This window comes from Halichoerus grypus, chromosome 6 (assembly GCF_964656455.1).
Source record: "Halichoerus grypus chromosome 6, mHalGry1.hap1.1, whole genome shotgun sequence".
Taxonomy (NCBI): Eukaryota; Metazoa; Chordata; class Mammalia; order Carnivora; family Phocidae; genus Halichoerus; species Halichoerus grypus.
Window position 1 is genome coordinate 98,382,456 of NC_135717.1, and position 144,179 is coordinate 98,526,634.

The following is a 144,179-nucleotide window of genomic DNA, read 5'->3' on the forward strand; positions in this document are numbered from 1 at the left end:
ACCCTTTGAAGACAATCTATGAATATGCATATGGCCTTTAGGCACTTGAGTTGCCATTTCATTCAATTAACAGATAATTAAAAATGCTTCATGTGAGTACCTTCCCCCCCCCCCCCCACCTTTCTTTTATCACTGAAGAGTGATGACCTGCAGGAAGTGGTCCACATCCATGGCAGATGCCGGGTGTCTCAGAGGCAGACACAGCCAACTTCCTTCTATCTTTCTTTGTCACTTGACCCTCTAGATTTGGGATTTAATGATCTGCTATTGTCCCTTAACTTGTCAACTAGTTCCCATAGGACTAGTCATGAGATCTTCCCAAAGTGTCAGTGTGTGCTAGAGTCATTTTCATGTAGAGTTCATGCGTGGATTATTTTCACAGGAAACAAGGAGTAAATCATATTTATGGCTAAACTGGTGGTGATATATATCCCTTTATAGACACTGTAACCAGCCTTTTTTGCACTCATCAATAGGAGGAAATGGGCATAACTAGCCTCAAGAAATAAAACCTGACTTGACAGAATAATCAAATAAATGTATTTTAAGAGATTTCTTTGTTCTATAACAACCAAGAGGGAGGATGTTAAACTATGATAATATACAACCCTCAAATCTCAATGACTCCATCCAGGTTTAGTTCTCATTCGTGCAACATGTCCAACATGGGTCGGCAGGGGTCTTTGCCCACTTTGGTCTCCCAGGGAGCTAGGATGACAGAGGCCGCATGCTAACTCATGATTCCATAATCACTTAAGTAGGAAAAAGGAAGTTTGCAGTTGAGCACCACCAATTAAATGCTTCCACTTGGAAGTGACTTGTGTCACTTCCACTCACATTTTATTGGCTGAAGCAAGTCAGTGGGGCAGGAAATTGCCATCTTAACAGGGGTCCAGAAGGAGGAAAACCAGAATATTTGTGAATAGTTCTAATTATTACCATACTGCCTATTTCCTGTGACTGACACATAGGAGTTTAAGAATACAGTGTACTTTGGTGACATTTGAGAATTTAGCATTGAGTGTTTCAACTACATGTGAGTGACCCCGAAGGTCTAGGACAAGCTCTAACATCATATGAGGGAGCAATTCAGCCAATGACTTAGCTTTGTGGTTCTCTATTTGTTGTTACAGTCACTGTAATTCAAGGAAGGTGATTAAAACTGTATCTCTTATAAGCATACTTGGTTGTCCTTTATGAAAACTTTTATTGTTTTAGGAACTAAAAAAGTCTTTGTCTTCCTCTGAAGTGTTGGTATGTTTCCAGTTGTAAATCAGTTAGAATCTGTTGATTTTGCACAGAATCAGGTCACAAACTTTGAATTAACCCCAAGAGCTAATATGTTTTCGTATTTGCCTTTAAACTTGTTTTCTCCTTTGTAATTAATTTTAAATAAGGGCATTATATTTGTCCTTGTTATAAACGATCCCAGGCCTTTTGGTGAAAGAGATTGGGAATGAATTTTTTTTGAAAACAAAACTAAACTAAACAAAACCCCGTCACTTTGTTCAGAAACAATACTTTTCCTGGAATTAGTACTGTTGGTAGAGTCCTATGTATGTAAATAAAGCACCAGCAACAGGGGAAATCCATTTGTTGATAATACAAAGGACAAAACATAAGTATATTATGATTCTCAGAACTAGCTCTTACTAGTGGGAAGGATACCTTGCTTCCCACATGTTTTCCATCTGCCAAAAATTCTGCCACAGGTATATACAACCTATTTATTTTATTATTAGAGATTAGGCTTGAATATAATATTTCTTGTAGGAGTAACATTATGACTTAAACTTACATTAAAAACTATGTGATGATCTTGAAGAGAGGGGACCTCCTAGGGGTAGAGAGGGAATTGCTATAGATGAGAGGATATCCAGAAGATTAAACTTTCATGGTAATATCTTATTTATTGCAGTTGTGATGTGGATGCAAGAATGATAAAGGATTCATGTCTATAATGTTTTGGATTTTGTGTATTTCTTAAGAGTTTTTTTAAGTGGATGATTACCTTCAGAGTCTCTCCTAAGACTCATTTTTTAAACAAGTAAGCTCTTAAAACAGGGAAATTAAGGAGGAGGGAAGGGATGGAAAAGATCATGGAAAAGACTGAGTCTTTTAACGACAGATTTCTCAGAATTGAGGAGGCTGAGAGCAAGAAGGGACTTTAGGGGCCCACAAGTGGAAGCCCTTCTTTTTAGAAGAGTTAATCTGTTTGAGATCATGTAGCCAGTGGAGCTGTTGGAGGACACGGGAGTAAGAATCTCAAATCCAGAACTCCCGACTTCAGTCTGTGCTCAGCATTACACAACTTCTTTGAGTTTCCTTTTTGTTTAGTCGCTGGTAGCATCAAATTTCATTTTTGTGACAAAAGATCATCTGTGAGTTAGAAGTATACCTCAAAATGATATTTATTGGCAAACTGGAGGAAGTATCTTAAACCAGGATGCTAATGGACAATGATTCAGATAACCACCATGGCCAAAAAGAAAAAGTCACTAAAGATATAAATGCAATTGGTTACCTAGAAGAAGCAAAGCAATGTAGGAAGAAGAGCATCATATCAGGAAGTATGACAGAAATGCCACTTAAAAGGACTGTGTCCTTTCCACTGACAAGAATGTTACTAAAGCTCATTGTCCAGGTGCAGAGTCTGAAGGGTGAAAGAAGCAGAGAGCTTTCAGAGGCTTAATAGAATAGGCACAAAAGTTGAAGAGAAAAAATGAGATGCAAAGAGGAAAATTAGAATCTCACCTAGGGAAGCAAAAATTGTTGATAGCTGAATAATAATATTATATCATATGGAAGGATGTTATATGGGAAAACTTAGATTTTCTTCAGTTTGTAGATGCCTGTCTGTAGATAGAATATGAAAATGTCTTTGGCATCAAAAAGGACTTAGACTTGAGAGAAAAAAAAATCTTAACACTTTAGACATTAGAATGATCTCCAAAAGGGGCCAGCTGCTTTTCCTGTTCTGGAGATAGCTATAAAGGAATAAATTCTTCATATCTTGCTGATTTAGATGCAGTCCAGCCCAATCTAAGAATTACTTCTGGTCTACAAATGTAACAAGGAACCACGTTTCTGGTAAGAGCTAACCCTAACTGACTTGATTCTCAACATCCTAATTTCAGATTCTAGGAAACCTAGACTCAAAACTGGGGAAGGATAACTCCCTGGGATCACTTGGGCCAAGGGCTGTACCTGCAGTACTTGCAAGAACACTTGAGTCCCTCGGGTTATCAGCCAACCGTCATTGGCAGAGAACTCACTTTAATGTAAAAGGAAGCACTTATCTAGCTTAGTATTCCAAGAAACTTAAGAACAGCTGCAACTTGGCTGGGAATCTTGTTTATCTTTTTAATTGTGTATATATGCCCAGAGGCTCTCCAGTGGCTCTAAATATAAAGAATAAATAGTGTGCAGGAATTCAGTAATTAAGAGTCTCCTGTTGTTTCCTGTGTGGTAATTTTCACAGAGACCACCATGATAATTTACTCACTTGAGGCCGAGACAGAAAGGAAGTGCCAGGAAAAAAGTCAGAAGGAATTAGCAATTTAGGAGGCACATTTCATAATCAGACCTGCATATGTTGGGTTTTGAGCAAACTCAAGGCTACCTTGAGTATAGGGATGGAAAAATCACTTCTTCAGAATGAATGTCTTTCTTTATAAAATTGATTCTGCCTTTTAAAGATTTTATTTATTTGACAGAGAGAGACACAGTGAGAGAGGGAACACAAGCAGGGGCAGAGGGAGAGGGAGAAGCAGACTCCCCGTGGAGCAGGGAGCCCGATGCGGGGCTCGATCCCAGGACTCTGGGATCATGACCTGAGCCGAAGGCAGACGCTTAACGACTGAGCCACCCAGGCGCCCCTGATTCTGCCTTTTAAATGAGTCTTATTTCTAACCTCACAATGATTTCTTAGTGGTACCTCCATTTGATGTGGCTCTGTTCACTGAGAAGTGTTTAGATTGGTGTGTTCAAATTTGAATGTGCAGATGAATCATTTTGTTAAAATGCAGCTTCTGATTCAGTAGGTCTACGGAGGGGCCTGAGATTCTGCATTTCTAACAAGGGCCTCGGAAGTGCTGATGCTGCTGGTGGTCTGGTAATGATGCTTTGAGTAGCAAGGCTTTAGATAACTTCTAAACTCATCTGGCAGTTGCTATTTTAGATTTTACAAGACACTCTCTGAAAAAATTAAATTAAATTAGATTAAATTAAGCCCAGGCAACAGGAAGCTACGATGATTTTCAATGCTAAATGGTTATGTCTCTTCAGGGCAAGAAGGGAGCTTTTGCAAGTTGAGACCTCAAGAGCAAGCTGGCAGACAAAGCAGTGCCAGGCAAGCCTCTAGCCTGTGGAGGAAGTAGGGCTCAGCCCAAATCACCATGCCCAAGGGGTTATGGCAAACTTAGGGCTAATCAAGGCCATTTTTCATAACAAAGAGTTAGTCTGGTTGACAGGGTCCAGCAATAACCACAATTGAGCCAAGAGGCAGTGATTTTGTTCCAAAGGTGTCAATCTCTATCGAAACTGGTTTCGTGTGTGTTGGGAGGGGAAGAGACAAAGTCCAGGCTTGAGATGGTAGCTGGGCCCGGTCAAACAGGCTGAGGCCTTGTAAGCAGTGTGACTACCACAGAGAAGAACTATACCAGGGCAGAAATCCAGTTAATCAGAATGAATGGACATACAGGTTGAGGGTTAGGAAGAAAGTCGGGTGGGATCAGCGGCTCATCCAAGAGACACTAGATGCTGGGATTAGGGCAGCAAAGCTAATTTCATGCCCCTGAAGCTCAGCCGTTAATGCACTATCGCACCTATTCCCAGTGACCTCAGGAATTGGGTGAGATTTAGCCTTCAGACAAGAAGTCTTCAATACTTGGAGCTAAGTGGTGCTTTGAGAAAGGAAGGTGTGAAGCTGCTTACTGGATGCTAGGAACCATGCAAGGTGCTTAGTACATACTGCTTATGTACGATTAAAGATTTTTTTCTCTGGGAAGAGAGGAGAATGTGTTGTAATCCTTTGAAGAGTTACTAGTCAAGTGGGAGAGGCAAACATTGGCATAAATAATTACAAGTTCTCAAAGCCGCCTAGATGAAAGGGGAAGCTTAAATGCGGAGCTGTCTGTGGCCTTCATACACTTGACTAAAGGCTATGCATTCAAATGATTAGCAAGAACAATTGTTAAATAGCATGAGGAGGAGGAGGACTATTGCCATTAAAGAAAGTTTGCTTTAGACTTGGGGGTTGGAGGGTGGGGATACCCTTGCAAAAAATGCAAGCATTAACCTCAAGATTATGACAAAAGCAAGTCCAAGAAAAATACTGTTCCTTCTCATACGAAATATGAAATCACCTTCTCCTCTGTGAGAATAACCAAACTGGTGAGGAGCTATTTTGGATGATCTCTGCCCCCATCACTTAACCTCATTTGGCTTCATATTGCCTTTTAAATTGCCTTGTCAAATCTCACTGGAGAAGCAGACCTATTTATTCTCTTTATTCAAGAGTTCACAGAAACTGTCTTGCAAAATGTTAACTTTAATATATTGGGAAGATAGGTAAATAAAAGTCCAAATAACTATAAAAGATGACTCTTTTAAATAAAGCACGGTAGTGGAAGCATCAGTAAGTATTGGGTTGAACCTGGTTGCCATGCTGTGTGAAGTCAGCAGGGTCCAGATGGCTCTCGTGATGATCGCTGTAGCCATACATCTAGAAAATCTATGAAGCTGATTTCTATCATGAGAAGGCTGTTTACCTGTCAAAATAACCCCATCCTTCAATTATACCAGAGAGGGAATTCTTTCCATCTACTTTTGGCCACATTGCATTCTCAGGGCATAGATTCAGGCCAGAAACCCTAAGCTAACAATATTTTATGGGGCATTTGATGGCCCAACACTCAAATATTTCCCTCACTGGTATCTGAAATTTCACTTGTTATATCTGCCTTCATTTAGTTGGTTTGCCTTGTGCAACATCGCTGTCCTGAAATGCTTCCTTTCTCCTAAGCACTGTTTGCAACTAGAACAGGCTAATGTTGATGTCTCACGCAATTAACAATTTTCTGAATGCTAGCCATGCCTTAGATGAGATACCTGAGTCAAAAGGGAAAAATATGACACATGATTTTCTTTTGTAGAAGAGGAAGCTTCTAGGGGCACCTGGGCCATCGATTAAGCATCAGACTTTGGCTCGGGTCATGATCTCGGGGTCCTGGGATTGAGCCCTGTGACAGAATCCTCGATGAGCAGGGAGTCTGCTTGTCCCTCTGCCCCTGCCCCCGCTCATGCTCTCTCTCACTCTCCCTCCCTCAAATAAAAAAATGAAAAAAAAAAAAAAGAGGAAACTCTAAGAATGTTATTTGTTTTATATTATTCAGGGTTCTGTAGAGAATCAGAACCAATATATATATAGTGGGCGCCTGGGTGGCTCAGTTGGTTAAGCAACTGCCTTCGGCTCAGGTCATGATCCTGGAGTCCCGGGATCGAGTCCCGCATCGGGCTCCCTGCTTGGCAGGGAGTCTGCTTCTCCCTCTGACGCTCCTCCCTCTCATGCTCTCTGTCTCTCATTCTCTCTCAAATAAATAAATAAAATCTTTAAAAAAAAAAAAAAGAACCAATATATATATAGAACCTATATAATATATATGTATAATATGCAATATATATTATATATTTTGAGAGATATATATCTCATGAGCTATTTATTTTAAGGAATTGGCTCAAGCAGTCGTGGGGTCTGGAAAATCAAAAATCTGTAGGACAAGCTGTTAGGCAGAAAACTCAGGTTAAGAGTCATTGTTTCCATCTTGAGTCTGAAATCAGCACGGCAGACCAGTCAGGCTGGTGACTCAGGCACAGTTTCTATGTTGCAGTCTTCAGACTGAATTCCTTCTTCTTTGGGAAATCTATGTTTGATGGTAAGGCCTTCAACTGGATGAGGCCCACCCACATGGTGGAGAGTATTCTACTTTACTCAAATTTTACCAATTTAGATGTTAATCACATCTAAAAAATACCTTCTGCCCAGCAACATTTAGGCTGGTGTTTGGCCAAATAACCAGGCATGATAGCTTAGTCAAGTTGACACATAAAATTAACCATCATAATTGTATTGTATAGAACATTGAACTAAACTTTATTTCCAAAAACTAAAACCATCTAAATACTTCTCAATTTTTTATCAATCATTGCTTGGACTAGCCCTGGATTTTACCTCCAGGCTTGACTAGATCACACATTTCTAACTCACCCTAAGCAGCCCAGGGAAGCTAGATTACACCTCTAGTCCTGTGCTACTGGTCTGGAGCTAGGAAATTTCACCACCTCCCCCAGGCATGGAAGGAAGAACTGATCACCACACCTCTGTACATTTTTGTGAAGTATCTATTAGCTCCTCTCTGTCTTTGGGTTCATTCATCTATTTTTAATAAAATTCCATTAGCTCACACTTTACACATGAACTGTTATAAACTCTTTATAATATTAACTCATTAATCCTTATAACCCATGAGGCTGATACTGCTATGATCTCCATTTTTTTTTTTTCATGAATTTAAGTAACTGGTTTAAAATCACAGGGTCAGTTGCTGGCCCTTAACCATTCTCTTAATTATTAGGCAATCTTTATATTAAGAAAGAGGTTTTGTGGGGCGCCTGGGTGGCTCAGTCTGTTGGGCGTCTGCCTTCGGCTCAGGTCATGATCCCAGGGTGCTGGGATCGAGCTCCAAGTCAGGCTCTGTGCTCAGTGGGGAGTCTGTATGAGATTCTCCCTCTCCCCTCGCCCCTACTCACGCTCTCTCTCACATAAATAAATCTTTAAAAATAAAAAATAAAATAAACGCAGTTTAATTGCCTCTTTCTCAATTGAATCAGTTCAGTTTAAAAATAGCTACACTACACTTGGGATACTTTCTGCCTGATTCTTGTAACCCTAAAAATTTTTTATGAGTTACTCTCATAGATTTTTCAAAAATCCTATCCACGTAGTGACCACAGAGACTTAGTGACTTTGGAGAGAATGACCATGGGTTTCAGTCAACACTATCCCTATCCCAACACTATCATATCACAGACATGACTAGAGAATTAAGCCCAGTGATTGTTCTACATACACATAAGAAGCATCTACATCATGGCTGTGGGTTTTTTGGTTACAAGAATGTGATCCTGCAAGTCATCACCATTATAAATCAAGTCAGGCTACAATAGAACATTTCATCTAAAGGTAAGTTATCATGGTGGAAGGCAACTATGATATGCCATGTTGTGGAATCAGATTCTTGATTTTAAAAATATGCTTACAATCAAATTGAATCAGCTTAGCAGAAAAATAATTATAAAGATTGAAAATTCCCCATTCCTCCAAGCCCTTTTTTTTTTTTTTGGCTTGTTAGTAAACTGATGTTGAAGAGACACTTTCTCCCCTGAAGGAGACTGCTGTCTCAACTGATAAATCATACAAGCTCCAGTGAATGTATGTCATCACCCTCAGGAATGACAGGTCTATCTTTGTCACTCTTGTGGGATTTGAGCATTGATGCTGTAAGAGAACTTGACTAGTAACCTTCACCTGGACCTTCCAAACTCTGCACGTTAACTCCTTGATAAAGGCTAATATTTTCACAGGTTGACAGGGTTGGGAGAAGCGGGTCACTGAGCACTTTGACACTTTTAAGTCAGTTTATAGTAACTTGATGAAAAACGTTAGGTTTTGCTGTACTTGGCAATCACTGGGACAAATGACAAGAAAATGAATAGATGCGACCCTCAGAACGCATTTGGCTTCATTCTCTCAGATATGTGCATACGAGGGCAGTTTATACAAGGTCTGGTTTGACTAAAAGGACACACCATTGATGTTCTCTGAGTTTCGATGGAATGCCTTTCACTTTATATTGGGTTTTTAATTCTAAAGCTAGTTAGCCACTTCCGGGTGTATCGTATCAGTGAGGTAGATGCATTAGGGCAGTGAATAGGAAGAAGCAATCTATTCCCCTTATTCTGTGCAAAATTTAAGACAAAGCTAAATTTTACTAAAGACAGATCCATACTCAGAGGAAAGGACAATTCTTAAAAGCCCACTGTATTTATATCCAAATGTTTGAAAATAGATCTATTTAGATTCTATCCAGGTGTATGGTTTCAGGTCTTTCTGGTGTGCTCAATTCTTCTCCTGCTCTCAATGTCATTTTGGTTTAAAAATACACTACCTTTACATCCTATGACCAAAAGCCTTGGAACACCACGAAAATGGCAATTTACGTTATATTTCATGCATCCAACAAATGCCGATTTCAAGAGACTACACAAACAGGATTCTTTTGAGTTGTTTTATTGATGACAGAAACAAGTGCATAATTAAAGATCTGATGAGGAATCTGCAAACAATAAAGAATGTGTCTATTGCCAGCAAAATACAATTATTCCAGGTCCTTTAGACACTACAAATATAGAGTTCTTTCACACCAGAAGGTTCATGTGTGACAAAGCCATTTTAGGAGGTTTAATTGTGCTTCTACAAAACCTTCAAAGAGTGAGGTAGTTTCCTTTACCCACGTTGTTCTCCACATTTCCACTACACTTTCAATGATCTTGAGTCCTTTCACATATCCTGTAAACAACTTTTCCAGAAGGCCAAGCCTTATTTACAAAGTGTTTCTTTCTACTTGATTTTTCTTAAAGAGAATTTCAAGAATTACTACACAACTAGAGAAATTTGAGAGACTCAATGGCTGGGCTTTTTCATTGCAATTAGATTTAGATGCAAGAGAACACATTCTAAAAATTCCATAGTTAAGCTGATATTCTCCTGTTTCTATCTGTAAACTCTGATTTAAAAACTGCTTCCTCAAACTACTTATTTTCTCTCAGCCACCATTACCAAGTAAGTGCAAATTCTTCACAACAGTGGGTTAGGCTCTGTTTATTAGCTACTTGAGTCCACTACAGAACCATCATTCATTCTCAAAAGTCACCAGGGAAACATCTGCAGAATTTATAGATACTTACAGATTAGCCAGCTTATTTCTAAGACCTCATTCAAAATCTACTTATAGCCATACACTTGAGAGAATTCCTGCACTCTTCAAAAACTTATCAATGAAGTAAAAATTGAGGCAGATATTTGCATTCCTGCACTAACCCTGAGGATGACTTTAATGACCACTGTGAAATCAACTTGGGGAAACTGCAGCATGATTTTAGTTTAAAGACTAAATGTCAATATTCAACTAATTTCCAAGTCAGTTAACCTTCACCAAGGAAAAGGGGATGGTGGTAAATTGTATTTCTAAGGGGGGCACGGGGTGGGGCAAAAGTCACAATCTACTCCTTGTCACTTATTTTTCAGCCTCAAGAAGCTTCACAAATCTTAAATGTTGAAGAAATGACACAATAGACCTTACAGACTATTGCAATTATAAAATAAAGTCTTACCTAAATTTGTAGTAAAGTGTTTTCCATGTAACAAGACTATCAGATTATTACGTCAAGATCAAGGCTTAATTCGAATGTCCGATGCACTGACCACTCTGTTTAGCCCCTTCCTAATCGGCACTATTTGTATTTGGCACCTATGTTGAAAGCTAACGGTGCCTACGGCTGGCAGGATAAGGAAAAGGCTTCTCTGGACAACACAGAAGCAAGTTTGATTTTTTTCCCCTCTATTCCTTCCTCTACCTTCAGTTGTTCTTCTTCTGACATCTCTAATTAAAAGTTTCTTTCCCTATAATTTAATAATGGGCAACAAGGAACCTAGCCATTGTGAAGTGGATGTGCAGAGAAATCTGTCAATGAAACTGTATTTCAATTCATTCTCATACCACAGCTTATCGTCAATTCTTACCATCCCAGCAGTGGATTCTGTAAGCTGGACATTATGCAACTCAAGTTTCAGACCTTATTAGTAGGGTCTACAGTGTTATGAAAAATTCAGCTCCAGACAGAATATGATTACTTAAGACTTCAGTCACTGTATCCAGCAGATTTTAAAGACTGCTTCATTTCTAATACCGAATTTCATGCCTTTACCATTCACTAAAGCAAATATATTTACTTATATCTGATCCCAGGGAATTATTTACCCACAAATGCTATTATATCCTGTTGCCTTTTTTCTAATCAAGCCCCCCAAATTAATATCTGAGAAGTCTTGTCATAGAGTATGTATGCTGGAGAGAAAAATCACTTTCTTCTACCTTTGAATTATTTAAAATGTGTTTTGGCAATGATGAATACGATAATCTCGTTGCAATACTTTAAAAGGCCTTTCTTTTAAAACCTCAAACCATGAAAAATCATTGTTATATTAGTCTTCCATCTGATTTTTCTGAGTAGCTGGATCCATCATTTTCAAGCTAACACTCTAAACAGTTTGATTCATTATATTTTCCAGAAAAACGCACCCTAAGAACATTTTAGTTCAATAATACCTGACTTTGAGTTTAAGATCAACAAGGATGCTGTAATTTAAGGTGATCTTTTGTTAGATGAACTATGACAAGTTAACATTGCTCCAAAGAATGTAGTTAACAAATATACTAGGTAGGCTGGCAGTAAGTAGTAAATCAAGAGGGAATTCACACCATGTAGACAGTGGCTGAATAACCTCTAAATACTAACCCCACTGAGTAGTTTTGCACTAGAAGGAAGGAAGGAATGAAAAAAGGAACAAATTTCCTTAAAAAAATGAGATGACAATATTCATTGTGACTTCTTGATAAGAGATGTGTTCTGGCTGTCAGATCTCATCATCTAATTACATTAAATATTTCCCTTTTCATCTAAAAATTTGCTTATGTAGTAGAGTATCAACTCCATGAATATAATGTCTATGTACTATTTATTTTCTAAAACTAACTTCCTAATCCCTACTGCTAGTTATGTTAGATACAAATTTGTGGGTACTCAACATTTACCAAATTAAATGACAAAGTGAACTCTAATCTTTATGACCTTTGTCATAGGTAATGCTTACCGAAAAGCTGGTACTCTTTGTCTCCTTTGGGGGGAGACATCTGGAAAACAGGTGAACAAATCCTACTTGTGGTAAAACAAAGTGACAGGTGTTATAAAGTGTCCACTAAAACTATTTGTGAGCATTACTATTTATAACCTAAGTTTCTGCATATCCACATAAGAAATCCACATTACAAAGAATTCTTGGATCACATTTAGCATCAGAACATGAAGTAGGGAATCCTTACAATGGTTCTCTAACCCCTAAGCCCTTTGCTTTTAGTCCATCTGATGAAAACTGATTGCCCTAAATATTTTAGAAAAGATAAAGTGAACAAGTGTTGTCATTTTCTGCTTAAAATACATTTTCCCAATCATAATGGTAAACTGAACATATACTTTTAAACAGGAACTTTTTAAGGAAAAAGAATACAGTGACTGAGCGCTGAGTGGGAAAGGGGAGAATAAGTAAACTTACTGGCAGCTGATTTTATAGCACATCACCCCTAAAGTGGAGGGAGCTGATTCTGCCACCTTAGTAAAAAGGCTCCTACAATTCTTTTGACCAAGATATACTCATTAATTGCCTCAAGCGTTTAAGACTGCTGATGTGAGGAAAGCAAGACCCCTTGTTTAGGTACAATTACATCAAGCAATAAAATGGATACGATGAAGAATTTTAACCTATGGCGTCTAACGTAGGCTTCCCCTAACTCCAGGAGGGCTGACCCTGCATGTCATGTAGGTGGTGTTACGCTGTGCTTTCTTGCTGCTACCGTCGGTGACCTTTTTTTTTTTCTTATGGTAATATTTTGAGAAAAGAATCGAGGGTATTTACCGAGTAGAAAAAAAAACATGATTCCCTAACAATTTTTCTCTTCCCTTATTTCTCTTTCCCTTTCACTCTTCCTTTGTACTTTTGAAAGCAAAGGTAAAAACAGGTATTAGTTTATTCATTCCTGCCAGTGGCAGGTCCTAGAGAACATGCTGCGCACTCCTGCAGCTGATGCTTCTTTTGGGCATCATGAACGGAATCCTTAATAAATGACTGTAACCGAGAAAATTTCTAATAGCCAGTATCTTTAGGAAATGCCCAAGTTTTGTTTATGTCTGAACACTTGATTTTAAAATCCTGGTTTCTACCCATGTGTTTAGGAAAAAGCTGACAAACTTGGTCTGAAATGTAAAAACTGAAAAAAAAAGTGGGAGGAAGAGAACATGCAAAATAAGTTAATCATTATCATTCTAAGTGCCACCAGTTCTGTTTATATTCATGCACATGTGAATTGTTGAATCTCATTTGATCAACCCAATTAAACATTAAATAATTGCAGCCAATTATGCAAATATCAGCAACAATATTAATTTGTTGATCTTTTTGAGCAGATTAGCCTCACATGTTCCTAATGCTAGACTATCTTACGCCATAAATGATCAATTAGTGTTAGGATAACTAAGTCTTGAAGAATGGATAATTGCCTAGTTATAATGTGTCACTCTTGCTGTATTAATCCACTGCAATTAAACAAATAGTGCACAAGGAAAAAAGATGTGCAGATGTTCCTTTTAAATCTATTTAACAAGTTAGTGTCAAGGTCAATTTTCTGTCTTACTACTTAAAAGAGAATGGCAGATTGTGTTCTCTGTTTTAGGAGACCTCCCCCAGTTTTTTAAAATGTATATCCTTAGTTTTCACTCCATCTGGTAGAAAGGGCTTAAAATGCTCTTAAGGTTTGATCAAAGAAATCACAGAGACATAATGTCAAGATATATTGTTCTCTAACTTCTACAACGGACATGTGTTGCCATACTAAATTTAGAGATGCAAAGTATAAAATGTATTTATGGCAAACAAATGATTTCCGTTTCTCATAGAAACGTGAGTCTAGTTATTAAGTGCTACTTGACAGGTTAGAATTACCTTTAAGTCTTTTCTAGACTACTATATTAAAAACGAGGTCACGGGATTTAGCCAAGGCAAATGCACACCCTTAGAATACTACTTGGTGAATGTGTGTAGAGGACAGTTAAAGTACTTGAGGCCTGAAAAGAACAGACTCTTCCAAGACTTCAGATCACCAATTAAAAGCCCCCTAAGAGATATTTTTACTATTCCTTTTCATCTTATACTTCCCTAATTTTCATTTTACCATCCCTATCTAACAGGACCCTATGGTCAAAAGTCTTGGAAAAGAATCAAAGCCCCATTTGCTATGTGCTGCTAAATGCCTTAAGGAAATTTTTCTAACACATCAAACTTTTAGAATGTTTTTTTTCCTTGCTCTGAAAAGAGAATGAAATATGATCAGCAAGATGAAAGTTATTAGACCTGAGGGAAACCAAAATATAATGTCTGAGAGTTGACCTTCCAAGGGTAAATGTTTTCTAGCAAGATCTGACTTTCCCCTAGATAAACCAGGATTCAATTTTAACTCACAGCTCCTAAATGAGGAAAATAACATCTAGAATTGCTCTCCCTGTATCCTAACCACGTGATCATCCAATCCCCATTCAAAAGAAATGAACGCCTACAAAAGCAAAGTATACCCCTTTGCTTTCTACCAAAAAGCTAGATATGAGGATTTATTTTGTATTTAACACTTAACAAATGTCATTTCCATTTGGTTGGTATGATATCACGACCTCACTAGAGCTGTTATTTCAATTCCAAGACAGTCTTTAAATACAAAATAATCCCTCCAACAAGCTATGCCTTTGAGTATCTCTAATGACTTAGCAGTCCCTGGAAAATAAAGACAATATGAGGTACATGTGCACAATGTCAGAATCAACCACAAATTCTAATAAAGAGGTTTCATAATATAGAAACAAAGGTGGTACACTTCTATAGAAGCTAAATGATCATTCATTATTTAATGAGTATCTGTTATGTGCCAGGCAGGGGGCTACAAAGATGTCTAAGGCACAAGACCCTCAGTCTTGTATTAGAGCCTGGCAAACCGCCAATTACAATACACTGCAGAAAGGACAATGGTGGAAATGTGCACAGGTCTTGCTGATGCACAAGGAGAACTTGGAGCAGACCGTGACAACATCAAGAAGGGGAGAGATTTACCTTAAGATGGACATTGGGCGGGGGGGAGGGCCTGCAAAAAAAAATGTGAAGGGAAGAAAACCAGTTTTTCAAAGTCTTAATGATAAAAAACCAAAACAAAACCCAACCATTTTCTGAAGATGAAGATATATCACAGGAAATGTTACCTATGACATTTACTCAGATCAGTTTTCAAACACAAACTCATTTGGTTGAGGAGACTATAACTTAAGCTAAGGAATAAACAAACACTTCTGTATCTGAGTAAAGTATTAAGGGAGGCACTAAGATTATTGAGGAAAATTCTATGCTATATGGCTTACATGATCATCTTTCCAAGAGAAGGTAAAGTAAGCTTCTACTACCAAGTTTACAAAATAGCACTTGATTGCAATTCATTTTCTCTGGCATGAAGAAACAATCACCCCGGTAACACTGATAATACAAACTACATTATGCACAACTAAAAACAGGTAGCTAAAGAAATCTATCATAATTCAACTGCAACGGTCTGTCTCAACAGCACACAGGTGATATCCTGTATTTTCCATTCAGGACACTATGATTGTCCAGTCGCTCTCTTCTCTTCCGTACTACAACAAAAAAAGCAAGAAAACATATTTAAGTGCAAAAGCTAACAGTGGAGGAATCGCTTCTAAACTCAGTAATACAACCAACATTGTACAAAAGGTATGCTCCTGTTTTGAACATTAAAAGCATATTCACATTAAAAATGCGATTAGAGAGAAAGAATCAAATACCTGGAAAGAATCACAAATTTCATAATTATGGTTGAACTCAAATTTATAGCTGGTATAGGTCTGGAAGTACTGCCTTTTTATTGCCATTCTGTATTTAGCTTCTGCTGTCCAAATAAAGTAACTGAGTTAAATTTAATTATTGTCATCTTTACTCTAAAGAAGTAATGTTCAAAGTGTATCCCCCAGACCAGGAGCATCCGCATCACTAGCCCTAGCGCAGACTTCACTGAATCAGGAAAGTCTGGGGATGGGTCCAGGCAACCATGCCTCAGCCAACACTTCCGGGTGATTGTGACGTTAAGGTTGAGAGTCACTGCTCTAACAGCCCCCTTCTCAAGAGTGTTTTGTGTTTGTGGACAAAAATATTAAATGGACAAGCCCTGTGGCTCTGAACAGCAACTCTGTTCTCTAAAGTTGTTCTGTGATGTTAGCATCCCAATTTTTCTTATTCTTTCAAAAGTTATGGAACTACATCAGAATCAGAATTTGATTATTTGCATCAAGTGATTCACTTTTACCAACCAGAATTTTCATACTTAAAACTGAATTAAATGAAATAAAGATATTCCAGATGTCAGAAGTAGAAAGCTAGTTTTGATTCATTCATTCATTCATTCAACAAACATCTCTGTGTGTAAATGAGCTCTCACTCTTTGGGCAAGTACTGCATGTTAAGGCCATGGTGCCAAGTGCTTTACAGACTCATTACTAAATTTATCCTCACGGTAACCCCAGATAGTAGGTGCCACTATCAATCTCATTTTATGGATGAGAAAACTGTATTAGGGAGATTGAAAAACTTACTCAGGCAATTAGTAAATGGTAGAGCCCAGACTCTAGCCAAAGGTCTCTCTCACACCAAATTACATGTTCTTTGCTACTATCTGTAATTCCTGCCACGTGTTCACATAGCCATGTGTGTGGAGACAGACTTGGAACATATCTCCCCTACCACCCAGAGCAGCATGCCATTATGTCTGCCACCATGTGCTTGCCTAAATCACTCAGATGATGTCCCCCTTTCAGTCTTAATAGAACTTCAGTTGAAATTCATACAAAACATACAAAGTTCTGAATTGGAAAGAACTTTAATGATCATCTAAAATGTAGGGGATTCGGGGCGCCTGGCTCAGTCAGTAGAGCATGTGACTCTTAATCTCAGGGTCGTAAGCCCCATGTTGGTTGTAGAGATAACTTGAAAGTGAAACCTTTAAAAATAAATAAATAAAATGCAGGGGATGAGTCAAATAGTGGGGCTCTGGATTTTTATTTCAGAACAATTCCACTTTGATTGGTTTTGTATATTGAGATTCCAGGAAAGATTTCTTTTGTATAAAGTTCTGCTCCTTCAAAATCTAGTGTGGGGTGCCTGGGTGACTCAGTCAGTTAAGCATCTGACTCTTGATTTCGGCTCAGGTCATGATCTCAGGGTTGTGGGATTGAGCCCCGCATCAGGCTCTGTGCTCAGTGCGGGAGTCTTGTGTTCCCCTCTCCCTCTGCTCCTCTCCCACTCACACTCAACACTCTCCTCTCTTCCTCTCTCACAAATAAATAAAAATAAAATCTTTAAAAAAAAAATAATCAAGGGGCGCCAGGGTGGCTCAGTCGGTTAAGCGTCTTCCTTCGGCTCAGGCCATGATCCCGGGGTCCTGGGATCAAGCGCCGCATCGGGCTCCCTGTTCATTGTGAGGCCTGCTTCTCCCTCTCCCTCTGCCTGCCATTTCCCCTGCTTGTGCTCTCTCTCTCTCAAATAAAATCTTTAAAAAAAAAAAAATTTTTAAAAATCAAATGTGAAGAGCAATGAACTTTTTAAGCCAAGCTTCTCATTTTACATATAGGGACATTAAGGCTCTAGAAAACTCTTAATCATAAGCCCAGAGCTCTTGCCTCTGTTTGATGCCATTTCTCCTATGTGACACTGTCCATGTGCTGTGTGCCTCTTAAAGAGCTTTAAAGACCTCAGAGAGCAGAATCTATCAAAATTGGTTAAAAAATACTGGGAGCCAAGAAGGGGTCTACTTACGACCTTCAGGTTTATAGAAAAAGGAGAATGAAGGAAGCCCAATGACTATAAGTGACTTGCTGAATCCATACCAGAAAGAGTTGTCTAAAGAGTGTGGCTTCCCACTATAACTACAGTTGTTGATTCATGATGAATGCTGGATAAAACATTCCCAAATTCTGCTTGATTTATGTATGGTGCTGACATGACTTAAGCTAAGATCAAAATATGTGTTTTATTTCTCGTGCCTGGATTCCCATTAATACATTAGACACTTATGCCATTAATAACAATTGAGTGTCATCACACTGACATTTTAGCAGATCTACATTATTGTGATTCACGCCCACCATAATTTCATCTTGAATCTCATCAGTTAAAGTAAATTTGCTTCCAATTAGTTGTTTTAGTTTTATAAACAGTCAAAAATCAATTTTGGTTACAATGACAGTCATAGGCCATCTAAGAACCTGCATAACATATATTAAGATTTACCCCTCGCATCCTGTAATTTATGCTTTTATGTAAAATTATAGCATTCTGAGATGCATCCAAGAGATGTGATAATACAGGTCATTTATAATACCTACACCTAGGCAGTTAGCAATCAAACTTTTCATTTGGATGATAGATAATTCGATTTAATTTTTCAAAGCAAAATAATTCAAAAGCAGAGATGACAGATTTTAGTAGAAATAGAAATTATCTTCTTTCCTCAGGAGCAGGTGTCCAGAGGAGGGGAAAGAACAATGTCTGCCTGGGCGAGGCTGTCCTTATCCCATCGTCAGGGTGATTACAAAACCACAGCAGCAGGCCCACACCTTCAGCATTTGGCAGGTGCACTCTAAGTCACATTGACTTGATGTTGTTCACTGGAATCAAAGACGAAGTTAAAGCAACATGGCAGATCAGACTGAGCCAGTGGTGTGATACTCTGAGCCTAACAGTGTGATGTACAGAAATTTCACCTTTCCTGAATTCCAGGAAGAACGCTACACCAAAACATGAATAATGACAAGTTCATTACTTCCCATTCAATGCACATATGGCAAATAATTTTACATGGCCTTTGCTAAAATGCCTTTTACCTTCAGCAGAAAGATCTTAGCAACATAAAGGGCAATCTACGTGTCATGCATTTACTCTATATGATGCCAATAAAAATATAATCAGTGCTGCCCACCAGGTAACAATTTGTTATTCTTGTTCTAAATCCTATTCAATGGCCTGCAAAGCTCTGTAATCCTGTAATGTGGAGAAGTGTATATTAGGGAACAAGGAGGGGCTGGGAAGTTGGTCAAGGGACTGTGTCATCAAGGCAATCTGGCAATGTTCACTTAGTATGCACACAAAGAGAAGGATAACTCAGGACATCAGCAGGGGAAAGTGGTGGGGCTCTTTAACTTATGTAACTAAAAGCCATCAAGCGGTTCCACTGAAAACAAGAAAAATGCAAGACTACTAATGGTCATTTATTCTCACAAAGCTGTAGCCACTAGTGGGGAAAACAGATTTTTGAAAGAAATTCCATCTGGTGGCCTGCAATCAATACAGATCCTGCTCCTAGCTCACTGGGATTTCCTTTCCCTAACCTACTCAGGACCTCTCAAGTCTCTGCAATCACTACTTCCCACTTTCTAAAACCTCAACAGCAGCACTGCTACTTACACAAACATACTGTCCTGATATCTGAGGCCTGGATTCCAGCTTTTATCTGATCCTGATAGCAGTCTTGGTATGTGTATTTCACTTTTTTTTTTAAGTGAAAAATCAGGTCCTCTGAAAGTTTTCTTGCAAAGTAATTTGACGTTATTCAAGACCTTCCTCCCACCTCTCCTCAGAATGTGTTAATATACAAGAGCAACACGTTTCTGTTCTTCAGTATTTGCCTGGTATATCCCTCACTTATTCATTCCTTTTTTATTTATGCAAGAAACATCACTGAGTACATACTAGAGCCCAGGCCCTGCACTGAATATTGGGGTTACGAGAAGGGAATAAAACAATCCTTACATTCAAACAACCTGGAACAAAGATAAGTGTGTGACTAAATACAATTTAAAGGCCATATGTGATCATTCCAGGTGCTATGGAAGCTGGAGGAAGAACTAGCATTTGAATGAATGAATAGGTGTTTGTACTGGGGGAAAGGGATGTTGTTCAAAAGAGATTTTAAAGGTTCCTCAAGGAGATATGCCTTGAAGGACAACCAATAACTTCTCAAGTGGGAAAACTATAGAAGGTACAGAAAGGCAGGAAGAAGCAACAGAGAGCAGAGCATATTGGAGAACAGAGAAGACCCCAAATGGCAGGCACATAGGTTAATATGATGGTGAGTAATCAGATTAGCAAAGAGGAATGGGAGAGAAAAGAAACATTGGCAATATGGTCAATGTTCTCCAAGTTTCAGTTTGGTTAAGTAACATAAACGTGTTTTTGTTTGTGGCTTAAAAAAAGAAAAAAAGAGACTGTCATTTGAAATGCTCCCCTCCTAAGAGGTATTTGTAGGGCAATCTAAAACCCATGGAATTATATGGAAAATTAGCCAAACGGAATGAATGCTTAACCTCAGAGGTTCTTACTCAGATACAGAAATACACAAGTTAAATGAAAAGCAAATCTGTGGTTAAGAAGGAATTTCCCCCCCAGGTCACAGTGGCAAGAATCTTGAGGGTTTTTTGGTTGTTGTCTCTCTCCTCTTCTTCAATTTACCAGAGCACTTTGTAGGAAATATCCATGTTTCCATGTAACGTCAAAGAGATCAAACGTAAAACATGATGCAATTCTATGCTTTTCTCCTCAACAATCGCTTAAGTTATTTTTCTTGGAGAGAAACAGATACCCATAGCTTCGTTGACAGCACCAATTTGCCATCTTGTAAGAGAGTAATTTTGAAACTTTAGGTTCCATGCCCACAGGCATAAAATAATTGAAAAAGGATGTGGTCTTAGATTCTGAATGGATGGTCCTTTGTTACTTAACAATTTGGACGGGAGTTGGTCCTTCTGGTTTGTGGTTTAATTCAGAATCATGTATCCTGTGACTATCCCTTTGTTTCCTTGTTCCTAGGGAGCTCTGAATGTATCACTAATTTTCAGTGTTACTACCATTATACTTTACTACCTAGGGTAAAAAGAGAAATTATTAATTTCTTCTTAGCTACAGGCACTATAGAGACTATATACAGGTAAGACGAGAATATTGTTTCTTCTCATTCTCTGCTTCATATATATCTTTTATTTTTAAACATATTCATGTGGTCTCACATTTAAGTTGAATATTTATTTTGTCTTTCTATAGCTTTGACATCTCTAATTTTTTTTATCCCTTTTATCACTATTATATCACCAGCACCTAGAACAGCTTCTTGCATACTGTTTGTGCTCCACACACATATTTATTGAATGAATTAGTCAAAAACATTCCTTGCAGTCCTAATCTTACTTTAAAAACACTCTGAGAACTTTTGTATTGGCTTGCCACCTTGCCCCGAAAATACGTCTTTGGGCTTCTCTTCTATTTATACTTTCGGGTTCTGATGCATATATTTTGTCACTATCTGCCTGGGGATGACACGCATTTCTGCTTTGGCCGGTCTTAGCCAAAGCTAAGATGATGATTATGTCCATCAAACACCTCTACTTAGATCTTTCTTCCGATTCAAATTTAATACAGTTTGATTTTTCCCCTCAGCCTAGTCGACTTCTATTCCTTTTCTTCTAATCCTTTACAACCGAATCAAATTAAGTATAAATTTTCTTATTTTATCTAATCTCTAAGAGGTGACTCTGAAATCTCTTGTTTTGTGTATTGACTTTCAATAGAATGAAACATTCTCTTCTCTCTTCTGTACAACTTGTTCCAGAAATTTTTCCAAAGTGATCTTTTCTTATCACAATAACGACATACCCCCTTCCCCTTAAAAATCTTTCAACTTCTGTTTTGGATAAAGGCTTTCATAATCTAGCCAATTATATATTTTTGTTCTATTTACGCTTTTTATTTGACCAAAACACTAATAACTTACTACTTTCATCAGATTTACTCAGATAACTGTAAAAAAAATTAAGATGACTAAAACATCCCAATATTTTTCATTAAAGTTTTACTTAATTTATTCCAAATTGTTTCTATGTACAAAACAACTCAGTAAATTATGTCTTCTAATATTAAGAAATTCCTTTATTTTATTTACGGAAGATTCCTTTATAGAAAGCCTTCACTGAAGAGGGGAAGATCGATAGTTCATTGATTCAAAAACCACAATCATTCTTACCTTTTAATATTATTAATTTTGCATAAATGTTGCTGAGTAAGTCTTCCAAAAATACCATTTTTATCACTATCCTAGGACCTCAGTCACTCTGGAGGGGGCTGCTGCTTTGCCAACCAACTTTTTTAGCTTTTAGACCTGGCACTGTTGGCTATCACCCAAACTATCAGACTTTATTTCACATTTCCCAGTATGAATCTCAGCTTCCCCTGGCTATGTTCAGTGAGTGGTAATGATGATATCTGGGCTCAACAAAAACTTTCAACAACTTGTAAGGTGTTTGCAAATTACAGAACAGTCTCTTTTATATGACCCAGCATTCAATACCTGGTACTTGATATGCCTGCCTAGAAATAGGCTTAACTGCCTGATGAGACACTACTGTAAACTGTTGCTCAGGAAAACATAAGCAGAACAAGGTTAACAGTATAAAAAAAAAAAATAGGTATGCACACTCTTTGACCCAACAGTTAACAATCTCACGAACTTATCGTAAGGAAATAATCAAAGATTGCACTGTACATAACAGTTAAAAAATTGCCAACAGCATAAATGTTCAATAATAATACCTCTTTTAAAGTTGTGGTGTATCCATATAATGGAATCCAATTACATGGAATTAAGAAATTTATTGATATGAAAAAGCAAATGATTTATTAGGTAAAAAAAAAGCAGGTAACAAAATCATCTATGACCCTATTAGAAAAAATTATCGAAAAGTATATAAACACAAAATATCAAAAGTTGAGACATCAAAAATTAACAATGGTTATATTTCAGTGTTGAAATCACAGGTAATAGTTTTCTTCTGTGCTTTATTCTATAAATTTAATTTGTTAACCCCAAATGGCAGTGCTTACTACTCTCTTCTCTCCACTGAAATATGATTTGACTTTAAGTTCTGACTGAAATAAGATGACATTTTCAAAGAAAGAAGCCCTTACCTGAATATCAGTCAATTTGTCCAAGATCCGACTTGCAAGCTTCGGACCATTCTCCATAGTTGGGATGTGTATAGTCTACGAAAGAAAACCACATGCAGTATAATTTGAGGATATCCATGTAGATGGTGACAGTAAGTAAGACACTCAGCAATTCTAGTGTGTCAAGGCAATTCCATGGAGATAAGGAATGGTACTATGATAACCTGATTATGTACACTAGCTCCCTATGCCAAAGACCCTTTTCTATTCTGAATTTGAATAAAAACAAACTAGCCAATGACAGGTTGTTTCTTGTCTACCAACAGATTTGAGGGCACAACTGGTTTATATGTCAGTCTTTAGGCTGATGTGAGGAACCAAAGAGAAGCTATGGGAACCAAAAAGAGTGGCAAGACATAAAGAATCTTACCCCTTTCAGGATTCTGAGAATCTACAGGATGAATGATTGGCCTCTGTACCTAATCCTTCTGGCAGGGAATGAGAACTCAAAAACATTTTGCCACAAATTAAAGCAAGTCATTGCAGGAACATAAATTAAAGCAAGTCTATGCCTTCACAAATGGGGCGACTAAACTTATGTCTGTTCAAAGTCAGACCTGCGGGGGCTACAACCTCCACAATGCTGGATGGCATGGTTACACTGGGTACTGAGAGATTTCATGCCCCTAATTTACATTTGAGTCATGCCCATTCCTGCCTCACTGGCTTGCAGGCTTTTGATAGTCTGATTTTAGCAGATATAGCCCATGCTGTCACTTTTCTTCTTACACTCTTTGTGATAACAGGATAATTAGATGTACCGGTTAGTTCTGAATAGCCTGTGAAACAAGACTATTAAAAATGCATTGGACTTTATCGACTTCTTATTTCTAGAGGTGAAATAATTGGACTTTAAAAATCTGACCTAATGGCAACTTTAGTTAAATAAAAAAGTGGACCAATAATGCATTTACCTAGATATTACCATAATAAAATGTGAAACAGTAGCTTTATAATCAGTATAAGTATTGATACATAATAATTTAGTTCTTCTCCTTCGAAACGATCAATCTCTAGATGGAATCATGTCAAAAGTCATTCCTTACAATCAAGTTTGAAAATTTCAAGCAATGAAGCAGCCACCATTAAAATCAGAAAAGAAAATTACTGAGGAAAAATAATTGTGTTAAATTTAAAAACCAATCAAATTTATATTTAATATGATTAATTTAAGCCAATTCACATTGTAAGAATTATACCCACATGCCTTTAAGCTATGACGTTAGACAATGATGTTAAATATCAGAGCTCAGGGGCACCTGGGTGGCTCAATCAGTTAAGTGTCTGCCTTTGGCTCAGGTCATGATCCTGGGGTCCCAGTTTCAAGCCCCACATTGGGCTCCCTGATCAGCAGGGAGTCTGCTTCTCCCTCTGTCCCTCACCCTGCTCGTGTTCTCTCTCTCTCTCTTACTCTCTCTGTTTCTTTCTCAAATAAATAAAATCTTTAAAAAAATGAATGAATGAATAAAAAAAACAAAAAACAAAAAACCCACAACCCTCCGCCCCCCACAAGGAATGGAAATATAGCACATATAAAATCAGATTAATTTACTGGGAGAAGAAAATTTCTTCCAACCAAATGACTGAATTTCTTTTGGAGGATTTTAGCAGGTGTATCAACTTTGCCAAATGAAAATTTTTTTATAAAATGGTCTAAGGAATAATAATGACAGCAGCAATAATAACAACAATAAATGCAGGAGTTGATCATTCAACTGAGTTTCCCACAGCTGTTTGCCATTACTACTCCAGTAGTTTAGGAGTCCTTTTGGAAACCAGAAACTGAAACTAACTACCTGTAGAACTTTTTAGTGAGCTAGTAGAAAGAAATAAGAGTGGAAACTTATTGGCACATCTCCAGTCCCTAAACTGACATAAGGCAGATGAGATACTTGTCTGAGGACAAAGCTGACTCCTCCCAAGATTGGAGCTTACACAAAATCACTGGAAAGATGAGAGTAAATAATTTGCTAATACAGGTTCATTGAGACAAACTGCTGTTATATTTAAAAAAAAAAAATCCTTTGCATCTTGGGTCCAACTAGCATTTCATTTACACATTTGAAGAATTAAATTATAGGCAAATGCTTGGAAATGACAGGAGGTGAAGAAATAGTCTTACCTCACCCTTGTACAGTATATCAGAAACTGGGCAAACGACGCAAGCTGTACCAGAGCCAAACAGCTCCCTCACCCGGTTCCCCTCCAGGGCTGTTGTCAGGTCGTCCATGGTGAGGTACCTCTCCGACACCTTAAATTCACCCTGTTTGGAATACAAAAAATAAAAATATTAATATTTTCAAGGGAAAGGCATGCAAAAAAAAAAACAAAAAACCCTGCAGTACTTACCTTCTTACTTTACATTCTGACTGAACTCAAATAATGTGAGAATTATCCTCTGAGGGAAAGCTGAGGAGAGCACCACCATCTTATGGGTAAACACACGAGGTGTTAAGCTACCTACTCGAGGTCACGGCATCTCTATTGTTTTATTTTATTTATTTTTTTTAAATTAACATATAAGGTATTATTTGTTTCAGGGGTACAGGTCTGTGATTCATCAGTCTTACACAATTCACAGCGCTCACCATAGTACTTACCCTCCCCAGTGTCCATCACCCAGCCACCCCATCCCTCCCACTCTCCTCCACTCCAGCAACCCTCAGTTTGTTTCCTGGGATTAAGAATTTCTTATGGTTTATCTCCCTCTCTGGTTTCATCTTGTTTCATTTTTCCCTCCCTTCCCCTATGATCCTCTGTCTTGTTTCTCAAATTCCTCATATGAGGTCATAGCATCTTTAAATGAGATGATCAGAGAATATAAAATAAGACGATCACTATAAAATACATGGTATATTTTCATACAGGCCAGCTTTTTTAGCCTTTATTTGTTGCCAAGTCTGAGGTCTCACAAGATAAGGCACCCCCAGTGCTAATTAAGGTATGCTCTATGTTAACAGTGTCTTGAACCCTATTTATCATAAAAGAATATATCATATAATATTAATAATTATAGCTACCATTTATTGAGCACCCATTGCATGCCAAGTTCTCTCACTTTTAAGGTGGGTATTATCATCCCCATTTCACGGATGAGGAAATTAAGGTTCAAAGGGAGGCTAAGTGACATCCCTAAATCCACACAGCTAGTTAAATGGCAGAAACTGAACTTGAACTCAGGTCTGATCTGACTGGCTCCAAATTTCCTCCTCTACTAGGTTTTTCATGGAGGGAAAACATAGACTGAGTTTCACTATCTGAAATATTTCATTATTTTAAAACATAGAAAATATATTTGGACTTTGAGAAATTGCACTGTATGTTTCTTTTCTTCCTAAATTCACTGATTCAGTTGACTTTATAGCAGAAATCCTCTTCCTTCTCTTTAGTATCCCACTAGGTCAGATTTCATCAGAGAATTACTGGTATAACCTCATCGACTTCTGCTGAACCATTTGAACTTATTTGCTTGAAGATAGGAAATGAAAAGAAAAATTGATGTTTTTAAGCTATCTGCTTAAACAATCTGTTTAATACTCATTCTTCAATCTGTTTCATTCTCATTCTTTTATGTTAATGGTTAAAGTTCAAAGTCTGTCTCATCTTATTTAAAAAAAAAAAACTATCCATTCTTTGTTGCCTTTTTTTTATTAAGATGAGAGTATTTTTTAAAACTTACAAATCCACAATAGATAAAAATGAAAATCACAGCCCTTGGCAAGATTTAAAACATTAGAAGAAGAAGGCATCATGCTGTAAGTATGATTTGGAAGGGTAGGGAAATATGCCTACAATAGAAATATGGCTTTTTGCAAGTTTCAATTTATCTCAGCCTGTAATTGCAATTATGTTGTTCAAAGGTAAATAAATAAATAAATAAATAAATAAAATTCCAGAAAATCAGCCAAGTTAACTGAAAACAAGATGAGCTCTGTGTTCTGGAAAAGAAAAAAAAAAATCTCTTGTAAATAAACAGAATTGTTTTTACTCTGCTCACCCTTACTTATCTTTGGACAATTTCCCCTGTCTGGCAAGTAATGGTAACCCCCCACATGCCTCTTGGCATTTATATCTCACTGTTTTAAAATAGCTTTTAAAATAAATTACAGCTAAGGAGTCAAGGAAAAACTTCCTCCATAATAACCTATTTTTCAAGCTAGCAAATCATTAGTGTGGGAAAGCATTTCCACTTGCAACTTGTCATCAAACCTTCTGTACTTGGTTGATTTTTTTCTTTAATAAAACAAAAATTACTGAGCTTCAAAAATACATCTTTCCAACTGCAAACATATTTAGGACAGGGCAAGCTGTTTGAAATTATACCAACAGTTTGTAAATGTCATGCCCAATGTGCCAGCCAGCATGTGGCAGTTGGGTCTTGTCTACTTCAGGGTTTTGTAGAATTATTTATAGCACATTTCCTTTATTTCCAAAGCCTTTTCCAGAGAAACTATGCTAGTCCTCTCCTAGATAATATGTGCGTTTCTAAACATTTGTCCTATTAATACTGTTTGACCACAGTGTGCTCAAAGTCTTTTCATGTCCCTTGGAGACCATTTTAACACATGGGTCAAAAGTTCCATCCAAGAATCTTTGCCAGATAACCAACTCATCCAACATTCGTCTTGAGTATGTTATAAATGTCATTTCAATACCAAATGGTTTAACATGCTTGCCCGTGTCACATGGATCAGAAACTCCACTGAAAACAACTACATTTGCCTGAGTGTTTTGACTTTAAAATAAGCATGTATGTGAATTGGGGAGGACAGGGGGCAGGAAGGAGGGAGAAAAAAGGCAGCCAAACTAATAACGTGATGTTAGCAAACATTTGTATGTCAGTAAAATTCTTTAATTTCTCTGACTAGCATGGTTACGCTGGAATAAATAGAGGAAAGGAAGAACTACAAATCACTGCCAATTGGAAACAACACACTTAGATTGGAAAAGTTCAGGACGGGCGAAATGGTAGCACATGAAGTATAAACCAGGTGAGTTGGTAGGAGACACCTGGTAAAGAGCGTGAGATTAGTACTGGAATACTTCCTCACTAGGATAACTCGCCAAACTGTTTTCTCTCTGCCCTTCCTATAAACAATACTTATTTAGTGGGGTTGCCAAGACAGTCCTTCTGGAAGAGCTATTTCCACTCAAGTCAGGATTTAAAGATTAGAAAACACTGGATGGAACCACAGAATATTATTTCAACACGAAGCCAGGTTTATTTCGACTACTTTCTGTTTCATGCTTATAAAGTTGTTCGTGTCAAAGGCACCCACCCACTTGTGTGCCAGGTCCAGGATGCTCTGCCTTGTCACTCCTGGAAGGATGATGCCATCTAGTGGAGGAGTTGCCAGCTCTTCTTCTGTCAATTAGAAATTGGAATATTTTCAAACTTTAACTACAGTAGCCATGCCTTATATTAACAGCTATTTTTAAAAACTGTTTCTCGAAACTTTGCTAGTAATAAACACGAAGATGATGTTACTGTTCTGCATTATCTAACTTCCCAAATCAATTCACACTTCAAGTAACTCTATTAAAAAAGGAAGAAGAAGGAGGAGGAGAAAGAAGAAAAAGGAAATAAAGCCCTTCATCAAATCATCCTCAATTTATCTTTACCTAGTAAAAACTGAGATGATGTTCCACTAACAAACAGTAAGAGGAACCCTCTGAAGTCAAAATTTACCTCCGTGGACTAACACTGGTTAGTAATTAGAATCACGTAGATAGACCGGATGCAGGAACACTGGTCATTACCAAAACATCTAAGAATCCTGTGGAGGAACCCAGCCTCAGGAAGTATGTTTGCCTATTCAGGTTGGTCACTGCTTCTACACCACCCTTTGTAGATATACCTATCTATAATGATTTCCAAACCTGGAGGAGTATCCACATCAAATATGGGGATACTGACTTCACCCTCTGCAATTCAAATGTTAACAGGCTCAGGGTAAGCTCAAGCATGTATGTGGCTAACAAAGAAAAAAGAAAGAAGAAAAAAAAGAAATCCAAAGAATCAAAACAAAATTCCATGGGTGATTTATGGAGAGCCAAGGCTGAGACACTGGTCTACTATAAGAATTATCACATGCATTCCTAACCAACACAAGGGCCAGTATGATGATCTGTCTACAAGAGTCAGCGTGATCCGACAACCACACAAGCCCTCCTTACAGGAAAAGTCTCTAGTACTCAACATCCCCTTCTCCTCCCCACATCTGGCATCCAGGAGTCTAAATCTAGGGAGAAAGTTAAGCCTTAAATCATCACTTTATAAAGATGTTGAACCCTGTAACAGACGTGTTGCTTATCATGTGTTTGCGGAGCAATAAACAAGGTATGCTTGAAAGGATCACCAGGTAGCAAGAACTGTAGAAATCACGCTGGTATCTTTAAGCTCCCCCAAGCCATTTTAAGCAGCTGAAAAGGACTTCAGAAATCACCTCATGCAATCCTTACTTTTCAGAAAAAAACAGAGGCTCTCTAAACATAAATGACTTGCAAGACTGGTAACACTGGGGGAGAGTCAGATCAGAACTTACATGCCCCAACACTGGGGCCACTGTCCTTTCTTTTAGTATCCTGTGGTCGGGGCTCCCCTATTCCTCTGTGGTTCCACCAGATGTCCCCAAGAGCCAAGCTGTCTGGAAGACCAAAACTCTGTATTCATGCCTGTGTCCCCCAAACTTGGTGTCGTGCCTGGCCCAGTGTGGTACGTAATAAGTGTTTCTGAATTTAAAAAAATAAATAAATGAATGAATAATCCTTTTTGCTAGGAGACAGCAGCATGATTTTTTTGAAGTTTGTTTCTAAAAATCATCTGCTGAAAACCACTTTCTGGAAAGGAGAAAATTTGTTCTTGGCAATGTTCTTAGGGCTACTCTTTGTCATGTTTAGAAGTGTTGATCTCAAAATAAACCTGTGTTTTGCAATAGCTAGCTAGCTGGACACATAAATGTAGGGATCTACGTGTGTGTATGTGCGCAGACCCCACACACAGAGACAAACATACTTCCAGTGCCTCCAAACTGGACCCTTCCTAAAGCCTGCTGAGCTCTAAGACTACGTAAAGTTAAATAAAAACAGAGGCCTCGCAAGTGCAAGTGCAGTTCTGTGAAATACACTTAACACCCAAAACCGTAACCACTAGCCTAAGGTCAAGGCACAGAACATCTGTTTCTCTGGTTGCCAGACAGAGATGATGACATGACAACGTTTGGGTGAGAAATATTCATTTTCCTCTGCAACCACAAACATGCTTACGAGAGCCAGAACTAGCTCCAGATTGCCCAACATGAGGAAAACAGAGCCTACAAATACAACTTGTTTTTGACAAAGAAATTCATTTGTAGGAGATGAAGAATTTAGAAGCAGTAACAGCAGAAGTCATCTGTGGCATCCCAAAGTGAATTTCTAAAAAAAACCAGGAATGTGGGTTTGTATAAGTGCCCACCGTCAGCACAATTATTATTTATTCAACAAATGATATATTGCGTGCCTACCATGGACAGCTGGCTTACCTGTGCATTATGCATACAGCAGTGAACAAAACTCATATAACTCCTGTTTACTTTCTAATAGGTTGAGGCAAACAATTATTATGTCAAATAGTATGTTAGACTATGGAGAAAAAAAAGAAAGAAAAGAGGGAAGGCAAAGGGAAATGCTAGGAGTGATAGGAGAGGGAGTCTGCAATTTATTAAGATGTTTGAGGAAAGCCTTACTGAGAAAGGGATATGTGGGCAAAGACTTGAAAGCAGGGAGCAAGGCATGCACACATCTGAGAGAAGAGTGCTCCAAACAAAGTCTATAAATGCCTGATGTCTGAGAAGGCTCATGGGGCCCGAGCAGACTGAGCAACATCAACATTCATTGCCATGATCATTCTCCCAAACTAACTCTAAACTCAGCCACACAACTGGGTCTTATTCTCAGGGTAGTTCTGGAGTCCAGTGCAAGGTAAAATGGTTTGTTCCAGCTGTGAATAGCAAGCATGTATGATAAATTACTCAGCACCACAGTATAGCAGAGAATCAGTGCTGTGTGATCTTACTCCCAGGGTCGCTGTTACTAGAATCAAAACCACATGAGTTACAGGCCAAGTGCCACAGATAGCTATGGTGCTTGGCACCGCGCTGTGAAAACAGATTATTTACTTCGTACACCTTTCTGGAGCAGCCGTTCCTTTCTGGAACTCTACCTTACTATAGAGTTCCCTCAATGTCTTCTTTTGTTTTTAGCCCAAAGGTTATTCCTGACATTCTAGTGACTTCTCTCATGGTACAGTCCAAACATTTATTGCACTTCCTTTCCCTTTACTTAAAATTTTATTTGCTCTGTTAGGTGAACACACACAAGTTGAAAAAGCATTAAAACTAAAGCTATCTCAGGCAACCATAATCTGAATAGTAACTCTTAGAGGGCACGTATTGAATGGAGCCCTGGGTGTTATACGCAAACAATGAATCATGGAACACTACATCAAAAACTAATGATGTAATGTATGGTGATTAACATAATAAAATAAAATTTAAAAAAAAAAGAAAAAATAAAATAAAACAAAAAACAAAACAAAACAAAAGATCTGATATATTTTGTAAGAGTCAAAAGACAAATTCACCCATGTCTATTCTGACCTTTAAAAGTCATGGTAGAAATGGTTCATGATTGTTGTTTGGATAAGGGGTAATTTTTCACCAGGACAAGTTTCTAGTGTTTCTGGTTAAATTGTGTAGCTCTGATTCAGACTGTACTTAAATCCTGACATCTCCCATCCATAAATAATGACGATACCACTTCTGTATGATGGAATTGTTTTTGTTTAGGGTTGTGTGGTTTTTTTGGGGGGGATCGAGGTTGGGGGTAGGAGTGGGCAGGTGGAAAGAAGGAGTTGAATCAATATATTATCTCCTACTAAATACAGAGTGCAACACTGGCTGTCATCTTTCAAGCATAGCTTTCGATATATGTCATATGCAATGACTCAAATTTAGCAATCACAAATATTCCAGCATAAATTTTGTTTCTAAACTGTGTCAAGTACAAACAACAGGAATGGAAGAATCAGCATGATCTGCATCTGGCTTTTCAAATGCCAAGGATTACCAATGGTCAACCCAAGGACAAGGTGTACTCACCACACCTGTTTATTCTACATCTGACTGGAATATAAGGCTCATCTTATTAGTCTCTGCAACTAATGCTCAAATTAGTGCATAGCTCTGAAGTCAGCCACATCTGAATCACCATTTTCCTCTATTAGTAGCCAAAAAAACAAAAGAGCAATAGAAGTTACTGTAGCTACTTTAAAATAAAAATGTCACTTAAAATTTTAATTGAAATGAATACTCAGACTTTATAAGCATTTGGAAACTTATATTTCTAGTCTCTATACTCAGTACTGTGAAATGAACTGCCTAAGAACATAAACAAGCCTAAAAAGATGTTTTTAAACTTTTATGACTATTAAAATTCTAATGGAAATAAATGCATATATCTGTATTGTTCCCCATTATTGGTCATTTCATTCAATACCATAGTCATTGTCAACACTTTGCTAAACCTCTATGGTCTCTGCCAACTAACTGAAAAAATAGAAAAGAAAGATAATGAGCATTCAGGATATTTAAGGCAATGAAGAAATACAGATTTTTATAGTAGACACATATTAACAGTCTTGAATGAACCAGGATCTAAGTACAATCCCAAAATGGACCAATCTGCCCTTAAAAGTAGTGTGTTTTAATCAAATTGAGCTCCAGAGTAAATCTGGAAGATTTCTGATGTATTATCAAAATATGTAGAAAGGGCAACAGCTGTTAATTCTCTTAGCAAGAGAATACAGTAAATTTCATATCAGTAGAATAAGTAGACTATGCTTATCACTACAGCATTTTATACATATAGCATATGGTGAATGACCGCTGAATTGATCTGAGACTTATCTCCAAATGAAAGGGATTTTGGATAGGAAAATGGGTAAGAAGATGGCAGAGGGGATAAGGCAACAAATCTTCAAATCACAGAGTCTTAAATTCCTTAAGTTGACATCTCAGTAATAAGCACATCTCGAGCCCAAACCCCAAAACAAAACCTTTATAAATTCTGTGAATTTAAACTCATTTCTACTTGAACAACAAAAGCACAGTAGTTCTTAGCCTTTGGGCTCATGCTACTTATTCCTTATTCTAAGGTCCTCGTTCTTTTTTCTCCAGCCCTATTGAAAATGATTGACAAATTGCAAAGAGCTGAAATCTGAGTGAATTACCTCCATCTTCATTTATCCAGTAAAGAAAAAGATTCATAGTTCCAACTTCGGTTATCTGATTATCCTCTCCATAGAGCCACAGAACCTGCTGACAGCCGTGGTCTGCTGCTTCACATTGGGCAAAAAGGGATGAGCCATAATTCCTTTTAAGAAAGAGGAAACATATTGACTATGAATATACCCCTCCTCTGCCATCTTCCATACTAAAATCCTCAGGTCTTTAATCTGTATGTGGATGTAGTCAATGCACCATGCCCGTGTGTGTGTGTGTGTGTGTGTGTGTGTGTACTCCAGTTAACTGCATAACATTAAAGGAAACTCATTAGACAAACTAAATGATCTAACTGCACTCATGTGAGAGAGAGAGAGAGAGAACACAGCAAAATTGTGAATCCTAAATTGAAAAGTTGAGATAATGAGTACAAAGATAAGTAGCTAAGTTAACAATAACAGTTAAAAGTTCTTAGGTATTTTTTCACCTTCCAAGCAATCGTCCAAGAACTATTTCATTTAAACCTCACACCAATACTCTAAGCCAAACATGTATCAAATTACATGAAGTAGCAGAGCACCAAGCTGTGCTCTCTTAGCTGAGACCTTTCAATATATCCAAGAGACCACAAATGCCCAATGTCTAAATTCTCCAAAAGGTGGGACAAAATGTTAAAAATCCTGATTTTAACTGAAAGTATTCCAAAAGCCCATTTTTCTCAACCTGCACTATTCATCCTAGATTATTCGAAATCAACAAGGATAGTACATCTTCCTAGAATAACAGTTTAGTTTAATATTTTAAATTTGTCATCTTTTATTAAACTTGAATGAGAAAATTATGGCGTATATTACAAAATATGGATGAATGTTTTAGATAAAACATAAGAGTCCTCAAATAAATATGTTTGCTAGCCTCCCTAAGCCCCTGGTTGTATAATTCACTTTCCCCAGTTTTCACAGGACATTAGCAAACACGTTTGAGAAGCACTACCAAATGAAAATCGAGGGCTTGGAAAGAAACCCTAAACCACCCCTGGATTATGATGCCCCCAAGCAAACATGCAGAAACAATCAAACATACTACAATAACTACGACAAAGCATTAATGTCAGCTTCCACAAAATACGCACCTAGGCCTTTTAAAGGTCAAGATTTTACATCTGGTCAAGATCAAAATGTCTAATTAAAAGTATCAGTTAAGCACTAGAGCCACATTCACTCACCGTGGCTGTCTGCCATTTTCTTCTGCACAGCTTCCCGGTCCCACTATATTCACTTTGGCCCTTCCTTTGGAGCCAAGTCATTCTGCTTGGGTTGACAGTCATTATACCTTGCCCTACACAACTGAAATAAAGGGTGGGCATGTAACCTAAGCTGCTCATATAAGCCCTTCTTTGAATGATTCACTCATTCATTTTAATGTAGGGTACCTGAAAGATGTTATTTTACCCTCTGGGGGTAGTGGCAGCCTGTTTGCTATGACATAAGCCTGGGGTCTATTGTGTTCATGATCACCACCCTTCACAGGAGAAAGCATCTGAAGGAGGAGAGCCCTAGGCTAATGCACAGGCAGAAGCTACCACAAGAGATGGAGGGAGGAGGGAAGCAGAAAGGGAAGGGCAAGAGAGAGAGAAACAGATTGGGAAGAAGGATAGTGCATGAGCAGGACATACACAAGGGCAAAAAGAAACTTAGCAACAATGATTTGAGCCTCTAGCGGGTCCATCAGCTACCATCCTACTTACATGAGCCACTCAATTCATTTTCTGCTTAAGATGGTTTGAGTTGGTTTCTTTTTTTAATATCTTTTTAATTTTTAAGTAATCTCTACACCCAATGTGGGGCTTGAACCCACAAGCCCAAGATCAAGAGTCACATGTTCCACTGAGTCAGGCACCCCTTGAATTGGTTTTCTGACTTGCAACTCAAAGAATATTGACTAATAACTAAAACATTCTAGAAAAACTATGGGAAAGAGACATTATATTATATGGCTATAGCAACATGGGTCATGAGTTTATTCACATCAAGGTAATGTAAGATTTATTAGAAGACCTTCAAAATGGAGCACCTAGTTGGCCCAGTCGGTTGAGTGTCCGACTCTTGATTTCAGCTCAGGTTGTGTGATCTCAGGGTCGTGGGATCGAGCCCCACGTCAGGCTCCAAACTCAGTGCAGAGTCTGCTTGGGATTCTCTCTCCCTCTGCCTCTCCCCCTGCTCATGCTCGCTCTCTCTCTTGCTAAAATAAATAAATCTTAAAAAAAAAAAGACCTTCAAAATGCAGATAATAAAATGTAAATTATCGGACAATCTAGAGAGGATACAATTCTTTATATAGGAGGCTTTTGTTTGATGACCATAAAAAGTTGGACCACCCAGATTAAGAATTAATGGCAAATAAGCAATAATGGAGTTAAAATTATGAATACTTTTTAATAATGAGGATAAATGAGACTTTAGGGGAGAGTCCAATAGAAAGAGCATGGGTTTGGGGCCAGCAGACCGCAGTACAGCTCTTGAACTTCTACTATTTGGCTATGTGTGCACTTAAGCAAGTCAGTTCATACTTTTGCCTTAATGAATTCATCTGGCAAATACAAATATTTGCTTTATACACAGCATAGGGCTACTTGGAAAAAATGAAACAATAACAATAAAAGCTAAGAAACAGTTTATGTGAGCCTCTTATATCCTAATAAAATTAAGTTTGTTTGTTTTTTTCAAGATTTTATTTATTTATTTGACAGAGAGAGACACAGCGAGAGAGGGAACACAAGCAGGGGGAGTGGGAGAGGGAGAAGCAGGCTTCCTGCCGAGCAGGGAGCCCGATGTGGGGCTCGATCCCAGGACCCTGAGATCATGACCTGAGCCGAAGGCAGACGTTTAATGACTGAGCCACCCAGGCACCCCAAAATTAAGTTTTTTTAAAAAATAATAACTATTGTAGGGCATCTGGGTGGCTCAGCTGGTTAAGAGACTGCCTTCCGCTTTTTTTTTTTTTTAACATATAATGTATTATTTGAAGCGGGGGGAATCGGAGGGGGAGACGAACCATGAGAGACTATGAACTCTGAGAAACAAACTGAGGGTTCTAGAGGGGAAGGGGGTAGGGGGGTGGGTTAACCTGGTGATGGGTATTAAAGAGGGCACGTATTGAATGGAGCACTGGGTGTTACACGCAAACAATGAATCATGGAACACTACATCAAAAACTAATGATGTAATGTATGGTGATTAACATAACATAATAAAATAAAATTGGAAAAAAAAAAAAAAGAGAGAGACTGCCTTCTGCTCAGGTCATGATCCTGGAGTCCCAGGATCAAGTCCCACATGGGGCTCCCTGCTCAGCAGGGAGTCTGCTTCTCCCTCTGACCCTCCCCGCCTCATGCTCACTCTCATTCTTTCTCAAATAAATAAATAAATAAATAAATCTTTAAAAAATAACTATTCAATTTCAATTGACTTTTGCCTAGTTCATAGACATTGCCGTTGAGATTTTACCATATATGAAAATAAATGATTTCTCTCATAAAATGCTCTTTATTAAAAAGAAAATTTTCATAGCATGAATAACTAGCCTTTCCAAGAAGTTTCTAAAAACACACACATACACACTTTTGAGAATGTTAGCTGAATTAAAACCATGGTTCCTTAGCATCATGAAGCTATTTGGGCAAGAAAGAGAATTAAAGACCTCAACCATTTCAATACATTGAAAGAAAAAGGGTTTTTATTTGTTTGGTGCTTATTTGATTGATTGATTACTATATTCTATAGATGGTGTTTTTCCCTAAACGAGTTTTTCCTCAAAATTCTCTCCCAGGTGTAAACTGTATTATTAACATCCCCAGGGTCATTAATATTTTGATAATATATTTGGGTTCCCTCCCAAGTGTCACCAATATTCAGAAAAGAAACACATGTCCTTGGGAGAAAGAGAAAAATGAAACATTTGGACAACTGTCTACACAGAAAAATTTTAATTGTACATGGAATAAAAATCTGGGAGAAGATATATTAAATACATCTGTCCAAAAGAATAAATTCTATTGTATGAAATCCAACTGATTGCTCCTAAGGCAGGGTGTCCAGGAGATGAAATGAGAAAGAAAGCAAGCCTCACAGTATCAACTGTTGTCTGCTGAGAGGATACTTAGTACTTGCCAGGCAGGGTACTGAGTACTTAAGTCCATTATTTCACTGAATCATCTTAAAACAACACTAGACTTTATTCTACTTTGGAGGACTTAGAGAAAGAGGGCACTTAATTGTATAAGATCACACAGATATAAGTGTAGGACTCTCAGATATCTCTGACAGCCAAGCCCATGCTGTTAATTGCTAGGTTATAGCACCACATGTATTGGCAGCTTTCTATAGGCCAACCACACGGTCCTAGGCACTTTATATTATCCTGCTCATCCTCACAGATGAGCTGAGTATTACTGCCCTAACTTCATAAATGAAGAAACTGAGGCATAAAGCAGTTAAGTAACATCCCAGGACAGTAAGGTTTTTAAGCCAGGTCTATCTGACTTCAAAGCTTGTATTCCAAGTACACAATGAGAGTAAAAGTAAATAAATAAATTAATTAATTAATTAAGATAGAGTGGGGGCAGGGCCAGTTCTTTCCATATTAACAATGAAACTAACAAACTGGGAATAAAGATGTTAATATGATGAAAGACCTTCTTCTAACTCAGTGCTTCTCAACTTTGGCTTCACATTAAAACATTCCGATGCTCATAGAACTACCCTATGACCCAGCAACTGCACTACTAGGTATTTATCCAAAGGATACAAAAATAGTGATTCGAAGGGGCACATGCACCCCAATGTTTATAGCCGCAATGGCCACAATAGCCAAAATATGGAAAGACCCCAGATGTCCACTGGCTGATGAATGGATAAAGTAGATGTGGTATATAAATACAATGGAATATTACACAGCCATTAAAAAGAATGAAATCTTGCCATTTGCAATGATGTGGAGGGTATTATGCTAAGTGAAATAAGTTAGGTAGAAAAAGACAAATACCGTAAGATTTCACTCTTGTGTGGAATTTAAGAAACAAAACTGATGAACACAGGGAAAGGGAAGAAAAAATAAAATAAGATAAAAACAGAGAGGGAGGCAAACCATAAGAGACTCTTAACTATAGAGAACAAACTGTTGCTGGAGCGGAGGTGGGTGGGGAGATGCGGTAATTGGGTGATGGACGTTAAGGAGGGCACTTGACAAAATGAGCACTGGGTGTTACACGCAATTGATGAAGCACTAAATTCTACCCCTGAAACCAATAATACACTCTATGTTAACTAACTTGAATTTAAATAAAAATTTTTAGAAAATTCTGATGCTTAGGCTCTCGCCGTGGAACCCAGAGAGGAGTAGTTGGTAAAGCTGCTTTCAATTTGTAACCACAGGTGAGACCCACTGTGCTAGAACTCTCCCTCAGCTGTGTGCCGTTGTATTACTTTTCTCACTTATGCATATTCAGATATAAAAGAATAATATTATCTCTAATGGCTTCCAAAAAAGTGAAATAATCTTAGAATAAAAAAGAAAATCCTTCTCTCTCTTCCTCAGATTTACTGAGAAAGCAGTTAAATCTCCTTGAGCTGAGGAGAATCAATAGCTATTTAATAAATGCCAGTTGACTACAGAAGTCCTAAAAAGCTTGGAAGGTAATCGTTGAATTAATTGCTTTAGAGAAGAAGCAATAATAAAATCTAAGGGGGCTGCCAAATGTCTTTGCCAACTAAATAGGTTGATACTAAATGAAGAATCCTGTGTTTCCCTTGCACTTCTTTGGCTAAAATCCACCCTTTGGGTTACTGCCCTCCCACTTGTCATTTCTGCTTTTATTTATAAGATCCTATATTCTCTTCTCTAAGAGACTGCACACCAACTTCCATTGATCATGGTCCACCTGAGCCTAATGAGTCGAAGTATTAATTTTTTTATAATAGACTTTATTTTTTTAAAGCAGTTTTAGGTTTACAGAAGAAGTAAGCAAAAAGAGTTCCCCTGTGCCCTATCTCCCACTTCAGTTTCCCCTATGAACCTCTCACGTTAGCGTTCACTTGTCATGACTGATGAGCCAACACTGATACGCTACTATTAACTGAAGTCCATAGTAACATTAGGGTTCACTCTTTGTGTTGTACAGAAAAGAACAGTTTTTAATTGGCCTCTAGTGACCATGTATTCCGTTGATACTGCATTACATCATCTTTATAATAAGTAACAACCTATCCCCAACACTAAAACTAAAGATTTCCCTGCAATTTCTCAATGTCTCCATGTGATCTTTACCCTGGGCAGGTAGGGGGGAGTTGGAAAGCAAGATTGAAAGAGGAAGAACTAGCTTATTATGACCTCTTCATCAAGACTGATTTACTGGAACGTGAACTCTAGGGGAAGTTCTAACAAAGTGATACATATGGTGTCAGGAGTGCATATGCTCTGGGAAGAAGTCTGAACAGGTGAAAAAGATATCAAGAGAATGCACAAGGGTAGTCGTTTCAACCTGCCTGGCACAGCACATAGTCAGGAAGGAGTGCTCCATGCCAAAAGGAAAAGAAAGGGACTTCTTGGTTTAATGGACTTCATTAGGATTTCTCTAGCTACTGAGAGAATGCGGCTGCTACAAATGCAGCGAGGACAGGACCCAGAATGTTCTAACCTTTTTTTTTGGGGGGGGGGGTAGAAAAGAAAAAGAAAATACAGAAGGACTCCAGAGGGTTCAAAGCCAGCTGTCAGCGTCTCTCCTACACCCTAGAGGCATGTCCCCCGATACTCCCAGGGCTCCCTGAATCTGCACGTGTTCCCCGAGCCCAGAAGCTGCCACCGCGTCACCTCCCAGTGAGCTGCCTGCGTATGTGATACATATCAGCGCTCGATGTACACGAAGGAAGAGGCCCCTGGTTAACGTGGCTATTCCTGCCCACCCATAGGGGCATTCTCCTATCACGGCCAAGTCCACCGCTGAAATTGTCTAACACTTTTCAAATGCTCTTTTATTTCCAGCCAGCTACATATGGCCAATGAGACGGCCTGACAGAGCCAAAGCAGGGCTGTCCCTCGGCCAGCTGGCAGCAGGTATGCCTACAATCTGTGGCAATGAAGACGGCGCTTGAGTGAAGCGGGCACCTTCCCCAGGAGGACTCCTTAGAGCCAACTGAGCACCTCGGCCCCAGCAGCAGATGCTCTTTAAGGCCCCCTGTCCGCCTGCAGCCAGAGCACCAGCCTCCAGAGGCAGTGAATTCAAAGCACTAATGTTATTCCTGCTTTAGTTATTTATTTCAGTTCTTGCCTATCACATTCGATGGTTCTCCCTTCAGAGTCACAGGTTATCCTTTGAACTGGCGCAATTTTTTTTTTTTTTAAAGAGTTTATTAGAGAGAGAGAGACACAGCACGAGCGGGGAGGGGGAGGGGCAGAGAGAGAAGCAGACTCCCCCTGCTGAACAGGGAGCCTGATGTAGGGCTGGATCCCAGGACCCTGAGATCATGACCCAAGCCGACAGCAGACACTTAACCGACTGAGCCACCCAGGTGCCCCTGAACTAGCGCAATTTAACACTGAAGAGTAAACACAAAACAAAAAAAGGGCATTTCCACTTGAATATTAACATAGGTACTTGGACTGATTTGAGATGGCGATAACTCAATGGTTGTGAGGGACTCTTTCCTTTAGACAGAAACTAATATTCACTTACCCTCCCATCTTGCAGTCCCCAGTCCCACCTTTCCAGGCTCTCACGTACTTCGGATTGGCCCACAGGGACACTGGCTTAAAGGTTCCACTTGAAAAATAAGGTCCCACTGGGCTCAAGATTACAAAGAGCAGGGCTTTGGTAGGCTTCTTGACTCCAAGAGAAGGCTGCAATAGAGTAAAAGTACACACAACTGTTAATTTAAATGTAGACACCAGTCTTCGAGTCTAGAATAGATCTGTAACTATCTCCCAGAGGCGCTGTCTAAAGCACAGGAGCTGTTCCTTCTCAAGCTGAGTTACACAAAGCCAGATGGTCTTTCAAGAAGAAAACACAAAGAAAGGAGTGCTGAGGATTCATCTTGCTTTGCCTTCTGAGTTATGATTTTAGGGGAAAAGCAAATTTGTCACAATTTTTTGTGAGCAGGGCAAGAGGAGAAATATATTTTTGACAACCAGCTATACAACACCTTGCATTGATTGGGAATTGAAAAAGGGAAGAACCCAGACATGATCTTCGGCTTTGGAGAGGAAATGCAATATTTGCTTTTCTAACTTCCCCTTCTGTGTTCACAGATTACTAACCACTTCACGACATGCCAGGGCCTCCCGCAGGTGGCGAGTACAGGTGAGCGTGTCATTACTACGCCCCCCGGTCACAGACAGCAGACAGCAAGAGCGGGGCGCCACTAGAGGCAAAGATACCAGATGACATCAATATTCCCCCAAAAAGCCAGAGGATGAATGACAACGACAGAACATGGTCTTTCCCCACAAACACTGGGAAGTCATAAGCCAACCATGCAAAACTGTGTTGTCTCCAGCACAAAACAGCTCTAAGTAATTACTCAGTTGTTTACTAAGGAGGAAAACTGAAAGACTGAAAGCTTTGAGGGTTGTGTATTACAAAAGCAAAAAAAGGCCACTGCGCTATTCTATGTGATTCAAGACCATCAGGAATAAGAAAACAAGTCCAGGACTATTACAATGACCGTCTCAGGATATAAAGTGCTTATGTCCAGTCTTCAGCAGAGTCCTGTCTGACTAGATGGTGGTAAGAGTCTGTCATGGTAAGAATAAGAAGAGACTCAATGACAGCTGATTGTGTGCCTTTTGTTTTGTTTGATGAACTGGCTAAAGTGGGTCTGGGGATTTTTTTTTTTTTTTCTGAATTTCATTCTATCTCCCCTCTACTACCTATTGGCTCAAGGCCCTCACTCACTGCTTATGCCCATATCATCAAAAATCAGTTAGGTAAAATATTCATGGGCATAAAAAATGTATTTGTATATGTGTACATTGATGCCATCTGAAAGGCACGCAACCCTCAGAAAATGGGAAGATGATTCCATTTGCATTCCATGGAACATGAGACCAAGAAAGGCTTGGATGGCCAGAGTCAGCAAGAAACAACAGGTTTTGGTTTTTTACTTGTTTGGATTTGTTCTTAGTTGGGGCTAAACAAGACTCCCCTACCAGTAAAGAGTGAAAACCCTTAAAGCTTCATTTGCCCTTTTTTTTTTTTTAAATTTCATTGTTTGGGAGAAAAAACTTCAGAATAATAATACTTACCTGTCTTTCTTCCCAGCTTTGATAAAAATTGACTAACTTATCTCTACACTTTTATGAACCCTATTAGTTAAGTAAATACAATGATTCTTTTTATCAGAGGAGCTCTGAAGCTTAATACTTAAAAAGGAAATGTTCCCGGGCCCTCATATTGAGTAATAAAGAGAAGCTTCCCAACATAACTTAGATTTCCAATCTGCAGCACAAAGCCTCAGTAGTTTATCCAGCTTCTAAGTTTCTGAATAAAATAGCTTATTTGTGGACAAACTGATAAGCATTTTATTAGATACCACACAAATGTCTGGACTTTTTTCACTCTAAACTCATGTATTTTTCACAACCTGCATTATACTAAAAGCAATAACTTATCATCATGGAAATTTTGTTGTGGGATAAATTTCATCTTATTCATTTCCTTCCCCTGACTTTGACAGGTAAACTTGCATTTACTCCACTAGGTGGTGGTATAGAGAGCACAGATGGAAAAACGGAATAATCTTATGCATTAAATCTCTTTCTGGAAGAAAAAAAAAATCAATAAACCTTTAAGTAACACTTATTCTTAGCAAGCAGATAAATTATAGATGAGAAGTTTTCAATGCTGAGAGATAATATGTTTATGTGTACTAACATTTTATTTTCTGAAATTTAAGCAAAGCCAACTCATGTTTTTTTTACAAGTATTTCAAGTACTAGTGTCGATCACAGTTTGGCCACCTTCATCCTTAAATGATTACTTATATCGATCGTCTTCTCATGAAAAGAACTCTGTGACTTTACTGCAAATGGTCAGACTGCTTCAAGAGTGAAAATAAATAAAAGGTAACTGGGAGGAGCTTGGGAACTGGGTCTGTTTCTAGCCTCAGGAACCATTATCTGTTTTGTCTTAATTCTCCCTTCTATTCTGGAAAGCAATTTAAATTCTGTGCTACTGCTACAATTAAGAGCAACTTCTTCTATAATATTAATTAAATGCTAGGAAACATACTTCTATGATGACCTGGTCAGGCTTCTGTTCAAATAAAGCAAAAGCCACATAAATAAAGAGAAAATATGAACACCTGATAAATTGTGTAAATGTTTCAATAAGTCTCATTTCCTTATGAACTTTTTTTATTCTTTTTTCTAGTTTCCTGGATTATTTCATTATATATTGAAGAGGGTTTTAAAAAAAATAAAAGTCATGGGAAATGAGGAATATAAAATCTCACAGATGCAAATTATATAACTTCTCAAGGGACCATACTGACTTAAGTTGAAATTCTTATGTGTACAAAAAAAATACTCATCTTACTTTATATTATACCTCACAAATACATATATAAAGGTATTAAGTACCTGTATGTTTTGCACAAAATAACAAGACACTTGGGTGTGATGGAAAATAAAGTGATGTATTCCAGTGAAAATCACCACTTCTGAGTCAGTTAGAAAATTAGTGTATAAAAAGGCAGAATTTCAGAGGTTATGTGAACGATGGCAGGAAGTGTCCCAGGAGTTGAGAAAGGTACTAGTCCTTGTTGTGGTATGGGAGGTAGAGAAGCACAGCAGAAAGTAATTCTGTTTAAGCAAGACAAATATGGGACAGAAGAAATAAGATAACTGGGAACAACAGGAACATTTTTTCAAAAAGAGTGGCATGACTTTTTTTTTTTTTTTTTAACTCCAAGAAGAGCCTAATTTGTTTTAGAGGGGAAAACAGTAAAGAATATTGGACTGAGGGGTGCTATAAGAGATATGGAGAGGACCAGGGGTCCACGCAAGGCCTTGAGTGTGTGAGTTACAAAATGGAGGGATAACAAATTCATGCAGTTTTTGTAGGAAAAACTAGTTGGTTTGGTGAATGATTTAAAAACCCTCAATAATTATACAGTTTTTGTTTTCTAAGACATTTCACAGTTAATGCCCCATCTAATCCAACAAGCCAGGAAGTTAAGGGTTATAACTGTTTTTACGTTGAAGAAACTGAGGCTCCAGGGGCGCCTGGGTGGCTCAGTTGGTTAAGCGACTGCCTTCGGCTCAGGTCATGATCCTGGAGTCCCGGGATCGAGTCCCGCATCGGGCTCCCTGCTCGGCAGGGAGTCTGCTTCTCCCTCTGACCTTCCCCCCTCTCATGTGCTCTCTCTCTCTCTCACTCTCTCAAATAAATGAATAAATAAAATCTTTTAAAAAAATAAATAAAAAAAGAAACTGAGGCTCCAAACAAATGATTTGCCCAAGGTCTCAGTTATTAAGCTCTAGATCTTTTACTCTTAATCCAGACCTCTTTTTATAATATCAAAGTTTAAAACAATAAGTGAAGTACACAAGATTTCTTGCTCTGGAAAGAGTTCAAGCCAGGGCGTCACTTCCTGCTACCTCAGCCTTCAGCACGGCCCTCACACTCTATATAGGCACCTCATGCTCAAACCTCCTCAATTTCCTGCCTCTACATGTTTTCCTGAACTACTCTCCCTACCTGGAACACTCTCCCCCTCCCCTGTTATGGACTGAAACGTGTCTACCCCCAATTTGAAGCCCCAGCCCCCAGTGTGACTACATTTGGAGCTAAGGCTTTTAAGGAGGTCATTACAGTCAAATGAGGTCGAGAAAGGGTGAGGCCCTAAATCCAACAGGGCTGGTGTCCTTCCAAGAACTGGAAGAGACATTAGACCATGAGCTCTGCACTCCCTCTCCAACCCACTCCCTCCACACACACAGAAGGCTCTGTGAGGACACAGCGAGGTGGATGTCTATGGGGAGACCTTACCAGAAACTAATCCTGCTGGCACTTTGATCTTGGACTTCCAGATCATCTCCAGAACTGTGAGAAAATTAAATTCTAGTGTTTAAGACATTCAATCTGGTATGCTGTTATGGCAGCCAGAGCCGACTAAGACATCCCCTCTCTTTCCTAAGTAATACAAACCCTTCGATCTCAATTTAAATGTCATTTCAGAAAACGAGCCCCTTCACAAAGTTAGGTACTTGTGTTACATGCTATTACAACACCCTGCACTTCTGTCCATTTAGATAAAATGTCCATCACACTCACTTACAAATAGCTCTTTAATTCTCTACCTCTAGCTAATCTGCACACTCGGTGAAGGGCAAGGCCATCTTCGTCCCCTACAGAGCACTGTGCCTTGTTATACCAGGTTTACTATATATCTGTTGAATGACTCTTCATCTTATAAGAAGTTGTTTATAGAAAGGAGCTCTGAAAACAACCTAGATGATTTGTTTGCCATATTTGAACTACTGATGCTAATCCTCCTATGTTGCATTGACACCAAAGAGAAAATGTTCCTTTGTCCCCTGCCTTATTTCCTTTAGTGCTGACCTCGAAACTAACAGAATTCATATGTAGACATTCAAAGAATACCATGAGGGAAGCTAAAGTCCAGAAGTTTCTGAGGCTTGCTATAAAATGGGTAGGGGAATCTCAGGCCTGTTCAAAGAGAAAGATAGTATATATTTAACACTTGACAAAAAGAAGGCTAGCATTCTTTTTTAGTTTTTAAATAAGAATGAACTTAAAATTTAGAAAGCACAGAGTTAAAAGAAAACTTAAGATAAGGGGAAAAGAACACCTACCTAAGGTTACATAAATGCAGTGATAGTGACTGCTTATAGCATCAGTGTAAGGGTTAAATTAGATAAACTGTGGAAAGCACCCAGAACCTCCTCTTTTTCAAGTATCCAACAAACAGCAAGTATTTTTGTTTTTAAAAATACTCATTTAGAACAGTAATAGTGGTATATAAATTCACTATGTACCAATACGCAAAGCATGAAGGCGACATTAGAATGAGTGTAGATGGGACCATGGAACTACATTCAACACTCAATGTTGAAATTGTGGAGAATGAGCACTTGGGAAAAAGACAGGATTATTATACCAACATCCCCGGAAATACAGCTTAGTATATTTGAAATCAACCCTACATAAAAATTTTAGCATGGATTATTAAACAACGGGTCAAGAAAACTTGATAGGGAAGTACCCAGGAAGAGCCAGAATGAGTCACTCTTAGAAAAACCATGCTTCATTTCCCTTTCTGAAATGACTAGATCAGGGGTCAGCAAACTTCAGCCCGCTTCCTGTTTTTTAAAGTCTTATTGGAATACGTGCATTCATGCATATCTGTGTTGCCTATTGAGGTTTTTGTGCCACAAAGGCAGAGATGAGTAGCTGCCTGACTTCACAGGAAAAGTTTGCTGACCCCTTCTCTAGAGGACAGGAAAATGCTACGGAAGCATTTTCCTTGTATCAAGAATGGCCTTAAAACCAGGATCTCTTCACTGACCTAGCCGCAGCGCTCAGACTTTGACTTTGTGATTCCATCAAGTTTGTTTCAATTGACTGGGCCAAGTGCACAATGGGCCTGGAATAGAGAGACACCTTAGACCACCAGCACAGGGAGCTGGCAACTGCAATGAAGATGCTCCCCAAATAGGCAAGTCCCAACCCAGCCCACCAAGTGAGATCCTGAGTGGGCAGGTGCAAGGGAAAGGATGCTACACTCAAGAGAGCCCCAAGAACTGACTATTGGATTTGGCAACATGGAGGTCCATGGTGATCTTGACAAGCATATTTCAGTGGGAGTTGGGGTTGGGGGGGGTCAAAAGTCTGAATGTTGTGGATTCAAGAAAGAACGAGGGGAAACGAGGTTATGATGGCGAGTATGTACAAATCTTGTGGGGCATTCTGCATCACAGTGGAGCAGAGAAACAGATGCACTCTACTTCTGTCCCCGTCATCTAGTCACATATCACTGCCTGCCTGTACCATCACCCTTAGAAGTTGAACCATGACAGAAGAAGACCTTGGGAAATCTTTTCAATATTTTAACAATCAATTTTCCTTTTCCTCTGGATCATTTCATCAGCTTAGATACATGTCGTAGTATCTCCCATCTAAAACAAACACACTCCCTTTACCACATGTCCCACTCCAGGACAACCATCTCACCAAGGACTTTCATGTTGCCAAATCCAATAGTCAGTTCCCGGGCCCCACCTCCCTGGTCCTGTGGGCAGGATTTGCCACAACTGATCACTGCTTCCATGTCCCTTACTGGCTTCTGGTATACCAAGCCCTCTTGTTTTTCTTTCTACCCTACAGGCTGCTACTTCTCAGACTTCTTAGCTGATTCCTTTTTATCTCCCTTTCTTCTAAATGTTGGCCTGCCCCAGGGCTTAGTCCTCACCTTCTTTTCATCAGTATCTAGATTTCTTAATAACTTCACTTAGACCCTTGACTCTAAAGGCATTATATGTTAAACACTAGAATGTATTACTTAAATTCCAAACTCTTCCCCCGAATTCCAGACTTGTAGATCTGCCCACTTACTTGATAACTTGAGCTTAAGTTACCATGCTCAAAACTGAACTCTAGATTCTAACCATCATTGCTCCAACAAAATACGCATGAAAAACCTCTTCCCTCACTCTTCCCCATCCCAACAAATGGTCACTATCCAGCTGCTCTGGCCCAAAGGAAAACTTGACCTTTCTTTCATATTCACGTCCAATCCGTCAGAAAATTCTGTGAGTTGCAATAAATATCCTTGAATATATGTCTTGATGTGAACTAGGGGATAGGCCTACAACATAAATTCCTTGAAGGAAGCCTGCATTTTTAAGATTCCCAAATTTAACTGTCTCATTTTATTCAATTTACTAATAACAGTTCTTACGTTTGCTCTATCAACATGACGGGTGATGAACAGGACCCTGGTTGCATAAATTACGCTACCACATTTCATTGATTCTAAGATGTCCATTTCTTCCTCACATTTAATGTGTCTGTAATCCAGACTCAGCATTTTACAATTGCTATTGGCGAAGTAGCACTCATGGAAAAGCTGGCATGGGAAATACCATACATGTTGAGTTTGCCATTTAAAATGTCTTTAAGAAGTTACAGTACGATCTGGCACTGAAAAGAAAAATTACTGAACAGAAAGTGCAAAAACAGGAGCTGGACATATATTTGATGTTAGTCAAACAAATACTCGTAGTAACATGGAACAAGTGCAATTGAGTATTTTCCTGCAATGCAACATCCTGTCTTCTCATGGGACCTCTGGTAGGAAGAAATCCACATAAAGATAAAGCTGTGTTAGTTTTTGTTATTAAGCTACATGCAAAAATAAAAATGCCTATCACAAGCCAAGCGGTGCAAATGATGGCAGGAAGAATTGCAGATGTCCTCTGGAAACACACATTACAAAATAAATAAATAAAAGGATGGTATGATTAATTCATGAATCAGCCAGGATTGTCAGGAAAGTACTGCATCATAGTTTAGCAATGTTTTTCCATTTCAATGCATAAAATAATGGGTGACTTATAATTTATGGCATCCTGTATTCAATTAAGTGATATATATGTACAATGGAATACCTTCCAGCTAAGAGAATGGGTAAAATAGAAGTAGATCCATATGTACTGATGTGGAAGAATCTCTAAGACAAATTGTAAATGCAAAAACAGTAATACAAACAAAATTGTTCATAGTATGCCTGCCATTTATGTAAAAAAGAGACCGAGAGACAAAAACACAAATCTATATATATATATATAGAGAGAGAGAGAGAGAGAGAAAAGGTACAGCTGGGGAGCCAAAAATAGCCTTCTTCTATGGAAATTTAACATATCAACAGCCGGCACTGTAAATCAGGGAAGAAAGGATAGACCACTCAGTAAACAGTAATGGAATAATGTGGTATCCATATGGAGAAAAATAAAATTGAGTCCTTCATACAAAGTTCACTTCCAAATGGATTTCATTTAAATGGAAAAGCAAAACTCTAAAACAGAAGTATGACCTTGGAGTAAGGAAGGTTTCCTTTAAAGCACATAAAAGCCACAAAATACATAGAAAAAAAAATGTAATTACATTAAAAATAAATACTTCTTTTTTAAAAAGATTTATTTATTTATTTTAGAAAGAGGGGGAGGGGCAGAGAATGAGACAGAACCTCAAACAGACTCCGGGCTGAGCACGGAACCCAATGTGGGGCTTGATCCTACAACCCTGAGATCATGACCTGAGCCGAAACCAAGAGTCGGATGCTTAACTGACTGAGCCACCCAGGTGCCCCAATACTGCTGTTTTCTAAAAGATACCAGTAAGAGAGTGAAAAAGCAAGACTAGACACAAAATCAAGCCACAGACTAGAACACTCTTTGCAATACATTTCTCTGACAAAGGATGTGTCACAGAATGGAAAATCAGTACTTGTGAAATATATCCCTGACCAAGGGTTTATACCTAGAATATATACTCTAAAAAAATTAAAAAGACAAATCAATTTTTTTAATGGCAAAAGACTTGCACAGGTACGTCCCCAAAGGATTTTCGATACGCAATAAACATATGAAAAGGTACTCAACATAATTTGTCCTCAGGGTAATAAAAATTAAAACCACACAGAGAAAAAATAAAAATAAATAAAATAAAATAAAATAAATAAAACCACACAGAGATAAGAAAGCATATATCGGAATGGGTAAAATTAACAAGATACTACCAGTGTTAACAAGGATAGGAAGCAAATAGAATTCTCATACATTGCCGGTGGGAGAATAGACTGGTATAAGCATTCTGGAACTCTGTTTTGCAGTATCTAGTAAAGCAAAACACACGTATATCCTTCTACTCAACTTAACTCCTAAGTAAATAGCAAAGAGAAGCAAGTACATATGTCCATCCTAAGACATGTACAAGGATGTGCACAGCAGCTTTATTTATAATAACTAAAAGTTAGAAATATGCCAATTGTCCATCCATAGTAAAACAATCCCATATTTCAGGGCAGGAGGCAAAAGGAGGAGAAAATAAAGAATGAACTACATAGCGAACCATGGTTAGTTGATTCTGGGGAAGGAAAGGCAATCAACAGAGAAACATATACAAAAGGTTTCAATTGTACTAGTCACTTTCTAATCCCAACTGTATTAGCCATATTAATGTTAACTAGATGTTGTGTGCATAGATTTTAATATTTAATTCTTTTCTTTAAACTGTGTGTATGTGTGTGAATGTGTGTGTAAAAATCTTTGAGTTTGGGAACCTGAGCAAAGCCACTTTTGTAAAAAGAAGGATAATAGTTAATGTACAAACACATGTATGCAGGTAGAGGTATGACTACGTACACCTCCAGAAGGATATAAGAAAAGCTGGCCACAGGAGGCAAACTGTGGAACTCTGGATCAGGATGAGAATGGAAAGGAAGCTTCTTTACCCTTATATACCTTTGGTACTATTTGAGTTTGTTGCCAGATAGTTTTCCCTCCTCCAAATCACTTCTTTAACACCCCAGAAAAATACCCTTGTGCACTGTTGGTATGAATGTAAATTGGTGCAGCCACTCTGGAAAACAGTACAGAGACTCCCGGACAAATTAAAAATAGAAATACCATATGATCCAGCGATTCCACTTCTGGGTACTTATCCAAAGAAAACAAAAACACTAACTCAAAAAGACATAAGGAACTCTGTGCTTACTGCACATTATTTACAATAGCCAAGACACAGAATCAACCTAAGTGTCCACTGATAGATGAATGGATAAAGAAAATGTGGTGTATATATATAATGGAATACTACTGAGCCATGAAAAAAAGAAGGAATCCAGCCTTGCAAAACATGGATGGACCCCGAGGGCATTATGCTCAGTGAAAATAAGTCAGACAGAGAAACACAAATACTGGATGATATCATTTATATTTAGAATCTAAAACAAAAATGAAAACACACACAAAACAAGCTCATACATGCAGAGAACAGATTGGTGGTTGCCAGAGGCAGGGGCAGGGGGTGGGAGAAATGGGTGAAGGGAATCACAATGTACAAACTTCCAGGTACAAAATAAATCAGTCCTGGGAATGTAACGTACAGCATGGTGACAATAGTTAATAATACTGTACTGTACATTTGAAAGGTGCTAAAAGAGTAAATCTTTCAAGTTCTCATCATAAGAAAAAAAATTTGTAACTATGTATGGTGATGGTTGTTAACCAGACTTATTGTGGTGATCAATTTGCAATATATGCAAGTATTAGATCATTATGCTCTCCACCTGACAGTTAAACCTGAATTAAAAAATTTTTTTGATTGACTTATTTGTCAAAGAGAGTGAGAGAGCACAAGCAGGGGGAAGGAGAAGCAGGCTCCCCACTGGGCAGGGAGCCTGATGCGGGACTCAGTCCCAGAACTCTGGGATCATGACCTGAGCCAAAGGCAGACGCTTAACCCACTAAGCCATCCAGGCTAAAAAATTATTTTAAATAAAAATAAAATCCCAGAAACAGATGGGCAAGTTTGCACGTGAGAACTAATATTCCTAAACTTGGAAGTACTGTAACTGAACGTAAGATGTAGGAGTGTGTTATGTAACATGTGTGTGTATTGTATGATAGTGTATGTTATGTAGTACAGAATATATAACATATTATAATATCTGGAGTGATTAGGTCAAATGTAATTCAGAGCAGGAAAGCTGTTAGCTCAGAGAAGGAAAGGAAATAGACACAAGGTGAACTGATATTAGAACAAGATGGGGAAGATCTTAGTGGCCCTGTTATATTTCCACACTAACCACTGTTATTGAGCTACAGCCCATTTCTCCACAGCACGGACCTCCCTCTGTCCATACACATTCATTTCGTGGGTTTCTATTATGAAAAGTGACTGCTGCACCAGACACTGAGCTAGCTCCCTGAGAGCAGAAACGTGGCTTTTGCTCAGCACTGTTTCCCTAAACCCAGCCCTGTGGCAGAGAGGCTAAGAGCACAGGGTTCTTTTTTTTTTTTTTAAAGATTTTATTTATTTATTTGACAGAGAGACACAGTGAGAGAGGGAACACAAGCAGGGGGGTTGGGGGAGGGAGAAGCAGGCTTCCCACCGAGCGGGGAGCCCCATGCAGGGCTCAATCCCAGGATCCTGGGATCATGACCTGAGCCAAAGGCAGACGCTTAACGACTGAGCCACCCAGGCACCCCCAAGAGTGCAGGTTTCTTATTTCATCTCGCTGGGGCTCAGTTTCCTCATCTCTAAAATGACACCAGCAGCTCCTACTCACAGGGCTGTCGTCAGTGCACGGAAAGCACCAAGCACCATGCCTGATACTTAGGAGAGCTTCATAATGCCAGGGGTTGGTGACAGTATCAGACAAGTTACTGTATTTCATCAAAAAGAACCAGGACTTCCCTGAAAAGCAGCAGAACTTTCCTGGATTGCAAAAGTAAGATGGGCCAAGGGCATCTTGCTGGGAAACACTAACTCTTTCAAGAATTCCCTGGGTTGTATATTGTCAAACTGCTCACTGCAGTATTATGTAAGGTAACAGGGGAATGGAATCCCAGTAAGGGAACTGGGACAGGTGTGGCAGGTGTCCGGCATGGAGAACTTTCCAGCACTCAGAAGTGATGGACTGGATATACGTATACACAGTAACCTGCACAGAAACGAAAACAACATGCCTTGGGAAAACGTTCAGAAACAGGAGATCTGTAGAACAAAACCATTTCTAGAAATTAAAATGCCAGGCATACAAAGTAATAAGAGATACTTAAAAACACACACAAACTAAAAGAATATTCATTCAATATATGAGATGATTGATGATTGCCGGGGGGGCGGGGGGGAGGAGATGAGATGAGAGTAGGGAATGAAGATGGAAGGGAATAAGAGCGGGACCTCAGTGCCCATGATGGGAAGTGCCATGAACTGAGAGGTAGTAACCAGCTGCACCACAAGTGCAAGAGTAAAAATGAAGGTAACAACAACAATCATCCCCTGTGGTAATGATGAAATGGACAAGAACAGCCTCATGAGGCTGTCCATTGGTAGGAGTGGACGGTAGCTAATAACAACAAGCTGATTATCACAGGCTACAATCAATGCAAATAAGCTTCAAACTCAAGGTCTGAAGATACTTAGATGGGGCTGTTAATCTGAAGCATGTTAAGAGTTATGTAAATGAGGGCGCCTGGGTGGCTCAGTCGTTAAGCGTCTGCCTTCGGCTCAGGTCATGATCTCAGGGTCCTGGGATCGAGCCCCGCATCGGGCTCCCTGCTCCGCGGGAAGCCTGCTTCTCCCTCTCCCCCCTGCTTGTGTTCCCTCTCTCGCTGTCTCTCTCTCTCAAATAAATAAATAAAATCTTTAAAAAAAAAAAAAAAGTTATGTAAATGAGAATTTAATATTGTTTATAAGCAGTGGAATGAATGAATGAGTGTATATATATATATATGTATATGTGTGTATATCTCAAATAGGATTGCAAAAGAGTACATTAAAAGTGTGGACAAAACACAAGTTATAGGATCACAAATCGCTGCTATACCTAGTTTTCAAATCTTTTCAGATTCTTTCATTTATAGAGGCTAATTGTGAAGAGAAATGATGGTAAGATACAAGATATATAAGCATAAATAAAGGCAGTGAATAAAGGGAATTCTTTTCATGGGAACTGTTATGATTATAGGTTACATTATATGTGTAATATAAAGATTTTACAAGGTGATAAAAGGAAAAGAAAGACATGTCTATGAAATTTATGTCCTTAAGCTCCCTATGCAGTGAACCAGAAAACAAGGAGTGGACCATTTGGCAGCACGAGTTTTATAAATGCGAGCTCTAATGAAAATGTCATACTGAAAGATTTCCAGAAGTTGTGAATGGGGAAATTGTTTATGTGAAGTGAATGAAAATGTTCTGCACTGTTCAGATTGTATTCTGTGCATCCGAGCTTGGAATTAACCAAAAGCAGACTGCTTCTCTAGTGGAACTCATCTCCAGAAATTTATTTAGGGGCGCTCTGAATGTAGAAGTATGAGTTAACGGAATATAAGGGATTCCTCACCTTCCACATGAGCCAAGGTCAATCTGTCTAGGCGTACAGCTGAAAAAGCCCAATCTGCTGGTAGCTTGCAGATCTGTGGCATCGTCCTGGGACCTGGTCAAAGTGGCTGAGTGGGCTGACTCTCGACCATCAGACTTGACCCTTCTCCGTGACACGGATTCTCAGCCCTGCTGCTATTCAGTGCTGCCTCATTCCACCATCTCTCCAATTATCTCCAGTGGGATGAGAGGATACTGAGAAAAACTGGAAAAGTGAAAGGCTGAACGCCATGATCACACGGGATTTCAGAATTCATGCTCGTGCCTATTTTGGTATAGATTGAGGTCAAAGCACTTGTACACTTACTAGAATCACTAAGGAAATAAAGCCTGTGTCTGTTTGTTTGTATATTCATATAGCTGTACCTGCTTGGAGTTACTAAATAGAGTGAAGTTGGATAAAACAGATGTTAAAATAGCAAAAGCCAGCTTCTTCAGATGTAAGGCTGTTTGGTATCCAGTATTGAAACTGACAGTCATATAATTTTAACTTCTTGTCTGATAAAGGGAAAATCTAGAAACTGTTCATGTAAATGTTCTTTATTTAAAAATTAGGCTTTCAGATTTTATCTTAATTTCCAATTGACACATAATCAGCAGTAGTCTGAAGCACTCTAGCTTTTAGTTTCTCTTTAAGTTTTTAACTACCTCGGGGCGCCTGGGTGGCTCAGTCGTTAAGCATCTGCCTTCGGGCAGGTCATGACCCCAGGGTCCTGGGCTGGAGCCCCTCGTCGGGCTCCCTGCTCAGCGGGAAGCCTGCTTCTCCCTCTCCCACTCCCCCTGCTTGTGTTCCCTCTCTCGCTGTGTCTCTCTGTCAAATAAATAAATAAAATCTTAAAAAAGAAAGCTGTTAAATAAATATTTCAGAAGATACTAAAGGGATACTGAAATTCTTTTTTTAAGGAGAAATCTTTTGGTAACATGAATGACTTTACTCTTTAAACTTTTTACAAGAGGTTTATGTATTAATGTTTAGTATTTTATTTAATAATATGAACCTTATAGGAAAAAATATATTTTTTTTAATTTTCACCCACTGGCAGCCTGGTATTTTTTATTGGCAAGCTCTACCCACTGGTTATATATTAATAGCTAATTACAAATGTTCCAATAAAATACTATTCTGTTTACTATAATCCTAAATCTAAAAGGATTTTAGCAATGGATCCAATTATTATCAAAGAAGGCTGAAAGACATATGAAGAATTGCATAAAAACATTCATACATAAGTATTACCTATGTAAATTAATAAAAATGAAGGGTCAGTTAATTATAAAACATGTGAAGAAGCAGAATACTTTGCAAACATAATGAAATTCATAAGTTGAGAGTAGAACCACTCTCTTATTACATGGCTGCTACCAAATCATACTGGGCGTGAGAAGGAATAATTAATATTAGACTGTTATATCATGGCCCCTAAAAGTGAAAACAACACCCTGCCCTTGGGATGAAGTTGAGCTTTCAAAGATGTAAATATTTCTACTGGGTGCCAGTTTGCAAACCCAGGAGCAAATAAAGCATTAAAGACTGCTGGACATATACTTAATTCTTTCACAAGGCTTGAGATGGTGATACCCTTGAAAGTAGTTAAGAAATTCTTGGAGAGTTTGTTTAAATGCAGAGTCTCTGATCCTGGCTCCACAGATTTAGATTATTTGGATCTGGACTGGAGCTCAATACAGATGAGTTTGTTGTAGAATACTGAATATTCTATACACACAAGGGAGTATCACACCCAAGAAGAGAAACTGGGCACATGAGATCAAGGAGAGGCTGATATCACTTAATAAATTACCCCGACGTATATTTATTTGCTCATTCAAAGAAGTCAAAATACCTCTTGGATCGAAGACCCACTTAATCAATTAATCTAACCATGAAAAGAACATGAAAGAAAAATGTGGATGTTAGCCAGCCGTAGACAAGACCAAAACATCAGGTAACTGATACAGAGGTGAGCCTGCAATTGTTCTGTGAGGCCAGTGACAAGACAGAGCCATCACGAACCCAAGTAACATAAAAAGGCCAGCCAAAGTAGCCACCCCTGATGAAAGAGGCCCAGTAGACCGGAAGCCACTAGGCCCAATCCTCCAGCCAGCACCGCACTTATCAAATGCAGCCACCATGAAAAGACAGTGCATGATAACTTACCAGACTAGATTGTAGAACATCTGTGTGGTGTACAAATGTTTAAATCCATATGGTTTATTGAACATTGTATTATGCTTGTTTCTGAATTACAGGTGATTGTTTTCTGCCTGTACCTTTAATTAGAAAAGTTCTAGTTGATATAAATATACCAAATACAAATAATGTTGACTTACCAATGATATCCGTTATTTCCTTTGATTCTTAACTTACTGCTTGTAAAGCAGATTTAAAAAAATTTTTGATTCCAAACCATAATCAAATAGGTAAGCTGAAAGAGTGTAGTTGGAGAGAACTAGTTGGCAAGGCTTTTGTCACTGAGATTCTTAAATTTGGGCATGCATCAGAATCACCATTCTGACCTACTCAATGAGAATCTCTGGGAATAGGGGTCAATATGTGTATTTAAAAAAAAAATACTTGGGTGGGGGCACCTGGGGGCTCAAGTCAGTAGTCAGTTAAGCATCCAACTCTTGATTTCGTCATGATCTCAGGGTTGTGAGATCGAGCCCCGCATCAGGCTCCATGCTAGGGCTAGAGCCTGCTTAAGATTCTGTTTCTCCCTCTCCCTCTGCCCACCCAATCAAACAATCAATTAATCAAACAAACCTGGGTGATTCAAATGCAAAAAGTTGAAGACCACCAATAGAGACGATTATTGTGACAACATGCTGGACTATAAAATCAGGTTTAAAAGCTTGTCTAACTCTAGATTAAAGGATTCCAGGAGTCAGAACAATTTACTAAATCACAGAACAAAATATGCTAGGAAACTACAGACCAATACCTTTTAGGAGCATTGATATAAATTCTTAACAAAACACTTGCAAACTGATACAAGATCTAATATGAATTATTCACTGTAACCAAGTACGATTTAGTCAGGAATGCAAGGTTGTTTTAACACCAAAAAATGAGTGTAACAAACATAACTATAGAATAAAGGACAAAACCACATAATCATGTCAAGACGTTTAGAAAAAGCATCAACAATATTCAATATCCATTCATAACAAAAACTCTCAACAAACTTGGAATAGAAGAATCCGATCTTAGAGGGGGAAAGTACTTCAGAATAAACGCAAGACAGTGCTTCCAGAGTAGTAACAATGTTTCAACAAACTTTAAAAATTGCTTCTTCCTATCCTAAAATATAAAAACTAAAAATATATAAATAAAAATATAAAACTAAAAACTAAAACTTCATTAATATTAAAATGTCAGAGATATAAGGAGTAGATAACTTTTTTAATTGTCCCAATTCTTCCAAATTTGTTAGGGAGACTGCAATTCATGAAATTCATTATCTAGATTCTTAATAGTCTTTCAAAAGGCATCAAAAGGATGCCAAAGGACCACTTAGGTATTTATTCTATGGCCTTATGTATTTCCGTACTTCTTGCATTCAGATGACAGAGTAGAGAACCTGGTAAGCATACAATTACCTAGTAGAGAGCAGAATGGCTAGACTATATAGCAAAAGAGTGCCATCTCATTCTCCCTATTCCTAAAAATCTCCATATGCCAGAGCCCCTTCACTGCCCACCCACACTCAATCTCCCCACCTCAATCATCCCTCCATACCACTCTCCATAAAACCAGAGCTGCCTAGAAGAGGAAGGAGACAAGTGATAGGGTCTTTATAAGGCATCCTCAACCCACACAAATGGCCTTAGCTACTCCAGGCATGTCCTTCTTTGGCAAGGGCACCCACCAGTAGACTGGGACCTACCAGCAGATCTTATCGGCATGATGTGTAAAGCTACAACTCTAGCTCTCAAGTTCCTTCCCTAACTCCCACTGTGAACTTCATTTTCAATATTTCCTGTGGGGGAAGAGTTTTCCACTCCCACTTCTTGGTAATCCCAAGACTTCAGGAAAATGAAAATAAAAAGCAGCAGCTCAGGGACGCCTGGGTGGCTCAGTCGGTTAAGCGTCTGCCTTCGGCTCAGGTCGTGATCCCAGGGTCCTGGGATCGAGCCCCATGTCAGGCTTCCTGCTCCGCGGGGAGTCTGCTTCTCCCTCTCCCTCTGCCTGCCGCTCTGCCTACTTGTGCTCTCTCTCTATCTCTCTGTCAAATAAATAAATAAAATGTTTAAAAAAAAAAAAAAAAAAAAAGCAGCAGCTCTCCCTCCTCCAAATTTCAAAACCATTACCACTTCCGCCTTGGAGAACTGTTGCCAAGACAAGAGACATTACACTGAGGAATGCCTCTGAGGACACTCAGGAAAATATGAGGAAATATTGGTGAATCCTGATTAAGGAAGGGCAAACAGCCTTGCTCATTGCTCATTCCTGACTCATCTACATTGGTAACTGTGGCTGCTTCTGATTCATATTGGTGGAATTGAGTCATTGCGACAGAAACCATAAGGCCCACAAAGCCTGAAATATTTATCATCTGGCCCTTTAAAGAAAATGTCTGCTGGGGCGCCTGGGTGGCTCAGTCATTAAGCGTCTGCCTTCGGCTCAGGTCATGATCCCAGAGTCCTGGGATCGAGCCCCGGGTCGGGCTCCCTGCTCAGCGGGAAGCCTGCTTCTCCCTCTCCCACTCCCCCCTGCTTGTGTTCCCTCTCTCGCTGTGTCTCCCTCTGTCAAATAAATAAATAAAATCTTAAAAAAAAAAGAAAGAAAATGTTTGCTGACACCTGGTCTTGATAACCAGGAGAAAGGAGTCATTTATGATGTTTTGGGGGGCTATTTCAAACTATGTATTAGAAGTTTCACACATGAATAAATGATAAGTTGCCCACCCAGAAACAGGGAGTCAGTTTGTACCTCAGTTCCGATGAACGTAGGACGAATATACAGACTAGCAGATGTTGAATAGGGGACCCATTCTTGATCCAATTTCACAAGCTGTTTAACACACTCTAAAAGCTCTTCCTTGTCAAATACCTGAAGGAATGGAAAACATAATGAAGAGTGGAATTTTCCTCCACTGTGGCAATAAGTAATGATCCTCATGAAAGCTTTAGACTGTTAAAAAAAAAAAAGTAGTAATAATAAAACCAACCAAGAATCTTTTTCTGTCATTTTTTTACCCCAAAATTGTGATGGGATGATGGATTATCTACATGGAGGAGATAAAACAGTGGATCCCTACCTCTTACCATAGTAAATATCAACTACAGTTGGATTATACATTTAAATGCGATAAAACATTAAGACTTTCACAAAGTAAAAATTAAAAAATACCTCTGTCACCTTAAGGTAGGAAAGCATTTGTTTGTTTTTTTAAGATTTTTTTATTTGAGAGAGAGCACATGCACAAGAGTGGAGGGAAGGGACAGAGAGAAGGGAGAGAGTCCTTAAGCAGACTCTGAGCTGAGAAGCAACAAATTGGGTGAAGTTATTCATAACCCATAATTAACCAAGGATCATAACTTGAATATGTTAAGATATTCTGAAAATGAGTAAGAAAGACACAAATGATCTAATAGGAAAATGGGCAAAGGCAAAGAGCAGTTTATTTCTAAGGAGAAAAAGGCTTTCATATACTAGATGGGTGACAGTTTGTAAAATAAGTAGTTTCTACTCACTTAACAGGGCAAAGAAACATACTTTCAGAGATGTATGTCATGGGTTATGCAAGGTTGAAATGAGTCAGAAACACACATCCAAGTAGAACTCATGATACCAAGAATTGGCTACTTAAATGAGAACTTAGAACAGCAATCACAGCACAATAATATAGGAAATCGGGACTGCCAGTCATATAGGACACATCATCACCCTGAGTCACCAAGGATTTAGTGGAAATAGAACTTGACTAGGAATTAAAAAGACTTGCACCCAATTTCTTGTCCTGTCCCTTTACTCTGTGACTTTAGGCAAGTCGTTTATGCTCTAGAGGTTTGAGTTTTCTTCTAGGTACAAAGGTCCTACTAAAATGTACAACACATACCTTTTTTTTTTTTTTTAAACCCATACCTTCTTGAGGCTCACTGTTATGATTAAACAGAGAAGGAATGTATAACCACACAACACAGTTTATGGCAGAGCTGTGGTCCAACAGATGTTATTTCCCTTTCCTTCTGTCCCCACTTTAAAGTATTTCCTGGTAATTTGTCTGTAATGGCACAAGTGTGAAACTAGTCCAAAGAACTTACCTTCATTTCCCTTTTGGCACTATATTATGGCCTCTGAAGGAGGTGGGTGAGCATGGGTTACAAAAATAGGGAGGAGAAGGAAGAGCCCGGCTAAAAAGAAGTAGTTAGTTGGGCTTCTTCAAAGCATACCTAGGGCTAGGCTCCTAAAAGTTAGGCACACAGAATTTGTAAAAGAAGAAAAGGACTCCTTCAGTTCAGAAAGGCAGCCTGGTCATGTCTCAGGGAAGGGAAGTAATCTAAGACACCTCCTACCTAGACATGAGCCTTAGGATCTAAATCCAACCCACCATGTAATGAATTCTGCTCTTTACAAAACAATGTTATAGACAGTCACCAATGGCCATGACAAACCATTCGATATCATTTTCTTAAAAAAAAAATAAAGCTTGGGGTAAAATAAAGTAAATCATTGCAAACTTGCTAGTGTCCCAAGCAATTAGGCAAAATATTCCCAAAATATCTGTGTGGCACACCCTATTTTCCATTTCACATATTATAATTTCATAGGGTCTTCAAATTTTATTGAATTTTAGTTTAAGGTATATTTTTCTTCCTTAGCCTATTATCTCTTACATACACATTAACACCCCACGGACATTTACGAAGAAACAGATTGTGGAACTGCCAAGTGGTATTGGTTATTTGCTTGTATTTTTACCTCACTGATTACCAAGTAGATCAGAAGTAACTTAAGTGTTCATATGGTTTTTACTGAATATTGATCTAACTACAGTTGGCCCTTGAACAACATGGATTTGAACTGCATAGGTCCATCCGCATGTGTATTTTTTTTCATATAGTACAGTACTGTAAACGTATTTTCTCTTCCTTGTGATTTTCTTAATAACACTTCCTTTTCTCTAGCTTACTTTGTTATAAGAATCAAATCTATAATATATATATACACAAAATATGTGTTAATCAACTGTTTATGTTTTGGTAAGGCTTCCAGTCAACAGTAGGATCCTGGTTAAGTTTTGGGAGGATATTCAACTGCCTGGGGGTCAGTGCCCCTAACCCCTGCATTATTCAAGGGTCAACTGTATTCAGAAATGATTTGTTTTGTGGTAAATTCACAGTGACCCATTACATCAAGAGAAACACCAAAGAAACTCCTAAATTTACATACCGGCAAAGTGGCCCTCACAGCAGATCGGTGCATTCTATCCATGTTGAGGTTTGGCCGAAACAGTCGAATTTTATTATCTACTCCTCGAAATGCCTTCAATCCCTCAAACAACTAAAGATAAAAAGAGAAATAAATCTTAGGGGATAACTAAATGAAAACAATCTCTGTGTTTAAAAGACTGACTTTTCTAAGGGCACTCATATTCTTCATCATGCCAAGCTGTTGACATAGACCAAAGATCTCCAAATCTAAAGAAGCCAACAGTTGACAGGCTGGTTACTGTAGCTGGGTTAAAAAGAAATTCTTTTAGTACCAAAATCTGATAGGAATTCAAAGTCATCCTTTCCTTAGCAGGAGCCACATTGCCAAGTAACACCTCCACGGAGGTGGGGAGAACACATCTTCAATCACACAACGTGGGCTAACTGCCCAGTCAATGAAAATGGACGCAAAGAACCCACTCCTGCCGCCCTAAACACGCAAGCATCCTTTCATTTAATCTGGCTCATACAAACTCTGGATAGTAGATAATCTAGATGTGACCAGGGCTGGTTTAGTACCCCAATCACAGAAGCCAAGCAGCTCAAGACCATCCTATGGTATGGCCAGGCCACCTTTCTCAAAATGCCACGCCAGACAAACCACTGGGCAGGGATGTTAAAAGACTCTTCTGAAGTAGCTACATACTGATAAACGCAGAGAAAAGAGAAAAATCAATAATTTTAGTGGGAAATTTTAACACTCGTTCTCTAAATAACTGACAGAACAAACAGGCTGAAACTCGGCAAAGATATGGAAGATTTGAACAACAGGAACAGCAAACTAACCTAGAGGACAGACAGAACCCTGCACACACCACCTGCAGAATGCATGCTCTTTTCACACATTTTCCAACCATAAACCAGAAATCAGGATCAGAAAGAGGACGACAAAATGTCAACATTTTGGAAAGGAAGAAACTCATCACTAAATAAAGTGCGAGTCAAAGAAGAAAAATAAGGGAATTTAGAAAATTTGTTGAACTGAAGGATAGTTGGGCCCTTAGAAGCTTGTAGCCTTAAAGCTCAGCTCACGTGAGAAAAGAAATCTAAATCATGTAGCACAATTTCAAAGCACTAAATTAGATTTAAGGGCAAATATGTAACTTATTAAATGGAACAGGAGTAAAGCTTCAGTTAAAAGAGAAGGTTGTCAGATTTTGGACTCGGTTGAGAACATCTGAAACACACCTGAAACAAAAAGACATAGTAAGCAAAATGTCATACAAATTTTTTCTAAAGTAAAGCTGGTGAGGTTATATTGTTAGTAAATATAAAACAAAATTAAATTTTATTTAATTTTAAGAAAATTAATAAATTTTAATTAGTAAATACAAAACAAAATTAGTACATACAAAACAAAATAAATTTTTAACTTAAATTTAACTGGAGATAAAAGAAAATAACTTCATAGGGTTCCATTTACTTCACTTTAATTTTAAAATTGTGTGCACCTGATGTCGGTTCAAATATATGTTAAAATTATATGATAATCTCATTAAGCAACACAGATGCAAAAAGTACTTCCACAAATCAAAAAGACAACATGATAGAAAAGTGAGCAAAAGATCTGAATAGGCACTTTAAATAAGATATCCAATTGCCCAATAAACCTATGAAAAGGTGTTCAACCTCTTAGAGTAATGGAAATTAATATCACAATAATGAGATGCCATTACATGGAAGTAGCTAAAATTTTAAAATCTGACCATATTAGGAGTTGGCAAGGTTTTGGAACAGTGAGAATGCTTATTCATGGCTGGTGGGTATAAATATTGGTAAAACCACTACAGAAAATAGTTTCCCTTTTCTTATAAAACTAAAGATACATCCAATGACTTAGCAGCACTATTCCTCGATATAAGCTTACACAGTATTTCTCAAATCTTTTGGCATCAGGAGGTCTTTAAACTTTTAAAAATTATTATTGCTTCTCGGTCTTTTGGCTAAGATCAAGTGTAAACTTTTAAAAATTATGAAGGCCCCCAAAAGCTTTTATATATGCAGTTATTCTATCAATAATTACCATATGAGAAATTAGAAGTGAGCCATTTAAATTTATTTAACAATAATAAACCGTGACATGTTTAACATATTTTAATGAAGACTACCTATATTTTCCAAAAGGATTATTGTTAAGTGTGGCAGTTTTTCATTACTGTAAATCTTTAAAGGGTGGCTTAATGAAAGACAACTAGATTCTTATTCCTGCCTTTGCTCTTGCAGTATATTGTTTTGGTTGAAGTACACAAAGAAAATCCCAATCTCACAGATACGCACTTGAGAAAGGGAGAAGTATTTTTGATAGCCTTTTCAGATACCTGTGGTTATTCTTCTCTGATACCACTTCAAAAGTTGACCAGTGGTGGTTCCTTGAAGGTTAGCTGCAATGCGGAATTTGAAGCCCTATCAATAAAGTTTTCATACTCTGTTAACTTATTAAAATCCAATAGTGTATCAGAGTTCAACTAAAGAAGCAGAACAGGAGATACCTATATTATTACCAGATTTATTATAAGAAATTGGCCAACGCGATTGTGGTGGCTGACTAAGCAAATCCAAAATCTGTAAGACAGGCCATCAGGGAAAGAAGACGACAAGCAGGCTGGGACGCTCAGGTGATCAGAAAGGGAGAGACAAAGGAAAAGAAAGCCAGGTCTAGCTATGTGTGGAGTCTCTTACCTCACAGAAGTCCTAAGGTTGGGCTCACCCAGAATAATTTCCCTTTTGATTAACTTTAAGTCAGATGATTAGGGACTTCAATCACATCTACAAAATTCCTTCGCCACAGCACCTAGATGGGTGTTTGACTGAATACCTAGAAGAAGGTTATGTGTATGCAATAAAATGGTCATGCCTCCCTCTGTCCTCCATCACTCACAAGAGAATGTCTTGTAGGTATTCTAACTAGAAGGAAACTAAAAGTCAAATTCTGGGGACTGCAGCGCAGACTAGCCAAACTGACACATCAAAAGCCATCACAGTCTATCTTGTATTTTGAATGGATCTTAAGTCATGCATAAATTTGTAATGTCATGCAATGGTTATTTGGAAAACATTGGTTCAAGTTATGCAGATCTTCCAAAGGTTAACACCTTTTTCATACAACGTATTTTTTTAAAATCTGTTATTTTTATACTAACATCATCAAAAAACTCTCTAATAGTGGAAAGGCTCAAGCTTGTGGTGGTGGATACAAATTTTCCAAAATCCTAGTTTTTACTTGTAAGCTAGAATTTTATCAATGGCAACAAATATAGTCCATTGTTTTGCTTGAAGTGGCAGACTCACTTTGTTCATTTTCAAGAAGACACGTGCAAAATGCCCAATTCTGTGTAACTATACTTTGTTCTTTCAAGTAAAATGGTTCTAAGTTGAAAAAAGCAGCCGATTCAGCTCACAACACACACACGCTCACAACACACACACACACACACACAAATCACACAATTACTTTTCCTTGAGAAGTGCTTTAGGCAAAGTTTCTATTTCACCACACAGATTAAAATGACATTTACTCAAGTCAAAATTTAATAATAATTATTGCCACTTCACCAAGAACATTCTTAAGTAAAGCTGATGTTCTTTATACTTTAACACTTGGCAGTAAAGAATATAATGGCTAACTAGCAGAAGCTGGTGTCAGTCTTACTGCAAATGTCAACACACAGTGAAAAAGAAAAATATGGTCTTGGTGTTAATGCGAAGTGTTTTAACCATGGCAACCTCTTGAAAGGAGCCCCATACTTTAGAGGGCTTCTCATCTCTGCCTTCCTCCAGCTGTGACCTTTCCTTGGGGCAAGTAGTCATCTGGACCCTGAGCTCCTTTTTCAGACCAGGCTCCAAGTACCCACTCCCCTGGAATTCCCTTCCCAAATGGCCCTGATCCCATTTTCAGAGCCTGAATGACTCTCCTTAGGTTCATCCTACTGAAAACAGGTAGCATCACTGGTGTGCCCATGCCTAAGACCAACGGATGGCCAAGGCTCATCCATTTGCACATAGTATAGGTATCTATACATATGTGTGTGAGGCTCTTTGTGGCACAGGATAGAGCCAAGGCAGGAAGAGATAGTGGGTGAACCACCGGGTTTCTGTTTGTACTTTTGTCCCAGGCCCCACTGATGTTCATGTGGGTCCTGGATGAATAAATCTTACATAATATTGAGCTCAAACAATACACACACACACACACACACACACACACACACACTTCATATTTCCATTTACATAAAGTTTCAAAAAGAGGCAAAACTAGGGGTGCCTGGGTGGCTCAGTCGTTAAGTGTCTGCCTTCGGCTTGGGTCATGATCCCAGGGTCCTGGGATCAAGCCCCGCATTGGGCTCCTTGCTCAGCGGGAAGCCTGCTTCTCCCTCTCCCTCTGCTGCTCCCCCTGCTTGTGCTCTCTTTCTCTCTCTGTCAAATAAATAAATAAAAAATCTTAAAAAAAAAAAAAAAGACTAAAAAAAGGCAGAATTATAGTGTTAGAGATATATACAATCTAAAGCACTCATTTGTTAAGTATTCATTAAATAACAGTACGTTACCCATTTTTTGTCAAATTATGCTTTGACTCTTTCAACCTGAAAATGAACTATTATCAAGTTTCATATTTTGCCCAAGTTCCCTACTCATGGTTCGTATTTCGCTATTTGAAATCTTCACATATGTATCTATTAAAAAATACTTTCATGGGATGCCTGGGCGGCTCAGTCAGTTAAGCGTCTGCCTCCGGCTCAGGTCATGATCCCAGGGTCCAGGATGGAGTCCTGCATCTGGCTCCCTGCTCAGTGGGGAACCTGCTTCTTCTTCTCCCTCTGCCTGTGGCTCCCCCTGCTTGTGCTCACTCTATCAAATAAATAAAAGCTTTAAAAAATAAAAATAAAGAATACTTTCATAATTAATAAAAACCACATGTAGTTGCAGATCTCAAAATAAAATGGATTCTAAAATCAATAGGGCTGATGAATGGAGGAGAATGATATTTAAGAAGACTGCTCATATATTCACTTTGGGGTTAAAAAAAAATACAACTACAACTATTTTTGAACTTCAAAGTCAGGTTGGCATCCGATAATGTAGTGTCCGTAAGGGGATCAGTATAAAAGAAACAGTCATACCTGTGAAAAAGCCTGAAACATGAATGTTTCAAACACATTTGGGAAGAAAATTTTTGTAAAAAAGTATCTGTTAGTGGGGGTTAAAAGATTAAAAAAATATTTTTATACTGAGGGCAAGATCGTGGCAGTTTGCTTGTCATCCTATCCTAAGCACACTGCACAGGCCCAGGGAACCAGTAGACCCTCAGCATCCATTGCACAAGTAAGTAAATAGGAAATCGACTGAAATGCCTCAGAAAATTCCAGGATCCAGTTTCTCTGCACGAGGCAAATCCTTGTGCACTTCCTAAATCCCTATGACGATGTCCTAATATTTTGCCTGCTAAACCTAAGAACCCAATCTGACAAAAAGCAAACTAAATGTGTTCCTCCACCTCCCCATTTATCCCTGATACATATCACAGACTGTATCTCCGAAAATAGCCACACAATATTATCAGTCCTACATGCTCTTCTGGAACCTCAACATTCCTCATCAAGAAAGGTGTATCTCCTTTTTTTTAACTTGAGCAGGCCTTCGTGATGGCCAGGATGATAGTTATGACAGAAGTCATGGTGTGTGATTTGGGGGTTAGGACATAAAAAGAACTAGAAGCTTCCATCTGGGCTCAGTGTCTTGAGACACACAGCTTAGAGCCCGCGGCACCATGTACCAAGTCTGACTACTCTGAAGCCACCATACTTGAGAGACCACGTGGAGAAAGAGGGATGCTGACAGAGCCTCAGCTTTTCACCCCCACCCTTCTGAGTTTCCCCACCCAGGCACCAGACAGGAGTCAGGAAGCCTTTGAACTGACTCCAACCCCAGTCGGTATCTGACAGAAACTGCATGTGAGACCCCAAGCAAGAACCACTTACGCCATCCTAGTCATCAACCCCCAGGATCATGGAAGATAAAAACAAAATGATGGTTGTTGTTTTAAGTCATTAATCTGTTACATTGCAATCAACAACTGATGTAATACACAATCCACTTCTTCATGCAAAACACTTCTTGTATCTATATTGTAAGTGGAACAGTAATAATATAGAAAAGTTTTCAATTTTCATTTGACAAAGGATAATGGTAATTAAAAAAAAAAAAAAATGTTTTAAACTCTCCTGGTCACAAAAATCTAAACTGGCAAAACTAATAAGCAAACGAGCTTTCTAACTCCTCTAATTAGATTTCCAACAAGTTTTCAAAAGCCAGTGGCCATCAAAATTGTTTTTAGCTTTCAAAAATCACATTAATCCTTTCTCAGGTACTTCCCATAGGCCACCAGTTCTCAAAGTGTGGTCCCTGAAGCAGCAGCATGAACATGGCCTGGGAATTCAGGGGAAATCAGAAACTCTGAGGGTAGGACATGTGCTATGTTTGAGACCACTGCCCTAAGATTTGCCATATTCCTTCTTTCAATTTTTTTAGGCCCTTCCTTTATTTCATTTGCTCTTTATTATACCCTATGACACAGGCATATACCCACTCTTATTTTATAGTTGAAACTGAGGCTTGGAGCAAATAATCAAAGAACTCATCCAAGTTGACACAGTGAAGACACAGAGCTGGGAATAGAAACTACAGATGCAACAGCCCGTGAATACGTCTGGGCACCGAACAGGTTTCCAAATTATTCAAATTTATAATTTTCAACACGTTAATTGGACAGGCCTCTTCGGAATTTTAGTGTATATGTTTAGGAGTGATGTCGCACGGAGTAGGAACTCAGCATTTGAACCCTGTCTCCTCCCTTAATACTGTGTAATCTTGGCTGAGAAACTTCACTTTTCTGAACCTGCTTCTACAACAGATAAGGCTGTTGTAAGGGTTAACAATAACAGCTAACAACTGGGCTCTCATTATGCACCAGGCATGGCTGTATCCGCTTACACAAATTACCTTACCTTATCCTTATACTAGCACTATGAGGTAAGTACTATCCCTATGTCAATTTTATAGGTAAAGAAACTGGAAGCACGGAGTGATTTTAAATAAGCTTCCCAAGTCATAGAGCTCCCTAGGGAGCAACAGACACCGAATCTGAGCCAGGAAGTCTGACTGTAGAACCTGAATGCTTAACTGTTTTCTCACTTAAAATAATTAAATGAGATGACCCATATAAGGTGCGGAGCACAGTGCCGGAATTTAATAAACACAAGTAATTTTATCATTACTGTTACGAATATCTACTACTCTTACTCTCTTAATAGGTAGGCCACTGCTTATTTCCAGCATCCCAATATTCTGGGAAAGATGTCCAACACATTAAAAATGAGTAAAATAAAATGCGGGTCAAGAGAATGAGGAGTGTATCATGGATCTCAGTGTGTATCCTGACAAGGACTAGAGACAGCACTCTCGACATATTTAATATTTTATGCTTATAATTACTCCACTCATGCCTGAAGGATGACATTTAATTACATGTCTCTTAACACATATACCTGCACGTTAATGCTGGTCATAAAAACATGCAGTAAGCACTAAAATCTAACTATAATACTGCTCAATGACACCTTCTCACTCATTAGAAGATCTGAGAAGTGACTTAGTAAAATATTAACAGTCCTGGATTTTTGCTTGCGAATTTTCTTACCTATTGTCCTTGCATTTGCTGCAAATGATTTTTTTATTGACATTATGGAAAGTTCAAGATTATCTAAAAGATTAGTTCTTAAGACTTACCTTCAATCCGACTGTCTATGGGAAAAGTTTTAAAGACAGTTACGATTTCCTCAAGTCACTATGATAAAGCCCATCCTGCCCAAAAGCTATTTTAGCGGGAAGAGCTACTCCCTAGTCACAGTGAAGATCTAGTACATCACCATTACTGATTCCCATGTACTTACTTCCACTGCGTAGTGGAAAGTTGATGAGCCAGGGTGCAATGACAGGTTTTGAAGAGGCCTGATACGCGGTTTCTCCCATCCAAACTCTGAGGACCACTCCACCGTCAACATGTGATCCGTGAAAACAGTTCCAAAAACCAGAGTGCTGGGGTCTGGTTTTTCCTTTAAAATGGTGGCTGGTGTGATTATTAGATCTTTAGCCTGGGGAAGAAAAATCGACATCATTAAAGAAAAGTTACTGAACAGCCACTGGCTGGATGATACAGAGGGTGAAAAGACAAAATTTAGGCCACTGGCCACTAAAAAGTGAAATCATGTGACGTTTAAATGCTGGCAATGAACTCAGAAATTTAACAACACTACGTGAGCCAAACAAATCATGTTGGCATTCAGAATTTGGCTTGTTGTTTGAAATCTCTGTGCTGTACACTGCCTAATAAAGACCAGAACCAAATTCAATGATATTTAGAAACAGGGACAAAATAGCAGATGTGGTAAAATAATGGAAAAAGGAGAACACATGCCTTCACTCTCACTACAGGACTCCTATTGAGCACTGAGGAATGAGGTAAGGGGTGTCTTCTAGAACAATGATAGCAACACTCATAATGATTTGTTAAACTAAAATTAAAGTCATTAAGAATTGAATCTCTTGGTGATGGCTGTACTCCAACTCCCTCAAAGAGTTCTTGGCATAAGGCTTCAAAACCCCCTGGGTGCATCATAGAAGAAAGGAGCAGAATGAAACAAATATTTTCCTCTTTGAAAACAGAGAAGTAGAGAATGAACACCAAGATATAAATCCTCTATTCTGTGTTGAGGAAACAGTGAACAAAGGGCCTCTTCTTGAGAGAAAGATAAATAAGAGTAATAGGGAACAACTTCACACAGCAGCATTACACCAACTCTCCACAAAGCCCATTACAAATGGCCCAACACACACACACACACACACACACACACACACACACACACACACACACACACACACACCCCGAATCACAGCACCATCTCTAACTTCACAACAACTGTAGACTGCCGATAAAACCATGGGGGGAAGGAGCTTTTTGATCAGTTAAAAGACAATATTAACCAGGGACAGGTTCTACTTGTTAACAGGATGTAAGGAAGGTCAAACTCCACAAAAGTACTCATTGCCCCCACAAAATCAAGTACAGGAGTTCCCTTTAGATCATCAGCTCTTATCCTTATATTTAAGATGATCCAGGGGCACCTGGGTGGCTCAAGTCACTTAGTTAAGCATCTGACTCTTGATTTCAGTTCAGGTCATGATCTCGGGGTCATGAGATCGAGCCCCGTGTCAGCTCCATGCCCAGCATGGAGCCTCCTTAAGATACCCTTTCTCCCTCTCCCCCTCCCACTCCCAGCCTCATGCACATGCTCTCTTAAAAAAAAAAAAAAAAATCCAATTGCTTCTGATTAATTCACTGCCTTACACATGCCTTAGTCATTTGATATATTATGAATGATAATCAGTTTTATTTTTATATTCAGCTGAGGGCGCCTGGGTGGCTCAGTTGGTTAAGCGACTGCCTTCGGCTCAGGTCATGATCCCGGAGTTCTGGGATCGAGTCCCACATCGGGCTCCCGGCTCAGCAGGGAGCCTGCTTCTCCCTCTGACCCTATCCCCTCTCATGCTGTTTCTCTCTCTCTGTCAAATAAATAAATAAACAAAATCTTTAAAAAATAATAATAATAATATTCAGCTGAATGTATTCTAAAACAACAAGAAAGCTCATATTACGGGGAAGCCTAAGGCACTAAAGACAACATATTACAGTAATTTTCAGATTTAGTAATGCTACTTTGGAATATGCCAATAAAATGCCAAATTTGGGGGCAAATGGACTTTCTTCTACCACTATTTAATTCAAATAAGTAACTTAACTTAAAACCTTTTATTAAGTGCAAAAATATAATTTATTTAAAGGGATATACTCCAGCTCAATTATTTTGCTCCTTGAATCCCATTTCTCTCCCTTTATCCTCTAGACCTCATCCCCCAAGTAGGATTTGGGCAAATTTCACCTGCAGGCTAAATGCAGCCTTCCGGCCTGTTTTGTAAATAAAAGTTTTATTGGAACACAGTCACACTGTTCTTTTAGTTTTAGTGATGGCATAGTCCACTAATAATGACAGAAACCTTATGGCCCTCAAGCCTAAACTATTTATTATCCGACCCATTAAAAAGTTTGCCAGTCCCTCGAGACTGTTCAGGCAAGAACTGAGTAGATATTCCAGTTAAATCTCCGACCCTAGCACAGTGCCTCACACATACAAAATACAGTACAAGTTATCTTAAATACTCAAAATAACATTCTGCTGATTTCAGATGTACTCGCCGATAGATGACACACTCATCCGCAGAAGATGGCCGGGATTTAAAGTGAGTAAAATTCTAACATAAACTTTTCATTACATGAATGGTTTCACAGTATTCTTGCACAATGAAGCACTTAGGACTTTGCTTTAGTTAGCTTTTTTTAAGTGGCTTTTCTTAGTCCTGGGCTAAGAAAAATCTGTAACCATATCAATATAGTAACACAAACAATGCAAATTTTCACCTATTAAGACTATTAGTAAAAGTTTCTCAGTAACAGGGGAGGGTAGTAAGACCCAAAACAGAAAGATGAGAGTAGGTAAAAATGGAGAAGTGAGAGTGTGAGTAGAAGACGTGAGTTTTTTCTACTTGTTGAATTTGGGGTACATCTTCAATATTGCAGAGACAACAGACCTTAGCCTTTCCCCCCAATCACAGAACCATTACTTCGCATGGTTCTTCAAAAGTAAAATAAAAATCACCTTCCCCGTTATTTCTATCATTAGCAAACCAATTCTCCCATGAGCTAATCAACAAGAAATCAACTACACATGATCCTTATACTTTTCAGGATTTCTAAGCTTTCCAATAAATAACCACCTGCCATGAAAACAAGAGGCCTTGGAATATATATTTTATATCAATAACAATCTACATAATATTTAAAAACGAGACTATGGCCTCATGTCAAACAGCTGTAGGGTGATCTTTTTTTATTTTTCCTTCCCTTGCTCTTTTTTTTTTTATTATTTTTCATTGTTATGTTAATCCCCATACATTACATCATTAGTTTTAGATATAGTGTTCCATGATTCATTGTTTGTGCATAACACCCAGTGCTCCATGCAGAACGTGCCCTCCTCAATACCCATCACCAGGCTAACCCATCCTCCCACCCTTCCCTTGCTCTTTCTTATCTGCTTTCTTATTCTTAGTATTTTGCCTTTCTATTCACTCAGCACCAGCACAGTGGTTCACAGGCACTGCGCTGAGTAGGCACAAGACATACAAAGATGCCCCGTGGCCCAGCCCCTCCTTCTCAGGCAAGTTCACCGTCAGCCACGGACAGAAGTAGCCACTGTGAGCAACTATTACTCATTCAACCTAGTATCTGGTGAGCTACTGTGCGCTTATTGCTATGGGCCCAAAGGAATCTCAGGGAATAAAACAAGTCCTGTTCTCTTAGTGCAGGGAAAACAGTATAAAGAAATAAGTGGATAAAGAGAGGTCAGGAGGTGATTAGTGCTATGAAGAAAATGAAAGCTGCTTAAAAGGATAGAGTGGGGAAGAAAAAGCTTATTTTTCATGGAAAGGTTGGGAAAGACCTCCCTGATGAGGTGTCCTTTGAGCAGAGATTCGAATGAAGAAAGAAGGTAGGCCATGTAGATATGTAGACGCAAAGTATTTGAGGCAGAGGAAGCAAGGGCCCAGATCCCGAGACGGGGATGGACTTGGCATGTTCGAGGAACAGGAAAGGCTCAGTGTGGCAGGAATTCAGGAAATGTGGGGGAAAGGGAGGGACAGAAGATGTCACAGAGGCACTGTGGCTGCTGGAGTAGAGGGAAGGGAACTTCATCCTCTACTGACCAACATTCCAGTTCTCCACGGGTTCTGACTGTGCAATCAGGAGTGTACCCTGTCTGGGGCACCTGGGTGGCTTAGTCCGTTGAGAGTCTGACTGGATTTCAGCTCAGGTCATGATCTCGGGGTCCTGGGATCAAGCCCACGTTGGTTTCCACAGGGAGTCTGCTTGAGGATTCTCTCTCTCCCTCTCCCTTACCCTCTCCCCCTCCCCCCACCCACACATGCTCTCGTTCATAAATAAGTGAATCTTTGGGGGAAAAAAAAAAGACTGTACCCCATCTTATTTCCCCAGGAATCTTTACCAAAGAGGCTGCTAGCAATTAAAATAACTCCAGTTTACCCCTTTACTCCAGGCAATTTGAAGTAGCCATCAGGGATAATACTAGAGACATGGCTACCATGCTTCCTTAATTTTTTAAAAATACGAAGGAGCAAAGCAGGAAGGGGGAGATGTTTGATGGTGGTAAAATACAAAAATCTGGGTAACACTGAGCTCTTTCCTTAAGCCTCTACATTTCCTCCTCTGCATAGAGATCCTGAGCCCTGGCTACACGTTGGATTTAACTACAAAGCTTTTTAAAAACACTAAACCACAGTCCATTCCAGAATTGAACCAGAATCTCAGAGGGATAGGGCAGGGGACTGGTTGGTTGGTTATTCAAACTTACCCAAGTGATTCTAACTGGGCACTCAGGGTTCAGAACCACACCACACTATCTCCCTTGAAGATTTCAGCAACCTGAAGAGCAATGGTTTCCAACATTGGCTACTGAATTGGTTCACCTGGGAAGATTTTTTTTTTTTTTCTTAAGGAAATACCACTGCTCACGCTGTACCCAAGATGCACAAAAACTCCGGAAAAAAAGAAAGAAACTCAGGAGTGGGACTTCACATCAATTTTCACTGAAGGCTTTTCAGGAGATTACAAGGCACTGGAAGGGCTGAGAACCACTTAAGAGATTCAAGTCTCATTTGTGAATTCTTATCAAAAGCCATACATTATTTTGTAATCACAGGACCTTGGTTATCTCAAACTGAACGTATCTAAAATAGAGCACATATTTCCTCCAAAACTTGATCCCTATTTCTGATATCATATTACATTCTACTTTACTTCTTAATCCTTCATCTAATAAAAGGAATGCATGTTTATTATTTAAAATTCTACCATAAAGGGAAGAAAAATGAAAAGTATAAAATTCCCAACTTTCAAAAAATAAATGTCAATAACATTTCCAACTAGTACCCTGGCCACCATGTTCCCACTTCCCAGACATGACCTCCATTAACAAATTCATTGTGCATGTTTTCCTATATTTTCTTTACATCTTCATTACTTTCAAGATAATTTACCATTCTCAACATTCTCCCAGCCCTCAGTTTCCCCTATCAGTAATTGAGACACCTGTACTTTCAAGAATCTCTTTAATAAGTCTGATGCCTCAATTTCTACGACCCTGTCAGTAGCAACTATCCTGTATCTCTTCCCTGTCATCTTTCTGAACATAATCACATGCTTGATCATAATCTTCAATGTCCATGAATAGAATAATGGCCATAGATAAGTCCAAATATTTTAGCTGCAAAATCAAGTATCCCAAGTATGGCATTAACTTCTTTGTTCAATTCTACCTCTCACTAATGTCCAGCATTAACCTTTTACTTATCACTTAGCAATGCATTCAGCTGCAAGTAAGTCAAACACACAAATAGGAATTGGTTTTCTCACGTAAGTCTGGAGGAGCCAGGCCTGGCAGTACCCCATAACCTCAAGGCCCTGTGATTTTCTGAGCCTTCTCATCAGAGTCAAAAGAAAGCTCATTATGGCTGTAGCTTCAGCTTTAATGATTTTCAAGGTCCACAGATAGGGGAGGAAAATGATAACAGCAGACAAGTCTGTTTCCTCTGATCACAAGAGCAAAATTTTCCCAGGAATTTCCATATGCCTTATTGGTCAGAAATGTGTCACACTGATCTATCTAGCTGCAAGGGAGGCTGGCAGGGCAGGTCAGAGAACTGCAAACAGCATCTGTCAACAAGGAACATGGGTGGGCTCTACTGGGGGTACACGCTCACCAGTGCCCGAATTGCCTGAACCCTGACCAGCTCTTAAGCATTGTCTACATGCCTCTGTTTACATTGGAAGGACTACACTTGGCTACAGATGCCTTCCCACCCTCACCTCTTCTTTCTCCCCCAACATTTCCTCCATCTGTAACACTAGACATGTGGTGTAGCCAGTTTATCCCAACTCCTTTCTTCCTCCAGGAGGAAGTGTGGAAACTTCCTCCAGGAAGAAGTTTGGAGCACCCCATCTGGCCCAGCAGTCTGGTGGTATCCTCAGCTTTTCAAACTACCTAGCAGTTGCTCATACAACCCCTCTATTTGGACATCCCAACCCCCTATAAAATCTTTTAATTAATTTGAACAACTGGAAAAGGGAGTCATTTCTTTAGATTATGTTGGACTCTCATTTAGGACAGTAACTATTATACACATCAAATATGTGCTAATAATTCTGTTCTAAATTTCGCTAAACATGGATTGATCTTCATGGTTTTGGATATCTCAACGTAACAGACTGCTATAGTTTTTATAAAAATTGTGGGTGCTGGGGCGCCTGGGTGGCTCAGTCATTAAGCGAATGCCTTCGGCTCAGGTCATGATCCCAGGGTCCTGGGATCGAGCCCCACATCAGGCTCCCTGCTCTGCAGGAAGCCTGCTTCTCCCTCTCCCACCCCCCCTGCTTGTGTTCCCTCTCTCGCTGTGTCTCTCTCTGTCAAATAAATGAAATATTTTTTAAAAAATCATGTGTGCTTGCTGTATTTCATAGAAGACCCTTTTGTTATTACAAATCCTTAAAGAACCAACTTTAAGAATGACCATGGCCCAGTATATAATTTTTACTTTTCTGAACTCTGTCCTTAAAATATCTCTAGGACAACCCACAGTGATCCACTGGCCCTGTGAGATCAAGTTAGTTAATGGCAAAGATATAGAATAAGGTGTTTTTATGCTGGACTTAGTGCTCTTGTAATTATAACTTGATACTACTAGTTAAGTTCCTGGAAACTGAATACAAATGATTAAATTACCAGGTATTCTATTTTAGTAAGTGACTATATCCTTTTGTAAGATGTGACTTATTAATGATAGGAATAGCAACCCTCTAACTTTCTAATTTGTAAATATGGATTGCCCTACATGCAGTTTTTCAAAGTAATACACAACTGAGTGCCTTCAGAATTTCATCAAGAAGTCTAATTTCCTTCACTTGAAACAATTTCTGGGGTGCCTGGGTGACTCGGTTAAGCATCCGACTCTTGATTTCGGCTCAGGTCATGATCTCGGGATCGTGTGATGGAGCCCCAGGGAGGGCTCCATGCTGAGTGTGGAGCCTGCTTAAGATTTTCTCTCTCCGTCGCTCTTTGCTCATCCAGGCAACCCTCCCCCCATGTGCGTGTGCTCTCTCTCTCAAAAAAAAAAAAAAAAAAATTCTGTAATTCTGGAAACTAACACTAACAGCTTTTAACCTAAGCTCCAAGAGAAATTACCTAAGAATATTAAATCAAAACAATTAGTAAACTGAATGAAATTCAAAAATAACCAATATTACCTGAAGGTTTGTGATTGGTTTTGAGTAGCTGTGAAATCTAGTTCCAAGGGGAAAAAAATCTTTGGCATAAAGAAACAAATTTTGCAAACAGTTTTTATCACTGTTTAGAAACCTTTTTCTACATTTCCTTTCCAAAGATGGATAAAAATAACAGTCTTTGTAAAATGATACTTTCTCCTGCATAATTAATCTGTCTCCTTCTAGTGCTCCATGTTCTCTGATGACTTCAAAGTCAGGATGTTTCAGGCCATATGCTTGTGGAAGAATTTGGAAGGCCACAATGACTAGACTGTGAAATGACAAGAAGTATTAACAAAAACAAAGCATACTAAAAACAACAACTTCCTAACACAAAATTCATGCTTGGGTAACCATCTGCTCTGAAATGGGGAAGGCCGGAGCAGGCTAATGCAACCTGGTTGCACCTGAGCACTGTATTAGCCAGCATTCAGGCCACATCTCTTGTTCACCACTCAATATCGTATCCGTACTTCTCTGCATTGGACACAATACTTAAATGTTTAAAAGCTCTCTCTGCATTACATCAGGAAATACATAACTTTGTTCTACAATAAGTACACTTTTCTCACTCTATTTGGAAAGCCTTAGGTGCTATGTTCATTATCTTTTAGAGATATTCTTTTAAAATCTAATAGAGGAGTGCCCGGGTGGCTCAGTAGGTTGAGCAGCCGACTCTTGGTTTTGGCTCAGGTCATGATCTCAGGGTCCTGGGATCGAGCCCTGCATGGGGCTCCATGCTCAGCAGGGCAGGGGGTCTGCTTGTGGATTCTCTCTCTCCCTTCCCTCTGCCCCTCACCGAGCTTGCTTGCTCACTCTCTCTCAAATAAATAAATAAATCCTTAAAAAAGTCAAATCAAATCTAGTAGAAAGGCATGAAGAAGAGAATTACAGATTTAGAGTGTCACATTCTGTGGAGATCTATAAAGCAGGGGAAAGTGGAAGAAATAGACAGCTGATCTCTTTGAAACAAAGAAGGCTCTGGAGTTCATAGAAAGATTCTGTAGGATTCCCCAGTAATAAGGCATCTCATTTCTGGGCCTTGTTGGGAAACTGCACCCTCACTTTAAAATGACTGCATCAAAATGGGGGAAGGGATGCAATATGAAAACTACCCATAAGAAACTCAAAAGGCAATTTAAAAGTACAAATGGAGTAAATAAAGAAAAAAATATCTTTGCTTTTTGTCAAAAGCAAAAATAGTCCTATAAAACCCACCATTTCCCCCCCAAATTATCAATCTCACTTTTCATTTGCCTCATTATATATGCACTGTGAATACAACCACCATTACAACTCATGTTTTAATATGTAAATACAAGCATAGAATGTCAGTACACCCCCCTTTAACTAAAACCTAGTATACAGAAATCTAAATTCAACAAATAGATTATTTATATTATGAATTTTTTAAAAGATGTATTTATTTGAGAGAGAGAGCTCGAGCCCCGGGGGGGGGGGGGTTGTAGGAAGAAACTCCTGCAGACTCTTCGCTGAGCTCTAGCCCCATGCAGGGCTCAATCCCCTGACCCTGAGATCATGACCTGAGCTGAAACCAAGAGTTGGATGCTCAACTAACTGTGCCACCCAGGGGCCCCAACATTATGAATTAATTTTAACTTTGTAAAAATTCTCTATGTATAAAAATATAAAGGCCTTTCAGGGAAAAATCACATTTGTCTATATACCCTTTGAGGAATATACCTACTACATAAAATAACCCTGAGAGAGTATCAAATAGTCCATTTTATCTCATTCTTTCTAGAATCCTTATCTCAATACCTACGTCCCCAGAATGTATTAAAACAGTCTTCATAGACTAGCAGAGTAGATTAGATCAGCTATAAGGCTATAGAGGATATTATCTTTAAAGGACCAGGAATATTATGGACAAATAAACTCAATGACTTATTCTAGTAAGGAAATTACTATATTTGAATCTATCTATCTACCTATTTCTTCTTCTTTTTTTAATCTTGAGAGCAGAGACCTTATCTTGAATTTATCCTCAGATTTCCAATGCCTACCACATAGTAAGAGCTGGGTGTGTGGGAAATTGATGAGTCAAGTTTCCACTCCCTCTCTGAACCCTGCCAGGATGTGAGATCATTAGGACACTCTGTGCTATGGATGACAATTGACAGTGACTGAAATAGGCAGGAGAGAGGAGGGAGACTTAAAAGAGAAGCAAAACCCTCCATGGTTGGTGGGAAGCAGTGGGGTGGGGTGGAGATAAAGATTCATAGAGAAAATAATAATACACCTTATAGTTGTATTTTTATGATTTTCAAAGTGCTTTTACAAGATTCTCATTTGCTCATTAGTTGCCTGGGAAGTTATGAGGTTATTTAATATATAAAACCCGTAATTCAGAGAGAAAGTAAGGAAACACAACACATTTACTGCATAATGTTAGGTGTTGCTTTAAAGAGAAAAATTATAAGTGTAACTTTTTCCACTAGTGAAGGGTTATACTTATTTATACAATCAGATAAACCTCTAGGTGAATATTTACAAATTAATTGTTTTCCAAGAAAACAGTTATGATTCATGAAATGAAATAAACAACTGCCAGGTAATTTTAGATGTGAAGATATTACTGCTCCCCAAATGATCCCCCCCCCCAAGAATGGAATTTAAAATGTATGGCAGCATATCTAAATTACTATATAATGCACCCGGTAAAAATTGCCCAAATCTCAACAGGAAATAGATTCATTCAGTTGATTGTTGTTTCACTTAACCTCTGGCAAATAACTTACCTTGAAAGTCCCCACCACCTCCTTTGATCCCGCTTCTCCGGTACATTCTGGGGAGCATCCGTTATTGCAGTCCTTAAAGAAGAATTAAATTCATTAAGTACAACCAGGTGGGTAACTGCGGCCTGGGGTAATCAGTATCACTCGCCATCACACCGCGGGCTCCGCTCAGGTACCCAAGCGAACAGGAAAAGGAGGATCAAGCACCCAGGCACCAGCCCCAAAGGAGAGCGTCCTGGGAGTGCTGTCCTTCACTTTCTACCCAGCTGTTTTTGTCCTCCACCGCTGGCTTAGGGCAGGCTGGTTAAATTCCAGGGTCGCCCTACAGAGCCAGGGTTCACCAGCAAAGAACAAGAAGGTAATTGTCCCCCTTATATCCGAGTAAATAGTCTAGACTAGGGTTTTCAGCCATTTATAGAAAAATCTCCTGGGCGCTCTCAGCCTCGTGGTCCTATCAATCACTGGCGCACAATAGCAAGACTGGAAAAGGGATGAGGACGAGAATGAACCATTTTCTCCAAGGGCAGGGTCCTGCAATGCAGGCGCATCGACACCAAACCTCACGGGTTAAGGACAAAACCTCAGGGAATTAGGAAGTAATTTAAAAGATACTTAAGGACACAATGGAAGTGGGACGAATTGGGAAAAGGTGCAGACCTTTAAAAATAAAATAAAATAGAAAAAAGCCTAATCTGCTATATAGCTACGTGCGGGGGGAGGGGGGGGCGGGGAATCCAAGGAGGCAGAAGGCTGCGGTCAAAATCTTCTGGGGTGGCCAAAGCACGCAGGATGTGGCTGTCAGTTCTGGCAGCCCAGAAATTCCGCTTCTCCCTCCTCCCCCAAAGCGGCTTCCATGGCGAACCTCACGTTCCCCGTGGCTGTCCGCGCCGCGCTCCGGAGCGGGTCACCGGCTGGGCGCTAGAACTGGCCGGCAGGGGCCTCTCCAAAGCGGAGTTCGCTGGCTGGAGGTCTAGATTTCGGTTAGGGTTGGGGAGAGAGGAAACGCCTGGGTGGAGACGGAACGGCGATGTGCGGCGAAGCAGGATGGTGCAGGAAACGCCAGCGATGCGCCCCACCAGGCCGGCTGGCTTCGGAGACCCCGGGTCCAATCCGCCCCCCTTCCACAAACACCCGGGTTCGGGTACCTGGCGGGCGAGGGCCGCGGCGGCACAGGTCGGGCTGGCCATGGGGAGGCTCCGGGAGCGCGGGGCTGCGGAGAGCGGCGGCGGCACGCAGCGCGCGGCTGGACGCGAAAGCGGGCGGCGCGGCCAAGCCCCCGCGCACTGACTGAGCGGCGCCGGCTGCCACCGCCGGGGGCCCCGCGCCAGGGTTAGGCGCAGGGAACTACGCAGTCCCTCCAGCATCTCTGGAGGAGGAGCCTCCACCGGTCTGGTCCTTCTCGCTCTTCTGTGGGTAAAACCAGAGCCCTCGTCCCCGCCACCTGGTCCCGGGCTGGGGCACGGGAATGCGCGCCGCAGGCCAGCGCCTTTCCAAATACAGGCACTTCGTGAACATCCTTGTTTACCAAACAACCCCTGGGTGAACGGGCTCGGAAACGCCTCTCGGCCAAGGCGAAGGCAACCTTGGGCGAAATTTACATCAGGGGAGAGTTTCCTTGGACAAACCGACCAAAGGCAGTTTGCAGCCCAGGACTGGCAGTTGTGCACTGGCTCTTACCTGCCACCGACCCCCACGCGCAAACTGATGAGGAAGAACGTGAATCTGGGTTTTAGATTTCTTTGCGCCACCTACTCAAGTTGGATTTGTTGCGGGGTGTTGCAGGGCTACCAGGCTCACATCTCTAAGAGCTCTTTCTGCACAGAGACCTCGATGCTACTTAGATCCACCCACCCATTCAGTGTTTTCAGGCAAAATAGACTATCAAGAGCTCCCAATCGAACTGACAGTTTTCTGATGTAAGCAGGTGAAAGCAATATTTAGAAAGAGAGCTGATAAAGCGACCTTTGAAAGGGAAAAGGAAGCTACTGCCTCCTTTGCTGTGTTCTCCCAGGGCAACGTCAGCCTAAATTGTGAGCTTTTCTGGGCTTTAGAATTAATAGGAAGTGGTGACTTGGGCTGATTTGTTCTTGGAAAGGGGGAGGGCCCTGTACTCTGGGTAAGAGCGGTTAAATCTGGTCTGGTGTTAGAATTGATTTCATACAGCCTTAACGACAATATAGCTCTAATCTTATCAACTCAGAAAGCAACATTCATTTCTCCCTTCCTCCCTTCCTTTCATAAAAGGCACAGAAAAGCCTCTTGTGCTTGGGTGGAGTCTGAAGCTCCAAAGACCGTACAGCCCAAGCAGGTCACAAGTCCCTGGAAACCAGTCTCTTTGAAGAAATTTAAAATCGAATTTTTTAAAAAGTACAGACTAAGTAAACTCTAGCGCTGCCATTTTCCAACCTTGTCCCCATGCCTAAAAATAAGAAACCCTTAGTTGAAGAATTAACAATTTATTTGCATTCAAAAGCTACGTTTAACTGACTACACCAGATTGCATTATAAGCCTGTTACTGTTTTAAAGGTAGATACTACACAGCTCCAATTTTCTTGCTATTTTAAATGTTACTTGTAAATCCTTGCTTTTCAGTCAAGAAAGCATATATAATACAAGAATGAGGTTATTAAAGAATGACCACAGTGTCACTTATACCTCTCATCTCTTCAGAGCCGAACTTTGTGCAAGTGCCATCTGTATTAACTGCTTCTTGTTCTCCCACTTCAAGTGGCTACAGTTTGACTCCTGTCCAATTATTCCACCTGAACAAGGTTCCTAATAGCCTTCATTTTGCTCAGCCCAATGGTTTTGCTTCCTGTGCATCTTCATGGCTAACCCTATATGGTGATGGCTCCCAAATATATATTTTTTCAGTCCACCTCTCTTGAGCAGTAAGAACTTACAGCCAAAAATCTGTCTAAAATATTTATTGTGTATGTAACATTTGCAAAGGCGAAGGCATTGGGCTAGGTGCTGAGGAGGCAGTGTGAGCATACCTCCATCCTATTATCATGCTTTGCCTTTAGTCATATAGAAAAATGTTACTTGTGTTAAAAAGCATCAACTAGGGCGCCTGGGTGGCTCAGTTGGTTAAGCGACTGCCTTCGGCTCAGGTCATGATCCTGGAGTCCCGGGATCGAGTCCCACATCAGGCTCCCTGCTCAGCAGGGAGTCTGCTTCTCCCTCTGACCCTCCGCCCTCTCATGCTTTCTCTATCTCATTCTCTCTCTCAAATAAATAAATAAAATCTTTAAAAAAAAAAAAAAGCATCAACTAATCCTACAAATGTAAAATTGCAAAAGTAACAAGCACTACCTGTGTTTTACCAGCCTCTAATAATAGAATGCATCCTTCTCGGAAAGGTCTGGAAAAGCTTTCCAGCAAGGGATCCTTAACTAGAGACCTGAAGGATAAAAAAGTATTTACTACAAGAAGGGATGAAAAACATCTGGGATGAAAGTGAATTCCAGGAAAGGACATCTCTGAGAAGGGAAGGAACGTGGTGCTTACAGGAGACAAGAGAGAGCCAGGGCTGGAGTGGAGACAAACAGAGGGTGCTTGGTCCAGGGTGAGACTGGGAGCATTGGCAGAGAGCCAACCACGGGTTGTGCCTTATAAAGAGAGTTAGAAGATAATTTCCCTGATAAAGGTAAAAGCATGACTGTCATATGCATATAAAATGAACTTGTATTATAGTCTATAGTCTTGTATTAACTCCTATAATGAAGTTACCAGGCAGATGTGAAAACTTGCTCAAACAGACACATTTCTGGGTCAGAAACAGTGACATGAATTAGTAATGGACATAAAACTGGCTTCTTCCACAATTGGGAAGCTAAATTCACTGAACCCTGACCTTCAGAATTTATTTCATGTGTATTGAAAAGAATTATTTTGCCTTCCTATCAGTTGTCTGTAGAGTAATTAAAAAACAATGAAACAACATAAAAACACAATGAAAAAACTGATGGGAATCCTAAGAACAAGAAAAGCCATCGAAAAGGTAGGTTAGGTGGGGAATGGAGGTGGAGGTTGACAGGACTGAAAGTGCCCTCTGGCTGCAGTTTGAAGATTGGGGGAGGGTCTGGGTGGAGTGAAATGGATTTATGAGAAAGCTGTTACAGAACCCACATAAATGATGATCCTATTAATAAGATGGACTTGGCAGGTGGTAGGTGATCCAAATGAAGAGAAGCAGCCAGATTTCAGATTTCAGCAATCTTTAGATAGAATGGACAAGAGAAGGGACAGGGAGAGAGAAGTGCCAAGGAGGGCTCCTTCAATTCTGGCTTGCTCTTCTGGTTGGTGATATTCGCTAAGGAAAATGGAACACTGAAAGATGATGTGGTTTGAGGGGACAAGCAGGAGTCTGGTTTGGGGCATGAGTTTTGGGCCGTCTCTGAGACTGGCTGTTTGTTAGAGATATGCCTATCCGAAGTTCAAATGAGAGGTCTGGTTTAGAAGTCAACATTTGATGAGTCCCTGGTATGGGGGTGGTAACTGAAGCTACGGGTATGAGTAAGAATGTCACATCTGTGCCTCTAAAATGGGACAATAGCAACACTTCATGTTTGCCAATTGGGATGGAGTATCATAACATACGTACCACATGAAAATTATTTAGAACATTGGTAAGTGTTAATCCCTCAATAAATGAAAGTAAGACAATTTATCCCAGTTGGCATTTACTTAAAGGGCCAGATAGTAAATATTTTAGCCTTTAGGGCTATGTGGTCTTTGCTGCAATTACTCAGCTCTGTCAATACATTTCAAAGCAGCCATGGACAGTATGCAAAAGAATGTGCATGGCTGGGTTCCCATAAAACTCTATTTACAAAAACAAGACAGAGCAGATTTGGCCGGTCGGCTGTAGGTTGCAGATGCCTACTCCATGCCGTTGCCCTAACTAGAAACCTAAAGGTTATCCTTCAAACACAACCCAGTGATCACCAATGTCTATACATTCTAGCTCCAAATATCCTGACAGTCACCATTTCTCCAGGCATTACTGCCATCCGAGTACCAAGCAGCTTCCAAGTAGCCTCCCCATCTTCAGCCTTGCTTCCTTTTAAACCATCCTTAGCATGGCAACCAGAGAGATCTTCTCCAAATGCAAATCTGAATGTACCCCTTCTTGGCTAAAAAATCCTCAAAGCTTTACATCACCCTTATGACAAAATATGTTAGCAAGCTCCCCACCCATCCCAAATTCTGATTCCTGCCCAGACGCCCTGGCTCACCCTTTGCAGCTCTCCCTGTCTCCAGCCACACGTTTAACTGCTTCAGTCCTTCTTCGAATCAGGCCTTCTCACAGCTGGCCATCTGCCTGAAACACCCCCCTGCCATTGGATGGTTGGATGATTGGATGATCCTTCCTTTCTCAGTTTATGTGGCACTTTGTCCTCGGGGAGGAACCCCTGAACCCTATCAAGTTTACCATGGGCCCCTCTGCTATTTATTTCCATAGAATTTTTTCCACTTCAAAATACAACTGTCATACTTTATTCTAATTATTGGATTAATAGCTCTCTAATTTTTATGATGGTAACTTAGGCCTATTTGTTGACCTAGCAGTCTGCCCTCACTCAATGCCAGGCACACAGTTGAGATTTATCTGTTAAATTGTAGCTCTCTAATTTTTAAAAAGTATATATTTAATATGCTTTGGAATTTCCACTGCCAACATTTATAATGTAACAGACTAAAAATATTCTCAGAGCCCACTCTACCCCTAGAGGTAGGCTTCTTTCTTCACTGAAAGGTTCTCCCTCAACCCTAAATCTTTCTCTTCCCTTTTCCTCTGTTCTCTTCCTTCTGCTATTCCTTCTCTTCCCTTAACTGGCTGTAACATGGGTTTTCAATGTATTCTGTTAAGGGATCGGACCAGTGCTTTCTAATAGAACGCTCCACAGTGATGAAAATGTTGTGTACCTGCACCAAGCCACATGTGGCTACTGAGCATTGACACGTGGGTGGTGTGCCTAAGGAACTGAATTTTTAATTTTGTTTAATTTTAATTCATTTTCATTTATACTTTAATAGCCACATATGGCTCTGGTATCGGTGCAGATTTGAGCATTTTCATGTATTTGGTCCTAGTGGAGGGTTGGTACCGTGGCTTTATCAATTATCAGCTCTATGACCTTTGGCAAATTACCTATTTTGAGTCTCACATTTAAAATCAGAGTAAGTAATAAGGCAGTGATGAGATTCAGCATGAAGATATGTATAAAGGACTCAGCAGTACTTAGCATCTGGTATTGCTCAATAAATGTTAGCTATTGTTATGTTTCTATTTTATAATTTTAAAAAAATCATGATTTCTTTTTTCGCTGATAGGTAGCCCTTTGATTGGGTATATTAATGATCAGGACAATATTATATGGGGGGAAAACCTTAAAAATATCTATCTAGCTTTTTTTCCCCAAAGATTTATTTATTTATTTTATTTTTATTATTTTTATTTATTTTTTTTTTTTTATTAGAGAGAGAGCACAAGAGGGGGGAGGGTCAGAGGGAGCAGCAGACTCCCCACTGAGCAGGGAGCCTGATGTGGGACTCCATCCCGGGACTCCGGGATCATGACCTGAGCCGAAGGCAGTTGCTTAGCCAACTGAGCCACCCAGGCGCCCTATTTATTTATTTTAGAGAGAGAGGGAGGCATGGTTGGGGGAGAGGGAGAGAGAAACTCGAGCAGACCCTGCACTGAATGCGGAGCCTGATGCAGGGCTCAGTCTCATGAGCCTGAGATCATGACCTAAGCTAAAACCAGGAGTCAATGCTCAACTGACTGAGCCATCCAGGCGCCCTAATTGTTTTTTTTTTTAATAAAAAATTTTTAAAAGGCCCAGTTTGGTTCATCAAACAAACTGCATACCCATTATTTACATGTTTCTGCTTGCCATTGGGAAGGCACAGATGGACGAGGCACAGCTTTACCTGCCCTGAGAAAGCCCCATCTCATGTCTCTGGAAAGGTGAACCAGAAAGAAATCTTGACAAAAGAATTAGCTGGGCTTATTTAATGCCAAGCCCCTTTAACCAAGTAAAATGAATAAATCTTTGTAGTATATATATATATAGTTACTGTATCAGTTTCCTAGGGCTGTTGTAACAAAGTACCATAAACTGGCTGGCTTAAAACCACAGACAAAGGGGCACCTGGGTGGCTCAGTTTGTTAAGCATCAGACTCCTGATTTCAGCTCCAGCCATGATCTCATGGGTTGCGAGATGGAGCTCCAAAATGGGCTCCATGCTCAGTGTGGAGTCTGCTTGAATGTCTCTCTCCCTCTCCCTCTGCCCCACCCCTCCTAAAATAAATAAATATATCTTTAAACACACACACACACACACTCACTCACTCACTCACTCACTCACCCACTGTCCTGCAGTGCTAGAGGGTAGGTGTGGGCAGGGCCTGGCTTCCTTTAAAACCTGCAGTGGAAAATCCTTCTCTGCCTCTCTTCCAACTGCTGTTAACCCCAGGTGTTGCTTGGCTCACAGCTAGCACTTCAGTCTCTGAGGGGAGATTACAGGTGTCTCTATTTCCCTCTTCTCATAAGGACACAAGTCATACTGGATTAAGGGCCCCTCCTAATTCAGTTTTACCTCACTCTAACTTGATTACATCTGCAAAAACCCTATTTTCAAGTAAGATCACATTCACAGGTACTGGAGTTTAGGATTTCAACATATCTTTTTGGCGGACTCAATTCAACCCATAACAGTTAACTAACTTTATTTTAAATGTAATGATATGACATCTTTAATGTCATGTTTTCTACTTTGAAAAATCTTTTTTCTTCTTTTCAAAGATTTTATTTATTTGACAGAGAGAGAGACAAAGCGAGAGAGGGAACACAAGCAGGGGGAGTGGGAGAGGGAGAAGCAGGCTTCCCGCCAAGCAGGAAGCCCGATGTGGGGCTCGATCCCAGGACCCTGGGATCATGACCTGAGCCGAAGGCAGACGCTTAACGGACTGAGCCACCCAGGTGCCCCCATGTTTTCTACTTTGAACAATATTTTTTTACCAATAAAATGAATTGATTTACAAAAAAAAAAAAGTGGCTTTCATACAATGTTCCATTAGGGACCAGATTCTTTTTTTTTTTAAAGGTTTTATTTATTCATTTGAGACAGAGAAATACAGAGAGAGAGAGCATGAGCAGTGGGAGAGGCAGAGGGAGAGGAAGAAGCAGACTCCCCGCTGAGTCCGGAGCCCGATGTGGGGCTCGATCCCAGGACCCAGGGATCATGACCTGAGCCGAAGGCGGACGCTTAACCATCTGAGCCACCCAGGCGCCCCAGGGACCAGATTCTTAATAATGTCTTAATTATATGCTCTTACCCACCCTTTGGAATCTCGGTAGGCCCTGTGACTGTTTTGACCAAAAGAACATGGCACAAATGTAGAAGTAACACTGTTCCATTTTTAGGGGCATACTTCAACTGGCCTGGCAGTTTCTGCTTCCTTCCTCTAGGAAGGCATTTGGGTCTCCCCCCTTTGGAACCCAGACACCATGCTGTAAGAGCCCGAACCCCATGGAGAGGCCATGTACAGCCTCAGCAGCCAACAGCCCAGAGGAGCTCCCAGCCAACATCCAGCACGCACTGCCAGCCACCTGAGTGTCTGTCTTGAACATCCAGCCCCGTAGAGCTTCCAGAAGACTGACTGAAACCACGTAAGAAACCTCAGGTTAAAACTACCTTGTTGAGATGAATGGATAAAGAAGATGTGGTATATATATACAATGGAATATTATGCAGCCATCAAAAGGAATGACATCTTGCCATTTGCAACGATGTGGATGGAACTGGAGGGTATTATGCTGAGCGAAATAAGTCAAACAGAGAAAGACATGTATCATATGACCTCACTGATATGAGGAATTCTTAATCTCAGGAAACAAACTGAGGGTTGCTGGAGTGGGGGGTGGGGTGGGAGGGATGGGGTGACTGGGTGACAGACACTGGGGAGGGTATGTGCTCTGGTAAGCGCTGTGAACTGTGCAAGACTGTTGAATCTCAGATCTGTACCTCTGAAACAAATAATGCAATATATGTTAAGAAAGAAAAAAAAGAAGAAGAAGAATGTAGCAGGAGGGGAAGAATGAAGGGGGAGGAAATCGGAGGGGGAGACAAACCATGAGAGACGATGGACTCTGAAAAACAAACTGAGGGTTCTAGAGGGGAGGGGGTTGGGGGGATGGGTTAGCCTGGTGATGGGTATTGAGGAGGGCACGTTCTGCATTGAGCACTGGGTGTTATGCACAAACAATGAATCATGGAACACTATATCTAAAACTAATGATGTAATGTATGGGGATTAACATAACAATAAAAAAAATTAAAAAAAAAAAAAAAAAAACTACCTTGTTGAGCCCAGACAACCTACAGATCATGAGAGATAATAGTACATTGCTGTTTTAAGGCACGAAGCTCTGGGTTGGTTGGTTATACAGCGATGTTGACCAAAGCAGCATACAAGCCTAACATGTTTGCTTAGTTATTTATGAAGATAACCTAATATGTAATAAATCATACATACAAATAGGAGTAAAAAAGATGACATAATCATGAAATAATTCATATTTTAAAATATCTTCTGAATTACGGTTGTTTTCTTATACCATCCTTGGCTGAAGGTCTAGTATACACAAGACCCAAGTAATCATTAATGACAGTAGATATAAATCCCTCTTAAACAGCCTTCTTGATGATACCAAAATTCTGTGGCCCACTGCTTGTCAGGTCTGATTAAATCATTAATATTTTTATCTTGGAACATGAATAATGGAGAACTTGTGATAATAAGAACTGAAAAACAAATAGCTGTCTTATTTTTGTTAGATCCTTGTTTTCATGTTACCAATATTTTCTTTAATCTGATTTTATGCTTTTAATTTTTCGTTTGTGTTTGTTTTGTTTGCAGAAATCTTTTAAGGCCAGTTGTCCCTTTTGCAAGGATTATCAATGAACACCGGCTGGCATAATCTGTAAATCTTCTTAACCGAGCTCCATAAATTGCCACAATCACAGCCCTGCTGAAAAAGGGCAAATGCAGAAGGCCGCACAGGTGGCGCTTGGAGCAGTGAAACTACCCTTCCACTCCCCGAGGAAAGTCTATGACAGTGTGATCATCTGATGCACGGACTGAGCAGAGGGTGCCCGGTCAACCCAGGTGAGTGCAATACAAGTAATTGTTCCGCCCTATTAAAGAAAACACACATATAATCAATGCTTCTGACACCCCGTGTTCTCTGTTGCACAGCCTGTGTGCACACGCTCCACTTGGAAACCACTGGGCTCCGAAGTGCAGACTCCTGAGCTCAGTTTGTGTGTGGGGTTCTGCAGGTTCTGCAACTGCCTGTCAGGATTCTTTCTTTATCTCTCCCTTCCTGACCTTCCCCTCACCCTCATTTGCACTTCCCATTTTCCTTTGTACACAGACAAAACCCTCAGCATGGCAAATCTCTAGGTCATCTTGCAGTACCCTAAAGAGAAATGACAGCTGGACAGAGAGGAACAGACACCTGAAAATTCCAGATAGAATCTAGACTAGAAATATCATTTCATGTCTGGAAATAAGTAAGCTTTTATAATTTTGCTTTTTACCAAAATAGAATCACATATCAAGTCTGAGAGGGAGAAATTAATCCTAATTAAATGAGGCTGGTTTTTTAAAATCCAGAGTATTATATCCTGGATTGCTTTAGAGAACATTTTGTTTTACACCACTACATAAGTAGCTATTGGGTTGGTAAGAGTCCAGGTTAATCTACTTGGAGGAAATTAACAGCAAAAAGAAAAGGCACTGGGCTACAACCCAGATGTATTAAGTTTTATTCATGATTGTTAAGTACATTATTTACAGTGGAATCCACAATATACTACCACTAAGATAAACTAGTTTTAATTATGTGGTAAATAGGGGAAAAAATGAGAAGTGGTTGATGATTGACACTGAGCAAAAGATAAGCACAAAGGAAAATTTGGTATTTGGGGATACAGTAATATTTTGGAAAAAGTTAATGAAAATGCTTTTCCTGGGGCACCTGGGTGGCTCAGTCATTAAGCGTCTGCCTTGGGCTCAGGTCATGATCCCGGGGTCCTGGAATAGAGCCCCACATCGGGCTCCCTGCTCGGCAGGAAGCCTGCTTCTCCCTCTCCCTCTGCTGCTCCCCCTGCTTGTGCTCTCTGTCAAATAAATACATAACATCTTTAAAAAAAAAAATGCTTTTCCTGTGAGTATAATACATGTTCAAGAAAATATAAAATACTAACTTCTCTTAGATATGTCCCTTTTGCGCTTAGATAGGCCATTCTCCATCAGAAGTAAACAGAGCACTTAACTAACACCTCTTTGAGAACATTGTAAGTATGTAACAAAGACACAGATGGGAAGAGAGTCTATCAAGCTTTCTCCCGCTGACAGTACAAAGGCATGCCTCATAGATTTGTCATTCCTGGTCCGCTTTTTTATAAACCTCAAATACTCTAATTTTAATACGGAGAGATAAGGCACGGAAGCATGCCATGTGTCTGTCACCTGGATGAAATAAGGGCCCACCCTCTTCGGTGTTCCTCTCCAGCCCTGATGATTCACAGACCAGAATAAGGGCATGGAAGAGGCAAGATTTTTAAACAAAATGGCATTGTTCCTGCTGCTTCCATCTTTAACATAGTCTGAATGTTAATGGTGGCAACGCACACCAAAACTTCCAGTTTCTAATACCATCCTTGACCCCGAGTGGGAGAGAAGCAGCAGTGAGACAGACAGGAAGCCTGGCAGTGGGTTTATGGTGACTTGATGAGAGGTTTTGCTGACACAATCATCTGAACCATCCATTTCTTTATGCTCTGGTGGCTTGCTGGACAATTGGGAGTGAATGAAAGAAAAGCTTTCCCTTTGTAGACTGGGAGAAGGGCCATTGTGTAATGGGAGGTGGCAAAGAGAACCGGCAAGATGCTTCCTCCTTGGATGTTTCCTTGCAGGCAGGACTTGGGAAAAGACTTAAAGAAGGTTAGGAACCTGGAAATTGATTGGCTTCCTAACTCGCCAGGCCAAGTGTACTGCTTCAGGAAGTCATCCTGCAACTCCAGGGCTATGACTGGAGGTTGGAGATGCTAGTTTAGCCTTACACTTGCTAGAGCAGTTATGACACTTGATTACCGACCTGCTTGTTTGTTCACCAGTACCCGCCTGACTGGGTGGTGACTTCATTTTCTTTTTTCTTAAGATTTTATTTATTGGAGAGAGAGAGAGAGCATGAGTGCGGTGGGGGGAGGGGGAAAGAGAGAGAGGGAGAAGCAGACTCCCCACTGAGCAGGGAGCCGGATGTGGGGCTCGATCCCAGGACTCCAAGATCATGACCTGAGCCCGAAGGCAGACGCTTTACCAACTGAGCCAGCCAGGCACCGGTCTTTTGGATTTCCAGTACTTAGTACACAACCAGGCAAATGTGCAAACCTCAAAAAATATTTTCTGAATAAACTGTTTGAATATATAAATCCACCTGTTTTTGTTTAAAGTAAAAATTGATATGATAGATGTTAGCTAAACTTATTGCGGTAATCCCCAAAAAATTGATAGACAAGCTGATGTGTTTCTCTCACGGTGTGCATTTGAATGGAATTAGCTTACAAAGTAAAAGCAGAAATTATGACTTTAAAATAATGCAATCACCTATTGTGTAAAAATTGTGCCTATTTTTACAGTAAAGAACTGCACTTCTCTCTACTAGTCTATCTTCTGCCATAAAAAGGACAGTTTTAAAAGTGTTAGCATACGTGTGTTTTATGTTTACCTCGTGTTTTTTTGCTGTGCTGATTCCAGCTACTTCAAATCATCAGATTAATAGCCTATTGGTCATAAATTATTTTCACCAAATAGCCTATAACAGGTCTACATTGCAATTCAGCATCACCATACATCTTTAAAGCAGATAGCAGTACAAAGGAAGTATGGTTTAGTCACAGGAAGCTGGGCAAAATAGAAGATAAAGGAGATTAACGAGAATTATTTTGGGGAGGTAGTGTGAGGATTATTAAGGAACATCTATGCCAAGAGTTTATTCTATGGGCAATGGAGAATCTTTTTAAGGCACTTGATTCAAGAAGTTACAGGTGATATCATCCTCCTGAGAATGTATAGCATCAGTTGGAGCAGGAGGAACTGGAAGAAGGGTGCCCTTTTGGAGCATATTCCAGCCCTCTGGGGCCTGACACAGAAAAATAGGAGCAGTGAACGGAGCGATTCTACACACAGCCCAGATGGCAGATGGCAGACAAGGGAGGGCAAGCCAGTTTTCACTCCAAAGCCTCCAGTCTCCCCCCATCATGTTTTACATATGTAGGCATGAATGGACAGTTCTCAAGGATGGAGGACTCTTTCAATATGAGACTGTTCTAAATCTGGAGCCACAGAGCCAAGAGCCAATATCCCCTGGGATTCTGCCTTTAGTGAGTATGATTTGTACTCTTCCTCAAAGTCAGCTTTCATGCAGTGTGGTGTCTGTGGTGTTGAGGCATGTTCCATACCAGCGGGGAAGCATCCGCAGTGCTTTGCTTTCTTGACCCTAAGAGATATCACCAACCTTAGAGATCTTTGGATTATTTAATGAGACATTCAGCAGCATTTCCATCCACCTCAAGACAGCCAACGGACAAACTGTGTAAGAAATATAATTGTAGGGGCACCTGGGTGGCTCAGTCAATTAAGTATCTGCCTTGGGCTCAGGTCATGATCCCAGGGTGCTGGGATGGAGTCCCGCATCGGGCTCCCCGCTTGGCAGGGAGTCTGCTTCTCCCTCTCCCTTTGCCCCTCCCCCCACCTCGTGCTCATTCTCTCACTCTCTCTCTCAAGTAAATAAATAAAATCTTTAAAAAAAAGAAATATAATTGTAGAGGGCGTGGATTTATGCTATATCTTTGGTACATTTTGTTTTAATAGCTCCTATTAGTCACAACTTGAGAACCTGTGAAGTTTCTCTCTAAATCCACTCCATGCCCCTTCCTCACTTCTGTAACCTTCTGCCATGAATGTAGTGTGTGTTTACAGATTACCAGGGACACATAAAGGAAAGCATGAAGAGAAGAGGGGAAAAAAAAAGGAAAACTGTCTTAGTCCATCTGGGCTGCTCTAACAGAATACACAGACTGGAAGCTTATAAACAACAGAAATTTCTTTCTCATAGTTCTAGAGTCTGGAAATCCAGAATCACAGCGCTGGCATGGCTGGTGAGAGCCCTCTTTTGCGTTACAGACTTCTCAGTGTCCTCACATGAAGGAAAGGGCAAGGGATCTGTCTACAGCCTCTTTGATAAGGCATTAATCCTAGTCATGAAGGATTAGTCCCTTCCCAAAGGCCCCACCTCCTAATATCATCCCCTTTGGGGGTGACGATTCAACATGTGATTTTTGGGGGGACACATTCAGACCATAAAATTCCCAAATTATTTAATACCTGTTAGGTAATGAACACACACACATTTTAGTGAAAGAACCAGGAGTCCTTATAAACTAGCTTAGGAACCTGCTGTTCCCATCAAATGAGTCATCGAAGATTTGAGAGTTAATTCATTTGTAGGTCGGTGTTACCTCACAAAAAGACATGAGTATACACTGACAAACACAAGATGCTCTTTATATGAACAGTTAACACATTCCGTAGTAACAACCACCATCTATCAGATGCATCCTCCATCAGGCCCTTAGTTCCACACACCTGTTATAACACTAAAAGGTAGATATTATTACTATAAACCCTTGTTCTACTTCCTCTCCAGTCCCCAGCCACCGCTGCTTCTGGATCCCCCCAGGATCATGTTTGGACCATGAATGAGAAGAAATGGGAAAGGCCTTATTTATCTGGGACCATTGTAATCTGGCCTCCCTCGCCCCTCCAGAGACAAATGCTCAAATGCTGCTTTTTTTTTTTTTTTTTTAGCATCATGGAGCATTTATGGATTCTTCACACACCCTTCTTTACTCATCCCCACCACCAGAGAAGGCCTCTGCCCTCTGTTCCCTACTGCAATGATGCACGCTCTGCCTCACCTCTCATGATGCCCCTTCAGCTCCAGCTCTGGCATTATGCCCCGCACAGCCTCTGATAGCTGGGCTCTCCTTGCCCCAGCAAGTAGCCTTCTTGGACAGGGACCTGTCTAGGTGATCCCAATATGGCTCTTTTCCTCAAAGTCCACAAAGCTCATGGCAAACCCTTTCCTGACTGTCCCATCATAGGCAGCATCAGCCAGCCTTGACTTTCCCAGGGGAGAGTCACAGCCTGGTATTTCCCCCAACACCAACAGGCCAGGGAACACAAATCAAGTGCTCTCAAGAGTCTCCAGGCTCCACTCCAGCCCTTAAGGCAAAGGAACCCACAAATCCTCACAAAATGTTTGGTGAGTATTGTGTTGGAGAGATGGAAAAATCACTCCCTCCCTCCTCTGGGGTAAAGAAGGGGAAATGGCAAGTACACTTGCTTGGCCAACAATTTTTTTTCCCAAATAATCCTCTTCTTCCTTACCTGCTCAATCTCCAGACTTCTTTTTTTTTTTTAAAAAGATTTTATTTATTTATTTAAGGGGGAGAGAGAGAGAGACAGAGAGAACGGCAGGCAGAGGAAGAGGGAGAAGCAGACTGCCTGCTGAGCAGAGAGCCTGACGTGGGGCTTGATCCCAGGACCTCGGGATCATGACTTGAGTGGAAGGCAGACACTTAACTGACTGAGCCACCCAGGTGCCCCTCTCCAGACTTCTTTTAAATATAACTTAGAGATAAATAAGGAGTTAAAGGTTGCAGAATTGGTTTTGCTATTGTTCAGAAAATTCTTTGGATATGCCAACATGGCTGTCTGGACTGTGGAGGTACCTGTTGCTCTGTGCTCAGCACTGGGACCTCCATGGAGGTCACTGTCTCATTTGGCATCCTGTGTCACCCATAGGAGGTCCACAGACACCTACATCTGGGTCTCTATGCCCAGCACCACAGGGTAACTACCCCTTCCAGATTCCAGCAAGAAATGGGAGGTGTGTTCACTGGAGACATGAGCAGAAAAGAGCCAGGTCTGAGGTAATCTAAACACTGTTGTCAGGGGATTAAGTGAAAACCCACTTAATGATGAAAATGATGAAACCTCTAGTCCCCTACCCCTGGTGGGCCTGTAGAACACTGGCAGGAAGTCCTGTGCAGATTGAATGATTCTTCTTGCAAAAACACCCCGAGAAAATACCTAGAGGTAAGACTGGAGTGCTCGCTCCAGTAGAATGGCCTGGTCACTTCCATGTGGTCGTATAACTGAAACAACCAGAGAAGGCGCCAAGCATACCACAGAGCTTCCTATAGGATTCTTCATGCCTCATTCTTAAATATAGATTGCTACAAGTCACCAGGTATTTGAGGAAAGCCTACTAACATGAAAGGCAACTTCCCCCCAACCCCCACCAAAACACACAGAAACAAAATGGGTGTGAGGGAGGGGCAATGCAGGGACCAGAAAAAAAAATTTTAGTTAATTTTCTCAGAAATATAGGGAAGATACTTCATCCGTGAAACAAGAACATGACGTTATTTTTTAAAAGGAATAATTAGAGGGGCACCTGGGTGGTGCAGTCAGTTAAGCATCCGACTCTTGGTTTCAGCTCAGGTTGTGATCTCGGGGTCGTGAGGTCGAGCCCCACATCAGGCTCTGTGCTCAGCAAGGAGTCTGCTTAAGATTCTCTCCCTGCCCCTCCTCCCTGTGTGCATGTACACTCAATCTCTCCCTCAAATAAATCTTTAAAAAAAATTTAAAAAGGAATAATTAGAGAATTTTAGAAATACGAAGGCTAAAATTTTAGAAAAAAAGGTTGGAATATAACATTGATGAAATCATCCCAACCCAAAAATTGGACATAAGAAGAGAAAAAATTTAGAAATTAGAGGATAGGGGCACCTGGGTGGCTCAGTTGGTGAAGTGTCTGCCTTCAGCTCAGGTTATGATCTTGGGGGGAAGGGGGCCCCTGCTCAGCAGGAAGTCTGCTTCTCCCTATCCTTCTCCTCTGCCCCTCCTCCCCTGCTTGTGATTTCTCTATCTCTCTCACAAATAAATAAATAAAATCTTTTTAAAAAATTAGAGGATCAGTCTTGGAGGTCTAATGTCAAACAAAGAGAGAAGTCTAAGACCCCACTAAGTCTCATTTCTTACTCCCTCTACCTGGGACACTCTACCTCAAGATCACCCTCTAGTTTTTTTGTGTGTGTATGTGGTACACTCTTGACTCAGAGTTCACCTTCTCTGGGAAGATTTCCCTGACCAGCCAGCATGAATTAGTCCCAGGTTCCCCTCAACTCTGTCACTTTAACATCATTTCATTTTATTTCTTCCTATTACACCACTAATTGAAATATTTGGTACTATATGAGAGTAAATTGTGATATTTATGTAGAGCTATTTTGGATCAGGCACTTATACTTGCTATTTTATGTAATCCTCACAGCATCTCTATGAGGTAGGTGCTATTATTACCACCATTTTTTAAATGGGGAAATTGAGGCACAAATAACTGGACAGAGGTCATTCAAGAGCAAAGCCAGGACTCACATACCTCCAGTGTGGCCCCAGTTTGTGCTTATATCTATCACCATACATGTCCTTTCCCTGCAAGGGCCATGAGGGCAGTGACTTTGCCAACTCTTCATCCTCATGGCTTCAAGATCTTCAGCAGTGCCTGATGCTTACATGGTGGGCACTCTTCAATTATTTGTTCAGTAAATACTTTACAGTCTCTGAGGTAATCATTATGAGGGAAATGGAAAGAAGGAGGTAAATATTTTGCTTTAAAGCCAATATTTGGGGTGGGTCAGTCGGTTAAGCATCTGCCTTTGGCTCGGGCCATGATCCCAGAGTCCCAGAATCGAGCCCCACATCGGGCTCCCTGCTCAGTGGGGAGTCTGCTTCTCCCTCTGCTTCTCCCCCTGCTCATGCTCTCTCTCACTATCTCTCTCTCAAACAAATAAATAAAATCTTAAAAAAAAAAAAAAAAGCCAATATTTTGCTTGGAAAATCTCAACTACATATCCAACTTCATCATGTACAAGTTCTGCTTTCCACATAACTATAATACACAATTCCAATACACTTTCTTCCACTATATAATAAGGATCCCCTTTCCTCTGGTTTCCATGAACATGTTCCTCATCAGCAGTGCTTTAACATCCACGTTTCTACCAACAGTCTATGACTTTTTAGATATTTTGTAAGATTCTATATATTTTCTCTACCATGTCCCACACTTCCTTCTAAGTTCTCTTAAGTTCTCTAAGTTCTCACCAGCAGAACCTTTAATTTCCATATTTTTACCAGCAATCCATTTCAAGACAATCTAGGCTTTTTCTATCATGCTCCTCAAAAGTTTTTCCGTTCTCTGCCCAATGCTCAATTCAAAACCTCATCCACATTTTTAGATATTTGTTACAGCAACATCCCACTTCCAGGTACCAAATCTGTATTCATTTCCTATTGCTGTGGTAACAAATTACTGCAAATTCTGTGGCTTAAAAGAACAGAAATTTATTATCTTAGAGTTTCAGAAGTCACAAGTTCTAAGTCAAGGTGTTAGCAGGTCTGCATTCCTTCTGGGAGCTGCAGGGTGAGAGTCTATTTCCTGGCCTTTTCCAGCTTCTAGAAGCCATAGAAGCCACTTCTATTCCTTCGTTCATGGCCCCTTCCTCCTCCATCTTCAAAGCAAGCAGTGAAGCATATGCAAATCTAACTCTCTCTCTCTCTTCTTCTCTCTCTCTCTCACACACACACCCCTCTACTTCTATGATCACATCTCCTTCTGACCATGACCATCCTGCTCCCTCTTGTAAAGACCCTTATGATTACTTTGGGCCCACCCAGATAATTAAGGATAATCTCCCCATCTCAAGATCCATAACTTATCCACATCTGCAAAATCTCCCTTATGATAAGAAGTTTCTGGGGATTAGGATATAAACATCTTTGAGGGGCCATTATGCAGCCTACCACGCTCACCAACCACATATAATGGACCAGGCATTGGAATACATACAGTTGCATGGTAGTAAAAAGCAATTATGTTCCCTCCCCTCAAGAAATGTATGATCTAGTGGGAGAGTCAGACATCAGTCCCAAAACCACAATGATAATCACACCAATGAATAATTGTAGATTGGAGTTATGCTCTGGAAGACTGGAAATCACAGGGGGTCATAAGGGTCTCTCTGAAGTAGCAACATTCAATCTGAAGCTGGCAGGGTGATAAGATGCTGGCAAGAGGAGGAGTAGGAAGACCTTCTAAGCAGAGGGATCAGCAAATGCAAAGGCCTTGAAGAAACAGTTTGGGGGATGAGGGAAGGTGGTCACAGTGGTAACAAGGTAAGGCTGCAAAGGGGAGAGGAGATAGATCCCTCTGGGACTTCTAGAGCAAAGTAGAGACTTTGGGTTTTATTCAAAGTATAACAGGTAGGGGCTCAGAAATTCTTTTAAGCAGATGAACGATGTCATTACTCTGCTCCATGGAGAACAGATTAGGGGTGGGAAATGGAAGTGAGCAAGAAACATAGTAAAGAGAAGACAGTGGCTTGAACGGGGCACATGGCAGCTAAAATAGAATTGTACAAATGTCAGCTATATCTTGCACAAAAATGACCCACAGGACTTGTAATTTAGTGTGATTCAAAAGTCCAGGGTATGGCCATAGGTATGGGTGGCATCTGGGAAATGAAGCAAGTTAAAGGAGATGAGAAATTAAAGTGACTGAGATACCAGAAAGGAAAATGCGCCATCCAGGTACCTTGAGATAATATGGGAAAACAAGACTTGGGTTGGAAGAGAGAAGCAGGAACCAAGTGCTCAAATCTTCAGTGCATAATGGGGGCAAAATGACCAGGCTGTCTTCCAGTGACAGTTACAAGGAAGAGATGGGTTATCACAGACTGATGGTATGAGTAGCAGAAAGAGGTTTCACAAGAGGAGTCTGACGTGGAAACAGCACTGGGCACAGTAAAGGAGATCAGCACCCCTCCAATTCTGAGAGAGGAAGGTGGAGAAAATGAGCAACATCCCCTAGAGGTCGGTAGGGAAGTGACCTCACCTAAGGCCAGGAGGAGCAGGATATATTTAGGGAAGGGGAATGTGCTAGTATTGAGTTGCAAAGGGTACTGTGGACAAATTTGGGTGGGAGGTTCCAGTGAGTGTTGAGTCAAGGCAGAAAACACAGAGCATTAAGAGAGAGTGAGCGTTCATGAGAGCACTGTGCAAAGGTCTAACATTTCACTGGTTGCCAGGTTGCCAATGTTGTGGGTTCCAACCGTTTGTTCCCTGGAGGATGGTGGATACTCAGGGCTGTCTGTGTTTATCAGTGGTCGGGTATGTTTCCTCACAGTCTTCTATGGTCAGTAAATGAGTGGTTGAACCTCCGTCCAGAAGTCTGAGGTTGGATGAAAGCGGAACATATATGTACCTAAGAGGAGCTCACTTCCTCGTTCGTCTGGCCGCCCTTCATGGTTCTGCTCAAACTTCATCTCCACTGGAAAGCCTTCCTGATTTCTCTTACTCATCTTTCATTAGGCACCTCTGTACCTTTTGCAGACTTCTATTGTGGCAACTATTATTCTTCATTGCATTTGTTTATTATACATTTCTCTCCCTGAATAGTTATTTCTCAAGAGTAAAAATAATGCTTGAATCATTTCCATTTGCCTATTAACCTAGGACAAAGCCTGATAGCCTTAGTAAGAGCTACGTAAGTATTTAATCAAATGAAACTTGAATGAATCATTGTTTGCTGGTCACTAATATATAAATTTTAGGTTTAAAGAAGAGTTTGCATACTCTTAATATAACAGTTACTGTAAACTTGGGTGTGCGCATTATGTTTAACCTGCCTTCTCAATAGAGCATTTTCAGTTAGTTAAAATTAAATGCAACAGTTTGAAATTTTGTCAAGATATATATATCCTTGGTCTTAACTGAATTATGCTGAATTACCCAGTATTTCTGGTATTTCTGAATTTCCCAAAATTTCAGATTTTCTTGATAATGGCTTTAGAGTCAAGTTAAGTCCACTATAAGGCATTTCCTTTTCTTTTTTTCTTTCATTTTTGAATATAATAAACTCGTGTCAAAAATCAAACAATATATAAACAGGTACAGTGAAAAGTCTCATGGAGATTTTCCTCTTGTATAGAGAGCCTCATTCTTCTCTCCACTGATTTTTTTACCTCATTCTTTTTTTTTTTTAAGATTTTATTTATTTATTTGACAGAGAGACAGACAGCGAGACAGGGAACACAAGCAGGGGGAGTGGGAGAGGGAGAAGCAGGCTTCCCGCTGAGCAGGGAGCCCAGCTTGGGGCTCGATCCCAGGACCCTGGGATCATGACCTGAGCTGAAGGCAGACACTTAAGGACTGAGCCACCCAAGTGTCCTACCTCATTCTTTTTCACACCTGATGAATATGTGGGTGAGTTCTAATCTTTTGTTATAACAAACATTGCTGCAATAAATACTCTTGTTCATACGTCATTTCACACATTTACAAGTAAATACAAGGCATTTCCAATTAAACTAAGTATTAACAATGATGTTGAACCACTAAATCTATCTCATGCAGGCACGTGAAATCAGCACTGGATGTTATATGCAACTGATGAATCACTGAACTCTGCCTCTGAAACTAATAATACACTCTATGTTAATTAATTGAATGTAAATAAAATAAAATAAATTTTCCAGCAAATATAGAAGACATATATGATCTTACTTTTAATATAATTTTTTTTAAGATTTTATTTATTTATTTATTTGACAGAGACAGGGACAGCGAAACCAGGAACACAAGCAGGGGGAGTGGGAGAGGGAGAAGCAGGCTTCCCGCTGAGCAGGGAGCCCGATGTGGGGCTCGATCCCAGGACTCTGGGATCACGACCTGAGCCGAAGGCAGACGCTTAACGACTGAGCCACCCAGGCGCCCTATTTTTTTTTTTTTTTTTTGAGAGAGAGAGAGAGATTTATGCTCTCGTTGCTTCTTGTTGGAATTATTTCGGGTTTCTCAACTGGCCTCAACCTGAATTTTCCTAAGGCACTATTTGAATTATGTCATTCCCTCGCTTCAAATACCTCTATGACTTTCCTATTGTCTACTGAATTTAGCTTAGTGCATGAGGTCTTTTTCTAATCTGTTCTCCCATCACTTTTTTAATCTGTGCACTCCTCTAGTCATAATGGGGGGAGGGGAGGTTTGCTGTACCTCCGAATGAGCGCTTACATTTCCACATACTCACTCCTAACCCATTTCTCCCCATTTATGCTTCTCCCCGTCTATACCCTCCGGCACACCCCTCACTATGTGGCTCACTCCCCGGGGACTTTTTGAGAACAGTGACTATTTTCACAGGGAAATGAACATTGGTGGAAGGTGGAAAGGCAAAAGTAGGGTTTCATTTTGAAGTTAGGATATCTTTTATCATACACTGATCATACCCTGCAATCTCTCTGCACTCACCTTTCCTTTCCTCTGGCCTGAACCTTGCACCATTGTTGGTGTTTTACAAATATTAGCTGAGTTAAATCATCTACTATTTCTAGGCTTCACAGGTCAAATTAATTGTGTTTTTTCACCTCTTCATTTTCAAACAGCAGCTACATCTTTCCATATCTATATTTGTTTGGAGTCAAAACTTTAACTGACTTCCAAAAGATAAACATGTAGAGAACAGTAAGTATTTACATGTTTTAATGCCTATTGCCAAACTCATTTTATGTAGCTGTTATTTCCTGATTGATTTTTTACAGAATGTCAGTGGTGAAACTATGTAGATTGCAAATAGACTGTAAGCATAAACAGATTATAAATATTTCTGGGAAAATTCATAGCAATACGAACTGAAAACCACGAAATTCCTAACAAATAAACCCAGCAGTGCCACTCTGCTAAATCACTACTGCTTTCATATTTCAACAGTTTGTAATGGGAAACTCCCCTGTCATACCCCCGGAACTGACTTAGAATATAGAACAAAGTCATGTGTCTGGGAATGTTAACCAATTCCAATACTGTTTAACATGTTTTTTGTTGTTGTTGAGAACAATGCCGTTCTTAAGCAATCTAATGAATGCATACACTGACAAACAAATCCAACAAAAGAGGCACTTAGAGGCAGTGTTCATTGAATACTGGAATTTTGGAAGAAAAATATTAGGTCATTTTAGGCATTTACTTCTGCCAAAGGATTGTTCTTTCGAGTTTATTTTTCTAGCTTTCAATTCTATTCCACTTAAATACCTTGACAACCAAGACTTTTCAAATTTTCTGTGGGCAGTTCTGCCACCTAGCATATTCACTATTTAAAGTTTCCCGATAATTAACTTACTTCTTTTTCCTTTCAGTTATACACATCAACCATTTATGCTTGATTATGCTGACTTGTTTGCCACAAGTCTTTATGCTTTTTAAAAATATATCACATAACATTATGTATGTTTTCATTGCTTGGTTTTAAAGTACAGTGTTATTTTTTTTTAAAGATTTATTTATTTGAGAGAGAGAGAGCATGCATGAGAGCACACAGTTGGGGGGGGTGGGGGGGCAGAGCCCAACATGAGGCTCCATCCCAAGACCCTGAGATCATGACCTGAGGCAAAATGAAGAGTTGGACGCTCAGCTGACTGAGCCACCCAGGTGCCCCATAAAGTACAATAGTATTAACTAAACTGGCATTTTCTTTTGTAACATTAGGGCGAATATTCTATTAGTAATGTCAGTCACTCCGTGAATATGTAGATAAAGGATGTCAATGAGTTTTATGTGCCTTTAATAATTTTATGCATGCCTCTTAACATTAACGTCATTTCTGCTGGTCAACCAGGCACCTTCCTTCCTCTTGACCTATGTTCCGAGAACATTATTTACAGTAGCCCATCAGTCTACCACTTGCTGTTAAAGGACAACACTTTGAAGCTGGGAATGAGGGGTCATTTGCAACCATAGGATCTTAATTACATGAGATAATTATTTTAGTATGAAATTATTAGTTATTAACCCATTTATTTTTAATAATATCAGTTTAAAATATTTCTAATATTTAATATTTGAAATAATACAGCTCAGAGATCCATCATTCTTTGTCTATAGGAGCACACTATTGGTTTCTTAAATTCAAGTTAAATTTATTACATACTATAACTGATATATAATGTTACATTTATTTCTTATTTATCTATTTAGTTGACAACAAATATGAACAATAGCAAAAATTTTTAAAAAAGAACTGATATCCTTTTCAACCCTAAATCAGTTTAATTTAGCCTAAATTATCTATTTAAGCTAAATTAAATTGTATTATTAAACTGATTTAGGATTGAAATATTTGGTTAATATGTTAATATATTTATATGATATGTTTTAGGACTTATGAGATTCACTAGCTTAATTGAGAGCCTTAAGTAATTTTGGTATAACAAGAAAAATAAGAATTCCATCTTTTCAACTGAGAAAAAATTTTCCAGCAAACACAGAGGAAAAATATGATCTTACTTTTAAAATAATTTAATGATCCATCCTTTGGGGTAAGTATAATCAAAATGTTTTACTAAACATATAGATATGGAGAAAGGAGAATCCACAGGGTAGGATATCTCATTGAATGGGGGGGACAAGAGAATAAGAAAGAAGTAAAAGATGGTTGACATTGGATCAAATATCCACCCTTGCTACAATCTGCTGTGGCTGAGGTGGGGGCACCTGGTAGGAACATGGCCTTGTAGGCCTGCCCCTTTGACAGGCACTACAGGTAGGGAATTATATCTAAGAGATGGGAAAACAAGGCACCCAAAACTATTAAACTCTACTAAAAAATTATGTATTAACCCTGTTTAACCAAACAACCATGCACGCACTTCAAAATTAGATTGAGATCAAAGCTATCAGGGTGCAGCTTCTATAAATCAAGTTCTATTCTGTGAATAGTATAGGGATCAAAATATGCCCTTTTGACATAAGGATTACTTTGAGCTAACAGCAACTGAGATCCAAGAGATGCAGAAAGAAGACTTCCTGGAGTTTCCCTTCTCTGACGAAAAGCAGACACTTCTTAGAAAATTTTACAGCATTAAGACAGAAGGTCAGCAGTGAGATGGACCTGCACAAACAAACCTAATCCCCTTAGATTATTCCCCCAATGTATTCACCTGCCCACAGTTCGATGCATTTGGAAGCCTAAAACCTGTGCCTTTATCCTTGTTACTTTTCTACAAGTTTATCATTCTTCATGAAGATGCAATATAAGCACAAGTACAGACCACCCCTTTGAGTTACTCATCACTGAAATTCTCTCATGTGCATGTATGCTGCATGAACTAATAACCTTGTTCTCCACTCTTTAATCTATCTTTTGTCAGTCTAATTTGAATGGCCCCAGGTACAGAACCTAAGAGGGTATCAGAAAAAAGTTTTTATTCCTCTCCTACACTATACACCTTAGATCTTCATGAGATAAAACATAAAGAAGAAACTGCTAACTCACATGCTGCTAAAAAAACAAGGAAACTGCCTTTTTGTTTGAGCTAAAGGTAGGTGATTATTTGGGGTTTTTCAATATTCAAAGGACAGTGTGGATCTTTTATATATTTTCATATCTCAGCTGATTATAGAGGCAAGAGCCAATAGCTCTCTACTGCTCTAAATAACTAGATCATTTCAGTATTTTCCATCAGTTTCCCATGCTATATGGACTCTATTGTCCTGGTTTTAATAACAAATAACCGAGATGCAAACTTGTATGCCTATGCATGTTTGTACATTTTGCTGGAGAGATTGTTTATACTTTTCATAAGATTTCCCATGTGATATCAGACCCAAGAGATCCTAGAAGCACTGGTAAAGTGGATAGCATGTTGGACTAGGACTCAAAATATCTAGTTTCTATTATGCTCTGCTATTTGTGATCTTAAGTAATTCTTGTATTCTGATCTTTATTTTCCTTGTCTGTAAAATGAGGTTAATAATAGCTGCAATGCAAAACATACAAATGTTTTGAGGTTACAATTCAATGTTATGTAATTTATATGGCATTTAGAAATATTAAGCATCATTATCTTAGTTAAGCAAAGAAGTCCTTCTTCAAGCTTGCATGTACTTCTTCCATTAACACCAGCATTAACCTTGCAAGTATACATAACATTCACAACGTTGAAAACCATGGAATCCCTGAGGAATGCATTATGCTTCCACAGAAAACTTTATAGCTCCATTTTAACTCTACTTTTTAATCTTCAAAATTCAAATTAACATTTACAGTGACATCAGATTCCTGAACTATCGTCTAGTACTAAAATCAAAACAATATAACTGTGAATCCGAATCAGCTAAAATAAAATGTACTAGGCAAAATCACCCTTTAATGTAGTGGTGGAATGCTAACAGCTGCTGAGTGATCACCCAGTACAAATCCATCCTTGGCTTCATGCCCAAACTCTGTTGAAATCTTTGTTGGACATGTAAGAGATATCTGTGGCATGTTTGGCCTAGAACATCCCAACAGGTGCTCCTTCTGTCTAGACTTAAAAGGAATCAGACAGAATTTGAATCTTCTAATTACATCCTAGGCTTCTTAGTGCTTCTCAAGGCAAATAACCATCCACAGTTAAAATAGGAAAAGTATTTCTCAGGCTAGGCTAGACTATAAATGCAATTGATCAAATATTCAGATCTACCTATCAAAATAAAGAACTAATAAATTGGTTCTTTTTCGATGAACAATATGACAAGTGTTAAGGGAACAAGCTGGATTTTACAAGTATTTGACAATTTTTTAATGACAAAGAATCAAGTGTTTTTCAGTACAACTTCTCTGGATTATTCCTTGTGGTAATATAATTTCCTCTATTTTTTTTTAAGTTGTCTTCCCTTTTCCCTCTCTTTGACTTTTTTTCTGTATTTTTGAAGCATGAATATCTTTAAGATTTTCTCTCACCCATTAATCACGGAACACAAGAAGCATTTTTTGCAAAATAGCTTTTCTCACAAAAAAAAGGCACAGCCAATATGACAATAGAAAAACATTTATGTGATGGGCTATCCTGGATAAATACAGTGATCTAATTTCTAAGTTATTTTTATTTAAGTTTTTTTTAAGATTTATGTATTCATTTGACAGAGAGAGAGACAGCCAGAGAGGGAACACAAGCAGGAGGAGTGGGAAAGGGAGAAGCAGGCTTCCCGCTGAGCAGGGAGCCCTATGGGGGCATGGGGGTGGGCTCCATCCCAGGACCTTGGGATCATGACCTGAGCCGAAGGCAGAAGCTTAACGACTGAGCCACCCAGGCATCCCTCTAAGTTATTTTTAAAATAAAAATGCTCGTTGCAAATGGCAAGATTTCATTCTTTTTGATGGCTGCATAATATTCCAGTGTGTGTGTGTGTGTGTGTGTGTGTGTGTGTGTGTGTGTATATATATATATATATATATATACCACATCTTCTTTATCCATTCATCTGTCGATGGACATCTTGGCTCTTTCCACAGTTTGGCTATTGTGGACATTGCAACGACATGGATGGAACTGAAGGGTATTATGCTGAGTGAAATAAGTCAATCAGAGAAAGACATGTATCATATGACCTCACTGATATGAGGAAATCTTAATCTCAGGAAACAAACTGAGGGTTGCTGGAGTGGTGGGGGGTGGGAGGGATGGGGTAGCTGGGTGATAGACATTGGGGAGGGTATGTGCTATGGTGAGTGCTGTGAATTGTGCAAGACTGTTGAATCACAGACCTGTACCTCTGAAACAAATAATACATTATATGTTAAAAAAAAAAAAAAAGAAGACGAAGATAGCAGGAGGGGAAGGATGAAGGGAGGGAAATCGGAGGGGGAAACGAACCATGAGAGACTATGGACTCTGAAAAACAAACTGAGGGTTCTAGAGGGGAGGGAGGTGGGAGGATGGGCTAGCCTGGTGATGGGTATTAAAGAGGGCACATTCTGCAAGGAGCACTGGGTGTTATACGTAAACAATGAATCATGGAACATTACATCAAAAACTAATGATGTAATGTATGGTGATTAACATAACATAATAAAAAAAAGGAAAAAAATGAATTAATTAATTAAATAAAAATGCTCAATTTCTAGAGGTAATATTCTTCAGCTTGTGGATTTGAGGGGACTAATCAGAAGCATAGGTGCAATTGGCACTTGAACCCTGATGTTATCGATTCTGCTTTTGACCTTGCATTCACCACTGCTGCTGTGAATCAGACCAGATCTTAGGATTAAGATGTTTGCAAATATTTGCAAAGTTATATTTGTAAATCAGAGCATCCCGAATGCTTAATTTTGAAACACTTAAAAAACCTGAGTTGCACCTCACATTTATGTCTCAGTTGATTTATGCAGAATCCAATGTCAGAGGTGTTAGTTGAATGGGCACTAGCATGCATTACCAAATGGGCTACAGAGGCTCAGGAAAGCCTATCAGTAGGAATGTTTACCATATGTTATGTTAAATGTTTAGTGCATTTGGACAGCTGTTGAGGGAATAAAGTTACAACACAGACTGCCCACATTTACAACTGTAAAGTGAGCAGACCAGTTTCCTCCTATGCTCAGAAAGAATGATGGTACCATACAGAAAGTAGAGGATGCCTGGGATAATAATGTCTATCGTGGACGGTCTTAGATTCTCTCCATCATATGATAACCAAATCCCCTTAGGCAGATGGGTGAACATTCCACTGGGTTTCCCTAGGGTGGCATCTGTTATTTATAGGAATTGTGCTTGCCAAGCCTAAAGGGAAAAAGAGAAAGCTCTTAATTTCCATCTTCCTACACCCAGTGAGAAGAGGTCATTTGAAGAAGCAGACAGCGTGAAACCCCAAAAGATATAACCAGCCCAAACACTCAAGATGGCCAGTTTAGAAACAAGTTTTCATTGATGCACAGAAATAGTTATTCATAAGCCCAGACCTCTCAGGTCAATAACACTACTATTGAGCTGTTCACTTTGCTGGTTTATATCTTGATATTAGAAATAAGCTGAAAGGGAGTAGAATATGCCACACCAAAAATTTGCCTCTTTGGCATAATAATTATTTTGGACTGGTTATTTTTGAGAGGTGTCAGACACAGGACAATCTCTGAAAACAGAGTGGAAGTTGCCATTTTCTGAGGGAAATCTACATTCATAAGGGAAACCTCCATTTTTCAGGGAGACTCCCACCTCTGTACAGGGTGTCTCTTCTCTGAAGAGAAGGATAACTAAGTGTCAAAACACTTATCAGTGGAGAAAGTACTGATTTAAATCTGCAACCTTACACTGCTTACTGTGCTCTGCCTAAAAACTTCCCAGCCTGGCTCCCCCTCTCACCACGTCCCCAGCATCTTTCCTTTGTCTTTAGCTGAAGATGATATTTAAGGTGATAGCTTGGGCCATTTTGGGGAGTTACTTTTCCTGGATATCTCCTATGTGTACAGGAGGTACACATTTATTAAACGTTTGTTTGTTTTTCTCCTGTTAATCTGTGTTTTATGACAAGGGGGGTCTCAGCCAAGAACCTAGCAGGGTAGAGGGAAAATTATTTTTCCTCCCCTGCAGAACTAACAGGCCTGACCTGAAATAAGGGATAAAATCTAAAATTATGAAAACAATAAAAAAAATACACAGCTGAAAGAAACCACAACTTGTTTTTCATTCTTAGCATAAATCTCTGTAATAATCAAATGACTGTTTTCAACTTTCTTTCAGGAGGTTTTAAACCCATTTCAAATCATTAGACCTTCTTGGGGGTTCAATGAGCTGACTGGGCAAGAGAAATTCTTGCATACAAATGGAAAATTTTCTTTCCTTCCTTTCTCTCTGTAGTTCTAAAATCAAATGAAATGATTTATTATGGAAACTCACTAAATGAAATATAAGCTCAAAATAAATTCTTGTCTTTTATTTTTCCCTCCCTTTTTCCTTTTTTCTCACCACCAGTTTCTACCAATGCCCTTTTGTTAGGCCTGCTGCACTAGCTATGCATCCCTGAGTCTTGCCTGAGGGGCCACATCCTGTGTCTGAAAAGTAAACCACTCTCCCTGCCAGGCCCCAGGTCCTACCCTCTGCACACACACAGAAACAGCCCTCTCTACCCTTGCTGCCAGTCAAGCTCTCTCACTTCCTTCACTTGACTATACATCCCTGACAATGACTTCTCTTGTCTCTACCCCTTTAGATATATGAATCTTTTCAATCTCCACCCTAATTTAGTCAATCATAATATGTACTTACTATTCTTATACACATTCTATTTGATGTATATGCTAGTTTTCTTATTCAGTAGCCCATGCTTTATGTGTCCATCTTAAAATATACGCTCCCCGGGAAGGGAGCCACGTCTGGAAAATCTGTCAAGGACAGAGCCTATCTTGGTGCCAAGTGCAAATAACATTTAAAAAACAATAATAGGTGAAAGGAAGGTAGAAAAGTTTTTGCCATAACAAGGAAGAATTCTTGAGAAGTCTTTGGTGCAAAAAGGTGATTTTATGAAAGCACAGGGACAGGACCTGTGTGTAGAAAGAGCTGCAAGGGGGTCATGAGGAGTGGCCCATTATATACTTTCAAGTTGGTAGGGGGTTAGGGATCGCGTAAGTCTCTAAGGAATTTTGGAAGTAAGGTTTCCAGGACCTTGAGGGGGCTAGCTATTGTTGAGGAAGAGGTCATTTATTACCATCTAATGAAACCTTAGTCATGAGACCCTGCAGATGTATATCGGTGGGCCATATGCTTGGGGGATGATTGCCAACACGTATCTTGGGGGGTTTAGAGATAAAGGAAGTTTCCAAAGGAATTTTTATATGTTAAAGTAGACTTACAGGATCCTGGTTGGGGGTGGGGGTGGGGGGTGTTCGGGATTGCCTTTTGCCCTTAGCAAAGTATTAACATTGAGGCTTTTGAGTCCCTAGAGGAATGTCACTCTGCCTGTTTCAAGGACTTGTCAGTGAGCTCTAAGTAGTAAGGAAATTGAATAATTTTTCTTCTGCCTTTGTTTCCCACATCAATGCCTAAAAAAACAATCTTTTCTTTCCCAATCTCAGTAAAATATCAGAAAAGAGATATGAGACTACTTGAAGATATCTTCTAGTTTCCTGTGTTATAAAAGTACCTTGTAAAAGGGATAGGGGTTTTTGGACTCAAGTCAAAGCATCCATGAATTTACAAAAATGTATAATCAACTACAACTTCACATAGCACAGGGAAACCTGGAAAAGCAAGAGTGTTTATTCTCATAATTTTCTCCTATTACTCACTAACCCTAAATGTGATCAGAGTGTATTTTTCAGTTAAAATTAGACAGGAATGAGCAGGGCAGAAATAGAATATCTGACTATGGAAGGAAAGGCTGCTAAATTTTTCACTGTGGTGTACTTTCATGATCTCGTTTTAACACAAAACAGTGTTTTCACTCAGTTCCCAATTAATCTTAGCAGAAATTTTTGTTTGGTGAAAGAGGCACCATTTACAGATTACTTCTTGTAAGTGAAATTGTGGATTGGGATGGCTCGTGGATAAGTGCAGTTAAGAACCATACTTCAATTTTCCTCCTTCAAAATGCTGAAACGTGGGTTTATTTCTCCTAAAAGTTCAGGTTGCATATCTCTTCCACCCAAGACATTTTTTTAAAGAGTTTTATTCATTTATTTGAGAGAGAGCGCGCACCAGTGGGGTGAGGGGCAAAGGGAGAAGCAGGCTCCCCGCTGAGCTGGGAGCCCCACTCGGGGCTCGAATCCAGGACCCTGTGATCAGGACCTGAGCCGAAGGCAGACACTTAACCGACTGAGCCGCCCGGAGCCGCTTCCCAAGATAGATGGCAGGGGTACCGGCTCCTCTTCACCTTCCTTTAAAAAAGCCGCCCTTCAGTTTTTAACGTCATTGCAGTTTTCCAAAGTGTAAGAACAGGAAGACACCAGTGTTTCTCCTACACCTAAACCATCAGAATAGGCCGATAGGCTAATTATCCTTGATTAGCATAAGAATGAAAACCATTAGGGCGGCTCACTCAGTTTAATAAAAAAATGCCCTTAGGCTAACATGATTCGTAACTCGTAGATGCTTTTAATTTCCACAAGCAAAAGACTAGCCTTCTGCTTTTAATAGCGATGAGGCAGTTTTCCCTCCCTTCTCCCACCCTCATCCCCTGGCTCTGCGCCTCCCTCCTTCATTATATACACCCACCAGGAAACCCCTGTTTACAGCCAGAAACACCCCAAGACCTCTCCCCCCCAAATCCCCCCACCTCCTGTGCATCTTAGCAATTGAAAAAAAGCTTCCTCTTCCTTTCCAAACTTCAAAACAGGTAGGGGAGGGAGCTGCGAGCAGCCTTTCATCTCCGCTCACCCATGCAGTAGGGAAAAAGCCTGAGGAGGCACATCCTGTGAGCAAGTCTGAAAAGAAAAGAATGGCAGGTCCCGACCAACGAGGACCGACAAAGAAAGTACGAAAAATGTTTGCGTGGAAACACCACGGTAGGCTTGCTTCCGTCCCCTCTCTGCCAACTGTGTCTCTGAGGAATCGCAGGCTCGATCCACACACACGGTTTTTTGTAAAACACAGCCCAAATCGTAAGCAGTTACCTTCATGGTTCGGTGAGCCGTGGCGACCGGGGCAACTGCGCGGAGTGCAAGCCGGGTGCGTCCCAGCCCTCGTGGGGTGCGCGCGGCGGCGGCGGCGGGAACGAGTGCCTGGGGAAGCGGCCGGGGTGGCGGCAGCTACACGTGGCGGGCGGGATGGCAGCCTGGCCCTCTCGCAGCCGAGATCGCGGGCTCTCGCAGATTGCATCAGCAGGAAGAGTCTTGAGGCTGTGTTTCCCCCAGCCCGCCCCCAGAGGGTAGAGTCTCTCCCAGCACTGAGAGTCCGACCCAGCGCCCGCCCTAGCCTCCCTCACCACTCACTCCTGGGGGGTGTCAGTGTTTCCAACACGTTTCCACATGTCACCCCTCAGTTACTGACTGCGAGTGTCGGGATGCCAAGGAGAAGGAGGAAACGATCCTGACTGCCACTCCCTTCTTAGCCGGCTGCCTGCCCGCCTCACTTCCTACTACCCCCAGAGAAACGTTCCCGCACGTCCTGTTCAAAATTATACAGTGGATTCCCATCATCAGAAGCAGAACATTTTAAACGTATTTTTTAATGGAAAGAACATGTGTCTGGTTTTTAAAAGTTTGCCAGTCTCTCTTTCTCCCATTCTTTGTGTCAGTTCCACAGCCCACCCTCAGATACCACCATTTTTGCCGGTTTCTTCAGGATCTGGAAAAATACTCCTTAATCCTTTGAACATATAGAATTCTTTCTGATTTGAACGTTGCCTGCTGGCCCAGTTCATCCTCTGTGGGATGCCTCCCCACTTCACAAGAGTTCCAGCACTGCTACTTTTCCAGGTTAGGCTCCTGGGCTTTGCTTAAATACCCTCAAATACCCTCGTGGTTGATGGCTCACTCTGGCAACGTACTATTTTTGTAAATCTCAGATGAAGTTCTTTGCTAGGAAGTCCTGCTGAGTCTCTCAAGCAAACCTGAACCTTTTGTCTATGCACCGTGCTTTGTCCATACCCTTTATTAAAATACATTTTCTTTTAATTATTTGTTTGCACAGGTGGTACTTCATTAGATTATGAGATTCTTGAAGACGGATCCCAATGTTGAACACAAACGTGGGGGGGGGGGGCGTTGCTTAGCAAATGTTGGTTAGGGGAATGAATGATTAGATCATTAAACAAATGTATTGATCTCATGACATGTCAGATGCTGGGCAAGATTCTAGGCATAAAGTGGTAAAAAAAAAAAAAATGTTCTTATGCTCATAGAATTCATAGTTTAGTGTGGGAAACAGAAAATAAACATTAATTCAGGTAGCAAAATGTCCATGCACTAATGAATGGATTTATACAATGAAATATTATTTAGCAATAAAAGAAATGAATTACTGATACATGCTTACATACATGCCTTAACCTTGAAACACTACATGAAATGAAATAACACAGTCACAAATGACCACATATTGTATGATTCCATTTTTCTGAAATGTCTAGAATACGAAGATTCACAGAGACAGAAAATGGATGGTCGTTGCCAACCTAGGGAGAGGGGGTAATGAGGAGTGATTGCTAATGGGTACAGGGTTTCTTTTTGGGGTGATTAAAATGTTCTAAAATTGGATTGTGGTAATGGTTGCACAATTCTGTGAATACACTGAAAACCAGTGTATGATACCCTTTAAATAGATGAATTGTATGATGCATGAATTACATCTCCATAAAAATGTTATTTTTTAAAATCAAGTAGCAAGTAGTAAATTTTATGAGAAAATAAAGCAAAGTAAGGGGAAAGAGCATGATAGGGCAATAGACCTGAATGAATTAATGTGTAAATTCTAGAGCATGCCTGTCAATGACTTCCTAAGGATTCTTTTGATGTTATAGGGTTACAGGGTCCTTGTCTGGTGGAGTGGAAGAATGAATCTCATCTTGTGGATACAAAAGGGTAAAGTGATAGTTTATTAAGGGAAGGTGAGAACAGAAAGAAAGCTCTCTAGAGAGAGAGGGGTCTCAAATGGGTTGCCACAGAGGGCTTTTATGATCAGTCTTTTATAGAAAACTGACCAGGGAACTTAAATCTTCTTGATGTTACCACCATGATAACACCATGATTACTTCTTCCTGCTTGACGGGGAGCCTGCTTCTCCCTCTCCCTCTGCCTGCTGCTCCCCCTGCTTGTGCTCACTCTCTTTTACCTCTCTGTCAAATAAATCAATAAAATCTTTAAAAAGAAAAAAGTGGAAGTGTCTTCAAAGGAGGTTGAGGGATCCTTTTGAATGGCCCATAGAGCAACAGGCACAAAGACTGTCTATACATGAGTTTTGGGGCAACTTTTTGAAGCGGACCTCGAGTTGTCTAGTTTAGGCAAACAACAAACATTTAAAGACAATCAGAACTGGAGGGGACCTGGGTGGCTCAGTCATTAAGTGTCTGCCTTCGGCTCAGGTCACAATCCCAGGGTCCTGGGATCGAGCCCCACATCGGGCTCCCTGCTCCCTCTCCCACTCCCCCTGCTTGTGTTCCCTCTCTCGCTGTGTCTCTCTGTCAAATAAATAAATAAAATCTTAAAAAAAAAAAAAAAAGACAGAACTGGAATTTAACATCCACAAAGGTGGGTTATTGAAACAAATTTTGCTCTATAATAACCCTTATTTTTAATCAGAGATAGGCAAATCAGGACTAATTTGTTTGCAAAACAAGTCCGTTTTAACAAACCTGGCCTAATTACTTACATAAGCTCAGCAAGAATAGCAATTGGCCATATAGATCTTTTTAAATTTAATTTTATTTATTTATTTGAGAGAGACAGAGAGAGAGAAAGAACATGAGCAGGGGAGGGGCAGAGGGAGAAGCAGATTCCCCGCTCAGTCGGGAGCCCTGCATGATCCTGCAACCTGACCCTGGGATCATGACCTGAGCTGAAGGCAGACACTTAGCCGACTGAGTCACCCAGGCACACCAGCCATATAGATCTTTTAAAGTCTGCTTTGCTGGAACTTTTATAAGGAATCTAGATTGAACTTTTAGTAGAGTCTCTAGGCCAGAAGCCAAGCCAAGTACTTGCCATCAGACATGCCTACAATACCTGTAGGTTTGGGGGAATTCTTCTTCACAAGGTCCCCAATATATCTTGATGTTCCTGCACCTGCCAGGAAGTGACATTCTTTACTCACCTGGTAAGGCTACTGGGAACTCTGTAAGCAAGGCATTAGGCCAACACTTCCAAGGGGCTTTATGGCTCCATGTTTCATAAAGTCAACCTTAGTTCCTTAAAGCTGTTTGATCATATCTGAGTCTATGCATGTCTCTCTCAAATATAACATTCCAGTCAAAGACCTGGTAAAATAACCAATGTTTACAATGGTATCCTGTTATAAGGAGAATAGATTCTTTTTTTTTTTTTTTAAAGATTTTATTTATTCATTTGAGACACAGAGATACAGAGAGAGAGAGAGAGAGAGAGCATGAGCAGTGGGAGAGGCAGAGGCAGAGGAAGAAGCAGACTCCCCGCTGAGTCAGGAGCCTGATGTGGGACTAGATCCCAGGACCCTGGGATCATGACCTGAGCCGAAGGCAGATGCTTAACCATCTGAGCCACCCAGGCGCCCCAGGAGAATAGATTCTTATTGAACTTATGTAAATGACTATGATTGCCATGGAAGAAAGAATACTTTCTGAGACCTTTTGAATTTCAGATGGTTCAGGTACAGAGAACAGTTAAATGCTGGAATTTGTTCACAAATGAATACTTTACCATATTTCTATAAGTCATAGATATCTTAAGAGAAAGTTTCCTTAATCTGGAAGAGCAAACATTAAAGAATCAGCAATGTTTCAAACAAGAGTCACAAAACTATAATCATCTTTTTAGTTCATTTAGTCCCATGTTACTAATTCTTGTTCCTTTTGCATGCAGCTTTTAGTTAGTTCTGGAAATTCTTATGCATTTTAATTTTATGATCTTAAAGATATTGAACACCTGTATTTGTCCTAAAACTCCTTCTTAGTAGTCTCCTTGAAGATGAGATTTTGCAAGAGAGTAAGAACAATTATAAATGACAAGAACTCAGAAATGGACTTTGTTAATGATCTGATATCAGAAGTCATTGTGATTCAATTGACAAGGAAATTCAGTTATTTCCATGACACAAAAACTTCAGTAATTAGAATATCCAGTGATGATGACCTTATATCAGAAGGCAACATACCAGGGGCGCCTGGGTGGCTCAGTCGTTAAGCGTCTGCCTTCGGCTCAGGTCATGATCCCAGGGTCCTGGGATCGAGCCCACATCGGGCTCCCTGCTCAGTGGGAAGCCTGCTTCTCCCTCTCCCACTCCCCCTGCTTGTGTTCCCTCTTTCACTGTGTCTCTCTCTGTCAAATAAATAAATAAAATCTTAAAAAAAAAAAAAAAGAAGGCAACATACCAAATAAACAAGCCTAATTAGTCAACAAGAATTGATTTATGATTTAAATCTTGGAGAAGTTCGTTAAAACTTTAGAAAGCTTTTTTTTTTTTTAAGATTTTATTTGTTTGAGAGAAAGAGTATGCGCTCATGGGCGTGCATGCACATGGTGGGGGAAGCAGTGGGAGAGGGAGAAGCCAGCTCTCCACTGAGCAGGGAGCCTGAGGTAGCTCAGTCCTAGTGACGAAGGCCAATCTGAAAAAAGGCAGGCAGAGACAAGCGCGCCCCGCCCCCCCAAGAGGAAACCACCCTTATAGGGATTTTACACTACCCTGGAAGGAGCCCTCCACCCTTTCCCATGTGAATGGACAAAAACCTGATTGGGTGACAGGCACATGGGGGTTAATCAGATTAAAGCAGCCCATGCCAAAGAGCCCATAAAAACCCTAGATTTAAATGCGAAATCAGCAACCCCCTCAGGTCTCCTCCTTCTTTGGGAGCTTTGTACTTGGACTCAATAAACTTTACCATCATTCAATAAACTTTGCTTTTTTTTTTTTTTTTTTTTGGTAAATTCTTTTTTTCCCATTTTTAAAATTTAAATTCAATTAATTAACATATAATGTATTATTGGTTTCTGAGGTAGAGGTCAGTGATTCATCAGGGTTATATAATACACAGTGCTCATTACATCTCGTGCCCTCCTTAATGTCTATCATCAGTAAACTTTGCTTTGCTGCCCACCACTCTTCGTCTGGTCTGCCTCCTCATTTTTTCAAAGCAGTGTGACCAAGAACGGCTGGCACTAAAGGAAAAGAAATTCTGTAACACATGATTTGAGCCTAAGGCAGACACTCAACTGACTGAGCCACCCAGGCACCCCAAAACCTTAGAAAGTTTTAAAGCACATGTCTAAATAGGATTAGGGATCATTAAAGACCTGATAAAATCAAAATATAGAAACTGGTTTTTCTGGACAAAGAAAAGAGAAAAACAACTTTGTTTACATGTCCTTATCAAGAACAGACCAACAATTCAAGAAAACTTTGTCTTTTTAACCAAAAGAAGACTTTCAATCTTATAGCAATGTACTTTTAAAATCCATTTACTTCAATCTTCGTCCATCCTGACCACACCTAAAATTCCTTTCCAAAAATTCCCTTCACAAACCTTCTACAACTTTCCTTTGCATTCAGGTTTTGTCCCAAGCCATTTCTTTCCAAACAACCCGTCTCGTTTAGGATAAAATTACCTTCTTTTACCTTCAATAAAAATGCATTCCCATTCCTTATACCTTTCCTACACATCTCCTACTTTTCTACATACAGAGTTGTTTCCCTTATTTCCATCAGCCTTAATTCCATTTAGCAGAATTTTAACTCTTAGAAACCTTAGTCTTCAGTGAAAACTAAGTAGTAACCAATTGTGAACTGTTACACCAAAACTCTTTAGATGGCAAATTTACAACTGGTTGAGCACAAAGCATGTTTACCAACAGACCCAAATATCCTTAGTTTCTTTGCAATAATAAGTCAAAAGCACAAACCTACATCCAGTAATCAATGCTTTAGCACTTTATTCTATTTGGAAAAGACCTAGATGTCCAGTGAATTTAATCCCACTTATCATCCAAGCACACCTTTAAAGTTTCAGGTTACCAAAGACTTTGAAAGCTATCTTAACAATTACCTATGAAACCTTTGAGACAGACAATTTTGCTAATCTTTTTGCTAACAAACTGCAACAGAGATAACATGAGTTTATTTGACCTTCAGTAAATCTTGGTAGAATAAAAGTTTCACATTTAATACTGATAACTTTAAAGACATATCATCTTAATTAAACCAGTAAACTTAAATTAGTTTAAATACCAAATTATATTCCACCTGGATCCTCTGTTAAAAGTCAGTTTGTTCCCCATTGTTAGTTTTTACCTGAGACCCTGGTGGGGAAATCTGAAGGGCGGTGTATGCAGGCTGCATCCAAGGTGGTGCAGAAGTAGGAGGAGGGGGAGGCCGAAGAGGCAGAGTGCTGCCAGAAGGCAGAGAAAGAAAGTTCCCAGTCCTAAAAGCCTGTCAGCTCAGACAAATGAGCAGACGAAGATTTTTGTTGGTTTGTTTTTCCACCACCAAGTGGAATTAGGCAGTCCATGTCCAGCCGGAGAAAACAGGGAATTTCCCCAAAACAAAGGGAATTTCGGCAGCTGCTTGGGAATATTCTGTAAAGTCCCCATCCTGAGGTAGACTAACCAGAGACAGTTGGTTCCAATTATAGCCGTTAACCCAAGAAATGAATGAGGGAGAAACCCCCACATCTATTAGGAGGAACAGTGAGGAAGAGAGAGTCAGCGTCCCCTTTGTTAGGGAGGGCCTGTGTTTCCTCCAGCAACCTGGGTTTATTCTGAGGAGGCCTATTTGGATAATTATCAGCCAATATGTCAGGAGGACGTTTACTAGCCAGACATGTTTGGGCAAACACATTCTGCAAGAGGCTCTTAGACCAGGGTCCTGATGTAAAGCCCTGTTTTCTGCAGAAGAGATCTAACTGATAGGTCCCACTGAGGCCATGTAGTGTTACCAGAGCTTAGTCCTTTCCTAAACTTTGCAATCCAAATTGTTTCCAGTGGGTTAAAATGCATCCCAAAGGGAGAGTCCTTGGGAACTGAAGAAGAGACCGTGCCTTGGAGGTCATGCAGCAAAGGTCATGCCTTATTTTACCTTGCCTTGAAGAACCTGCCATTTTTAACCCATGGAAGACGCTAGAAAAATTTTATAAGGGGAAATTACCCAATTTTGCAGTACACAGTCCAGAGGAGTCCCCACGAAGGATAGCCTATTTCCCATCTCACGATTCTGGTACTACCCTGCACCTGTTATAGAGAGGTGACTATGAAGGTGTCCCTGCATATCAGCTCTTTGTCCCTTAGCCAAGGCGTCCCTCGGTGACCTGCCCTAAAGTGAGAGAGTGGCCTAGCACCCTAGGACGCCAGAAAGTCCAGCCGGCAGGAATAGTCACTCTAACCTGCACCTGGCACCCGACCCTCCCCCTCCTCTGGACTAGAACTGAATGAAATATAATCTTTTAGGTAGTTCAACCATAGTCAAGGGTGCAAACTGTTATCTAGGGATTTGTGGGCAGGTATGTACTGCTTGTGGAGGAGGCTTCCCTGGGCTGTGACCTCCAGGGCCGGTCCCCATCCTTTTACGTGTCTCGGAAACCCCATGGTCATTTATGGTGTCCAGGGGCAGGCTCAGAGCACTGGATGACCAGTCCTTATGTGCACTCCCCAGATGAGGCCTGAAATTAGTTAGGGAGAATTCTGTCACGTGCATCTTCAGAGTTCTCATATGGAACCCCCATTCATTGTGTTTGCACCCAAGGCTCTGTAAGCAAAAGCCCATTTAAATGTTTGGTTTATTTTTGACAGTAAACTGCCCAAGCATCCTTTCTCCTATGTACTTGACCTATCAGTAGATGAGGCCCTAGTACAAACATAGAGTTCCCAGAGAAAAAGAGAAGCCTTGAGAAAAAAAGTATGAAATTAGAGGATAAGTGAGCTGGTTAGGATGGGGCCAACATTCCCTTCCCTCAAGGAAGGGGGATTGACTGAGTAGTTCCCAGAAGCCTGTTACTAGAGTCTTTAAGACCAGTAGCCACGCTAGTCTCTCTTCATGGCCGACAGGTGCCCGTGTTTTATAAGAGAAGAGGGCAAAGCAGGGAAGATAAGTCTCTCAGAACATAAAGACAGAGTCCACGTTACTTATCCTCCGATGGATGAAGTGGGATGATTTTCCCGGTCAATGCACCAGGAATGTTGTGGGGTTCTTGTCTTGCAGAGTTGAAGAATGAATCTCACAGAAACAAAATGGTGAAGTGATAGTTTATTAAGTGAAGGGGAGAACAGAAAGAAAGCTCTCTAGAAGGAGAGGGGTCCCGAGTGGGTTGCCACAGAGGGCTTTTATGGTCAGTCTTTTATAGAAAACTGACCAGGGAACTTAAATCTTCTTGCGTTACCACTGATAGCACCATGATTACTTCTCCTTCGAATATCTCATCTCTGATGTTTAAGACAAACCAGTGGTCTGGTTATGTTCCGTTATCTATGGTTTCATTAGGCCTCAGCATTTCTGGGATTTTTGTGAGCCTGATCACATAGCCCCTACCTATCTCTCCCTACCTAGCCCTGCCTGTCCCTTACTCAGTGTTAGCAACAGAGGGAGAAAGGGGGTAAAAAGAGCTTTAAGAGGAGCTAAAAGTGAAAGAGGAGTTAGGGAATTAACATCCGCAGAGGAATATGAGAACAGTCTGGCTGTGTCTGCCCTCCCTTTTCCCTCCAGTGTTGAGAGGAGGGTCCCACAGTTCTCCCTCAGTGTTACATGTAAACTCTCCCAAAGCCTCCCTCCTAGACAACAAAAATGCTTTTTTTCCAATGAAGAAGGTCATCACCCACCAAGATTGTTACCGTGCTAACAGCACTACACTTCAAGAAAGTCACAGTTAAAAGATATTAAAGGCAGCTGAATTCTCAAAACTTGATGTATTCCATATCTTTACCAGTCAGCAGCACCTGTGACTGCACTTGAGGAAGACAGAATTTCTAACAGTCCCCAGAGACACTAACTTTGAGATTGACTTCAGAGCCGCAGAGAGCTCAGCTCCATTTGTCATCACTGTTATGAACAGAGTCTGTTGTTGTAATCATTATGAAAATTGTATAACAACTACTTGCAGAATTTCTCTTCTGAATCCTACTAAATCTTACCTAGAGGAAGGGAAACACAAATTTTCTCAGTTCCTTGGACTTGGGAAACAGAATTAGCAGAAGGCAATGATGCTTTCTGTCAGAAAGAGTAGGGGGAAGTCTACTCTAAAATTCCATTCTACAAATTTTGGAGGACAAAATCATTCTTCTCTTTATTTCTCAAATGAAAAATACTGCAAAGTTTTATCTTTTTTTAGATTTCATATACATATGAAATATATGTACACATATGTACACATACACACTCCAAGTTCAATATTCAAAAATCATTTATACTGTATTTTATGGGAAACGTAGGGTTTTCCAGGATGTTTTGGACCCATTTGACTTATTTTTAGCCTATTGTACTTCTTCTAGAACCTAATCCCCATGTAAAATTAGACTCACTATATCAGAGAGAATTGGCTACCCCACCAAAAATGGGAGAAAATCAAGTTGGATGATCCCAGGAGTGGTGGTAGCCAAGGAGGGATTAGGGTAAATACCCAAATACTTCCCAATGACCATGGATGAAGTAGTAAGTTCCACTAAGTAACTGCCACTAAGTAACTGCCACTAAGTAACTTAATAATCTTTGGGTAAACTATTTCTGGCTGAAGAGGAAAAAAAGATTAGTGTTTTTACAATTCTTTCACACTTTGTTTTTAGTTTGATTCTTTGTTTAGGTCCCTCAAAGAACAAATCAGACTCAAGCCTAATCCTACAGCAATCTCCAAACTAAGTTAAGAGAAGACCAAGGAGCTATTTAATAAATGATCTTCAGGGGCACCTGGGTGGCTCAGTGGTTAAGCGTCTGCCTTCGGCCCAGGTCATGATCCCAGCGTCCTGGGATCGAGCCCCGCATCAGGCTCCTTGCTCCGCGGGAAGCCTGCTTCTCTCTCTCCTGCTCCCCCTGCTTCTCTCTCTCCCGCTCCCCCTGCTTGTGTTTCCTCTCTCGCTGTGTCTCTCCCTGTCAAATAAATAAAATCTTTTTAAAAAATTAATAAATGATCTTCAAACAAATGACATAGATTAGGGAAAAGCACTGGCTTTAGATCCAGATCTGAATTTGTATCCCCAGTTGCACTGATTTGAATGTACAACCTTTAGCAAGTTATTTAATCTCTCTGAAACTCAGATTGAGTTTGTTTTTGTTTTTTTTTAAATCACTAATGTAAGGAAAGGAGTAGCTAATTTGGAAGTATGTTATAAGAGACACGAGTTAATACATGTACAGTGCCCAGCATTAGAGGCTTCCTTTGTATGCCCCACACATCTCCTACAAATCCTTCAACCTCAGTCACTGTAGAACAAGTACCAGCTGTTCATTTTCTGTGAGTAATAAGTAAAGGAAATGAAGGTACGACAAACGATATTCTAGAATATTAAAAACACATCACTTATTAACCAAGAAAAAAATCTAGAGTGCCTAGTGGAGTGTGTCACTCTTGATCTTGCCGTCATAAATTCAAGCCCCATGTGTGGCATTGAGTTTACTTAACATTAAAAAAATTTAAAAAAAAAAATCTGAGGAGAATTTACGGAATCTTTCTTCCAGGTTGTTTTTCTTAAGATTTTTATTTTTAAATAATCTCTACACCCAACGTGGGACTCAAATATACAACCCCAAGGTTGAGAGTTGCATCATCTACCAACTGAGTCAGCAGGCACGCCTCTTCCAGATTCTTTTAAAAAGAAGTTAATTCCCTCTGTGTTGAAAGGATGTTGTAAATCTTCCCACTAGTTTTCTATAGTCTTTCAGGACACCTCCCAAACTGACTCATAAAGCTGGCCACTCTCTCCTTGAAACCCTTCCCTTCCATGATACTGTGCTATTCTGAACATTCTCCAGTCTCTCTGGCAGGTCCTTTTTCCTTAATTATAATGCCAACTCTTTTTCTCATGCCTTCTAGATGTGGGCAAGATAGTGATTCCACCTGTATCTGACCTTAAATTTCCTTGCTTTATACTCTGTCCCTAGGTGACTTCAACTGTCATTTCTAGTCTGATAATTTACAAAACTATGCCTCTAATTCTAATCTTTTTCCTGATCTCCAGAACTTTATTTCCAAAGGCCCATATCTGGTTCATCACTGTTACTTCAAGCCCAACTGGTCCAAATTCGAGCGCATAATCTTCCCTCTGAAGCCTGCTCATCCTATTGTCTTCCTTCTTTCTGCTGATGCCATCAACATCCTCCCAGTCATCCAGGCTCCAAACTTTAATACAGTTCATGTCTTCATGAATAGCATTTAAAGTAGGAGGGAAAGATATGAGCCTCCTACATCCAACTATCACCAAGACTTCCCAATTCTATCTGCACAAGGTCTCCTAGTCTTCCCGTTCTGTCCCCACTCTCATTGCCCTACTTTAGTCATTTTGTCATGCCTTCCCCTTGAATTACTGTTATCCCTCTCCAACAGTCTTCAATCTCTCCTCACCCCAATCCACCCAACACACAGATGGCCAGTAATCTTCTTAGCCCTCAGTTCTGATTAGATTTTCCCCTTACTCAAAACAATGTAACTTACACTCAAATGCTTTCACGTGAGCCAGACTAGAGTGCATGCTGTGTGCCTAAGCACATAGGAAATCTTCCATGTTGCTTTTACATGACACTACTTGGAATTTCTTTTTCCCCAGCTTGCTTGCCTCAATGATATCCAATCTTCAAGATCCATTTCAATTACTATTGTCCTCTTACAGGCTTTCCTGAAGACTTGCTATAGAGACCTGAGGTTCTCAACTGAGAGTGGACATTTTCGTATTATGCCTTTTCAATCTCATCCTGTCCTCTTCTACCTCTTAATAACTCTTTAGATATTACTCTCCCTCAGGATTTCATCCTCTGTCCTCAACTTTTTTCCCATTGATTTTAAATGGTGTCCGTGGGTGAGTTCATCTACTCTTCGACTGATACGGTTAATTACCCAAAGACCATCCTCCCCGTGCTTTCTTCTTCTAACAAAACCCTGATTTTTTTTCTAGGATGGGGGCATAGAATATGCTTAGTCCTGGGGGATGAATGATTATTAATCTAAAGCAGCAATGATAATCTCATTTTGCTTTTCAATATACCTGTTTTCCCACACTCTCTTGAGCTAGGGAGGACCAAGGAATCAAGTTCTAATCAGTAAGACCTAAGGGGAAGTATCTAAGTGCTTCTAAGAAGGATTGTACCTACTGATCAGAAAACAACAAAAAAGTCAGGCAAGGAGAACATGCTGGTGCCATTCCCTTCTCCACTTGTAAATTTTGTTTATAGATGTATGTTTCAGGGATCTGCCAACAGCCATCCTGCAACCATGGGTGACAAACCCAAGATCAAAAACCAATACATTGAAGATGGCAAAGCAGAGAGGGAGCCTGGGCCATCAAGCCACCTTGCCAAACCCAGAATCGCCCACCTTCAAAACTTCTGTTTTATGATATAATTCAGTGTCTTTAGTGTCTTGTCACTATTGGTCAGGTATTTTATTACTACCACTGAAAGCATTCCTTGGCTTCACACCTATACTGCAGTGCCACTTGCTTCAAGAACTCTTTACTCATATTTCCCATGTACATTCCCATGTGTTTGATCCAGACGCAACTCCACCTCAGTAGGAAATTTTTATCCTATGTATAATTCACTTTTATTTACTCTCAAATCCTTTTCTCAACAAATACACATACACACAGGCCTACCATATGTTGCATGCTTGGTAGGCTCCTCTTTCAATACTCTTTAACTAGTAGCCCAAACAATTGCCGGTCAACTTCAGATCCTATCTTTCCTTCACTCTCCACCAATTTCATCATTTATCATTTCTATAATTTTTTCTCTTTACTGTTTCTCAAATTTGCCCTTTGCTCTTAACACTCATTAGAATGCCTTACTTCAAACCCTCATCATCCCCCGGCTGGACATTAACATCTTAACCGGTGTCTGTGTGACATCTGGACATATTAAACTGTCTTGACCTTATTTTCTTTACCTATAAAATGGAGATTAAAAACCCTACAGCTTTCATGAGGACCAAAAGAGCTAATACACTTAAAGTAATTAGAATGTGCCTGGCACATAACAAATGTTCAGTAAACATTAGCTATTATTATGTCCTTCAATTTCTCCCATCTGATGTTTGTTTTGTTTTGTTATTATTCTACAGGATGTTTTTCTATAACCTAAAGCACTTTTCACTAAATCACCACTGCCCAAATATTCTCTACTTTAGCCAAACCGATTTACTGGTAGTTCTGAAGATCTTGTTTAGGCACATCAAGTTAGGTTCAAGTCACTCTCCTATATGGCTTCTCAACACTATCATTTACCAGTTGCTCAGACCCTCTATTTCAAAACACCTGAAGACCTCTTTATATGGTTCACAAGTTTCTCTCCTCCTAAAATCTTGTCATTTCCATAGGTCCTCAAATGAGGACTAACACCCTAGGATCTAGATAATCTTTATTTTTACTCCAAGTAAGCCATTCATGTACATAGTTATACCCTTGACTCCTTTTAAAGATGCTCACCCCAGGCTGCATCCCAGATCTACTGAATCAGAACTGCTAGGAGGGAGGGGCGCCTGGGTGGCTCAGTCGTTAAGCGTCTGCCTTTGGCTCAGGTCATGATCCCAGGGTCCTGGGATCAAGCCCCGCATCGGGCTCCCTGCTCGGTGGGAAGCCTGCTTCTCCCTCTCCCACTCTCCCTGCTTCTCCCTCTCCCACTCTCCCTGCTTTCCCTCCCTCGCTGTGTCTCTCTCTGTCAAATAAATAAATAAAATCTTAAAAAAAAAAAAAAGAACTGCTAGGAGGGAAGTGAAGGGGTAAGGCTGCAACATTTGCATTTTAATAAGTGCCTGAGCCACTGTATGCATACTGCCCTTTTTCACAACTGAACTAGACTTTCTCATCTCCCAGAGCTACTACACCTCTAAAATTTTGATTAAAACAAGGTTAATAACATCAAAAACTAATGATATACTATATGTTGGCTAATAGAACATAATTTTAAAAAATGTTTAAAAAAATAAAAAATAAAACAAGGTTAATAGTGGCCTAATGCTACATCACAATGCCATGTATTCATCTTATGTATCTCATCATACAGGCATGTTATCATCCGACATAACAAGAAGAAGGGTGAGTACAGTACAATAAGATATTTTGAGAGAGTGTACATTCACATAACTTTAATTACAGCATATTGTTATGATTATTCTATTTTATTTTGAGTTATTGTTAATCTTTTACTGTGCCTTATTTATAAATTCAGCTTTATCATACATATGTACGTATGGTAAAAAAAATATAGTCTTTGTAGGTTTTGGTTCTATCTGTGGTCTGAGACATCCACTGGGGGGTCTTGGAATGTGTTCCCTGTGGAAAAGAGGGGACAACTGTTTTTAATTCTTTGATTTTATTCATCAGAGTTTTGTAGTTTTCCTTATGTAGATCTTATATATATTTTGTTAATTTTATACCTTAGTACTTCATTTTGGGCTGCTAATATAAATGGCATTATGTTATTAAATTTCAAATTCCACTTGTTCATTGCTGGTATACGTTGGTTCAAAGCAGTTGACTTTTTAATATTAACCTTGTATGCTAAAACCTTGCTATAATCACTTAGTTTCAGACGCTTTTGGATTTTCTACGTAGAGGATCATGTCATCCATGAACAAAGACGATTTTGTCTTCTTTCTCAATCTGTATACCTTTTATTTTATTTTCTTAACTGTATTATCAAGGTCTTCCAGTACAATGTTGAAAAGGAATAGTGAGAGACAACATCCTTGCTTTGTACCTGATTTTGGTGAGAAGTCTTTAAGTTTCTCACCATTAGGTATAATATTATCTGTAGGATGGTCTTTATCAAGGTAAGAAAGTTCCCCTCTATTCCTACTTTCCTGACAGGTTATTATTATTATTATTATTATTATTATTATGGGTATTGGATTTTGTCAAATATTTTTCATGCATCTATTGACATGATCATGTGGTTTTTCTTGTTTCGTCTATTGATATGATGGATTATATCAATTGATTTTCAAATATTGTACCAGCCTGGCATACCTGGGATAAATACCACTTGGTTGTGGTATATAATTCTTTTTATACTTTTTTTGGATTTGATTTGCTAATATTTTTTGAGGATTTTTGCATCTATTTCATAAGAAATATTGGTCTGCAGTTTTCTTGTAATGTTTTTGGTTTTGGTAGTAGGGTAATTCTAGCCTTATAGAATGAGTTAGAATGTACTCCCACTGTTTCTATCTTTCAAAAGAGATTGTAAAGAATTAGTATAATTTATTCCTTAAATGTTTTTAGAATTTACCAGTGAACCCATCTGGACCTGTAGTTTTCTGTTTTGGAAGGTTATTAATTATTTATTCAGTTTTTTTTAAATAGATATAGGCCTATTAATACCAACATTATTTCTTTGAATTGAGTTTTGGCAGATTGACTCTTTTAAGGAATTGCTCCAGATCCCATTTTTAAGGACATTATAATCTAATTTATTAATGCTTTATAATCTAATTTATTAATATTTCACCTTTCATCAAAAAGAGGTAAAGAGGGGCGCCTGGGTGGCTCAGTTGGTTAAGCGACTGCCTTCGGCTCAGGTCATGATCCTGGAGTCCCGGGATCGAGTCCCGCATCGGGCTCCCTGCTCAGCGGGGGGTCTACTTCTCCCTCTGACCCTCTTCCCTCTCGTGCTCTCTGTCTCTCATTCTCTCTCTCTCAAATAAATAAATAAAATCTTTAAAAAAAAAAAGAGGTAAAGACTTCTCAGTGATAGACACACAGGCATCAGAGAATTTGTACTTTCAGTTCTCATTCACAGGTGCAGGTCAAAAGCCAACATAGAAACACAAAACTCCCTGGTCAGATCTCAAAGAGCTGTTCTCCTTCTCAGTGGGTGTAAAATACTTTCTTAATCAATTTGTGCTCATAAATAGATGAACAGAGAAACAAAACAGGCTAACAGACCATATTCTCTGTCTGTCACATTTCACCCCACAGAAAACTGATCCTCATCTTCGTGCGGGAGATTACCAAGGGAGCAGGTGATAAAACCAGACTCTCAGCTATTATAATAATTACTGCCAGTAATGAGGAGTAAATCATCAGCCATGTGGGTCACAGACTCACATATACACAGGGTGCTCGAAGTCCATTATGCACTACTTCCTGGACCATATTGTAGAAGAGAATGTGCCCCAACCACTATTTCCTAAGGACTCAGGAATACACTCAGGAATATGACCAACTTTGTGCTGCAGCTGGCTGCACTGGCTTACAAGATTGTGCTTAGCTCTTCCTAACTTTGCATTCAGTGACAACACGTTGCTAGCTTATCATTGGCCATATTGGAAGTATTTATACCACAGAAATCAGTAGACACTGGAAAATCAGCCCCTATGCCACCTCAAAGAACCAACTGTTAAACATTTTCCAGCATACAATTGTCCTTTACCCACTAGTTCCTGGACCCAGTAATGAAAAGAGAAATGGCCCCAAATGCGAGTTAGACAAGATGTGGACATTTTAACAGATTTGGCCAAGAAAAGAAACAAAAACAAATACGCAGAATGAAAAGAAAAGGAAACAGAGGAAGAGAGTCAGCAGAGGGAAATTCCACTGACACATGACTAGGCTTAAGCAGCCCATGTGGTGCAATTCTAAAGCAGTTTAATTAGTCCCAGCAAGTGACTCCACTTGGACATCTCAGTGACCTTCCAAACTTTCCAAGTATAGATTGCAAAAGCTAATAACATGACTCCCACACACACATAGAATAACCATGAATCAAAAAACTTAATTCATGAATGAGGGAGCCAACATGAGAGTAAAGCTGATTCAAAGAAGTATAGTAGAGACTGAAGTATTTTGTAGCCAGTGAAAGATGGAATGCAGAACCACAATGGCAAAGTTCAATACAAACTGGACTCTGGGAAAGGAAAGAAGGAAAATATCCATTCTGGCATAGACCAAAATAATAATAGGAAGAAGAAGAAGGAGAAGAAGAAGAGGGGGAGGGGGAGGAAGAAGAAGAAGAAGAAAAAGAAGAAGAAGAAGAGGAAATAAAGAAAGAAGAAAGGAAGAAAGAAAAAAAGAAAGGAAGAAAGAGAAAAATAGTTTAAAATGACGTGAATATTGATTGGGATATAATAAACAAAAATCAAGTCATAGTTATTTTTCCTCAAAGATTTATCTGGTCTCTGTTATATAGGTCTCTCTTATTAACAGTGACCAAGATTACAGTCAAATATAGGTAGACCAGTGTTTATCATACTTTGAGCTCAAAGAATACATGAGCTTTAGGAATATGTTTTTAAAACTTAAACATTGTCACCTCAGGTGAATCTTTGACTAATTTGATTATAAATACATACTCAAATGTGGACAATGAAATTTATGATCTCTTCTCGCTACAGGATGTTCTTAAGAAAATTTAGGGGGTAGTGGGGAATATATATATTATTAGAAAATGCCCACACATCCCAAGAGCCTGTACCCTGAGCAGAAACAGAGGGTCTAAACTAACCAACAGCTCTGTGGGGATGAAAACTCCTAAGGAAGTGGTGCCTACTTGGAAGTGAGGGTTTCCAAAGATGACAACTTGCTTGGAGTATTGACATGAGAACCAGCAAAGCCAGCAGCAGGCCAGCACATGCCAAGGCAAAGGCTCTCAAGACTGGAAACCCGAAGTATCGTTTTTATTGCAAATATTTGATAATGCTCCCTTTACGATCCTAAAATAAAATCCATAGGTAAGATGACCTACCTACACACATAATTTAAACACACACACACGATAAAGGAAAGCTAAAGGAAAAGTAATTTATAATAAAATAATCAGTGTTTCCATATGTAAAAGCATAGACACGACTCCTCAGAAAAGCACAGTGGAGCCTAATGCTTACACCTGTATGTGATACCAGCGTGAGTAGGACAGCTTCAAATGCAGACTGATCCTGGGGTGTGGACTGATAACACTCAGAACCAAGTGTGATTGCATTTAAATGATGCATTTTTCCCATTAGTGAACACCTCTTCCAAACTCCAAAGTTCAAAATTAAGGTACAACTTGTCCTCTACTTACATGGCTATTGCATTTCAAAAAATTGTTTATTAAACTACATGTGTGCATGCATGTACACACACATACACACGCTTTAAATAGAGCTTTTTTTTAAAGATTTTATTCATTTATTTGAGAGAGAGAGCACAAGCAGGGACGAGGGGCAAGGGAGAGGAAAAAGCAGGCTCCCCGCTGAGCAGGGAGCCTGATGCGGCACTCAATCTCAGGACCCTGGGATCATGACCCGAGCTGAAAGCAGCTGCTTGACCAGTTGACTGAGCCACTTGGGTCCCTAAATAGAGCTTTTTCTTAAAAAAATATATATATATTTTATTTACTTGAGAGAGAGAGAGAGAACAAGGAGGGGCAAAGGGAGAGGGAGGGTGAGAATCTCAAGCAGACTCCCCACTGAGTGCAGAGCCTGACTTGGGGCTCTATCTTAGGCCCCTGAGATCATGACCTGAGCCAAAATCAAGAGTCAGGTGCTTAATCAACTGAGCCACCCAGGAGCTCCTGCATAGAGCTTTTCCATGTTGGACTTTCAATGTCAATGGGCAGTTAAAATTCACTCTAGAAAGCTTGGAAGCTGGAATTCAGTTATCTTCCAACTTTGTATTTCCTGAACTTGAGGAAATTGCTCTGGCAAGTCACTTCCGGTCTCAAAGCAAATCCTGCCTGTTATATTAGTCCACAAAGCTACAATTCTTGAGAACTCAACTGACCGGTCTAGACACCTCTCATCCTCTGGGGCCACACCAGAGGTTTTGGGAGAATTTGAATTCATATTACTATCTATGCGGCCCATGTGTGGCTGTTTAAATTTAAGTTAATTAAAATAAGATAAAAATTTCAGTTCTTCAGTCACATTTCAAGTGTCCCATAACCACACGTGGCTGGTGGTGACTGTATTGAATAGAGCAAAATGCCGAATATTTTCACCATCACAGAAGGTTCTATTTGAAAGTGCTGCATTTGATTATAAAAAGGTTGCTTGGTATCAGAAAAATCTGGTTACTTACTTTCTGACACAGATGTGTACATAATATGAAAGTTGTTCTTATCTCCTGAAACTGAGAATACAAATAGGAATTTGTATCGATTAAGACCTTGGGCCTGCCTTCCAGAAGAAGATAATGTCTAGAACGGTAACGGTAAATTGCTGTAATCTGTTATCTTGCTCTTCACTGATTTTCCAAATTTCCCATAAACCCTCTCAGTTGTGACATTAGTGGAAAACGCTAATGATGTGGGACTTCTGTTGACACAGACGTTTCCACACCATTTTGGAAAAAAGAAATTGCTCTCTTACACAGGATTTTATTCTTGTGGAAATATTTAGTTTAAAGGCCACCTCTTCCATGTAGAATTCCCTTATTTCACTTCCTTCTGTTACTCTCTTCCTTGGCAGCAGAGGATGGAGGCTAAAAGGGCTGCCACTGGAGCTAGACTGCCTGCTTTCAAATCCCATCTATGCTACTTATCAGCTGTGTGACCCTGGGCAAGTCGCTTAACCTCTCCTTGCCTCAGCAATTGGTAAAACTACCAATTTTAGTTTCGTTTCAGAAATAATAGAAATTGAAGAAAGGTAAAATTTTATCACTCAGGCTTTTCTCTCCATATATTTGAGATTATAGCATGTATAATATGCTTCTGTTTACTTAAAACCTTCGTTTTTAAACTTAAAGATTATTTTCATGCTACTCCCGTTTTATCAGTTTTGGATGTCTCCCTTTTCCTCAGTTGTATTTGAGAACTGATGGAAGACCAACTCCTCAGGACTCTCTGAAGCAGAAATGCCATCACAGCTGTTTGAACTGCCAAAGGAGCTTTATTAAGTCAACAAAATACTTTCTCAGCTTTGAGCTACTGTGCAGTGAGATTCAACACAGACATTCCACTTGTCTGGATTTTCCATTTTGAGACTCATGTAAGTTAGAAAAATATGTAAGTTCTACCATTTACTTTTTATTTTTTCCTTTATGCTTTTATTTACAGCCATATTTTTTTAAAATTAGGGGTTTTCATGGATGTAGGCCTTTAGTAGGGCTTACAGAAAATCTTACAGGAAGGTGTTATAAAGTCTATAATTTACTTTAAAAAACTTCAGTGTAGGGGCGCCTGGGTGGCTCAGTCAGTTAAGCATCCGACTTTTGATTTCGGCTCAGGTCATGATCTCACCGTGTGAGATCGAGCCCCATGTTGGGCTCCATGCTGGGTGTGGAGCCTACTTGGGATTCTCTCTTCCTCTCCCTCTGCCCCCCCCCCCTCTAAAAAACCAAACCAAACCAAAACAAAATAAAACTTCAGTGTGGTCAGCATATTATTATGTACACGCCAATTTGTTTAAACTGTATCTCAAGGGGTGATCAGTTGACGTGCTGTTTCACAGGTATTTCACAATGGTCATCAGCACTGTCTGGAAAAAGCCAGGTTCTCTGCTAGCGTCTCTCCTCCATCAACCGGGTCTTGGCCAATTAGCTTATTGGGTGTTAAATATGGGCTTTTATTGGCAAAACTCATGTTTGTATGTTTATCAAGATGGTAGATGTTAGAAACTGGTTCTCATTGATAAAAATAATATTCTCTCTCTATATGTAGAAGCAAAATACTTTAGGGACACTTTCTAAATCAGTTCACAATCTGCGGTGTGGTAGGCCAGCCCCAGTGGTTCCTGCCTTTGCGTAATCTCTTAGCCTCAGTGTGGGTTCGATTTAGTGACTTGATGACAATGAATAGAGCATGGCAGAGATGGAATGTCACCTCCAAAATTAGGTTTAAAAGACCAATGCTATTTTTGGCCTCTCTCTCTCTCTTCCTCTCAGAATGTGTGTGTGAGATTCTTCTCTTTCTCTTGGATTGCTCACCCTGGGGGACGCTGACCGCCACAACTACCCCGTGTCTGATATATTTTTGGCAATAAAATAGCTAACTCTCAGAATGCCCGCTAGGTGCTAGGCAGTCTTGTATGTATTTTACTGTTGCTCATACTGTTGTTTATGGACAAGTCTCAGATAAGGAAAGTGCCATAGAGAGGTTAAGTCACTTGTCCAAGAGGCAGAGTTTTGAGAAGCACCCGCCCCCCCCAGCAATCCAGGTATTGAGCCCATTCTTTTTGGGACTGTGCTGCATTGCAGGTCTTGTGGTTTAATTATAGCAAGACGAGTGAGCCAAGTGCAGTCAGAGGGCCCTGATGGGCAGGGTGGGGGGAACATGAGCAAGACAAGAAGTTGAAAATCCTCACGAAAGGCTAAATTTGACTTTATTAAGCATAATCCACAGGAATGAAATTACCCACCCCACTCCCACTAAAAGCAACTAGCAGACTCTGGGGAAATCGGCCTATTTTGTCAGGAGGGTCATTTTTCAAGAGAGGAAGAAAGCCCAAGTCATAGATACGATAGATAGGGTCACCAGTGTTTCTTTGTGAGGCTGTCTGTTCAAATAAATGAACATTTCCTTCCCAACTGATTCACTCAGAAGCAATGAATTCATCAACAGATTGACCCAAAGAGGCTCCCTCCAAGATAAAACAAAATACATTACTGTGATTTTTCACAGTGAAAGTCACAGACTGTTTTGTTTTCTTTTTCTTCCTTTTTCACATGCCTTCTATGCATCTGTGTTTGGCATTTGGGATAACGTGAAGGGAGCAGGGGCCTTGGGGACTCCACAAGGCTTCAGACACACTTCAGGCTCATCTTGTCCCTGCAGAGAATGCCAAGAAATCCCATGTGTGCCCTGTGAGCACCTTCTGACCCGATTGGTGAAAAGAATAAAGCTCAGCACCCTGTGGTTATTGCTGATAAAAAAAGCCTTGTTGAGTGTCAGGAAATTTAGCCCAGTTTTGTCCCAACAAGGTATTGTAGACCATGGGTAAACAAATGGAGGAAAGAAGTTTAATAAAGATGTAAGTAATGATGTCTCCCTCAGGACCTACTCAGTGCTGATATATATTATAGTGGTCAGGATCATTCTACCTTTGTAACAGTTTCACACCTGCTTACTGATTTTCAAGAGTAGAAGCTCTTGTCTGAGAAACTTTATTTTTCCTGTAACATGTCAAAGCCAAGTCTATCGATTTAGGAAAGCGGAGAATACCCAGGTTTTACATAGAGTGTTTGATTTATTATCCAGCTCTGTGCTCTAGTTACTTCATGAGTAGTTTTATGGGGGAAAAGTCATGGTGAATAAGTGATTCCATTTTGTATAACATAAAAACAAGAAAGTGAATGCAATATTTATGTAACACAACCCTAACACTAATTCTTACCTGCCGGGCAGGAAAAATAAAAACATGTTTGCCTTGCAAACTAAATAGGGTTTAGTTCAACTATTTATGATTGCACATTTGGGAGGAATGAAATACCTCTTCCATTTAAAAAGTACTTGCATGTGTTCTCTTTGGTTTTCTAGTGTATAATTTGGAAACATGAACCACTCAAAGGGCTTTTTTTTGGAAGGATACGCAAGGCAGATATATACCCAGAGCACCTAAGTCAAATAGCTCAGCCACTAAATGCCATCTGAGCCCTCCTCTTGGAAAAATAAAATAAACTTTGGGCTTACATAGTTACTAGAGCCCTCTACCACTGCACCTCACTGCCATGGCCATACCCATGGCCTTGTCGTTACCAGTCACCGCAGCCCTATCATATCTCAGATTCTGGATTCTATACTTGAGTGTCATCTTCTAACTTCCGAGCTCACCTCTTCCAGTACCCCAGCTTCCCCATTCTCTGACCCTACCTGGATCTTCTTTCTACCCACTGATCCTACTCCTGCTCTATTGTCCCTCATGCCTATCCTAGTTAAATCTCATGTTCATTGTTGAGTCACTGCTTTATATATACTCTCAACTCTGTTCTTTCTCACATCTCATGTGGTGCTCGTTAGATAAATCACAACCCTAGTTAACTCCAACACTCCACCTATTCTAAGCCAGCCCCCAGGCAACTCAACAACACACAACCACACTAGCCAGTCTCATGTGAAATTGGGGACCACAGATCTTCGTACTGTCTCGTGCTGTCCAGCAATCACACCGTGCTTCCTGAATGCAGTCTCTCGCGCCATCTCCTAGGTTATTTCATACTTTCTCCTCTCTCCTCAAACTTCCAACACTCCTTCCTCTTTGGCTTTGCTGAGAGCATTGAAGCAATTAGAAGAGAACATTCACCATCTCTCCCCTGTACCTACCTATCTGTGTCTGTGCCCATCTGTTGTGCCTTCCCTTGGCCTGTGGATCGGCTGCCTCTGCAGCCAGCTAAGCCTGAGCCCACAGGACCTAGGTCTCATGTGTCAGGGGTGACACATGCTCAAGGACAGGTCTACCATTCCCAGCTCTCTCTTCTGCGGCCTCATAATTTCCCCTCTGGATTGGATCATTCCCATAAACGTGCGGATGTGCTGTTATTTCTCTCCCCTGTAAAAAACAGCTAAACCCAAAACTCCCTTGACTCCACTTCTGATACTGGTGTTGTCCATTTCTTTTCTTCCTTTTACAGCAAACTCTTTTCTTTTTCTTTTTTCTTTTTTTTTTTTTTGCCATTTTATTGATATATAGTGAATATACAAACACTTTACATATTTAATGTATACAATTGGATGAGTTATATGAGAATATACCTGTGATACCATCACCATAATCAAGATAATAAACATATATATTACCTCCAAAAGTTTCCTTATGTCCCTTTTCTTTAATTTTTTCTTTTTTTTTTTTTAAGATTTTATTTATTTACTTGAGAGAAGCAGCATGAGAGAGAGAGAGCATGAACAGGGGGAAGGAGCAGAGGGAGAGAGAGAAGCAGACTCATGCTGAGCAGGGAGCCCAATGCAGGGCTCGATCCCCAGACCCCAGAATCATGACCTGAGCCACCCAGGTGACCCTCTTTTTTTTTTTTTTTGGGTCATCAGAATACTTAACATGAGGTCTACCCTCCTGTATTTTTTTTCTCTTTCAGACATTTCTTTTTATTTACAGTTTATGTTCAATGCAAATCAATTCTATAACATGAGAAGTTACTATGAATCAAAGCATAAATACACAAACACAATATATAATCCAAAATAGATGTATAGCATTCAGGTGTGAAACGAAACAGAATGTTCATTCACACACACAGTAGCTTGACATCTGTTGGATATGGTTGTTTTGGTGTAGGTTCCTAAAGATGGGAAAAAATGACTTCAGTTATCAAGACTACTATGGCCATATTAAGATATTGGAACATCTAAGCATTAGTGAGTGACAATGCAAACAAAAGTGCTTACAGTATCTGTTTTTAAAAAAACTTTTTGAGCATCGAGGGAGTTGTGAAAAGATTTACTTTCCGGAATCAAGCCCACTTAGACTTAGGACCTAGTTCTCTATAAAAATATTGACTAACAGAAAGTGTTCCAAATGTGGCTATTCTGATTCAGAGTTAAAAAATATATACGTTTACAGAAAGAGCATAAAAGTTTTTGGAATTTAATGCAAGCAAGCTTCCAGTCTTTACTTCCCAAATAGTTGATTTACGATTTTGTTCCTGCACATATTTTGCCTTTGTAATTTCAAGATTTGTCAATTTTACCTTCACAACAGATAATTTTTTTAATTGTAAGAAGTATTCAACATATGCAGAAATAAAAAGCATTTTGGAATTACTTGAGGTCAATGTACTTCGACTCTTTGGAATCAGTTTAGCTAAATGAATCTGGCACTCTCATTGAACAGGAATAAGTGATCAGCATATAAGCAAAATGTACTCATTATACTTCAATCTGGGGTAGATTCCAATCCATCATTGCCCTGGCACATGTCAGTTACTATATAAAAAATCAAATCCAATGTCAAAACCAAAGTCTCAGAAGAAAGAGTTCCGCTCCCAAGAAACGGTGATAGCTTAACAATATAAAACTTTATCTGGAGTACATATGCATTAAATTAGGACTGCTGAAACAATGCATTGAGGATTTACAGCAACATCTGGAAATTTCTTCTAATGTACATATAAATAGAATCATGGAAGCTTTTTGTGTTGCCTGTTTGATGGCCTTAAAGATTTAATGAGCCAAATGAACACTGGGTCACATCCCATCCTTTATATCTAGGTAAGATAAAATCTATTCTCATTTTCAAGGTAGAATTTTACATGTCCATACTTCTTAAGCCACATTTAAAGAAATCATCTCTTAACTAATCTTGGCTATTTTCTCTTCATCTTATACATGAAACTCCAGTAGATTTAATAGACATCACCTAGACAATAGACCCTTCACGTATTCTTCAAAGCAATCAAATTTGGGATCCTCAGTATTTTCTTTGTCAACAAAAGAAGGTATGGAATTAGCAGATTCAATGAAGGCCTGTTTTTCCCCTGTCACAGTGGATGTCTAGCCACCATTTGGATTGGGTTTAGAAGACGGGGAAGTGTAGATGTTTCTTGCCCCAAGTCTCTTGACAGTAGAGATGTAGAAGGAAGATGGAGATCATGGAGAGATTGGCTGATGACTGCAGAGCACCCCCAGTTGCCACAGTGGTGGCATTAGCCGGATTTGGGGCAGTTGAGGTATTCTGGGAGGAGTTCCTTGAAAGTGTTACAACAATTGTTTGGTTTGAAGAAATCAGCATGGGTAGGAGCAGCATTAGAAACAGCAGCCCCAGTCCCAGGCTGGCCACCAACACTCTGCCCGTGCCCACTCTGTCTGTCTCTGTGCGCGGTGCATCTCACTGGGTACATGTGAGCGAGAACCGCTGGCTAGGGTGGGCACAGGCAAGGGTAGCCTCCTGTATTTTTAGGTGCACAGCACCATCTCCTTAACTATAGGCACGATGTTGTATAGAAATCACAGCAAATGCTTAAAAAGCAGTGTCCAGGAGCGCCTGGGTGGTTCAGTCGGTTAAGCATCCACCTTCGGCTCAGGTCATGATTTCAGGGTCCTGGGACCAAGCTCCACATGGGGCTCCCTGCCCAGCAGGGAGCCTGCTTCTCCCTCTCCCTCTGCCCCTCCTCCTGCTTGGGCTCCCTCTCTTCCAAATAAATAAAATCTTAAAAAAAAAAAAAGAAAGAAAAAAAGCAGTGTCCATACTCAGATGCTCTAATTTCTCTCCTGCCATTTACTTTGGAACACATTATAATGAAATTTCTCTTGTCAAGTCACCAATATCTTCCTCCCTTATTGCTAATTGAAGGTCATTTCCTAGTCATTTCTCTTCCTTGAAATCCTTTCCCTACTTGGCTTCCAGGACACCACACTCACTGGATTTTCCATTCTCTGCCTTCTACATTTCTGGTGCTCCTTTTCAGTCTCTTTTGTTGGCTCCACCTCATCTCATCACCCAGGCTGTTGAAAGTTGACATGCAGTGAGGCTCAGGCCTTGGACTTCTCCTTTCTACTTACCTTCACTGCCTGGCTCATCTCAATAGGTCCTGCAGCTTTCCATGCCACGTTTATGCTGAGGACTCCCAGATTTATACCTCTAAGCTGAACCTCTCCCCAGAATCAGACCATACATCCACCAATTGGCAACCCCCAATTGAATATTTAGTAACATCTCAAACTCCACATTCTGAAACTGAGCTTCTGAGATTCCTTCCTCCCTCTAAATCATCTCAGTTAATGACAGCTACAGTTCTCCTGTTGCTCAGTCCAAAATCTTGATTCTTCACTCTTCTGATTTTCTTGTACCCCACAGTAGTTCTGGGTTGACCAGCATATCCTGTCTCTTTTAGCAGTACGTAACTCTATTATCTATCTCTCTATCATCTATCTATCATCTATCTATCATCTATCTATCTATCATCTATCTACCTATGATTTCTTTTCTTTCACAGATTACTTATTCAACAATTTTTTTTGTTCGTGTTTAGGTTTTTTTTTAATTTAAATTCAATTAATTAACATAGAGTGTATTATTAGTTTCAGAGGTGGAGTTCAGTGATTCTTCAGTCTTATATAATACCCAGTGCTCATTATTTCACATGCCCTCCTTAATGCCCATTACCCAGTTCGCCCATCCCTCTACCCTCCTCCCCTCCAGCAATCCTCAGTTTGTTTCCTATGATTAAGAGTCTCTTATGGTTTGTCCCCATCTCTGATTTTATCTTGTTTTATTTCCCCCCCTTCCCATATGATCCTCTGTTTTGTTTCTTAAATTCCACATATCAGCGAGATCATATGATAATTGTCTTTCTCTGATTAACTTATTTTGCTTAGCATAATACCCTCTAGTTCCATCCACGTCATTGCAAATGGCAAGATTTCATTTTTTGATGGCTGAGTAATATTCCATTGTATATATATGCCATGTCTTCTTTATCCATTCATCTGTTGATGGGCTCTTTCCATAGTTTGGCTATTGTGGACATTGCTGCTATAAACACTGGGGTGCAGGTACCCCTTCAGATCATTACATTTTATCTTTGGGGTAAATTCCTAGTAGTGCAATTGCTGGGTCATAGGATAGCTCTATTTTCAACTTTTTAAGGAATCTCCATACTGTTTTCCAGAGTGGCTGCACCAGCTTGCATTCCCACAACAGTGTAGGAGGGTTCCCCTTTCTCCACATCCTTGCCAACATCTCTCATTTCCTGACTTGTTAATTTTAGCTATTCTGACCAGTGTGAGGTGGTATCTCATTGAGGTTTTGATTTGGATTTCCCTGATGCCGAGCGATGTTAAGCACCTTCTCATATGTCTGTTGGCCATTTGGATGTCTGCTTTGGAGCAATGTCTGTGCATGTCTTCTGCCCATTTCTTGATTGGATTACTTGTTCTTTGGATGTTGAATTTGATAAGTTCTTTATAGATCTTGGATACTAGCCCTTTATCTGATATGTCATTTGCAAATATCTTCTCCCATTCTGTCGGTTGTCTTTTGGTTTTGTCGACTATTTCCTTTGCTGTGCAAAAGCTTTTTATCTTGATGAAGTCCCAAAAGTTCATTTTTGCCTTTGTTTCCCTTGCCTTTGGAGACGTGTCTAGCAAGAAGTTGTTGTGGCTGAGGTTGAAGAGGTTGCTGCCTGTGTTCTCCTCTAGGATTTTCATGGATTCCTGTCTCACATTTAGGTCTTTCAACCATTTGGAGTCTATTTTTGTGTATGGTGTAAGAAATTGGTCCAGTTTCATTCTTCTGCATGTGGCTATACACTTTTTCCAACACCCTTTGTTGAAGAGACTGTCTTTTTTCCATTGGATATTCTTTCCTGCTTTGTTGAAGATTAGTTGACCATAGAGTTGAGGGTCCATTTCTGGGCTCTCTATTCTGTTCCATTGATCTATGTGTCTGTTTTTGTGCCAGTACCATACTGTCTTGATGATGACAGCTTTGTAATAGAGCTTGAAGTCCGGAATTGTGATGCCACCAGCTTTGCTTTTCTTTTTCAACATTCCTCTGGCTATTTGGGGTCTTTTCTGGTTCCATACAAATTTTAAGATTATTTGTTCCATTTCTTTGAAAAAAGTTGATGGTATTTTGATAGGGATTGCATTAAATGTGTAGATTGCTCTAGGTAGCATTGACATCTTCACAATATTTGTTCTTCCAATCCATGAGCATGGAACGTTTTTCCATTTCTTTGTGTCTTCCTCAATTTCTTTCATGGGTGTTCTATAGTTTTCTGAGTACAGATTCTTTGCCTCTTTGGTTAGGTTTTATTTTTAGGTATCTTATGGTTTTTGGTGCAATTGTAAATGCAATCAACTCCTAATTTCCCTTTCTTCTGTCTCATTGTTAGTGTATAGAAATACAACTGATTTCTGTGCATTGATTTTATATCCTGCCACTTTGCTGAATCCTTGTATGAGTTCTAGCAATTTTGGGGCAGAGTCTTTTGGGTTTTCCACATAGAGTATCATGTCATCTGCCAAGAGGGAGAGTTTGACTTCTTCTTTGCCAATTTGGATGCCTTTTATTTCTTTTTGCTGTCTGATTGCTGAGGCTAGGACTTCCAGTACTATGTTGAACAGCAGTGGTGATAGTGGACATCCCTGCCGTGTTCCTGACTTTAGGAAAAAAGCTCTTAGTGTTTCCCTATTGAGAATGATATTGGCTGTGGGCTTCTCGTATTTGGCTTTTTTTTTTTTTTTTTAATGTTATTTAAATATATGAGTTTATAAATTCTCCAATAGTCCATGCTATTTTCCATAAATGAGAGCATTTCAGTTTTTAGTTTTGCTAATTGTGTTTAAGCTTGGTCATAACAAATGCAAAAACTTACTACATAAAAAAAACCCCAATAATTTATAAACTTTGTTTCTTTAAGTGGCTAGTTCAATACATTGTAAATATTTCTTGATTAAAAACAAGACCTCTACTGTCAAACCTTATGCTGTTAACAATTTTTAATGTATGAAATCTAAATTCTGCCAGTTATATATATAATTAGATATATTTCTTAGATCAAAGTTGTGGCTAAACTCACTTTTAAAATTTAAGGTTCCAAGCAGTGGGGTTGGTTTTCTCAACTTTGAGCAGCCTTTTCTCCCAATAGGATGAATCCCTCCTATAACAACCTATGCAAATTTCATCCTAATATCACATTGTATTTTAATTACCAATTTTTCACTATCCCATTAGATTGGGGGCTCCTTCAAAGCCAGAGACGGTCTAATTTCTATTCAAGTGGTATCTGTAATTACTGAATGTTAAATCTCCAAATATTCTGTAATCTCATTTAAAATCCTCACATTCAAAGAAGAAACTTCTATCAAAGCTTTGGTTTAGTTTGTGCCAAATCATTCTTAAAATTTGTAGCTTTGAGGCATTTTATTATAAAAAGCTAGCACTTGTATACATAAACTAACAAGAACTTAAAATTCATCACACATTTACTTCATTTTTTAGCTTGACCTTCTAGTAAATCTTTAGCTTTATTGATTTTGGCTGTATATAAGGAGATCCTCCCTTGTCTGGGTGGTTTAAAAGCATAATTCGTCGATGAGCATCTCTTATTTTTCCTTTATTGGCAGTAGGGCTTACGCCTAGTATTAATGCTGCTTCTCGTTTTGTCATTTTGGGTTCAAACCCACCTCTATAATAGCCACCACTGAAGGCAGATTTTGGTAGACTCTGAAAAACTTGTTTTACTTGCGGCTCCATATGTTTCATGGCTTGCAAAACATAACGGCCTGCAAATCCTGCAGCAGCAATGGTCAGTCCAACTGCTACCACTGTACTGGCCATGGCTCTGGCTCGGCTCCCCGGCCTCCACCGAGAGCGCGGTTCATCCCAGCCCAAAGGCCGCAGCCACCAACTCCCACTCCTCTACCAGACACCGACGCGGCCACCACCAGCAGACACAAACCGCCCAGATACGGACGCCCCAGGAAATACCTCGTATTTGGCTTTTATGATATTGAGGTATGTTCCCTCTATCCCTACACTGTGCGGAGTTTTAATCAAGAACATTGCTGTACTTTGTCAAATGCTTTTTCTGCATCTATTGAGAGGCTCATATGGTTCTTGTCCTTTCTTTTATTAACGTATTGTATCACGTTGATTGATTTGCGGATGTTGAACCAACCTTGCAGCCCAGGGATAAATCCCACTTGGTCATGGTGAATAATCCTTTTAATGTACTGTTGGATCCTATTGGCTAATATCTTGGTGAGAATTTTTGTATCCATGTTCATCAGGGATATTGGTCTGTAATTCTCCTTTTTGGTGGGGTCTTTGTCTGGTTTTGAGATCACGGTAATGCTGGCCTCATAGAAAGAGTTTAGAAGTTTTCCTTCCATTTCTATTTTTTTAAACAGCTTCAGAAGAATAGGTATTAATTCTTCTTTAAATGTTTGGTAGGATTCCCCAGGGAAGCCATCCAGCCCTGGACTCTTGTTTGTTGGAAGATTTTTGATTAGTGCTTCAATTTCCTTGCTGGTTGTAGGTCTGTTCAGGTTTTCTATTCCTTCCAGGTTCGTTTTTGGTAGTTTATATGTCTCCAGGAATGCATCCATTTCTTCCAGATTGCCTAATTTGTTGGCATATAGTTGCTCATAATATGTTCTTTATAATTGTTTGTATTTCTTCGGTGTTGTTTGTGATCTCTCCTCTTTCATTCATGATTTTATTTATTTGAGTCCTGTCTCTTTTCTTTTTTTTTTTTTAAAGATTTTATTTATTTATTTGAGAGAGAGATAATGAGAGACAGAGAGCACGAGAGGGAAGAGGGTCAGAGGGAGAAGCAGACCCCCTGCTGA

The 144,179-nt window shown here is 39.8% G+C and overlaps 1 protein-coding gene and 1 pseudogene across 4 annotated transcripts; both read right to left on the minus strand.

The window, feature by feature from the left end:
- Window positions 1-9,333: 9,333 nt before the first annotated feature.
- On the minus strand, window positions 9,334-112,941 carry BCAT1 (branched chain amino acid transaminase 1). Of its 4 annotated transcripts, none has more exons than XM_078075764.1 (11): window positions 112,820-112,941; window positions 80,198-80,269; window positions 69,877-70,077; window positions 61,890-62,000; window positions 59,427-59,546; window positions 41,039-41,202; window positions 33,318-33,460; window positions 28,327-28,412; window positions 25,170-25,310; window positions 23,009-23,083; window positions 9,334-15,621 (listed from the first exon to the last, which is right to left on the minus strand). In XM_078075764.1, exons 1-11 carry the CDS (start codon window positions 112,823-112,825, stop codon window positions 15,580-15,582), a joined length of 1,161 nt encoding a protein of 386 aa, XP_077931890.1. In that variant the 5' UTR covers window positions 112,826-112,941; the 3' UTR covers window positions 9,334-15,579. The 4 variants fall into 4 exon arrangements, with proteins under 4 accessions (XP_077931890.1, XP_077931889.1, XP_077931892.1 ...); XM_078075763.1 differs by lacking the exon at window positions 112,820-112,941 and adding an exon at window positions 81,340-81,532; XM_078075766.1 differs by lacking the exon at window positions 112,820-112,941 and adding an exon at window positions 81,057-81,202.
- Window positions 112,942-142,730: 29,789 nt separating this feature from the next.
- On the minus strand, window positions 142,731-143,328 carry LOC118527537 (mitochondrial import inner membrane translocase subunit TIM14 pseudogene; annotated as a pseudogene).
- Window positions 143,329-144,179: the final 851 nt, after the last annotated feature.

What these genes read in the sequence shown, in the direction of transcription:
- BCAT1 (XM_078075763.1), bottom strand. Translation starts at nt 81,381, where the DNA reads ATGGCCAGCCCGACCTGTGCCGCCGCGGCCCTCGCCCGCCAG. An exon ending in CTGGATAAATGAAGATGGAG is followed by an intron (nt 28,413 to 33,317) that starts GTAATTCACTCA and finishes TCTAATTGACAG; the next exon opens with AAGAAGAGCTGGCAACTCCT. An exon ending in TGGACCTGGCACACAAGTGG is followed by an intron (nt 25,311 to 28,326) that starts GTGGGTGCCTTT and finishes TATTCCAAACAG; the next exon opens with GGTGAATTTAAGGTGTCGGA.